Below are 144,179 nucleotides of genomic sequence, written 5' to 3'. Positions count from 1 at the left end.
ACCTTATGGATGTCAATAAAACCGCAGACAGAAAACTAGAGTTGCCATGCTATAGGATAAAATGTCAGGTTACCTAAGAGATTCCTTAAAATAGTCTTCAAAAAAGGATAACAAAAGAAAAAGTGAGTTGACTGGAAGCCCTAGATTTGCTTCTTAGGAAGTCTGAATTCAGATCCAGTTAACTGTACTATGTTAGTTGTCAGAACTGTAACATACCTATTAATAAGGGAGCTTAAGTCATTGTTGTGGACAAGCATTAGCATAAAATCCAGGAAAGATGAGTTGAGAAAGGAGTATGTATCATGGAAGAGAAAGTTGGGGTGGAAAGAAAGACCAAAAATGTGTCAAAAGTGTTTACAATAAAATTCTACCTATATGTTTCATAACAGATAAAGGGCACTGAAAACTCTCCAAAGAAGGTACTAACTCACCTCACGAACATAAAACACACTTCTAAGAGTTTTCTCTCACAAAGCTTTGTAGCCTGAAGCACATAGTTCAGCTCCTGAAATGTGAAGTCCTTGTGCTGATATAGAAACATATATAACAAAAAGGACTTGGAGAACTTTTTTAATGGACCAAGATTTCTTCATTTTTTATAAGTCTGGTCTCACTCATTATTGCTCATATCCAGAGGAAACACCAGCTGTATTCTCCCTCAGGCAAAATGTTGATTGATACTGTCATTCGTGACTTTATTTCTTTTCCAATGAGGGCTTGAGTGAACAATTACATCCCCTTTGACAGATCACAATCATCACAGAAGTTAATGGAGATTCAAAATATCTAAATTAATGTTTATTTCCTGTTCCTACATGAAGGTGATTACATCACAGAACTAGTTAATTTTCACCATCTCCACTGGCAAAGAAGGAGCCTCCAAAAGACGTTAGTTAGTGGGATTCACCCACTCTCTTCTTAGCCTGCTTTTTACCCTAGACATCTAATGAACTATTCTCTTTTACCTTGCGACAGAGGGATGTGATAACAAAGGTCTTGGCAGCAGAGAAGGGATGAAGAGATTACAGTCTAGAGATGTTCTCTTTCATGTTCACAGACATTATCAGACTTTAGTGCAGATTGAGTGGTGCAGAGCACTGGCTGCAGGCTAGAGTAGTCTCAGAGTTCTCAAACAAGGAGTTAAAGGTGATCTGCCCAACTCCTCCCTAGTGCTAACAGCATTATTCCTCTTGGAAATCCTAAGGGGTGCTAGTCTTCACTTAACAGCTAATGTATGGCCATCTACTCTTTTCAGTTTCCTCCATTTGTGTAATGCATAATCTCAGCATCACAGGGGACAGCTGAGCTCTGCTCTTGATGAAAATTTCAATTTTCATGTAATCAATTTTGAAGAAAACACTACATCATGTATGCTCTGAATAAAATTAATATTAGTACCTACAAACTGCACCTAAAATATTCACTAGACATTAATAATCCATGTGAATATATTCAATTCATTCTATGACAAATAATATTACCTTGTCTGAGAAATTATGTCGGGATACAGATAACACAAATCGCTGAAATTTCACAATCAGCAAAAATATGCTGCTCCCATCTGAGACATTGTAGTCAGGGTCTGAAGTGATGCATGAGCACAAGTCCCAGGCAAAGCTGAGATATCTGTATTCTGGGCTGTGCTTGCACAGAACTGAGACAAAACGGCTGTATGTGTTCTTCATTTAAACTCCAAATCTTGCTAAATAGAATACAGTTAGACAAACCCAATGTGGACACTCAGTCTCAAAACATATGTCTATTTATGAATAAATTGCTCACCCTGAAGGACCCCATATATTTTACTTTGATTTTCTTTTGGTTTGTCCAAACAATTAATTATGCTTTTCTTCATTACAACTTTCTCACATGAACTATTTTATTTCTTCTCAAAATGTCTTTGTATGGGAAATATATTTCACTGCCTTTCTAATTTAATTCCTCAGGCACTGCATTCTTTCTAAGCCATTTCTTATGTTTCTTCTTTTACAGCCTAAAAGACTTTGCCTGAGCATGTTTTTCATCATTGTTGTTTCTTGTTTTCTTGGCTCAAAGTATTAGATCCTAGGCAGAGCCAACTAGAAATGGTTTGGACAAAGGTTTGGGAAGGAGAGATGGGTCACAGCAAAGAAAGAACAGATAAATTATACAGAAAACATTTTCTCACAAATTTATATATGTATATGCATATATAAAATTTACATAGCAGTCTTAAAGACATAAACTTGTTACTGGCTAAAAGTCATCCTCATGAATAAATTAATGCTCTAAATATACCATAAATTAAATAGGTTTGAAGTCTGTTGTATCAATTAACTGCCAAAGTTAGGACCTGTGGGAAGTTGCTTTACCGGAATTTCAAAGTGATGAATGGAATGCTGTGACAATAAGAACTCAGTTGCCCTCCTAAGAAGTGTCATGTCAGTTTTTGCCAGAGTTTTATCTCTGATATACAGGGTCTTAGGAGGGTTAAAAGCACCACCTGTAGTGGAAAATCTTTTATCTATGAGAAAAATGCTCTTCAAAGCCCTGGAGGCCACTCAGAAAAATAATATCTGGAAAACAAAAGTAGTTCTCCCATTTAATTTTGAGCTCATCAGTTTCATCTTTGTCTATACATGACTTCCTTACTGGGTGAAACATTCAAAGCATGTTGCTTGCCTCCTAGTTTCCTGTGATAAGAAGAAATGGGGTAGCTGCATGGGACTCTACAACTACATAGCCACATAAATATATGAGAACAAAGGTACTTTAAAGCAAATGCAAAGCTATTCTTTCATCATTATCTAGCATTTGAGGATGTTAAAGATAGGGATTTCTTGAAGACCATGAGAAGAGTCAGCAAGTACCTCAGGCATCTCCTGTGGGATACACGTGGGATCCTCCTCTGTGCGCCCTAAGTTTCTCAAACCATTCAGCTGCTGCCTAATGTCCTTTGCTTCTGTCCTTGGTTTCCCATTCTGCTTCAGACAAATTTTCGTAATCTTGCCCAGGAGAAGAAAGACAAGGGTGGATATCTAATCTGAGATATGCACTAGTGCAGTGTTTCAAAGCAGAGATTGAATTTAGGTTGAAGTTCTGATGTGGAGGGTGAACACAAAATCAGATTCTGCTTTCTGTCTCTTCACTGAGAGCTCTGAGTTTCTGCTCAATCACTGTTATCACTGCTGCTACTGTGACCCTTTCAGAGAAGAGGGACATGGAAAACTGCTAGATACTGTAAGGACGAGGGGTAGGAACTGACCTGAAATTCTGTTCCAGTTTTCATGAGAATCACAAAGGTTTAGACTGTTGTAAAAAGCTTGCCTCAGACAAGCCAGTACAGCTCCAGGCAAGAGTCTGGGACCCTCATCCTTGTCCATGAAGAATATCATGCCTCAGAGAGAGCTGGCATCTGTTTAAGCAGAGGCAAAAGTGCAAAATCAAGCTGGGAATGGACCACACCCATGCGTTATTTTGGCTAGCCTGCTAGGGCCTTTGGTCCCCAAATCCTTTTTGAGGATGCTCAAAAAATCTGTTAGCACAAAAATCTGGGCTTCGATATACTCATGGTCTTCCTAATTTTTGGTTATGCAAAACTAAACTTCTTATATGTTGTTCAGAAGCCTTGAGCAAGCCTTTCTAGCAAGTTCTCCCTTTTCCAGCTACTATTTGTTGTGATGTAACGTTATTTTCTCTTTATTCTATTGAATAATATTACATTTCTTGTGCCTAAGTAAATTTCTCTTTACCAAGGGAAATAAGTACCTGATCAGGAATTTAACTTTTGCTCTCCAGAAGGCTGAACAGGGAATCCTGAGATGTAGTCCTTGGTCCTCTAAGTGGTTTTCTTCCATGTCCTGTATAGCAGTCATGCTTTGGTTGATGCTACACTGCTATCCATACTTCTCTGACACTATTAACCTTGCAATTGAAAAGGATGATCTTAGTGTGAGATCAGATTTTGTCCTGCACGTGTATGAGTTATAGCTGGCAGACCTCTCTCAAAACTGAGGAAATTTACAAACATCCAGCTTCGAAAAAAACAGTCCCAAATACTTATTCAAGTAACTCCATGGCTGCTTTCCCTACCTTCACTGTGAACAGATATCTTTTCCTTCTCCAAGTCAAAGGCAGATTTTCACAGCAGCAATAGGATCTAAACCAGATTTAGCTAATTGCAGTAACTGGTGATCTGCAACTGTTCTTTTTCTTTCTTTTTTCTTTTTCCTGCTTTATTTCTGTCTACTTTTGGGTGACCTGTGTGATGCTGTTGTTACTGTGGTGATGTGACCCTTGTCTGGAGGCCAGATACCCACCAAAGCCACTTTATCACTCCTCAAACTAACAGGAGAGAGAAAATGTAACAAAAGGCTCCTGAGCTGAAACAAGGTCAGGGAGAGATCCCTCACTGATTACCATCACAGGCAAAACAGGCTTGACTTGGGAAAATTCACTGAACTTATTACCAATTAAAATCAGAGCAGAATAGTGAGAAATAAATCATAAAAACATCTTTCCCCAATTCCTCTCTCCTTCCAGGCTCTACCTCCTCCCACCCAGTGGTGCAGGAAGACAGGAAGTGGGTGTTACACTCAGTTCATCACAAGTTATTTGTACCACTTCTTCCTCCTTAGGGAGAGGAGTTCTTCCCCTGCTCTGACATGGGGTCCCTCCCACAGGAAACAATCCTCCACAAGCTTCTCAAGCATGAGTCCTTCCCATGGGCTGCAGTTCTTCATGAACTACTCCAGCAGCGGACTCTTTTCATGGAGTGCAGTCCTACAGGTGCAGCCTGCTCCAGCGCGGGTCCCACACAGGATCACAAGTTCTACCAGGAAACCTGCTCTAATGTGGGCTCCTTTCTCCACTGGTCAGCAGGGCCATGCAAGGACCTTGCTCCAGTGTGGGCTTCCCATGGTGTCACAATCTTCTTTTGGGCATCCACCTGCTCCAGTGTGTCTCCTCAATGGGCTACAGGTGGATGTCTGTACCCCAATGGATCTCCATGGGCTGCAGGGGCACAGCTGCCTCACCATGGACTTCAGTGGGCTGCAGGGGAATCTCTGCTCAAGAGATTCCCCTGGAGCACCCTGGATTGTACCTGGAGCACCTTCTCCTTCCTCACTTGATGTCTGCAGAGTTGTTTCTCTCACATATTCTCACTCTGCTCTTCTCTGGCTGCAATTACTTCTGCGCAATAACCTGGTTTTTGGGTTTTTTTCCCACTTTTTAAACATGTTATTCAAGAGGCGCTACTGTCACTGACTGGCTTGGACTTGGCCAGTGGTGGGTCCTTCTGTCAGACATGGGGGATGTTTCTAGCAGCTTCTCACAGAAGCCACCCCTGTAGCCACCCTTCTACCCCCACCACTACCAAAACCTTGCCATGCAAACCCACTGGAGCAGGGTCCTGGTATGGCCCTGCTGACCAGTGGAGAGAGGAGCCCACATTAGAGCAGGTTTGACAGATACTAAGAAACTAAATCTTACATCTCTGCATTTCACTGAAGTCAGAGGCAGATATTAGGAAACCGTGGACTACATTTGTTGTGTTTCTTACAGTATACTTTAATCCTTTTATTTTCTTCTTTTTTTCCTCCTGTATTTTTGACAGGCACAGCTTTGTTGAGAACGTATTTAAAAAGAATGCCCATAAAATCCAAGAGTGAAAATAATGAGAAATCTTTCCAATCACTTCTAAGGAACCATCTTCTCTTGGATAACACTCACTGTCAGTTATGCTGCATCATTTGTGCTGAATCACTGTGTGCATTACTGTGTCAAAAGGAGGCAACTTGTCTGTCACTTCAAAGGAGACTGTTGTTTGGATGCTGGTATACCAACTGCCTACACACTCAGCCAATACAAAAATCAGATGTGCTCTATGATTAAAGGAGGTGATCCTCGAGAATGTCAATTATATGCTACTATTAGGGTGAACAGCTGGCAATCTGAAAGCGTAATATTAAAAAAAAATTCTATTACCCTAGTCTTCTCTGGAAAATGGACCATAGCATGCAGTCAAACAAATATGTCAAAACCTATTAAGATGGATTAAATTACAGTACTTAGTGCCTGCATCTCAAATTAAAGGAGAAACCTAGAAAATTTATTATAATTTAGTGTCATAATAAAATCTCATTCTGTTCACAACATCCACCTCATAGACTCTGTATTGAGGAAATCGATGACATTTGCAAAAGCCACATACATTCCTTCACAAAACATTTACTGATTTGCAGTATTCGTATAATCCTACGGATTTTAAGTGGTTTGGGTTTTTTCCCTGTTCAAGTCAGTGGGAAGTTAACTGGACAAGGGCTGAGTTAAAATGCCCAGTTGCAAATGTCTTATCTTAAATAGTTCTGAGTAGTGGTAGTATTTTGAGAGAAATATGATTGATATTGAGAGGTCTCTTTTAAGTTAATATGTGTCTTTCTGGCCATGTCTGTCTTTCCAGCAGCATAATGCAGCTTGATCACAACTCTGTTGAAATGGGAGGTAAGGTTCCCACTGACCTCAGTGGTACAGATTTATGCTCCTAAAGAACTCCAAATAGCAAAACAGAAAAGTCAGAAATCTTCTTTAGTCATGATTGTCACAGGTGTTTATTTGAGTCCCTACCCACAGGGTCTGTAAAAAGATAGATGTTACTTAATACCAGACAACAACAAAAATATATAATTCTTCAAAAATAGGCTATCTCACACAATTTATGAAATGGCAAAGTATTTGCCATATTGCTCTCAATTTGAGCAATGTGACATGGTCCTATCACATCCCTTGCGTGCAGTATTTAATACAGAACTATCTGGATATGTTAGCTACAAAACTCAGCTTTGATAGTTTGCTACTACTACTCTGAAATCAAAGCGTCATGCCCTGAAATTATCAAATGGCTCTCCTGAAGATACTGAGGGACCAAGTGGCTGTTTGACAGACAGGTTTGAGTAGTGGGCCCATTTGAACCTCATGAAGATCAACAGGGCTAAGCACAAGGTTCTATATCTGGGTCAGGGCAATCCTCAATATCAATACAGACTGGGAGATGAAGTGAGAGCAGCCCTGATGAGAAGGACGTAAGAGTGCTGGTGGATGAAAAAATGACTCAACAATGTGTGTTTGCAGCCCAGAAAGCCAACTGTGTTCTGGACTGCATCAAAACCAGCATGGCTGGGAGACTGAGGGAGGTGGTTCTGCCTCTCTATTCCACTCTTCTTAGATCCCCAAAATAGGAAGAGCATGTACCTGCTGAAGCAAGTCCAATGGAGGCACACAATGATCAGAGGTTGGAGCACCTCTCCTATGAAGACAGGCTGAGACTTGGGATTGTTCGCTGTGGTTACAGGACAAGGGGGGTAATGGTCTTAAAGTAAAAGAGAGTTGATTTAGATTAGATATAAGGAAGATTTTTTTTTTCATTACAATGTGGGTGGTGAGGCATTGGAACAGGTAGCCCAGAGAAATGGAAGGTGCTCTATCCCTGGACACAGTCAAGGTCAGGCTGGATGGGGAGAAAATTATCTAGTTGAAGATGTCCCTGCTTATTGCATGGGAGTTGGACTAGGTCATCTTCAAAGCACCCTTCCAACCCATATTATGCTATGATTCTATGGTTCTATTGTGAGTAAAATAAAACCACAGAGATAAATTTGTTGGCTTAAGAAATAGTCATTAGCTGGAGGCCTGCAGAGAGAAACACATACACAAAGAGTTATGAAAACCTGAGAATAAAAAACAAGGGAGAGCTGAGAGATGGCGATTCAGCAAGGTAGAAGATAGACCAAATGCCATGGTGACTGCCACTTCCCCACCTGACTGATGAGTGCCTGATGCCTGGCCAGTAGAGATTCATAAGGGGTCTGTCTTACAAGTACTAAGAATATCAGTGGTAAGCCTATGACTACAGTGCAGCTGTTTGCTGTGAGTGTTAACCAAAAAATAAGATCATTTTATGTACTCATGAATTGTGTATGAATCTCTTTGCAAATGTCTACACATTGTAAAATGCCCAGTAGATCCAAAAAAGTCTGGTTCAGCTGTAATATTTGTTACTTCCATGTGAATGTTTTAAATACATTTGGAAAGTCTCAAAAGGCATGAGTTGTCCATGAATAGGAAACTAAATTAAGACATGAATTTCTGTTGTTAAAACAGAGGTTAATAATATTTTGTAGCACTGTAGATATGAAAGAAAATAAAGCTTCTGTCATGAATCAGTATAAGCCTCTCAAAATCTTTAACAAGGGCCTAGCATCCTTAGCAGAAAGAAATCTTTTCTATATTTTTTTTTACTTGAGATTAATTTGATTAGTATTTTTTAATGAAATAATTAGCAGGCTGTGCAGAGTTTAAGATATATGTGCCTGAATGGGTGCAGTCAACAATCTCATTTTGTCAGTATTTGAACTAAACAGAGATATGCCATGTTTGACCTATGAGCTGTATGATCACAGTGTCATGTCTCGATCCATGAACAGAATCACAGAATACGCTGAGTTGGAAGGGACCTACAAGGATCATTGAGTTCAACTCTTAGCTTTGCACAGAACTATCCCCAACAGTCACACCATGTGCCTGAGAGTATTGTCCCAGCATTTGAATTCTGTCAGGCTTGGTGCTGTGACCACTTCCCTGGGGAGCCTGTTCCAGTGCCCATCCACCCTCTCAGTGAAGAATCTTTTTCTAACGTCCAACCTAAGCCTCCCCTGACACAACTTCAGGCCATTCCCTTGGGTTCTGTCACTGGTCAATACAGAGAAGAGATCAGTGTCTGTTCCTCATCTTCCCCTCATGAGGAAGTTGTAGACTGCAGTGAGGTCTCCCCTCAGTCTCCTCTTCTTCAGGCTTCTACAGACCAAGTGACCTCAGCCGCTCCTCATATGGCTTCCGTTCCAGACTGTGAGGAGGAACCCACCTCTCCTTATGCCTCTCTCTGTAGACACGTCCTATATACAAAGTGAATATATACTGTACCTTACAAAATATGGGGAAAAAAAAGGTGGTTTTCCTCTCTTTGTCATCTGAGACCCTGAGAAATACCCCAAAAACAAAGCAGAAGCCACCAAGAAAGGACACTTGCAAATTCTCTGCCCATCTGCATCAACAGGTGTTAACACTGGTTATGTTCTGAGTTTCTACAACCTATACAAAACAGCTGAAACACCGTAATAACTATCTAGAGGCATAGGAATCCCCCTCCCCCCGAGAAATCTCCTGAGTGTCACAATCAGATAAACAACCCCATTCAAGCCACTAGCTATATGCTCATTAGGTTGGACTTCTGTCTTCAAGGACATCTATAAATACAGTATAAAAGAAAAAATTCACTATGCTTTGTGCCGCTGTAAGACAATAAATAAACAATTACATCAAAGTTTTTTTCTGAATGTTATTTTAGCTTTTTCTACCCTGTTGCATGTGAATACAAAGCAGAGCCAAGAGGGAAAAAAAGAAAGGAAAGTGACCAAAATTTAAGAATTTTTGATATTAATGTTTTATTTTCTTTTATGTTCAATAATACAATATTGTCAATATATTTCTTTTTCTAAAGTTCCAATAAAAACAATAATTTTGTCTGACAACAATAACACTTGAAAATCCATAGTGCAAAATAATAATAAAAAAGTATCAATCAACCGTTGTCAGCAGAACAAACCCCAAAGGCCAGATGATGAACAGGTTATGAAAACGTTTCACACTCACACTCATGCTTTTATATAATATGAGTTACAGGATTGAGTCTGAAGTGATTTGCTTGGTATCCTTTACTTATAACTGCTGCCTGTCAACTGATAAGAGACAGAAATATCAGTTGTTTGTGACAGCATAATTTCACTTCCAGACATCATATTTTGAATTACTGGAAGAAGAGACTTCTGTAGTATTTTCCCTCTTAAGTTAGTGTTGTGATGTACTTTTTATGAAATAAATTATCTTATTGATAAAGGTGCAAATCTAAGTATGAACTCTGATGTGACTGGATGCAGTCTGCTGTTATTACCTTTTAATAATTAAATACAAGGGCTATACTAATATAATATTTGGCTTAAACTTAGAAAAAAAAAAACAATAAATGAAGCAACAAAGACATGTGCACAGACCTTTTCTCGCCTAATATTATTGCTTATTAACCAACTCTCAGAAGAATGAATGAATGATTACCATTATATGTGAATTATTGGGACTAGGAGGATGGATTATAGAAGAGAAGTCTCCACAGACATTAAATTTCTTTCTCTTTTTCTTCATATTGTTTTGTTTTGTTCTGTTTTATTTTCATATTGGTTATCTTATGTGAAGACTCAGATTTGGAAACATGCGCATGCATCTACTTACACCTGAATATGCATGGTTGGTTTTTATAGACAATTACACGTTAGGACTCAGGCTATGCTGGTTGCAGTTCTACTTCTAAAAGCACTCTGATCTTCCATATGAACCTTCTGATTCCCAAAGCAAATTCAGAAGCCTCCTGCTAGTCTGCACATGAAGTCTACATGTATCTGTGGGACAGCATTGAGTCAGACTTTTAGAAGGGTTCTCAGGGAAAATTGTGAAGATGGTGGTGCAAAGTAATCACTCAAAAGACGGAGAGTAGTCTGATTACACCAGTTCCGTTGACTGCAGAAGACCACTCAGAAGGGATAAACACAGACCTCTGTTTATCACCTCTGACTCTTACTCCTCTCTTTTGGTCAGTATCTTCAGAAAGGGGCATCTGAAAAGAACAGTTTTAGTGACCTCTGAATGGTATTAATTGTAGAAATACTTTGAGTTACGTCAGAATGCTGATGTGTAGAAATGCGAAACTCTTGCCTTACTGGAAAAAAGATCTGTCCTTTGGTCTACAACCCAGCTAGTTGTTATTATCTGGTATTTCTTCTGATAAAGAAAAAGAAGTTACTGTTTGGACCCTGACACCTTATGAGGGCACCCAGGAGTTATATTCCCTCAAGAGAGATGACATGTTATGACACACTGACAGAAATGTCCTACACAACACACTTTTTGCAGAATTTGGATTCTGACCACATAAGTAGTACTTTTTATTTTTTCTTTCTTCTTGAGCTGTCCCTGCAGAGCTGACAAATGTGCAGGTCTGTCTGAACACCTCATCTAGAGAGTAATCCAGACACAAACAACACTAATGGGATGGATGTCTAGTCCAAGTTACTGACTGGAGTTGCAATAAAATGCTCACAACCCTTAGCAATTGTGTACTTTTTAAAAATAGCCTGGGCTAACTTTCAGGTATTTACTAGGTATTCCTCAGACATGTAAGCCTGGAGATCTATCCAAAGAACTTAAAGCCTTTTTAATGTTAACTTATTTTTCAAAGTCAGCACTCCTGTGCTTTGTACAAACACTCTTTTCTTCAGTTTTAAGCAGTTTGGTTTACTGAAACATATTTCAGCACTGCCAGTGCCTTTTCAGTTGCACGCTATTTCACTGTTAGTAAGGTGAGGGTTATTCAAGTGATACCTTGTCATCATTAACAACGAAACATCAGGATACTGTTTGCTGATCACGCTTTTTTTTCTGATAATGACTGAGATCAGGTTTACAGCCATCTCAAAATATTTGAAACCTTAATCAAAGTATAAGCACCTGTCAAAACTTAATGCTCTCACCAGTCAGAAATATCAGCAATGTTGTCACTGTCCCAGATAAATTCAGGATAATAAGAAAATACATTTTTAAGGCTGTTTTATACCTATCTTGTAGAACACAGCTGGTGAGTTTAAGATATTTCTGTGCACAATAATAATAATAAAAAGAAAAAATGTAAAATAGACCCAACAGGAATTAAAGTTTTCAAACTATTATTAAATACCTGAAATGTCATCTTAAGTAATAACTTTTAAGAATTATAGCGTTGTCAGAACTTTTCAATGGAGATGAGTAGAGAACAAAGCTATAAAGATGATTTTGATCCTGTTTTCTTAGTTATTAGAATAAAACTAGTGGGCAACCCACTCACCAGATCAGTGAACCACAGAGGTCAGAATTTCAATTCAGTTTGTATATACACACAAGCCTTAGGATGTAAGCACTTAACTGAAGCCAAATATTTTTAAAATTAAACCTGAAAAAAGAGTTTGGAAAATCTTATACATAAAGTTTTCTCTTGAAATTTCAAGGCCTTTCCATTTCTTTTAAAATAAGAGTTTCTCCTAAAATATTTTGCCACTTTCAATATTATCAGAAGGAGGAACAGGAAGTGTGGGGATATGTGAAGTTGAAAATAAGTCGGAAGAAAAAGTGTTCAAAATACTTTTGAACCATATTAAGGATTGGAGTCTGTTCAAGTTTGGAGTGAAGTTTAATAGAATCTCTTTACCTGCCCTGTGAGCCCCTACCTCTATTAATGGGACCTTCACCCAGTATGTTCCTTCCTGGTGTTACCTTCAGAAGGATCACCTAGAAATACCACAATTACTAGCTGGCTATTGCAATAGCTGTGCTTATGAAGATTGAAACTGATCTTGTTTTCATCACAATGTACTACCAGGACAGATGCAAACTGTTGTTTAACGTCAGGTCTTTTGAGTTAGTACAGTTTTCAAAGAACATTCTTAAAATTTAGCAATTGTGATGCAGAATGTTTTTCCTGCAATAATTCTCTTACACATTTTTTGAATTAGGTTGCATCCTATTTCTGATCTCTTCACATCCTCATCAAAAAGATTAAGAAAAAAACCTCAAAAATATCAAAGCAATAGAGGGAATAGCCTTTTGGAAAGGAATTGCAAAAATACATAAAACTATAAAAAATATATATATAAATTGTGTCTAGAAGCTGCTGTCATTATTGCTTTAGTATAGGTGTAACTCTATACAGTCTCCATATAAGGGTATGCTTTTGAGAAATGAGACATCTGAGGTGAACACCAGGAAGAATTTACTGGACAATGAATTAGAACTGTGGTCTAGCAGAATCTTTATTTGATTTTGTGTACAATCTACATAGTATGTACATCCACCTATAAATCTATTTAGCATCTCTAATACTTCTGGTATTAGAAAGAAAGACCAAAGAGGTAGCTTCATGGGGCTTCAACAGAGCACTGTCCTACCCTTTCTCAGCAGATCTTTACGGATCAATGCAACTCTCCTTTATCAGTGACTTGTCTCCATGTGCATTTTGACAAGGGGTGAAAATATAGTTTTCAGTGAAAAAAATAAGTTGTTTTGAGGAAAAGGTTGGCTGAAGTAACATGAAGAGAAATGAGGAAGGGAAGGAGAAGTCTCCTCAAATCTCTGTTGTGGTAAGGGCAGAAAAGAGGCGAGAAAATGAAGAAGAGTTAAGTCCAAGTCCTGACTTTTTGACTTGTAGGACAATTTGACTTCCCTCTCTGTATGGAGAGAATACAAAAGTACTAACAAAACAACACAGACAGATTTAACTTAGGATTTACTATTCACTAAGCAAAAAGCATGACTTATTTAAAATAAGATCATTAAAAATAAAAAAATAAAAAATATATCATGCTTAGAGCTTTTTGAAATAAGATGGAGTACTTACTTAATAAACCTGAAAACATACAATGGGCTATATAAAATGCATACAAAACTAAATCAAGCAGGTACATTCATCACTGACAATAGAATAAATGGACCCAAGCACCAAACATTTATTTTAATGACCTAAGGCAGCATAAGGATAATGACATAAGATAAGGAACACTGTGAGAACTTTTTGTATGTTTTTCTGTACCTCTTAGCACAAGGGCAAATAGGAGCTGGAATATAGTAGCACTTAACTTGACACTTTTTTGACTGTGATGGAGGACTAGGGTAGGAGAGTGGTTATCCTCTTAACAGGTTAATCACAAATCCATTTATTTTAGGTGGCCAGTCTGGTTTTAGTGTGTCAGTTTTGGCAGTACAAAATGTTGTTTTGATTTTAGTTTTTTAGTACCCTCTATTATATGACACAGTTAGTATAAAACAAAAACCAAAATATTAAATTGAAAAGTCATTCTAAATTACGAAGTATTTAACACAAAAACTTTTAAGACAGGTCACTGTGGTGTGTTTTTTTAAATCTTCCTCTAAAACAAAAGTTTAGCAAAATCAGCATACAGGATATTTTAATACAGCTCTATTTTCCAATATGAGGTTTTTTACTGGAAATTTTCCAAGTTTCTCTAGATAAGGATCAGCCTACGTGAAAGGCTGATCCTCCAGAAGTACATTTACTTTAAAAACATCAACTCTTAAAATACTATCTTTAAGTGCCCCAGAAGTTTAATATGAAAGATCTGGTCCAGAGAAGGGGTTCTACTCCTTGTATTCTTCCTGCTGTTTTGCTCTCAGTTCACAGGATACTAAAACATTCATGTGGACTATGAGCAAAAACAAATTAAAGAAGAAAAAAGTATTAGAAAAGCCACTAGAGAAATAACTGAACAGCAATTAAGAGCCTGAAAACAGGTACTTTCATGATAGCCCACAACATCCTTGTCTTCAAATTGGAGAGTGATTGATTCAACCAGTGGACTGTTAGGTGGATTAGGAATTGGTTAGATGGTTGCATCCAGAGGGTAGTGGTCAATGGCTCAGTGATAAGTGGTACCCCCTGGAAATTTGTACCGGAAACAGTCTTATTTGACATCATCATTAATAACATAGACGAAGGAATTGAGTGCACTCTTAGCAAGTTCACAGATGACACCAAGCTGAGTGGTGCTGTTGACGCACCTGAAGGATGGAATACCATCCAGAGGGACCTGGATAAGCCTGAGAAGTGAGCCCATGGGAATCTCATGAGGTTTAACATGACCAAGGTACTGCACCTGGGTCAGAGCAACAGCCAGTATCAATACAGACTGGGGGGATGAACAGTTTGAGAACAGCCCTGCTGAGGAGGACATGGTAGTTCTGGTGGATGAGAGGCTAAACATGATCCAGCAATGTGTGCTTGCAGCCCATAAAAACAACCATGTCCTGAGCTGCATCAAAAGCAGCATGGCCAGCAAGTCAAGGGAGGTGATTCTGCCCCTCTACTCCACTCTGGTGAGATTCTACTCTAAGACCCCAAGTCTCGAGCTATGAGTTCACCAAGGAAGTTTTATTTTAAAAATATACAAGGCTTCAACAATATCCGCTCTTAGGATTATTAGAAGAGCCTTCAGTTCTTTTAACACCTTAAGAGAGTGTGCAAAGGAGAAAAAGCTACACACATTTTCTCAGGAGGTACTTTAGCAGTAAACTTCAGGAAATAGGAGATTTTGTCAAAAGTTTCAAAGGTAACATATAACCAGAGCAAAGCATTCCACAAAGCACTGACTTAGCACATGCTAACCCATAAAATTTAGCAAAATCCAACCCATTCAGTATCCAGCTACCCACAATATAAAGAAAGGAGATTAAGAGAAGGAGTAAAAAAAGGGAGAGAAAAAGAGAAGATCATAGCTACCACCAGAGTCCTGTGAGAATCCAGATTCCACGTGGCCAAATGGTAGGGCTCAAGCAAAGATAGACAGCACATGTTACTGTTTTTGTTGCTTTGGTCCCCTGTGGCCGCCCCTCCCAGGTGGGACTCCTGGTCCATGGGACACTCTGGGGCTCCGGGGTGGGGTGAGGGTGGTGCTCCCACTGTGTCAGCCCATCAGAGGTTGGGTCAGGGCCCCAGGGGCCGTAGTGTGCGTTCCTAGGCTGCCTTTGACTGACAGCTGCTCTGCGGTTGGCTGGTGAGGCTGAAGAGGCTGGTACGTGGGACAAGACATGATCTCACCTCCATGAAATTCCACCTATCCCTCCCTAAACACACACACCTGAGTTGTTCTGAGCCAATATAGTAATCCAGTGTCTTAAACCCACCTGGAGTACTGAGTCCAGCTCAGGGGTCCCAAGCACAGGAAGGACATTGACCTATTAGAGTGAGTCCAGAGGAGGGACACCAAGATGGGATGGAGCACCTTTCCTACGAGGAAAGGCTGAGAGAATTGGGATTGTTCAGTCTGGAGAAGAGAAGGCTTCAGGGCCAGTGATCTTTGTTCAAGAAATAGGCAAGAACATATTTTTTTATTCTTCCACGTTTGTGCCAAATTTGTCTGGAAGAAGTGGGCAGACTTAAAAACTATTGGGAAATACTACATGTATTTCACATCATGTACAGAGACACAATCACAACAGACTCACAAGTTTCCTTTCCTTTCAAAACCAACCTAAAAGTAAAACCTTCTGACATTTGTTGGCTTCCCCTTTACCCAGCTCCCCTTCTGAAGGTGGTACTTCTGCTATTCCATTTTTGGAAGTGCAGTCAGTGGTGCGTTGTCATTTCCTGACCAGCTTGGCTGAACAGGAATCTTCTCGTGGAAATAGGGCAAAAAAAGGAAGACTATTTACAAGGGCATGTAGCAACAGGACAAGGGTGAATGGGTTTAAATTGAAGGTTTTAATTGAGGTTTAGGTTAGATATTAGGAAATAATTCTTTACTGTGAGCATGTTGAGGCACTGGAACCATTGCCCAGAGAAGCTGTGGATACCCCATCCCTGGAGGTGTTCAAGGCCAGGTTGGATGGGGCTCTGAGCAACCTGGTCTAGTTGAAGATGTCCCTGCCCATGGCCAGGGGCTTGGAACTAGATGATCTTCAAGGTCCCCTTCCAACACAGACCATTCTATAATCCTATGATACTAACATTCAGAAATTGTCAGAACTATAGAAATTAAATACATGATAAAGCATTTGTTTAGATTCAAAAAGGTAAATTAAAATCATTTTAGCTTCCTTTGTTCCACAATAAAACAGGTTTTAGAACTCATGTATAGTAAATAAATCTGGATCATATAACATTTTTATGTTTTAAGAAGCCATAAGGAGCTTAAAAGCCTAAGTGTTAATCTTATGGACTGCTTCTCAGATAACTGGTATTATTTCTAGTGTTCAATTTCCTTGTGAAATGTTAATTTCTTTATTTCTTGTCTCATTGTGTAGTGTATTTCTTCATAACTTCACAGAACTTCCTAAATCTGATATAACAGCCACAACCAATTAAGGGTGATTTAAAAAAAAAAACCTGATGTGTTTTCCTCAGTGCATCCGTAATGTACCATTCAAGAATAAAATTCTAAATCATCATTAGACTTTAGTAATTACTTAAATCAGAATTCCCTCTAATTTCATAGAATCACTGAATGGTCTGAGTTAGAAATGACTTTTAAGGGTCATCTAGTTTGCTTTGCCTGCCACAAGCAGAGACATCTTTCACTGGATCAGGTTGCTCAAAGCCCCATCCAACTTTCGGTATTCCCAAGATCCTCTCTGCTTCCAATCATTTTCTCCCATGATGATCCCGCAGTCTATATTGATATTGGGGATTGCCCCAGCCTGGGTGCAGAACTTTGCATTTGGCCCTGTTAAACTTCATGAGATTTGCACAGGCCCACTCCTTGAGCCTGTCAATTTAATACTATTGATTTAAGCTCTAAATTTGATAGTTTAATGAATTTTCTGAATTATAGTTGTGGAGAGAAGGGCATTAATCATAGGTCATGGTCCTGAGGTATTCTGTGATTGTTCATCTGTCGTTACTGTAGCTACCTAGCTGCCTAGATCACATAAATTTGGGGCAGCTAATCCTTCAATACCTCTCTGGAAAGAAAACTAGTTCAGGTTTTACAAAATTGAGCTTAGTCTCATGGATAAGATCCTCTTTGGCCATGAAATAACTGTCAAATATACCTGCTCAAACCAGAAGTTTAAGCAGAAAACATGCAGAGATAAAAATGTACTCAGAACAACACAAATAACTTTTTGACCAACTCTTCTAGCCCTATCAAAAATATACATACCGTGTGGGAGGAATGGGAAACTCTCTAAGTAGAGTTTTGTAGATGGAGCTGTCTTGGTCTCTGTAAGCCTTAATTCCTAGTTTCTTCTTTTTACTACAGACTTTATCTTGATGCCATTCTTTTCCAAATGTGCTATTAAGAAGACTGACAGGTCTATTCAGCCTTGATCAAGCCATTTGTCTTTGCGTGTCAATATAACGTTAGTTTGTTCAATTATGTATATGATATGTATGTTCACAAATATATATATGATAGGTGCAAAATCATCTATCATATATATAGTGATGCCTTAAGCCCCTAATAGTTTTTTATTTTTCTGATACTTGCAAGTTTTATAAGTAGTGGAAGGAGATTCTAAAAGCAAAAGCCCTCACACCCTTGCATTCCTTTCCCTCTAGCACCCTTAGTTTACACATTCCTTAACCCTCTTACCCCATTCTATGCTCCCTATATCACTCCTACCCCTGACTACAGCAGAAATGTTTAGTCTTTTGTCAAGGCAAGGCCTAGATTGTTGGCAGAACAGCATATCAGGGCCTAAACCACAGAACACGGTCAAAAACTGGGTTACTATGTACCCTTTGTGCTCTGATGATTGTGAAGACGGGATGAAGAGAGGATCCCCAAAACCCCCAGACCAATTTCTCAGGGGGTGGACCCCAGGGTGGTCCAGAGCAAAGGCCACAGGGTGGACACATTTGGGATTGGATGGATGGTATTATAAAATGTAACATCTCAGGCACAGGTGGCGCGCGTCTTGTAACATCTTCTGCCTTGGCAAAATAAACCCTTTCTTATCTCACCCCTAATTAACTGCTCCGGGAGATTTTTTCAGCACCATAAATCCCAGGGCAACAATAGCCTTATTTGCTTTCCTGGGTATGAGTGGTCAGCAGGTACCCAGTTTTGACTGGTTGGACTGCATGTGACCTTCAGCAGATATGCAGAAGTCTCAGACTCCTGTCTCCGCTCAATAGCAAGAAGCCCTAAGCCCTCCGTCACTGCAACATTTGTTCCACTCTCTGTTATTGTAAAATTAAAACACTGTGGCATGGAGCTCGACATCTGCCTGAGTATTCAAAGATTGGACCATAGTAAACCAACAAATACCATATATTCAGTGAGAAGAGGTATTTCTAGGTGTGAATTCAAGCCATCCAACTACTCAGTTGCAGTCTTTAAGAGGATATCTGTCTGTGCATGGGGAATCACAGCCAATTATCATCCAGAAAAACATTTTCACAGTGTTCCCCAAATTACAGTGGGGCTCATATTGGCCATTGTGAGAGAAGTGACTCATAATAAAATAGCAGCTGATATCTGGAGAACCTGTTATGAAACTGTAATGTTGAATTTACCAATAACATGAGCAGGGCTACATGACAGTGGTAAAGAAAGTAATTTCCACTGTAGGAAAATTTGTCTAACAAAACTCAGTGGGAGTTCCTGTGGGAAAGGAAAATTATTTTATTAAACAGCATCTTTTAGTGTGTTGATTTTACAGATACATGTTCACATGCTCACAAGCATCAAGATGTGCCCAAGCACCCTGAGCATGATCACTAGCATGTGCAACACAAGAGAAAAAAAGACAGTAGCTGTCAAGTCCTTACCTCTTGAGTGCTCTTTTGATTGGCAACAGTGAATTCATGTTATTGATTTCCAAAAACTAAAAAAGACCGAAAGCAAGTAGTCCATTTTACTGCTGGGAGTAGAGTACTGGGAGCAGTTTCTTGGCAAGAATATTCTTTGTTACAAATGCAGACCTTACTTTTAATCCTTTGTTCTATAATTGCTTCCAGTGTTTACAGATTTAATTCATAGTAATCTTGATATGTTTATTACTAATCTCTACAAATCACTGTGTAAAAATATTGATTTATATTGCTGCTCTCATATGAGGATCAAGAAAGGTACGTTTTCTATCAGAGGCAGTATCTGGTGCCTGCTCCAAATTGATCCTGCACATATCATCAGTGAGAAACCGCGGATACACTCAGTGCTTATGGTATCCCAAAATATATTTACTTGAAGTGTGTCCTTTTAGCTACAGCTATTCCCATTGTCATTGCGAATGGCAAGCAGACAGGATGCCCAGAGGACCTGGTTTGCATAAGTAACATGTGGTGACTTCTGGCAGAAGGATAAATGGGCTCTGTGGGCAACTGAGCTCAGCCTAAGTGCAGTCTGCTTGTAACAGCCTTACATATAGCTCATGTTGCACCTTGGCAGGGATCTGGGAGATTTACAGCTCCTTTGGAAGTGGGGTGATTCTTTTTTTTAAAGCTAAGACCTAGGAGCAACCTTTCTATTTCACATCCTCACCTGTAAAAAGTGATACTTACTCCATCTCAGAAAGACTGCATGCAAAGATAGCACAAATTGAGACAGGGTACCTCTATTGTAAGTTAGATATTTAAATGGCCAGATCAGTCATTCTCTGGTAGAACCTATTTCTTTCCACTGAGTATAAAGGGATTCTAGCATGACTAGTTCCAGCTTAGAAATCTATCTTTCTGACTTTTAACACAAGCAAGTGGCTCCTGGGCCAAGGGTGGTAAAAAATCATGGTTATGAGTCACAGCAAATAACCAGTGGAAGAAAAATTTCATCTCAGTTCTACTAAAGGGTACATTTTGACCCAGATAATTTCTTTCACATTTGAGCTGCAGCTTCTGTTCTGTTTGGTCAGAATGCAGCATTATCAGAGTACAGAAGTGAGCACTGAACAAATGAAGGGAATTAAGAACACGTTCAATTTGAAGTTCATTATAGTCTCTGAATTGTGAAAAGAAATAGTCATCTCTGCTTGCTTTCCATTTTTTTCTTGTTGTATTTTTCGTTCCTATATTGTTTCCTATGACAAATAAATGTGTGTCACTTACAAGAAATTCTATATTGTTTTGAAAAGTAAATCCAAGAAGCTAATAATAATTGTTATTCAGAACTAAACAATAATTTGAAAAGTTGCTGAAAAAAAAATACAAGTAAGGGTTATTTGTAGACACAGTATAGATCATTGAAGAACCTGCATGCTTTTCTATATCTTATATATTCCAATAGCACAAACTTTGGAAGATCTTTATTTACTAACCATGTAAGTCATAAGTTATTTTGGAAATTTTGTCAATTGTGACCTATTAGATAGATGAGGTGAAAATTGAAGGATGATTGAGTTCAACATGTTCCTCATCAGACTGACTGTACTCTTTAATGCTTATTGCTCTGTATAATGGGAATGAGAAAGCAGCTGTGGAGACAAAATGGGTCACAGAAGTTTTTTAATGAGGGAAAAGGAAACCTAGTGTCTCACACACAGTGAGAACCACCAGGCTGCAGAGGGGAAGAATCAACAAATTCTTGGGGTTTTTTTCTTGTGCTGAAGGGGGAGGCACATTAAACTCATGCAAAGATTAAAAGAACAAGGTGTTCAATGTCTTAAGTGGAAAGAAAGAACTGAGGGACAAAGACAGAATCCAAGATAAACATTCCTATGATACTCAGGTACTATAAGGTTTAATTGAAGGGAAGGTAAAATCCAACTTCTTAGTAGGCTCAATTTGAGGTTCACTTTCAGGATTTAATATAAAAATTATTTTTAAGTAAAGCACTGCCTATTTTTATCACATATATAAATTTATCTGAGAAGTTTATTGAGGTTGGGGAAAAAAAGAAACTGTTTAAACTAGACAGTAATGTTGTGTGCTGGTTTAAAAGTTAACCAGCAGGGGAAACCAACCCAACTCAAAAGAGAAATTACAAGTCAGAATAACAATTTAATAAAATAATACAATAAGTACGACCACACGGACAAGCAACCGGCCCTAACCCACAAAGCCCAAATGTACAACCCAGCACCCCGGGGCACAAACAAAGCAGTGCTCCCTGGGCCCCCCCGAGTCCAAAGCAAAAGGAGAGGGGAAAAACCTGCTGGTGGGAGAGCTGCTGCAGTCCAGCCAAAAGTGGTGATTTGCAGCCCAGCCGAGGGTGGTGGTCTCAGTCCAGCTGAGAGTGGTGAGCTGCAGTCCTTCTCTGGATCCCACGAGTGGTCCAAAGGTTCCAAAACTCCAGGTTTATATATTCTCCAGCTCAGGTAGGAATGCTCAGTCCTTCCCTCAGAGCGGGGAATTCCATAAAAGGGTATGAGAGTACTCAGTCCTTCCCTCAGAGCAGGGAATTCCACAAAAGGGCAAGAGGACAGGAACATCCCCCCACCTCACAGGCCTCTACTGACAACAGTTTCTGGGAAATGGCATGGAAGGCTATAGAATACACAACTTTGGGCCACACCCATCCAGTGATGAATCGGTCCCAGCTGTTCTAACTAGGACATGTTGTCATGAGCAGAAATTTATGTAAGCTAGATAGAAACCAATTTTAGCTAAACATGAGATGGCTTCTGTCCATCAAAGTAGTTACATTCTAGGATAGCCCTCTGGGAGAACAGAGAAAAAAATCCTAGCCAGTTAAAGACAATGCATTTTAAAAAGAATTATACAATGCCATTGCCTATGGTAGAGATTAGACTAAATGACCCAACCCTATACCTGTCCTGTTGTCTGATGATGTTAGATACAATAATGTATGCATGCTCAATTCCAAGTGGAGCTGACCTATTTCAGTAAGTGGTACAATGAAATGTCTATATTTTGAATTTCTTTTTTCCTATTTCTGAGGAAAAGCTAAAGGACTTACTTTGGGAGGCCAAAAGAAACAACAACAAGGAAAAAGTCTGGTGTGCTGATATGAAGACATATGTGTGTGGTTTCACACAGTAATGCTTAGCTTTAGGTGTGGAAGGCTGTAGGTTGTCATGTTAAATGTGATGGTATTGATTAAAGATAACAGGTGGAAAAATGTGCTTCAGCCTCCATATGTTCAGGATGCTCATTTCCTGCTGCTATGAAACAAATGAAAGATTTGGCTAGTTGTTGTAGAGCTGAAATATTAGACAGGAGAGAAGTTTTCCAGTGCTAATTGATGGATTCTACCTCTGGGCTTCAGTCCCTCTCATTAAGCAATCTTTCACCATGAGTCATGGACATGACTTCCTACATCACTTTAAATTTCAGCCTTGTAATCGTTTCCCTTATTCCCCTGACATATCTGATCTGCCAGTTGTAGATTTCCTTTTGGTCTTCACTAAAGCTGTGAACTATGATAAGGGGAACACGGCTGGGTGCTGTGAATTGTTGGCAGGCAAAGGCTCCAAATGCCACACTTTACAGTCATCCTCGTGTCAAACCCTACTGAGGGCATCCCAAGAAGGGTTCTATTGCTGTGCAAAAATTCAGCTTGGCTGAGGTGGGAAACCTATTCAAAATAATTCAGTTTTGGAAATAAATGCCTCCTCCCATCTTTGTCATTCCCTCAAGTGATGATGCAAATGAGCAGCATCCTATGAATTGTGAAATCACTCATTAGCATTCCCAGATGGCATTATTTGTGTGTACAGTGCTGCATGTCGTGCTGCTACAGCTTACAGTCTCAGAGTTAAATTCTGTACAGGAGGCACATAGTTGTACTGGAGAACATGGAGTGCCCTGACAAAAAGTGTAACAGCTGCTTTCTGAACACTGGATAAATTGGTTAATTAATAGGACTTAAAAGTTAATAAAAATTGGTCCTCTAAGAAACAATATAACTCCTAGTAGATGAATTATTTTTCTTTAATAATGCTTAATAACAGAACAGTGTATACATTTCAACCTTTACTTATAGTTAATTTATTATTTATTTTAATATTATCAGCCACTACGATGAAATAGTAATAATAATAGAAATGTTAACTTTACAGCCTTTTTTTAATACTAATCTGGGGATTCTTCTTTTCTACTTTTGTATTTTGAAAAATTTATGGTCCTTTTTTTTTTTTTTTTGCAGGCATGAGGCATACAAAATAGTTTTAAAAACCAATAAGTATCAAAAATGAGTCTTACTCTAAAATTACTCAGATACACTACAACTAGTTTGGCATCAAAATCCTTAACACCTCTCAGTCACAAGCTTATTGCACATCCACAAGGTGGCCACTGCAATATAAAGAAATAACCCTGCATCTAGAATATTACTGACCTCAGGAGAACAGTATAAAACCAAGTAAATTACATGTGCAAAATTGCCTCAGTATTTCAACATAGCTTACAAATTTGTTCAACACTAATATTCTGAATAAAATTGCAAAACTTCAACATATTTTTATAAGGCTGTCTTCAGAAGAATTTTATTAAGAAAAACATCTAATGCAAATATTGGTTTCCTTCTACATTTTATTTCATATTTCTTCATGAGATACAGGGCCTCCCCAGCCTTCTCCCTTTATTGGTTAGGCACTCGTGGCAGTCCAAGTCCTTCCCTGTTTAAATTAAAGCATGGATTTGACTACCTACTTTTCCAAGGTTTTGGTTTCATGATGAAATCAAGAGAATAACTGTACAGCCTTCTGATGTTTTTTCTACTTATAAACAGCTTTCTGAATTTAAATATTCTTTTCAGAAGAGTTTCAGGCTCAAAAATTGAAATTTTCAAAAAAATAAAAAATTACGAGCCCAATGTGATTGTTCCATAGACAGCCCAAATGTGCTAAATTATGCAGCCATAGTCATATATTTGAGTCCACAGTTTGTAGGCTGGAAAAAATGAAAAGGAAAAACTCAATCAGAGAATAACAGCTTTAAAAGTGTAGAAGTCACAAATGCATATGGACATATTAAATATCTATTTTTATAGACACAACTATTCTACCATATTGTAAATCTGGATTTAAATTTAGATTTAAATTTTCAGAAATCCTACACTACACACAGTTACTCCACTGAAAAGATGATGCTAAAAACCCAATTTTTTTAGACATTATCATTGACCACACATAAGTTTTCAAAACATTGAAGAACTCAATCACAGAAAGGTTGAAAAATTATATAGAATTTGATATAGAAATTATTAATTTTCAAGTAACTAATTGCAAATTTACCCTCTTGTAGCTCTAACTAGACTTAGCATTACTAATTTAAATGTAAATCTCAATAAATGTGTCATACTTTATTATTTTTTTTAACCTCTTTTTACTGGAATCAAAAAAAGTATATACCCTCCTATTTTACTGTTAATCAAGAGATGGAAGAAAATACTTTGCCTGCAAAAAAAAAATCCATGTATCAGTTATGTTTCTTACAGATTTATGACCAGATTTGATCAGTCTAAATTTTTTCTGAGCAAAAGGTTGCTACTGTGCTAAGGTGCAGATCTTGGCAAATAAGTGTATTTTGAAAAAAAACCCACCCTGCTTTCATATAAACACTTTGTCTTAAACTTTTACTGTTCCAGGTATCCAATACTCCTTATCAGGCAAAAGGCAATTACTTTAATGTACAGTTATTAGAATTAATAAAAGCACAGTAAGAAAGTGCAGTGTGATAAATATTTTAGTTCATTGTATATTCTGCAGGACATTAAATGTTACATTATTTACTGAGGGAAAAGAAAATGAGTGCCAATTGTTTAAGTGAAGCCTAAGAAAATTGCAAAGACATTTGATGTGCTTAAGTGTTTTATTTTTGCATTATTACATGAAAATATTCTTGAGTTTCTTTTGTAAACACATATCATGAACATCTGTTTCTGTGAAGTTACAAACTTTGTTTTAACTTGCAAATGCCTGGCAGTGGGACATCTAATATTTGGAGGGCAAGGAAAGTGCTTTTTCTGTACGCTGGAAATATCAACATAGCTCTTCTGGCTTAGTCAGTCAGAGTATCAATAGCAAAGATTGTGTTTTCAAATGAAACATTAAAAGACTGTTTCATTTTAAAAAATTCTTACAGTATCTTGAATCCAAAGTACCCATCAGGATTAAACATTCACAAGGTGACTGACCTCATCTGAAAGTTTGTCCAGCCAAACTTCGTTCATCCTCCTTTCACCTGTGCTCATGTCCCTCCCTTGCCAGACTGTTTCCTCTGTTGCACTGACTCCAGTGGATTGCTGGTCCTTTCTTCACTGAACAAATTCAGCTCATTAATCCTAAGGAAAACTGATCCTTTTTTTTTTTGTTTAGGTATTCTGGGGCAGTTTTCTTCTTGGTTACTGATTTTTTTTCTATTATTGAGAACTAACTGACCACTTAACAGTTAATTTTAACCCAGAAGGCTCCAGGCTGGGTTCCAGGAGCTTATGAAGTGATACAACAATGATATCCTAAATTAGAGCTAACCTTTATTATCATATCTTCAGGCATCTGGCCTAACCTGAAAGGTGGGATATTGGGTGAAAGGCTAAACCAGGATGAAACAAACACCTATCCTTCCCTCCTCTTCTGATTGCTCCTTGCATGCTGAGTAAGTCTGAAGCAGTTTAGGTACCAAGTTCTGATCTCCTGCAGTTCACAAGTGAGCAGGTAAGCTTTTAATAAAATACATAAGGCTGCAAGGCGCAGTGATTCAGGTGCAGCTCCTTCTTCTATACAGTGCTGCTATTCCAGAGTAGCAGTGAGGAAGATGGCTGGGAAATATCCACTTGAGCCAATACAGGTCACTTTACAAAAATACCAGCTGACATTGTTTTCTTTAAACAGGATCTAAGATTTCTTTGTAATTAATAAAATAACAGTAGTTACTTCTGTTCAGCAATAAAGTGATGAAAAATGTAAAATAATTCTTTGGGAAAACAATGCTTAATTTGTCACAAATATCAGGTATTTCTTAAAAGAGGCTTTGCAAATTGGATACCAAGAACTCTGCACTAAGTACTTCTAACAACTTGCATTTCATTATTATATTAATTTTGGAGCATTCAAAGTACTGCATGTATGTATAGTACAATTGGAACATGGTCATTGTCAAAAGGTGCTCTACAGCCTCAAGATAGCATTAAAACCATCAAGAAAAGTCTAACTAACTTCTGTTTTAGTACTGTCTGTTGAATTGCATAGAAAGGGTTTGGGGGAAGTAGGTAGGTTTCAGCCTCTCATCATCACCATCCCATTATAAGAAGCATATTTTGGGGGGATGTATAACGAGGAAATTTCCATTTCCTTGAGCAACTACTTTCCCATCCATATCACACCTTCTACAAGTGATGTTATTGGAATCACAGGCACTTCTTGACAGTGCCTGGAAAGCAATATCATTTGATGCTAAAGAAATAAACACTATGATGCTTTCAGGAGAAAGAAGCACATTTCAAATTGTAAAAGATGTTATTTTGTTCAGGATGTAAAAATCAATATCAGTATTATTTGAATCACAATGACCACAAAGAGATACCCGCAGAGATCAAAACTGCAGCATGTCTGGAGGACTATGCCTACAAAGACAAGAACAACCCTAAGAAACCTGTAAATACATGGAGCAGAAAAAATTCACATTCCCATTAAACACAAAGAAGCAAAGGTGGGATTCGTGTCCTTTAATTTTAGCTATGTAAGATCTAAAATCTCTAAGCTCCAATACTTTTGTAGCTATCTTCATTGAGCCGCTAATGTTCACCGCTAAATGCTTGAGGAATCTCATCCAGAAGTTTAGTCAAGCTCCTCAATCACAAACTATTGATGAGAGTCACTGCAGACCGAATGTCCGAGACTTTTTTAACACCAACAATTGCCTTAGAGGCATTTTTGATCTTCTTCCTTTCTCAAGACATTTTTTGTGTGGGAAGGGGCAATGCTGCAGTGCTGATTCACAACATGGATGAAGAACTGAGTAAGTGTGCCCCAAGACTGCCTACAATCAGATAGAATATGAACCTGACCTTGAGAATAATGCAATGAAATTGATTTACCTGGAACCTTCTGACTGTTATTTCCTTAGCTAACACTATGTGATTGACTGGCCTTTGATATCCCAATGTCTTGGAAAATCTGAAAATTCCACTACATGTGGTCAAGCTGTTAAAATCCACATCAACAGCTCAGAGAACTGAAAAGTATATGAAAACAAAATCACATTTTTGGAGTGGAATAATTATTGTAATCATCTTGAAATCAAAAAGAAGCTTCATTTCAGATGTAAATCGTTTTTAAGAAAGACAGTAGGACAAACAGAAGGCCACAGGAAAATGCTGAATCTGCATTCTTCATGGGTGAAAATGTTTCCAAACATATTCACATCTTTCTGCAAGCTCCTCTGATCCATGGAGTGCTACACTGAAAACCGCAAATCCTTTATCTTAACTATGTGGGCTCTGCAGTTGGTAACAGACTGCATTACTGATGCCCAGAAAATGTTCTGCACTGAGTTAATCCTTACTGAACAAAAGAATACAAAGCCAATGTCCCTCCTTGCATTTACCTGTGGAACCAGGTAAAAGAAATGCTATAGATCTCCAGTCAAAAATCAAAATAAAGGCACTGATCTATACAAAGACATATGTGAAGGTGTTCAGTGTTTTAAACTGAGTAGACAGAGGACTGTCTGATGAAAACGATGACAAAGCACTATCTCCTAAATAACAAAGGCCCAAAATTTCAACAGTGACAAAGAGACAAAAATGCTGCAAAAAGTACAAGACTGTTTGTGAGAAGACATGACAAAAACCTTAGATTTAACTGTGAAAAGAGAGTAGGAATTGTGAAAAAATATGTTATCATATGTTGCAATTTACTCTTGGGTTCTAGGGAAGGTAATTTGTGCAGTCTTATTAAATAAAGAAATATTACGGTCCAAAGATATAGTTATCAGTTTTTCCTCCTAAAGGAAATAGCCCATAGAACCCTAAATTTTGTCTAACCATATGGGTTAGGCAAAACAAACAGAAAAACCTCCAAATGACTCCAATAAAAAATAATTAATTATTATAGTTCTTACGAATATATAGCATAGTAATAATATAGATCTGCATGTGTGGGTATCTTCGCAAAAAGGCAAGCTGCTGGTGAAATTAACTGTAAGCAGTAGAGTGAATAGGATTTAGAAAACTGCCTGCTTAATGCTTCCCTTATACTGAAAACTAGGTAACTGGAGTACTAGAGGACAAAATCCACTTGCTATGGAAGATAATGGTTTAAGCAGGAGCACTGTGGTATTGACAGACAAGCCACTGGAAAACACATTCGAAAAAACACCAAAAACTGAAAGAACAAAACTACTGTCACCAGAAGGCTAAATAGCAATTGTTAGTCATGAAAAATATGGCACACTGTTTCTATACATTTTTGCTATCATAAGACAAAAAGAACTGGAAACCACGACAATATTATTTCTGATAGCCCTAAGAGTAAAAGAAGCATAACCAATGGAACCTTTGCTACCCAGGGAAAATGTACATCTGGGCTATCAAGCTGTAGAATACCTTTCAACAACACTATCATCAAAATTAATCTCTGTATGATCAGATAAGTCTGAGTAATTTTTCCACTTATGTTTGTGCTTAAACTCCTTGGACATGAAATGCGAGGATGAACAATAATTAACTACCAGAATTTGGGTGCCTCTCTCTAATTAGACAGGAAAGTAGGTCTCTGTACTACTGCAGTTTTGAATACCAATCCAGTATTTCTCCAAAAAGTTTCCCAGCATGTAGGAATCATTTAACAAAGCTTCAATCCAGAATCCTCTATTTTGGTTATGAACATACATGCCACTGGTGCTCTCCAGCACATATTGCTTACAAGATTATTTGCAGGAAAGTTTTATAGTCATTACAGCAATGTTCTTTTCACTACTATGAGGTTTGTAGGATGCCTGCCCTTGGTAGGATCCCTAACAGGATAAAGCTGAAAAAAAAGGACCATCTGCCTTCAACAGTCCTTCTGATGATAGCGCTGGTAAAGTATGCTGTTACCATTAGTGGCCAGCTGGCCTCTTACATCATTATACATTGCAAATGTTTTACAGCATGACAATATAATATCAAATTACATTTTGAAAAAAACCATTGCATGCTTTGAATCGTAAAAGCATCCTTACAGAGTGGGGTTGGCTATGATCCTCAGAGAAGCCTATCCAGGTTCACATTTGTTTATGCAAGTCTTTTAACTCTAATTTTGAGTTTATTTCCTCATTCCGAAAATGTAATAGTTCATTTCATGCATGGAAAAAAAATACTGATGGAAGAAAAAATGTCTAACAGAAGTTATATTTTTGATTAGAATATAAGAATTACTGTTCACAGAATTTGGCTCTTTGGGTCTTATTTCTGCTTGATGAGATGTGACTGTTTGTATGTCCTCTTGAGATAAGCTGTATACAACAAAGGAGAAGTAATTCTTTATTGAAGAGACAGAGAAAATAATTGAACTTGTCACATTCATTTTGTAACTTATTGCATTTATTTGGAAACAAACCAAGGTTTTCTTAATATTCAGGAAAAGAAATCCTACCTGGTACTAAAGAAATGTTAGAATTGTGCCAAGAGGAGACATGGACTCAACATTTTAGCAAAGCTGACTTTATGTTCTGAATAGGTGGCTTGTTACAAGTTTGTGACTGACATTAGTTTTTAATAGAAGACACTTGTTCATGGATACTCAAACAATGATCCATCTTTGAGTGTCCCATAAATACATGAGTCATCATGCTGCTGTTTACTTTGGATATCAGAGGCTATTCTCCCTTTTCAAATAACACTGAAGTGCCTTGAGGAACAGTGTATCTGTGTAAGACACTCATGGGCAAATACATGCAGCCACTTTACTCCCTAGTGATGAATTTTAGAGGTTATTTTTGTTTATTTTTTTAAAGAAGAAACCATGATGCAAGAGGAACCATTCAAACACTTAAAACAACATTCATGGCTTGCACATCCTTCAGCTTTTCAGAAAATATTGAAACTAGTTGATTTAATTGAGAGTCCAAAATGTCAGAAGCAAGAGAAAAACAGGTACAAAACAGAAGACACAGAGAAATTTCTAATGAGAAAAGAGAGGAGAAAGAATATCCCATTATGAGCAATGGTAAATACTGCTAGAGCCTTAAGGCCTGGGAGAGGGATAGAAATAAAGAGGGGGTTTGTATTTTTTTTAGGATATGCTTTTCCAGAGATAGAAAAAGAGAGTTTTATGTGAGCTCTGCAAAGCTCTGAGTTATGATCCTCTGCTTTTTCCTCTCACTTTTCACACACACAGAGACAAATTATTTGCACTTCAGCTTGCATCTCAAAGTCATTAACAGGTTATCAACTATATATGGTGCATCACCCCAAGTTTCTTGTTCCACACAGGTATGGTAACTTTGCAATGACATTCATGCACCACTTGTTCCTTCAAGAAGTAATGGCACGGTTAAAGGCAGGCATTTTCTTTATGCGACAACTTCAGGTGCACAGATACAAACCCAGACCTCTGAGCAGTGTGTGGGAAATTATGGCCCACGTGTGTGCTAGTATATCAAACAAGCTGAGGCAAATTATCCTGCCCTAATGACAACTCCTTGGTAGGTCTATTGCCATATAGCTTCAATCTCTTACCTTAACCCTGAAAAGCTGTAGACATCCAAATTGCTTCCACTGTTCTTAAACCCCAAGTTGTGCTCAAAAATTGCTCGCTCCAAAACTGTGCAAGGTTTATATTAACTGTGTCAGTGTAAGAATGATTTGGGGCCATTACTCAGCCCTAGCCCTAGCCCTATTTAGATTAGAGCAGATATGACTTTGAGGCCACTTGGGAAAACCCTAAGACAAATTTTAAAAACAAGATGTCACATCATTAAAGTGAAAATAAACAGATAAAAGGTGAGGCTACTTGTGAGTGAAGAAAAGATTTGTACACATCACTTAGTCTGGCTGTTAGCACCATTGGTTTAGATCAATAAAATCTATTCTCTCATTGCATCTCTGGCTAGCCTTACATCTTCCCTTTCCAGAGGGAAAAAAATGTCACCAATAGGTTTCATTTCCCTAAGAAATGCTATCCAAGATATCTTTATCATAGTGGCATTTCCTACATTTAAGTTAGACTACTGTGTGCAATGAGAAATAAAAAGGTACAAGCTCTATCACATCTCTAGTCCTATGCTCAAATTGCTGTAGTATTGAAATAGTTGCTGTGATGGTTTCACTCTAGGCCTTCCTGGAGACCAGCTTGTAACCAGGAAGGAACTAGGAAGGTGATCACGGAAGTATTCCATGCTATTCCTTTACGTAACTGGAGGTATAAATAAAGCCAGCAGGAGGGACCTTGCTCTCTTCCTTTCTGGTGAGGTTCGAGAACGGTGGGTCCCTGTCTCGGTCTGGCTTATCTGGAGCTGAGGCCTACAGCGACTGCTGTTATCTGCCACGTGTGAGGGGAGAGTGCTGGGCTGTGTCTAGCCATCCTGCTTGTTCAAAGGGAAGTGGTGAGATTTTGCTAATTTACCTTCAGTTGTCTGGTTGCTTAGATTGTGTAGACTTGTTTGGTCTTAGTCCCTTTTTGTGTTTTTCCCTTCTCCCTTCCCGTCTCCCCTTTTGGGGAGCTATTTAGGATTTCTATTGTGGTGTATAGCATTCTCATTGTATATATCTGTCTCATATAAAATATATATATATATATATATATATTTGCTATAGCTTTGGCTGCTTAGGTCGTTTTTTTTCCCCTTCGCTCTCTGGGAAAGCAGGTCCTTGTTGTCGGGTTTCGGGGACTTGGAGGGAAGCCAGTCACGATGCTCAGGGGAGAAGGCAGTGTCTCCAGGAAATTGACAGGCTGAATTCTGGTTCTCCAGGAAGGCCTAGAGTGAAACCATCACAGCAACTATTTCAATACTACAGCAATTTGAGCATAGGACTAGAGATGTGATAGAGCTTGTACCTTTTTATTTCTCATTGCACACAGTAGTCTAACTTAAATGTAGGAAATGCCACTATGATAAAGAGCATCGTGACTTCAGCCCTGTCCTAAATCCCAGTATTGTGAACGTGGTGTTTGTACATCACCAAAAACTTATAGTGCTGGGATTGAATAAAAATTTTAGAGCCCTGGCCAGGATGCGCCAGCAGGGTTGGATATTTTCTTTGCAATAAAAAAAAACCAAACTTGAATATTCTGGTTTACTTAGTTGAAGCTCAGATATTTGAGGGGACCTAGAAGTAGTAAGGGTCTTGTCACCTAACACCACACATAGCCTCTCCTACCCACTCCCAAGTACTCGTTGACCATGTAGCTGTTTTCAGTTTTGGGATGCCATCAGAGGAGTGGCCCCTCAAAGAGCTGTGGACAGCGTATCACAGTGACTAAGTGTGTTCTTTCAATTTGTGTCCTTTCTGCACTACAGTGTCCCTGTCTTCTGCACTGTCCTTGAAATGCAATGTGAAATTAGCTTTCAATAGTGCAGCATGGCAGAAATCAATAAGAGAATTATGTCAGCACATAGGATGGGCTTCTAAAGCATGCCATGATGAACAAAACTCTGGAAAAGAGAGGTGTCTCATTAAGTACTGTGGTTCTGGCTAATGTGTTCCCAGAATGGCTGAGATATTGGAGAAGTACTGAAATGCCTCACCTATCTTTTATAAGTGATTTCTAGCTTTTATAAGTATGTTTCCTGGGTGTTAAAATCTGTAAGCAGATTTTAACTCACCGAGAATACAAGCCTCTGCTTTATTACTGCACTGAAAAATGATCAGATAAAAGGTTCTGGAAATAAATATTTTGGACTATGTTTTTGTGTTCCCTCTGTCACAGTAGATGAAACTTCATTTATATTTGATGTCTTTTACATCAGTTTACTAAGTAATCTGATTAAAGCCTCAAAGTCTTCTCACTATGTTACTTAATAACTGTGAAGAATGCAATACTGTCTAAAAAGATGTGATTGAGACTTCTGGCTCTTCCTTGCTGCAAAATCCTTGATGTGCATGAATAAAGATGAATTTTAGTGATATATTTCATAGAAAATAATGAAATTATTTGATACTTCTGTGTTAATGTAGCTACAGAGATATACCAAAATTAGCAGACCAGGTTGTTTTCAGGGGAACTCTAGAAAGAAGAAATAAATGTGTTAATCGCAACCCAGTGGGCCAAATTCTCACCTGGCAAGAATCCTTTGAGCCAGATCTCAGACCCTTCTGCAGTAATTTTGTGCCATAAAAATCCACAAATCATTTTAATAGGCCTAGGAGTATCTCAAAATACTGTAGAGATTGCAAGCATAGATTGCAATTTTTTTAACAAAATGTCTGTTCACTGGAAAACATTAAGAAACTGAAGCATAAACTGTGAGGAGGAAGGGATTACTTTGGAAAAATTACTTCAATATGTTATGTTGTCTGAGTATAGATGTTGCACAATTTTGATAACATATTTTTGATCTACTCTTGTCTTCAAGGAAACCAAGGCAGGTGCTTGCATTTTCTTTGTTTCTGGTTTCATCAAGGATTCCGATGTGTTATTCAGTGTATTTGTTTCTGGGTGATTATGTATCCGAGGACCACCTTCAGAATATAGTAAAAAACCCTGAGAGTGCCTGCAGGAACCTCATTTGTTAACATGTTAAACAGCCATGGTAGGAAGTGGAAAAGGAGAGGATTTCTTCTATCATTCCTGTGTCCCTTCTCTACCTTCTTTTCCTACATACAGCTCCATATCACTCCTTTAGCTTATTTAGTACAGCCCTACATTACAACTCAACTTCTAGGGGAAACCACAAGAAAACAAGCAGAAGCACCAGGGAATGTCCCCAGGCAGGCAGGAGGTCACCTCGTCATCCTGAATTCTGCAGCTGCCAGGTGCTGAGGGCTTCCTCGAGCCACATGTCCTGTAAAAGTAAAAGACATGAGCTTGAGGTCAGGCAGTGGTGAGAAATTCTTCCCAGGAAAAGTGTAGGACTACCCGTACTTTGTATTACAATATCCATTTTTGGTTGCCTTCTCTGAATCATGTCATACTGAACTGAGCCCTGCAGAGCTACAATCAACCTTTCCAATTTTCTCTCCTATTTTCTCTCTTCTTCCTGACTTAATTGCCATGAGGCACCCTAAAATAGCTTCTGATGAGTCTCTCTTCTCTACTGACTCTCTCCTGCCAAGTCAGCCAGTGGGGAAGAAGTAGGAGAGGAAAGCAGATGATGTTCCCACACCTACAGTCCCTCAGCACTGGGGACAGCCAGGGCAAGAGATCTACTGACCTCTGAGACCTGCTGTCAGACATGCACCTTCCCACAGAGCTGCCAAAATGCTGCAATGCAGAGCCAACATCCCAGGGAGAAGGCGGGGATGTATCTCAATTATTTCCCTCAGAAAATATCCAAGACGTTTAACTGCAGCAAATCAGTTCTGATTACCACCAGGTGGATTTCAGATGGAAATTTACTCAGCTTTCTGTCAGTCTATCCACCCAAGGCAACCCTACCAGAAACTCTCATCTCCTGGGAAGCCTACTAGGCACACAGTCAAAGAAGTCCCTTTGACTCTGACTTCCAGGTTCTCTTGCTCTCCAATTCCCCAAACATTAAGGCTCCTGAACTGCTGACCAGGAAAGCTTTTAGTGGCACCAGGGGTTCACAGCCCTGTTGTGGGCTGCCAAGAAGATGAAATTACTAAATATTGTTAGAATTTATAATCTTAGAGGTCTTTTCCAGCCTTAATGTTTCTGTGATTCTTTGATTGCAGTTTGCATGTTTGTTTTTTTTCTCCCCTCAATCTTCTTGGTTGAATTTGAATCAAAATGTAGTTGGAAAGGCAAATTTCCCAGGACTTTGAGATTGCAGATTTTTGCAAAGATTAATTTAAAAGATTGTTTTTGGGATGGCACCTAAAGATGCACATTAGGTTAGCTGCTGATTACTTTGGCAGATAGAATTAATGATTTGAAAACCCCAGAATTTTCCAGGAAAAGGTAATGTCGTAGAAAGACTTGAAAGATGGCCAAGAAAAGCAGAGAGAACTAGAGAAAAGGAGTATGAGGCATTAGAAGACAGAGGAAAATATTCAAGATGAGATGAGGCATATTTTTTGAACAGTATTATGAACTACAAATTTTTGAGTTTGTTTTTTTCTTCTCCTACTATAAAACTAGTTAATTTTTCAGTTAGAAAAAAAAATCTAAAAAATAACCTAGATACCTTTAAGAAAGGTTTGCAAAAGTTTTTCTGTATTGAACCAGTTCTAATTAATGTCCCAGGATGAGTCTGATTGAGACAATGAAGTCTGAAAAATAAAAATTAAAAAGTCAGAAGTAGAGCTGATATGAAAAGACAATGGACTTAGTTGCTGTACTTTTTGTTTCACTGGGAAAGGTACAACGGTAGATTCACTTCACTCTCGCATGTGAGTTTATATCCTGCCTCCTGGGTTGTAACTGAGGAGAGAATCATGCCTTCCTATAAAGTAATTTTGGTTTTGCTCACATAAATGAATCAAAAGGAAGAAAAGGCTTTTAAAGAGAGACTATATTTGTGCTTAAAAATGAAGGTGTGAAAAAATGAGATGATGTTTTAAAAATCTGTCTTTGTGCAGTCTTGAGGCCAAATTACAAATTGATTTACATTCTCTCTTAACCTGGTCTCAGGAAATCACTTACAATTTGTGCAACTCTTTTTTTCTCTCTGAAAAATTCGAAGTGCTGTCTCTGATGATGTCAACCCAATCCCAGATCTCCAGCTGCAGAGTTCCAGGCAGAAAGAAGCAGATAAGCAGAAAGAAGAAATAATAGAGAAACTAGAGTTAGAGCTTTCTTCGTTCATCAAAAAACAAGGTAGAGTAGGCTGAAGGGGCCAGCAGATGCAAGTATAAACTATCTTTTTTCTCTTTTAAATGTTTTCACTAGACCTTTTTCCGGTATGTGCTATCTAAATACTTTCAAAGTGTGTAGTTCTCAGTACATAGTTAAGCATTTAATTCCTAGTAGTGCAAAATAGGAAATTAATATAGTTAGTTCATTTTAAGGTACTTGCAGCTCTTTGATGTGCATTTGGAAATCTGAAAGTTGGTCAGATCCCAAGTTCTACTATTTAAAGGAACTTTCATTGATTTCAGCAGAGTTGCACACATTTACACCAAATGAAGATTTGACCTATACTTCCTAATATGTTTTCTGAAAAGCACTGTAAAGGAAGATCTGGATTTCTCTCAGTAACTGTTCCCTTTTCTTGGCTTTATATTGCACACATGTTGTCTCACTTAAACTTTGCCTCATTTGGCTTTGGATTTTTATGTAGCCTTTGAAACCATTTCTAGCGGAAAAATGCAGCTGTTAGCAAGATTTCCTAAAATGTACATGGAACTAATTTTCTAGGCATTTCTCTCAAGGACTCTGATGAATCTACAGAAGACATTTGGCAAAAAGGATTTTTAATGTAACTAAATGATGAAACAAAAGGAAAGAGTAGAGAAAACATCCATTTGTAAGGATAAAAAGAAGGAAAAATTGAATTTAATAGTTAATATTTAAGTACCTGTTTTAAAGTAAATCTTGAAACTCTCTCATCAGCAATATTAATTTACAGAAAATCAGTGACTTTTTAGTGTGAATTAGAATAATAACAAATAAAAGGACGCAGTAATGTGAAGACATCTAGAATTATATAAATTCCATCACCATGGAATCTGATTTTGTATGTTGTTTCTCTGCATCATGTTTTCAAAGGCACAAATGACCAAGACCAATCCTTCAGCACATGACTCACTAAGAGTAAACAAGCACATCACAAAGTGCTAGTTTCTCAGCTTAGATTGCAGGATGAGGCAAGGGCAGTCAAAGAAGTTGGTTCAGGGAAGAATAGGTTCTCGAGATCTCCCCCAGGGATCACGTTGGGTTCAGTCCTGTTTAATATCTTTACTGATGATCTAGATGAAAGGACTGAGTCTACCTGTGGTGGATTCACCTTGGCTGAATGCCAGGTGCCCACCCAGCCACTCTATCCCCCCCTTCCTGTCGTGGGGTATATGTCGATAGGTCTTGGTCCGTGAAGAAAAGAAGACACACATACACAACAGGGTGATGAGACAAAGGGATGTCTGCTGCTTCTCTGAAGCAGCAGCTTTTATTCAGTTCACTTGCTTCTACTTTCCCATACGCACAATATAAACATATTCTTGCAAAAACACCCAGGAATGTAACACCTGCACACAGTCAAACAGCTTTGCCCTTGTACTCCTTAAAACTCAAGACTGTGTCCATGGGAACATCCAATTAGCCTTACTGTTCTCATGGGAAAAGGCCTAACTCTGTAATATTTCAAACTCCTTGAGCCCCACAGGTTTCGTGGAGCTGTCACTTCTCCCCACACCTTCCCAGCCAGACAGGGCAGAGAGTAAGGTGGGAAAAGAATACAACACAAGTTGTGAGTTGTGATAAGGTAGTTTATATTTATGCAAAAAAAGGAAAGCAAAAGCAGCGTGCACACGCACAAAGTAGAAGCCAGCAGTTAATCTCTACTTCCCACAAGCAGCCACAGTTGGCCACTGCTCTGAGAAGCAGGGCTCCAGCACACGTACGGTTGTCAGCAGGCAGCCATCAGAGACAATGAGTGCCTCCAATCCTGCTCCTTCCCTCAGCTTTTATATCTGGGTTGACATCATATGGTCTGGAATATCCCCTTGGTCAGTGTGGGTCAGCTGGCCTACTTGTGTCCCCTCCCATTAAAGAAGGAATGTTGCAGTGCTGTGCTCAACAGTAGCCAAAACATGGGGGTGTTATCAACACTCCTCTAGCTACCAATGCAGAGCACGGCACTGTGAGGGCTACTACGGGGAAATATTACCACACTACCATAAGCAAATTTGCAAATGAAACAAAGTTAGGGGGGTGGGGGGAGTGGCAGTGTAGGTGGGTAGGAAGGCTGAAGGATTCTGCAGAAGGACCTGGACAGGCTGGATAGATGGTCAAATCCAATAGTTCAACAAGGCCAAGTGCTGGGTCCTGCATTTTGGCCACAACAATACCAGTGGAGCACTTCTGTCTGGGGACAGATTGCCTGGAGAGCAGCCAGGCAGCAAGGGACCTGAGGGTACTGATTGACTGCAGGCTGAACATGAGCCAGCAGTGTGCCCAGGTGGCCAAGAAAGCCAGTGGCATTCTAGCCTGTATCAGGAATAGTGTGGTCAGCAGGACCAGGGAAGTGATTCTTCCTCTGTACTCAGCACTGGTGAGGCTGCACCTCAAGTACTGTATTGGACACAGTTCTGGACCCCTCAGTTCAGGAAGGATATTGAGGTGTTGGAGCAGGTCCAGAGAAGAGGAATGAGGCTGATGAAGGGACTCGAGCACAAGACCTCTGTGGAGCAGCTGAGGGAACTGGGGTTGTTTAGCCTGAAGAAAAGGAGTTTCAGGGTAGATCTCATCACTCTCTAAACTCCCTGAAAGGAGGTTGTAGCCAGGTGGGGGTTGGTCTCTTCTCCCGGGCAACCAACAGTAGGACAAGAGGGCACAGTCTTAAGCTGCACCAGGGGAGGTTTAATTTAGACATTAAAAAGAAGTTTTTCACAGAAAGAGTGATTGGGCATTGGAATGGGCTACCCAGAGAGGTGGTGGAATCACCTTCCTGGAGGTATTTACGAAAAGACCGGATGTGGCACTTAGTGCCATGCTCTGGTTGACAAGGTGGTTTTAAGTCATAGGTTGGACTCGATGATCTCAGAGGTCTTTCCCAACCTAGTTGATTCTGTGATTCTGTGATAAGAGAAAGCAAGATTCAGCTCATATATCCTTTCTGCCACAGTCTCTTCTGAGACACCAGTGCTACAAATTTATCTTATGACCCTCTCTACACAGACTGCAACATGAACCTCAGTTATCACAGATTAACTTAAATAACAAAATTATTGGGGAAAGAGATGTATTTTTAAACAATCCCACTGGAAAGAGACAGCTGTGAAGCTAAATTTTAAAGCATGAGTCTATTTTTTTCTCTGAATTGTCTCACTACCACTTAGGAATGTGTCTTAAATTCTCTAGAACTGATACTTTGTTGACCCTATATTGCATTATAGTTTACAGCTGATAAAATTTCAAGCAACTGAAAAGGAAAGGTTAGACTAGAAGCCTCTAATCTGTTGTTTGGATAAGTTAGAAGTTGTGCTGCAAAGTACAAAACTCTAGAGAATCATAATTTCATTTCTTTATTAATCACAGCAATTAAATATATTTTGGTTACTGTCTGGCCTCTGTAACTGATAAACACATCATAAATTTTAACACAAAACAGAAAGTGTTATTATTCCCATTTTATCAATGAGTAATTGAGGGTACAGTTTAAAGTTAATGGAAAACCAATTTGAAGTTAAGTTGCTGCCAAAAGCTGTGCTCCTATTCCACCTTCTGCACCAGCTTGCTGTTTCTGCTTCTTCTCTTATGCATGTCTGAGTGTATAAGTCCCTTACGCAGCTAAAGCTGCAGGAAGCTTACCCAGCAAGGTGGGAAGACTGAAGAAATTATGCTTTTAACATCACCCTGTCAGTACATCAGCACCGTAAATGCCCCTCACCCTCAGCCAAGGACCTATTTCAAAATTAAGGGGCCCATTTCAGCTTGTCTCAAAATGAGTGGGACATTTGTGACAAAGCAAAAATTTAAACTTGGGCTCTCACCTTCCATGACACTTTTCTAATTACTTACTTCATTTCTTTTGGTATATTTGCTTTAGGAGTGATATGATGGGCTTAAAGGGAAGACAAAACATGACAATGAAAATCAGAATCATAAAGCTTAATATACTTTGTTGCAAGCAGGAATAATTCCACTTACTTCAGGAGTTAGACTGAGATCATTGTTCCATGATACTGGCAGTCAAATAAATGAGACCATTTGATGGATTTCATGCCTCCTTCCTGCCTCTGGTGGACTCATTCAATAACTCTTTACTATTCAGTTTTACCACTGCAACTGTTTGAAGGGTCAGGCAGCAAATAAAATCCATGGAATGATCTGGGTTAAAGAAAGACCTTTTTCTATTTTGGAGGTCAGGAAAAGGTTACTTTTAAATTACTGCATTTACTGCATAGTTCACAGTCATCTGTGTCAAAATAACCTGGATGGAGGGAGAAAAAATAGCAACACTGATCAGGTTAGGAGCTGGAAAGCAGTGGAATGGAAATTGTGTAATTCATATTTCCTTTAAAACCAGAATATTGTCAAATGATGGCTTTATACTATTTGGGGCAGAACTTTTTTTGGACTACTTTAGATGACTGAAAGCCTAAATATCCACACAAATGTTAAATGCACAGTATGTGTGAGTGCACATGGTAGTAAATCTGAATGATTGTTAGCAATAATGATTATTTCCAAAATATAAAAGTAAAATGCAGGGAACATGTCTAAAAGAGGATTGAACAAATAAAAATGACATAATTAGCCAACAATGTAGAGAGAGCAAAAACGTATTTGCTACTAGGTGGTGACTATGTTCTAACCGTGGCTTCCCAGTCTTGTATTCACCGTTCTCCATACAGTCTTTCTAAATGACAATGTCTGCATAACTCTCTAAATACAACAGAGAATAAGTTATAACATGTCACTGTCTTTGAAACATATAGAGAGAGTTCAGGTAATTAAAGTAACAATTAATATTATGTGTGTTTGAGAAAATGCCAGTATTAATTTTTTTTATGAGATAAAGGTGACTATTAAAAAGTAATGATCCAAGGTTATGGGAATAAAACCAATTAAAATGAGAGCACAAGCAATCACATTCATTGGTAATTAATACATTTCTGACTGAAAAATGAAAAGTTTCAAAAAACTCTGTTTATTGGATATTTGGTATATGTATTTATTATGCTTAGAACAAACTTAAGCAAAAGAAACACCTGTTCAAGGACTCCTTCTTTCCATAAGACAGGAGTTAGAAACATTTCATGGCTATGTCAGGTCTATAAAGAAAGACTACCTCATGTTATCTCAAAAGCAGTATAGAGTGTATGAAGTAGCTGAGAGTAAGTATTAGGAGTGAGAAGTAATATAAAACTAGTTACCAGAAAGCAAATATTTCATTAATACTCAACCTGAAGTTCTTCTCTCTGCACTGAGAAAACAGTGATAAAACACATTTTCATCTCATCTCCATGATTTTTTTCATTCTGTTCTCAAATTCTTGTTAGTTGCTTTGCCCTAAAAAATGTATTTAATTTAGGGGTGAAGATTTAGCTTGTGTTCACTGAACAAAGAATTGCAGTGGTTTAAGATGTCATCGCTGTCCAGCTGTTTGTTACTGCTCCACTGGCTGCTACTGCCCCACTAAGAACACAGTGAGAGGGAAAGTGTACCCCTAGTGCTTAGGTTAATGGTTGGGCACAAGGCTCATTCTTCTGCTCCTTTTCTGCTTAAAACTTAATTCGGTTTCTTTGCAATACTATGAATAACCTATTCACCAAATAGTAGAGCAGAAAGACATTTTAATATTGTGAAATTAAAACAAGATTATCATGATTCTGAGGTAAATTAGGTGGAAACAAAAATTTTGTTTTGGTTACACTATACAAAGGATTATTTATAAAATGAACCAAGGTTATTTATGACAGGTCTGAGAGGAGGCAGGCCTTCAGATTAGGAGAGTGTGTCATTTGGAAAAACATCATATTTATAGATATGCATTCTTCTCACTAGTGTGAATGTAGAGACAGAATTAGCAGGGCTCCTGATTTGGCTGTTCAAAACTCACAGGTATGAGTGCCTTGTCCATGGGGAAATAAATGTTATGCTCCCTGATAATTTTTCACAAGGAGTTTGAAACAGAGGTGGTTTCTAATTGCTTGGTTTTCTGGAGGTTACAGTAGTATAAAAATGGATTAGTGAAGGTTTTACATGAAAGCAAAGACCTTTCTAAGGAGACAGAACAAAGTAAAGAGTTAGATACAGACGTGGGATTACTATGTCAGGAAAAAAAGGCAACGCAGAAAGAACCATGCCTTGCAGAATACACCATCTAAGGAGTCTTTCTGCTGTGCCTTTTGCAATCGGATATGTCTGTCACGTATTGGCCTCATAAGCCGCCAGCGTGCCTGTAGCAAATGTGGATAATGCCTTCCCAAATCTTTGTTTGCGAAGCCTGGCCATGATGATTACTATGTCAGGAAATAGGTATGGGAAATGGAAGTCCGGAGATGTTGGATGGGAACATGGGACATGCAGATAGATTCTACAAACCTCCTTTACTTGGCAGGTAGTTTATCTAGCAAATAGTCCCTCAGTTCTGTATGATCTCAGCTTTGTTACTTAGTTTCCTCATGTCTTGCTTATTCCTTATTGTTTTGGTTTTTTTCAGTGATATAGTTTAGAGAGTTGCGATATAGATGACACTATCTGACTCAGTAATTTGTGTGACTTTTATAATGAAAAGAGAATAAATAGAATCTTACGCAGTTGAGTCATGGGAAGTATTTTAGATGTGCACTTTGAAATTACATGGATCCCATGAGGTGCAGGTGTCTGCCTTTGGGCAGATCAGTCGTACTAACTACTTCCAGGTGTTGACTTCAGCTTTCCTTAAGCATACACCAAAGTAATTTCTGAATTCAATTCAACATAAAGGGAAAGAAACAGAAAGAAATCATATAAAGAGTAGATAAGAAAGTGGGTGAAAGCATTAGAAAAGCTTTTAGAGAAAGACAAATACCAATGGAATTATATGTATTTTAAAATACATACAGCACACAGTCCAAGACACAAAATCCCAGAAGTTCATAACCCCAAAAATTCAGAGCTAGCTACCACAGAGAAGATAATTTTTTATGGATAGCTGCCATAATGCTTACCTTGTAGGTTCCCGTTTCTCAGATTTGAATAGAAAAAATGGAGTGAGATAACCAAAATCTAATACCTCGAGGCTCTTACTTATGCTTACTGTCATCCTACGTTAAACGGGAAGGATTTGGACAATCTGAAAAAACCTATCATTGAACAAGATAATAGAAAATACTAAACAGAGGAATGTACCAAAAAACTAAAGAGCCCATAGACACAAATATAGATGCAAGGTTTCTTCATCTATTTTGAATCTAAACTTTGTCTTCTCCTCAGAGAAGGTATCCGATTATTCTCATCTTAGTATTGGGTCTGACTGGGCTGGAGTTCATTTCCCCATAGCAGCCCTCACAGTGCTGTGCTTTGCATTGGTAGCTAGAACGGTGTTGATAACACACCAGTGTTTTGACTACTGCTCAACACAGCATCAGCACTGTAACATTCCTCCCTCAATCGAAGACAAGATCTTGGGAGGGTACACAAGTAGGCCAAAGCTGACCCAAACTGACCAAAGGGATATTAGAGACCATATGATGTCAGCTCAGATATAAAAGCTAAGGCAAGGAGCAGGAAAGCAGGCATTCATTGTCTCCAATGGCTGCCTGCTCAGGAACCATCATGAGTACTTCAATAGGCATCCACTGAGATCCAACTTCATATTTTCAATAGATTATTCTGTTCTTTGAGAAATCTGAGCCTTTGGGAACAACTATAATAAAATCCAAGAGATATCAAGAAAACACACTTTTATATAAAGTTAGTTGTTGTATCAGTAGAATCTTGTTCCCACAAAGCATGTAAAATGGAAAATCTGACCTATTGAAACACTGTGTTCATACTTAGTTAGAGGACAAGTTGCACAGCAAAAAAGTAATTCCTTTACAGTGTGACTGGATGCATGACTAACTACGAAGATCAGTATGTCCCTGATATGGCCTTTCACTTCTGAACTAAATCAATTACTGCTCTCAGCCTCCATGGAAATTCTGTATAAACAGGTTTGCAGAGGTTTCCTTTCTCCATGGTCTTGAAAGAAAGTAAACACCTGAATTAAAGGTAGACCACAAACTGTAGAATGTGCATGATTTCCAAACACTTTATCAAAATGTTACCTGAAAATTACTTTAAAACTTACAGCACAAAAACATGGGCACCAGATGACAGCTCATCTGTCATCTCAGCCTCAAAACTCAGCTTCATTCATATCATGTATCTGAGTGACATACCTCTGCACAGCTTCTAAGATACCGTCTGCTGTTTTGAGTCAAATCTTCATCATTCAAAAAGTTTCTACCTTTATTTTTTCAATGACCTCCTAATTTTCCTACCATATCCCTGAGAATGGTCAGTCTTCATCAATATATATGCCCTATAATTTTTCTGTGGGATAAGATGAGAAAGAATAGGCTTAAATTGGTGATTCAGAAAATTATGAAGGTTTGGGAAAACTAGATGACCTTTTGTAGTCCAACCCAGACCTAGGATCTTACAAAGTGACCTGTGGTCAAAGATAAACATATGACAGCAAGACCTGCCAGGCTTGGGCCTAACAAAGTTTCCACCATCTGGAAAAAATCCATCGTTCTCCAGAATTTGTTACTTGGCAATGCAAGAACTGACTGCTCGTCATTTGCTCAGTAGGTTTCCGAGTTTTCTGTTGGTTTGCATATACAAAGTCCAGAAGAAGTGTTTGTTTGGGCCTAAAGCTGACATGTTCCAATTCAGTTCACGTAAAGTATAATATATATGTCACTCTTGTATGCTTTCATTGCCTCCAAAATGGCACAGTGGAGACTTTGCTGAAGGAAAGCTTTGAATGAACTTTCTTGTACCCTCTCTATTTCTGCCGTGGCGTGACAGAGTGCTACCCATCCTTCTCAGGAATTGGTAGCATATGTTTCTCATCTTTTCTTCCCACTTAAAGACTGTAGCTATTTGCTACCCACACACAATCTTTATGCAGGAGAGCTAATAGCACTTTTCTGTCAACACTTTCCTCTCTGATGATTTGGCATGTCCATATAGGGAAAGAAAATGTTACCTTAATCTCCTTACAGCTCTCTGCATGTGGTACCATTCTGAGCATACTGTAGCTCTTGCGTGTTTGTTGACACAAAAAGTTATGAGCATCTAGGTCTTTCTATTTGGTATGTTCTTGTTTTATATAGCTTGTTACCAGGCTGTTCACAGCTCTCCAGCCATGCACTGGGCTGTCTTGAAGGAATTGCAAGAATTTCTCTCCTGTTTTGTTTAATGCCTGTCTGGAATTAGAGCAAATTGGTGAACATTGACTGTTTTATTTTACATTTTAAATTTAAACTGAGTCATGGGTTAACCACATTTCCACACCTGGGATTTGTTTATCTTGGATTTAGTTTATATCTTTAAAAAGCGTTAGAGCAAATGTGCTAAGGAAATACTTTCCAGTTTTACTATTTTTATGTTGCTATACTGAACTTAGGTTCAATTTTTGTTTTGAAGTCAGTTTTATTTTCTTAACAAGTTTCTTTGAGAAGAAAAATTCAATTTCAGTGCTTGGCTCTCCCCCTCACTTTAAGTTACCTCCTGCCCTCACTTTCCTTTGAGTCTGGTGGTAATGAATGAATTCACACACAGGTGAGTACAGAAAGTTAGCAGATCCCAAGATTTATTTTTACTGTGGCTGGAATGGTGTCCCTTACACTTTCTTCTTGCCAAGCTGGGAGTGAAAGTGTTGGAGTGATCTCATCCACAGAAAGGTGTGTCTACATACTCCTTTTCACAGGTGCAGCAATAGAAATCCTACCCATGCAGTGACTGAAAAACCTGTGTGTTTGCTCAGTATATTGCAGTCCCACTTCTGCTCTTCAGGTGAGTGCTGGAATTGGCTCAAAACCAATGTCAATTTATTATTATTACTTTTTAAGTTCTGAGACAGCCTGAAAATTTTGGAATCTCAATTCAAAATTTCGTTTAACATCACAAGAACATTCCATGAGGATAACAGTCTTTCTCTTCCAAGGGACAATTTGATTTTTTCTTTATTTTTATGCAGTCTATAACTATGTATGTCTATACCATTTCAGGCTTACTCATGACTATACAGTCAAGAAAATTGTTGTGTCCAGTGTAATTTAAAATGCACAAAATATCTCCTCTGGAAGATGTTTACAACTTAGAGATCTTATTCAGATGAAAATTATACCTTTCTTACTTTAATCTTATCTCTTATAGTTTCAACCCTGTTAATGATATTAAATATTTCTTGTTCACCAATGATATTTGCACTTGGCAAGTACATATAGCATTTTATTCAGCATACTGAAGTGCTATATCTGATTAGCTCACAGCTGTTAGGACTGGATGAGTAACAGGGGAAATTTTCAAGCAATTGCACCCCATTTGCATAGCACATTTTACAAACTTCAAGGCAAGAAAGTTCTATTTGCATAAAAATGAATAGCAATTATTTGGGAGCTTAGAGGAAAAATCCATTTCATGTGGTTACAGTAGTCATGTGGTGACCATACTGAGGCCTGGCTCATCAAGGCTAGTGCAGAAGGAGAAGTAGGGAAGTCACAACCACTACACAGCAAACTGCATGCAGCATGCATTCTTCAAGAGGACCCAACATGCTCTACTATGATTGGAGACAGTGAGGGGACACCATCAGTGGGGCTCAAGTTAGTTATGTTTAACATAAATGTAATATAGCTTTGAGTTTCAGAGTGAATCCAACCAGCTAATGGTCCACAGAGCAAGCACATTGACTGTCATTCTCCCTGTGCTTTGGGGTCATCCATCTGCCTCACCTGGCAGGGAAAAGTAGGAAAAGAGTATCTGCTAATTGAAGCTTGCCCCTACAATCAGTATGGACAGAATTGTCACAAGACCCATCACTGAGAACTTGGGCAGCATGGATTCACTACCTACTGCCACAAAGGGCATATCAGTAAAAAGCCCTCATCTGTTACTAAACTTTGTCCAGACTGTTCTGACCATGCAAATAGGCACACATGTAGCATTGGCATGATTTCCTTTCCAATTTATGAAGGCATGATGCAGTACAGGTAGTCTTCACATATATCTCAGAAAAACAAGGTTGGAAATCTTCCCTTCTAGTTTTACCTCCAGTCATGTACAAGTCTGCTCCTAATATCTTTGGAGAGTTCTTTGAAGAAAAACCAAGAGCAGAATCAGAGTCAAGTGGAAAAGTCAGAATCCATACTCAGGAGAGGCACAAACCTCACAACCCAAAAAGGCATCAAGGCTTTGCTGTGCTTGCTAGTGCTCTCTTTTTCTCTAATCTCCAGGAAAGGCTTTCTCCTTGGATTCCATTTCTGGATGCCAAATCTTTGTACCACCCTAGAACTGTAACTGTGTGACACGATATAGCACTTAACTAATAGCACAGAGCCCAAAAGGTCAAAAGAAAATTGATATTAGCTTAACTTCAATTCTTATGCTTTTGCCTAAGGACAAAGGTAATATGATTTTGGCAAAGAGCCAAATCTCAAATCTGCAAGCAAGCTGGAGGGAGAAAAACCCTCAATAAATACTGCATTTTAAAATGCGATATAATATGAATAATAGTACATACATTTTGGTGTTTACAGAAACAGGTAGGAGGAAATTAATCAAAGGCTACTGTAGTCAACTGCTCTTCAGTAAAAATCTACCATGTGAATGTATTGACCTAGTTGCCCGCTTCCCTCTTCAATGAAAAGTTGCGTGCAGTGCAGGGGGGAAGAGAAGAAGTAGGGGGAGGAATTCGAAGCAGAAATTGTATGCTGGAAAATTGTTTTTGCATGAAATGTGGAGGTCAAAACACCTGCATGATAAGCAGATTATCAGCCCAGCACTATAGGGAGATTTATGAGACTTTCAAATACCACTTCCTTCTAGGACCTTAATTAACACACCAATATGTCTTAAAATAGAACTAAAATCTAATTACACCTTGCATTTAAAAAGCATTTGCATTAAATGCACTGAGAAACTGCGTGAGTAATTTTGTGTATTGTACTTACAGCAAATACAGCAAATACATGGTAAAGTGAGGAATGCAGATTCTATTTTCTTGTGTCATGCTTTTTTCATTCAAATGCTCACACACACAGAAGACTTGTAGTTCTCTCAGTATGTCTGTACTATTGAAATGGGTGAAGAATAGATTCATCTGATCTCTAATTTTGAACTTCTTATATCCACCTACTCTATTTCTATAACACTTCCTTGTCATGATTTGTTTCACGTGATCTATCTGAAAGCTCACTGTCTAGCTTTATCTTGTTGGAGTTCTCTTTATAGTCAATGAAAAGAAGCATATCTGTATGACAATTCATCCCACCTATATCAGATACTTCTTTTGGGATGACTGAAATCTTTCTATGAAGGTGCTAGTTTTCTATTCACTGCAGAATAAGTTTGACACAACCATCTTAGATTAGATTAGATATTGCCTTTGTGATGATTAAGTTTAGTTGAGTTGAATCCCCAGGCATGAATTAAGCACATTCATATTTCTGTCTGTATGTTGGGATAGTACAAGGAGATACTCTATAATAAGCATGAAATTGTGATGCTTCCAAGGCTAGAAATGTTAATCCAGATCTTATTCTAGAGATAGATTGCTCCATGCCCCAGGATTTTCTACTTGAATTCAGAAATTTCTGGATTTCTGAATTTCTGCCAGTTCTCACTAAGAGATGATGCTTGAGTTGTGGAGATCTGCATGGACAAATAGCAGATATGGGTAGTAGGGTGGATGCAAATGAAGAGCTGTGGTTTGGGGTGCTGGATAAAAGTCTAAGAGGGAAAGAGTTAGAAAAACAAGCACCTCTGTATATAGATATATACCTGTAATTTTTGGTAATAAGTAGGTTTGAAATATGTAGGATGATAGACGAGGACAGGAAACAGCTTAATTTCCTGCTTAAAAGTGTTAAAAGCATGACAATGAAGTGCAGCTTATTTTAGGATAATGAAAATGCAAATAGTGCAAAAGAGGCAAGACCCAGTTGTTCTCTCAAGCCTTCTGGACAATGTTTTTTAGGAGACATAAATTTTCTCAGTTATCTAATATAACTTCTGTAAAAACTGGCCTGAATTTGTTTCATGAAAAAAAAGGCTACGTACCTTAGCAGATCTGTAAGACAGAAATAAATTTTTGTCCTTTTCTCCTTAGAGGGAAGAACAAGGAAGGGCTGAGGGGAAGACAAGCTGTATACTGTCAATCAGTATTGTTTTCATTTAAATCAGTAATGAAAGTAGGGGAGACCTTTGAGTCCTTGCTGCTACTTGTAAGGTTTTTAGATTAGTTGCATATTTAAAAAGAAGGAGGAAGGAAATTTCAAAAGGAGATAACGATCTTACTCTTCCAAAGACAGGCACCAACAGTAATATGAGACAACAATTCTCTAAATACCTAAATATCTGTTTGTCAATGTAAAATTCTAACCAAACCACTTTTTCAAGCTCCTGTGGAAACATATAGAGGCATTAACCCAGAAAATTTTCCAGCCAAGGATAATTTTACTTGTAATTGAGAAGTACTTCTTGGAATTAGCTATTTGTTTGCAGCTGTCCACTTTCTGTAGTAATAATTTAAAAAAAATCCAGCCAAGAAAAAGTATTTTAATTACTTTAAATGTGAGACTCACATTAGGACGAGTTAATTCATCCACCTGTGTTTAGACACCGATAAGTTAGATGTCCAATTTAAGCTAGTTTAGTCTCTCCCATTATTCCAGTGGAGTTCTCTTATTCATTCTCATTCTCTATCCCCCTCTGTTGACTGTGGAAATAACTAATTTAAAACTAGATGTTTAACTTATAGGCAACTAAGGTACATGTAATGTCTTTCTGGGTCTGTGTTTTTCTTTAGCCAACTGTAGACAAACTCACAACCCTAGACATATCATCAATAAATAATAAGGACAAACATATTAGCAAATAATTGTCATATTCCTTATCATGACTTTGCATTTTTATTTTTCCTCTGCGTTTTTAAATGATCCTATGTTTTCTACAGAGAACATAGAAGTCAGTGTTTTATTATTTTAAATAATATCATTATTTAGAAGTGCCATAAGAAAAGAACCTTGTTTTCTTATACCATTCAGGATATTCTGTTACATTACATCCTACTTTAGAACAGAATCAAGAAATGTCAGGCATTTTCATAAAATGTGACTGTCAAAAAGACTATTTTTTTTCTTTTAAGAAGCAGGTATTTCTCTTTATTTTTCACTAACTTTCTGGTGAAAAATTATTAGATTTTTCTGCCCTGCAAAAAAATTCAGCGCTGAGTTTTGTTGAGAGTCATACATCCTTCCAAAATGTATATACTTTGCTACCACAGACATTCTTCATCACAGGCACAGTTTTTTATTTCAACCAGATCTACCTAGAAAAAAGTGAACAGGAAATGTGCTTATCCAAAGAGAATTTGACAATAAAAATAGGGGGTTGTGGCTGAAGGCAGTAACTAAAGATATGGATGATTTTAATTAAATTGCCAAAAGTAACAGAGGGTTATATATTTTTAGATAAATCCTTAATTCAGATCCACAACAGCCTTCAGTTGGTATTCCATGGAATAGCACAAAGTTCAAAATTTTGATTTAAATGTTCTTTGGTGATTTAGGTATTTTTTGGAAATGCTTGTGAAACAACAGGAAGGTGGGGTGCTATAATGCTAGTATCCTTTTTTTGGTTTAGACAGACTAAAACTTGTTACTGTAACAGAGCACAAGCTAAATACCTGTCCTAGCCCTGGAGACTGTGTGCTCTAATTATGAGCTCATTTAAAAACTCTATTGTCCCAGCTCAGCTCCTCTTGCTCTCTGACCTAATTAAATGAAACTTTCACTAAATAGCAACACATCTTCATGGTAAACATATACCACATCTTCAGCCTTGGGGAAGCATTTCCTATCTGTGCATCTGAGAGCTTGCATCCATGGTGTGGTAGAGTGAGATCAAAAGTGCTGATGGAGCAGTGGAGCTGGGGCTTTCAGCAAGACTATGATTAGGGAAAGGTCTGGGATTCTTAAGTTGGAGGACACCATAGATAATACCTGCCCTTCCTCTCTCTGTCTGTTGGCTTAATGCTAATTCAGATTGTGTCTTTCAGTGCTAATGCAGAAACATAGGGCATGTTTTTGATCAGAGTGATAATATCTGCCTTCTCTCCCTTGATTTCCCTAGTGCACACTGCCTTCTTCTTGGCAGCACTTTTATCCTTTCACCCAGGAGGATCAACTGATCATTAGCAGCTTAGGTCCCAGTTCTTCTGCCATGGGCCTAAAACTCATCTGGCCAGGATCTTCACTCTGCAACATGCATTACATGCCTCCAGTGGGTCCAGTTGTCCTCACCAACATGGTGTCCAGGACACAAAGGCTCCCAAAATGGGATTATGCACTGCAGAGAAGTAACCAACTGAACAAAAGCTGACCAGGAAACAGACCATGAAAAATTCTCTTTAGGATGTGCTCATGCAAATCAGGAAATGGTAGCACCAGCCTGAATGGAATAAAGTGTATGAAACTGCTTTTATGATTTTCGGTAAAAGCCTCTGCATATTAGATCATTTCCGAATATCAGGAATGTCTTTCATTGCTGTTTACCTCAGACTTACCACAGAGTCCAGGTATTCACACAGGCAGTTAAAGGGGCCATTTGATACCTGGACTTATCACACATGGCTGCCTGTTCATTTTCCCTGTCTTTAGCATAACACCACGATGGAAATTTTTCTTGTTTCACATGTTTAATATTTATGTTGGATAGCTGCAAGATATAATGAAAATTCATTTTCACAGCTGGTTCGAACCTGCTTATTTCTGCTTTTCTGAAAGGCAAGAAGAAAGAGAGATATTTCACACAGAGAGGTAAAAAAGGGGGGCAAACAGTTAGAGAGAAAATAATGGAAATGTTCTGCAGATAAAAACAATATGAGAGAAAAGATTGATTTTTTTTCCTCTGAAATAAGACCTACCTAAATCATGCTCATTTATTTATCTAACAGCAGGGTAGATCCCTTGATACTGCTCCTTTATATGTCACCAGTGTAACACTACAAGGACCTGTCAGCTTGATTAGAACCCATCAATTAGCTTCAAAAGGCTTTGAAACAACTCCTGCTCTGCTTATTGGCTCTATTTCTCCATCAGACCTGTGTAAAGAAGCCTCCTGCCAGCAGGGGGTGGGTCTGGTCTGGAAACAGTGACAAAACAAAAGTGCATCTTCATGCACCAGACACCACCCTGGTTTAATCATTATATTTATTTATAACAGTATAATAGGGAAAGTGCCAAGACATTATCTAATACATGGCTGGTGCCACAAAAGCCTTTCATCTTAGTCTGGGAACCATTAGGACATTTTGCTGCAAAAATAACACAGTGAATTAAACAGTCTTCTTGTATCAGCACCATACGTTAATAGCAAACATATTTATAATGTTTATTTGAATAGCTTCAAAAGGGAATATTACAACAGATCAGTTGAACTGTAAACTGTTATTAAAACACTTTTTAAACTTTGTCGCTATTACCTCTTTTAGTAGATGGAGAAGAATGCTGGTGAGACATTTCAAAAGTGCTGGCAAAAACATGACATTTCCACATATGAACTTTGAATTCTGAGTACCTTTATTAGCTATGTAAATTCACTGGTCAGTAACCAGTATCCTTAAAATTCTCTCTTAGATGAATAACAGCAAACCCTGGGCTGTGTAACTAGTCTGTGGTCTTCCATCGGTAAAGAACTTCTATTACAGGGAGCTGCAATGCTGACATTTGTAAGTTTCTGGGTGATGTATTAGTTATCATAAATACAGCTGATAGTAGCAGTTGCTGTGGTTACAAATTAGGCTAGTAAATCAAATGTAAGTACCCACATGGCTTTTTTTTTTTTTGAAAGAGAGAGAAAGCTGCAAATTAGCAGATTTTTCTATGCAAGTTCACATATCACAGAAAAATATTACTGAGTTCAGTCCAAGTGACATTCTCGTTTTTTTCTTTATCCTTTGTTTGTTAACAGTACTTCCATCAGCATTTTTTGCCCTTTTTCAAAGACAGTCAGCATTCATTTGTGAAGGCAATATCAAACAGCAGGTCAGCTGCTTTTCTTTGTGTGTGCGCTGTTTCCTTTAAATGCATTCTTGAGTGAACCCTGGTAGCTGTTAAGACAATGATGGGACTACTCAGTGGGAAAGAATATTTAGCCTCCTGCAACACAAGGAGGTGTGATTTTTTGCATCTGTGTCTAACCAGGTTAGTGAGCAGAAAATCTGACTGTAAAATGAAAACATTTCCAAAAGTTTCCACAATGGATTAAAAATTAATGCCAAGGGTTCATGTATCCTGAGTTAGTCCTTTAAAATTAAAAATCAGTGACGCAAAAATTTTTATTTAATGCAAGGAAACACATAAAATATTACACTAACTGGGATTCACTTGCCTAAACACAGACATCTAAGATGTGAGACATAGCGCTAAGACATGAGACAGTTGTCTGTGGCTCAGATGTATCATATAGTGTCTATATAGGACTCTTCTTCTACAAAATCAGTCAGGAGTCTGACATGATACCATGGTGCATAGGAAATGGTGTAATATTCCTATGGATTGGGAAATGAATCCACACCACACTGAGAAAACCCCCAGTGGCCAGTAAATACATTTAAATGTCTGTGTAGGTTCAACCTTTCCTTTCTGCTTACTCTCCAGAGACTTACCTTCCTCCTTGCCTATTTACTTCAATTTCAGTCAGTCTGAGAAACTGGATTCTTTCTGGATAGTGAAAATCTCCCCACATATGTGACTGTTGGTCTAAATATCTGTCCCAAATTTGAGGGACTAAGTTTTTGAATGAGGACTATTTCTGGCTACAGGACTGCTAGTCCCAACTTTGTAAAGGGGGTTCAGGAATGGATTCCTTGGTCAAGAGTTTGCTAGCTTGTAGAAATGAATTCAGTAAACACGCTGTTTCACCATGCTTCACACAAGTTGTATATGTGAAGCTCCTTAAAATAGCTGAGCCCTTATACAGCTTCCAAGCCTCTGCAGTGAAGCTTGTGTACCAATTGTGTGGCAATTTTGAACGTAGTTGCGCGAGTCCAGTATTTTCCATCTAAATCCCTGAAATTTCATGACCTAGACATAGATGCTGACTGGCTATTTCAGTCAGTTTACATGTGCATGGATCTAGTGCACTGTGTTGCACAGACTTGGTAATATGGCTAACCGATAACGTGCCTTGGAAGCCAAACTTTTAAGTCAGTGCAAACTCAGAGTAACAGGAGAGACATTTTGGCACATAAATGTTAAAAATAAACTATCTGAAGAGCACTAAAAGACTATTTTAGTGCAAATCCAAATACTCCAGAAGTTAGAAAATACCAGAATTGGTCTGGTACTGGCTACGTACAACCCTAATTTCTTTTTCTTCAGGTATATGTCTTATGGTATGTAATTACATTCAAATCTGTCTCAGAGCATGAGCTATTTCAGTGCACGGGACAGCATATGTTCTGAATACGAGTAAAAACACTAGACACCTACTTGTGCAATAAGCACTGTCTCTCAGAGATTGAAAAGAAAAAGTATTGTAAGGCTTTGTTTCAGTCTAACATTTTGTTACATTCGCAGCAATAGAGCTAAAGATTTTTAGTATGTTATATGAGCTATGAAGGTAGGATGAAAATGAAGGTAATCACCATCTGTAAACTGGATGAGTAGCCCCTAATCAATCCTTGTAATTTGCCTCCTAACACCCCCATTATTGTACTGTATGTGTGCCTGTAAAATGACGGCTGTGTGCTCTTTGTCAAAGACGGTTTAAGATTTGTTGAGTTCTTTTCTTGGTATCATAGTTTCAACGTGTGGCAAGAAAAGCTAATTCAAACTATTGTGATTACTATTGTAATTCATGTGGGCTTTAACCATATATTTCTCTTGTTGCAAATAGTTTTCTGCTTTAAGAAAAGTTCATGTCTTGTATCTATAAACCAACAGTAGAGTACTTCTGAACATGCGAATGACACTGAGTTGTGTGGTGCAGTTCATTCACTTGGGGAAAGGGATGACATCCAGAAGAATGCAGATGAGTTTGAGTAGTGGTCCCATTTGAACCTCATGAAGTTCAACAAGGTCAAGTACAAGGTTCTGCACCCAGGTCAGGGCAATCCTCAATATCAGTACAAACTGGGGGATGAACTATGAGAGTAGCCCTATGAAGAAGGACTTGGGGATGCTGGAAGATGAAAAAATTACCATAACTCAGCAATGTGCACTAGAATGCCAACCATGTCCTGGGTTGCATCAAAAGAAGTGTGACCAGCAGGTCAAGGAAGGTGATTCTCCCCCTCTACTCCACTCTCGTGAGACCCCACCTGGAGTACTCCATCCAGCTCTGGGGTCTCCAGAACAAGAAAGATGTGGACTGTTAGAGCAGGTCCTGAAGAGGGTCACACAAATAGCCAGAAGGCTGGAACAGCTCTCCTATGAGGAAAGGCTGAGAGAGGTAGGGCTATTCAGTTTGGAGGAGAGAAGGCTCCAGGGTGACTTCAGAGTAGCCTTCTAGTGTCTAAAGAGGGCCTACAAGAGAGACAGTGAGAGACTTTTTACCAAGGCCTGAAGTGACAAGACAAGGAGTAATGGTTTTTAAAGTGTGTAGATTCAGATTAGATATTAGAAAGAAATTCTTCACTATGAAGATAGTGAGACACTGGAATAGACTGCCAAGAGAAACTGTGGATGCCTTATCCCCGGAAGTGTTAAAGGACAGGTTGGATGGAGCTTTGAGCAACCTGGTCTAGTGGAACTTGTCCCTGCCTATGGTGAGGGGTTAGGCTAGACGATCTTTAAATGTACCCTCCAACCCAAGCCATTCTGTGATTCTCTTGGTGTAGCAATGACTAAACTACTTCCTGATTTCTGACATTCATTTCCACTTCCTCTTAGTGCAGCAGGAATACATCTGCAAATGGCATCCTTGCTTCAGGGGCATGAAAGAGGTAGGTGCTTCAACCAAACCACAGTAAAACACTCATATTGGTTTGCAATCCATGAGTCTGCAGACCAAGACTTGAGCTTCTGAGCTGTGCTACTTACTTCTGACATCTAGCTGTGTATTCTGTAGTCCTGCCACACTCTTGGAGCATTGAAAAGATCAGGTCAAGCTGGGACATGTGCGAGGTGTGTGAGGGTGGGTGTCAGTTCCCAAATTTGCCTCCTCCCATACACAGTTGGACAGAAAAGAACATTTGTTGTGACTAAAATGGGATTATTTACTGAGCATGGTAAGATCAAATTGCTGTTTTGAAATAAAACGCTAACATCCAGGAAGGAAGGAATAGCTCACATGAGTACTCAGATCATCCTCCAAGATACAGGAATGGCACCAGTTTTTACTTTTGTTATTTTCTCCATTCCCATAGCCTCTCATGCATTTCTGGTCTGATTACCAGAATCAAGTTAGAGAGCTCTGGGGAAGTCCAGATGGTACAAAGCCAATCTCTACAACGGTAGAGTTTATGCCAAATATAGCTCTTAAATATGATATTATTTAAACATTTTTTTCATTATATTGTTTGAAGTGGAGCCACTCAGTCTGCCTTGTGCAGTCTGCCAATTTTTAATCATGAACTGAAATTTGAAATGCTTATTTTACTAGGGTAAAAAATGCCAACATTGAAAATATGATTATTAATTAAAAAATGATGTTTTAGTTATTCTACCTCCAAAATGCAGTCAAATCTTCTGTTTGAAAATTTAGAAATTACTGTAATTTGTTTATTTTCTTGTTTCCCTAAGAACATAAGAAGTCGGTTTTTTGTAATAAAGTCTACATGATTAGAGACAGTGTATCCTGTAGACATATTATACCCACAAACATGATGGATATATGTGCTATTTAACCCAAATTAACTTGTTATGTCAAAACATTTAACAGTTCTGGTTTTGTTCTTCAGTTTAATGGAAGTTCCTCCTGGTAAGTTTTTTGCTACAAGGCCATTTTCCATTGCAAACTTTTCTGACATTGCTCTTTAAAATGATTCTTTTCACCAGTGCTTATTGATATTTAATGATGGGCAAGACACAAAAAACTCAAGTCTTAGAATGACCTCATTACTTAATTTTGGCTTCACTCTACTTCCATATTTGAGGTTGAAACAAAAGATAATTGAGTAAAGAACTCGGTTCACTACACTAAAGAATGACATGACCTTGAAAGCCATACATTTCCTCTTTGTGCCCACCACCTACACTTTTCATGCAAATAGACTGCATTACTGACTTAGCTTGTTTGCTCAGTAAGATACTTGACTAAGTCTATCTCTTTGTCACATCTTCTATCACATTTAGATCTACTGCTGTGACTCTATGAATCACATTTCTTCAGTAAGGTTCTAATGATCCCGACAATTATATAGGTTATATATAGTAGGTTATACTACTGAGAAGGCATATTCATTTATACATCTTAAATATTTTGAGGAATCCTACAGACTTTTGCTACTGCCTGAAAATCATCACTTATCTAATGACACAGAGTATATCTTTGCATTATAAACACTTTGAGTTTTGGCTTACCATAAGAATTTTTCACTCACGGTTAAGTGCAACACAGCTTGTTACCTCAGCTTATTACTGTTCTTAACTCAGGATATGTCCAATGAAAATCACAGAAGGGATAAGGTTTTGGATTTTCTTATGCAGTTTCTTCTCAGTCCATCCAGACTTGGACAAACAAAACACAAATACACCAAAGAGAAAAGCCAGATGCACTGGTAGTATTTTGCAATTAATGCAGAAGAGAGAGAAAGATTAATTTATAAGAAACAATATCTGCTTTCATGTGAAACATACACATTTGTGAAAAAGTGTGATCTTTCCAACTGGATTCAACAGCTAGCTATGCCAACCTACCCTAAGTTAGTTCCTAGAAGACCAGGTTTATACCACGTAGAATAACCGTACTTCTGTTCAGGTTGGGTAGAGGCAGAGAAAGAAGCATCTCAGAGTGAGGTGGACAGCAACAAGAGGCAAAGGCAGCACCCACCAAGAAGAAAACAATAAGGAAAACTGTGTGTAGATCTTCATCAGTATGTGTATTACCCTACGATTTAGCAACACGGGATGCACCTTGGGACTCAAAGTCCAACATCTTCTCTTTAGGTAAGTCCTTAGGTGCTTCATCTCAGGAAATTACACAGTGAGAACTCTTTTCTTTTTAGTTATTTTATGTAATAATTTAATGGATATTAACATGGGATATCATCAATAATTTTTGTGAACCCCCTCACCACCTTGAGGAGATTCTGACTTACAATTCCCACCACACCAGTGATGCTTTTACTATTCTGGTAAATTGTGTTAATCCTCCAATTAAAACCTGCTGCTGTGAACTGAAAAACCTGAGAGCTATTGAGTAAAGAAGAAGGAATAAGGAGTAGATTTTCCAAAAGAAAGGGTCTTGGTTCTTCCCCAGGACAAGATAAGAACAGTAATAGTACTGATTCCATAGATCAGAAGCCAAATTTTTCACCTACCAGCTCAATACTCTTAAGCAGCAAACTCGGAGAAGCAGAGTCATATTCCACTATGTTCCATTTCTTTATTCACACTGACCCAGAACCACAGTTATTGGTTCCACAATCATACTTCACTGAGAGCAATGAATTGCTTCCCTGTCTGGTTTAGCTTACAGCTTGGTGACAGGGGTATTACCTGGAATAAAGGGAGACGAATTTATCTGACAAGGGAGCTGAATTCAGATGTCCATCATGGAATAACAATAGCATTCAGCGTCAAAGGTGTGTGTCTTCTTGTGTTTTAGGACAGACCTTCCATTTATGTTCCATAAAAACTGGTTTAGAAAGTATAAGCCCACAATAAATGATTGTCAGTGACAAAAAAACCCCCAAACCTCCGTTTCTGAATTCTGAGTGGAGAGCAGAAAGACACAGGTCTATTCTTGATATTTCTTACTGGCTAAGTCTAAACAGCCCTTCCGTCTGAGTGGACGCTTTCTGGTTCTTTAAGTGTCTGATTTCCTCCTATCAGATATGCAAGTTATCAAGGTACTTGACCTGTTTTAATTGCCTTGACAGGCCCCTACATTTTAGCTTTACAACCTTTTTACACACAGAACGAAACCTCAGGATAAGGTACTGACATCAGGGAAAATTTTATAAGAACAAATAGTGTTTGGAAATCTAACCGGCTGAATATATCTGCTATAGAACTACACATTACGTGGGACCTTAGGGGCAAAATCACTTTCAAAGTGCATTTAGTTTGTGCAGCTTGCAAGAAATATCGTTGACAATTATAATTCCACTTTTATCAAACAGACAAGAATAACTTGTCAAAAATATTTTAAAAGGCCTTTGCATGCTCTTCTCATGTCTGTTATCATATTCTTGACATCTGAATAATATAAGCAATTTAGGAAGAAAAGGAAATTCAAGTAGAAATTAAGAAGATAATTTAAACTCCAATCACAATTCCCTTTTGAGGGGGAAATTAAACATAAACCTGCTGAACTCATAGTTTTTGATTGATTAAAAGAAAACCCACCCAGAATATATGTCTTTGCATGATTGATCCAATTGCTTGTTATTGAATAAGCTTTTTTTTCATGAAGAACCTCTTTTTGTTTTCGTGAGTCATCAATGCTCCCTTTTCCTCAGCTGTGCTGAAGGCAGTTCAGGTTCATGTACTAAAATGAGCTGCTAATACCCAATACCAATATGCCTTGCTACATTTCTGCTGCTTCCTTACCTGGGAACCCAAGAATCCATCCTTGGCTACAGTAGCAGCTCCTCATCCCGCAGAAAAAGTTCAAATGCAGAATTACAGTCCTCAAGAGAACCTAGGGCAATTCTTGCCACTTCCTCACTTGGAGCCATACACTGGCACCATTTCTTGTCAGGAACGGGCAGATATTCAAAGGGCAGCATGCTCCTGCCGCCTTCTTCTCTTTGCTTTTATTTCCCATATTTATAATTAAAAAAAAAAAAAAGAAAAAGATACCATTTTCTTGGTTTGAGTTTATGGTGTAGCCAGGTTATAAAATGTTTTGTTAAAAGAGTTAAGAATGAGTAAATGTCTTATAAGGTCCTTGGAATGATGTAAACAGGCATTTTGCATGTAGAATGAGAAACAATGGGGCTGCAATTTTACCTTATATAATGTGGGTAGAGTCCAAAATTCATGGCTAATGATATCAAGTATAAAGTATATGCATATCACCCCTAATTTTTTACTAGTTACTCATGATAATGCTGTCATGCAAATAAACCAGATGGTTCATTATTTTTTGTGTAATTGTGAACAGACATTGTCGTAAGACATTAAAAATCTTCTGAAGTGTTCTTTTTATCCAAACAATAAATCAAGATCAGAAAAATAAAATATATGAGATAAGATAATCTTTGAAAAGCAATAAATCAAAGGATACTTTACTTGAAAAAAGCAATCTCTAGTTGCTAAAGAAACCAAAAGTTGGGTACCAAAAGAAAAGTCCTAGAGAGGACAAACTAAATATGTTTCTCTAGCTGAAGTTCTCAACTAGACTAAAATCCACAATGCTTCCAGTTCCCCTCTTCCATATTTTTAATGCTTAAAACAAATGTTTCATGTGGGAAGAAAGCATCAATGTGATGCTTTAACTTTGTCCTAGTTCTGAAAATCTTGTAACTTCCTTTAAATTCTATTCCTTGGAACTAATCTATATATGTAAATGATTTGGAACAAATAAATAAAGTCATACCTAAATTTCTCTATTTACCTGTGGTCTCAATAAAGGTGCTACACAACTTCCTTAATTGACAAATTTTGTGACAGGACAGGACATTTCTCTTTAATATTGAAGGAGGTTTTTCAATGAGTTTACCAGTTGAGATGATCAAACTCAAATACAAACTCCCAAACTCAAATACAAAAAGAAAACACACAGAGGGTGAAACCAAGGTTGGATAACCAGGAATAGAGAGACATTGTCCAGTCATTGAGGGATGAAGTTAAGAAAGTTAAAGGCCAAATGGAATTGAACCTGGTCATGGATATCAAAGACAACACAAAAGGTTTCTGTAGGCTTTCATCACGTAGGTGATGAAAGAATGCAGAAAATGGGGACCCATTGCTGAATCAGAGGATCTGGTAACAGAGGACATGGCTGAGGTACTGAAAGCCTCCTTGGCCTCAGTCTTTACTAACAAGATTGGCCTCCAGGAATCCCAGGTCCCAGAGACAAGCAGGATAATCAGGAGCAAGGAAGATGTACTGTTATTGGAAGAGCATCATATCAACAATACTGAAGCAAACCGAACACGTATATGTTCATGGGCTCTGATGGAATGTACACACAAGACAGAGATGGCAGGTGCCAGGGCAGACCAAGACCAGGGCATCACGCTCCTCCCTGGAGATGTGCAGAGGGCAGGCAGGACAGGAGCTCATAGGTGTGCCTAGCTTGGAAAGATCCATGTCTGGGCAGGACAGGTCCTGGGCCATCGGTTGGGTGAAGGTAGACCCCAGTGAAGGGGGTCAGAGCTGGCTGTCCATAAAATTGATGAAGTTAAATGTCATGGCTAGTAAATGAACTCACCAATAATGCCCCAGACACACACACACTTCTACACTGCTAAAAAGCCCAGGTCCAGACCCATAAAGTCAAGCTCAGCGCATATCAAAGGCTCCCACGATAGCAATACTATCCTCAGACTCCCAAACAACATTTGCATTGCTGCAGTCACTCTGGAGTAAACTGGGCTTGGGAGAGTAGGTCCTTCATGCTGGCTGCTGCACTGTAAAATCAGCACGTCATGCTCATCAGAGCACTACCATGACAGAGACCTCTTCCTCTGGTGCTGCCTCTGCAGATGCAATAAATCATTTTCCCCAGCTACTGTTTGTGAGAAGGAAGCCAAGGGAAAACTAAGTTGTTGCAGTGGTGACAATTCCTGGAAAAGATGAGTTATAGTACAGTAAAAAGAGCCAAGGAGCTAGTTTATGTGTCATTTTGAACAGTGATGGATATTCTGAGCTAAGTTGTGTTTAAGAGCTGAAGGGAAAGAAAGCCTTTGCTATTTTCTCCTCTTACTCTTTCTTCTTTTGAAAGTCTCTCCAATTTAAAATTCATGTATAACATAGAGCACTGTACTGTGTTGTACTGTGTAGAAGATTTTACTTTGTGTGCATATTTCTTCCATTAGGATTTATTGAAATTTTTTTCTACATTAGCATTTTTTATTTTCAGGCTGATTTCAAGGAAATATTTATGTAAGTATCTAAAAAAGAATTTCCACACTTATTAATGCATTACATTTGCATTAGTAGAGGGCTTCTGGAGACATAAAACAACAGCATACTTATCTTTACCAGATAGTTAAGAGTGGCCCGAAGTTCTCTTTTTAATAGATCTGGTTGTTATGATTCACCTTAAGCCTATAGACTACTTTACCCATGGTAAGAACAACAAACTGTACTCGCTTAGATCTAGAAATCCCCTTCCCAGTTCCTTCTCTAGAATTGTCAGTCATTAGTTTGGCATTATAGCCATAATTAAAGTCAGACAGTAAGAATGGCACCGAAACAGAATCAGGTTTGAATGGGCAAGAGGAAAGAAAATGCAAAAAACTACGAACGTATTTCTCCCACCTGGCAGGCAGGAAGCTGAAGTGCAGTGATTTGGTGATTCTAGTTTCAACCATATTTTCTACCCAGCACTTTCTCCCTTGAGCACCATCCAAATCAGGTATTCTAACAAACAGCTTCTAACTTTATTTGTCTATAGCACAACATATTCCATTATTTTGCTGTATTGTAAAACTATAAAATGCAGTTGGATCTTGGTTACTTGAAATTCAGTGATGCAAAATCATTCCTTATTTGAAACGTAGTCCTGTTGCCTGAATACTATATGGATCTACTAAACCCTTGTTTACCTGAAGTTATGAAAATACCTAAAGTTACTGTTAATTCTAAGTCCATAAGAAAAACATAGTAAAATTTAGACTATCAATAATAAAAATAGCTAGTGATTTTTCCCTATTCCTCTGAAGCAAAGTCATGAGACTTTGTTACAGCTAACTCCATACTTTGTCTCCCACCTACCTGCTGTTCGATATGATAGTTGAAAAACTAATTGCTCATATTTAATTATTTTTTTTTTCTAGCTGGTTATTTTTTGTGCCACCCACCTTACTTTGCACGTAACATCAAGAAGAGTGAGTGGACTTTAAAGTTTATTCAGCGGGGAGTGAAAAATGTGAGAAAAGCCCTCTAGAGACTTCAACTTCTTAAAGTAATTTACCTGTCCTTGAAAAAACTGACTGTAAGCCCTCACTTGGAGATTACATTACACAGATAAATTACCTTACATCACATACACCCAAGGTTTTTGTCTGGTATATGTATGTGTATTGTTTTTTCTTTTTTAATAAAATCAATCACATCTATCTGATTTCAGAAAATTGTAGCAACCCACCTGTGCTGTGAAACAGCTGCACAGACAGACATTGAGAGAAAGAAAAATGATCAGACAATTTTTTAAGCTACATGCTGGCTCACTTAATTAATATTGATACAAAGAAATAAATGTTAGTTTTGTCACAAAAATCACAAATTTCTCAAGAAATGTGCTCTAAGCTCTTTCATGAGCCTTAAAGAAAAAAAGTGTGTTTTCATAGATTTTTTTTTTTCTACTGGGGAAGAAAGAAAGGAGAGGAAAAACACAACAAGGAAGATAAAGATAACAATGCTATGACATATTATAGACACTCTTAAGTGGTCATGGTGACAGAACAGAGATCAGAATCATAACTTACAGGAACTTGAAAGGTGGGATTGTAAAAGGCACTAAAGGTTGCTTAGGGTGAGAGGAAATCTTGAGAAATAATCAAAGTAGGAAAAAAAAAACATCTAGAGATGACAAAAATATGACAAACAATATAAAACCACATGCATGTTCTTTAGAAATTAGTTGGTGGCTGTTATCAAGTCCAGGACTGACCAAGTGGTAGCCATGGACTTGCGAAGAAAGTAGAAAACATTGAGCTTAGACATTTTATGTGTGTTGAGTCAGAAGAATTTAACAACAGTCAGAATGTGGGAATGCCCAACTCAATTACTGGCTTGAACAAACCTAGTACAATTGCTGGGGATTGCAGGATTGCACCCATAATCAGAGGTTTCACTATCAGAATTACAGTCTGGAAACTGTTTCTCTAAATTAGTCCTGCATTTATGTGATTTATCCATGCTATAATTGTGCTCATGAGTTGTAAAGGAGAAATAAATTCTCATTTTGAGTTACTAGATTTATTTCTATTTTCATAGTTCATGCATTTCATATTGATATTCTGATATGGGTAAAATTGTGGTAGTTTAGAATTCGTACTATTTTAAATCATATTTCTTGTTGTTTTATTGGAACTTGCAATAAAAAAAAGTACTGGTCGTTCTACTTATAGCTAATGACCAAAAAAAAATGCAAGTTAAAAGTATATGTTTAGTATACAACCTGGATTGTCACCAGTTAAACCAGGGGGAAAGCAGAAATAGCTTGTGGAACCAACTAATGAAATTCAACAAGAACAAGAGTAGGTGATATCAACCATTTAGTCAAGGTTTGACCAATTTTGCTTCAGCTGCAGTGTGAAACCATGGCCAGACTGCCTTCACCACCTTTTTCTTCCTGGTTGCACAGTAAATATTCCTCATTATATTCTGTGACAATAATCAAATATTTTTAAAACTGGGATATGTATGACCAAGGCATCATTTGGCCAGGGAAGATCTGGTAAAGGATGACTGGATTCAGACAGTGTTAACTAATGCATTTGAAATTATTTAGGCAAGCATTTACTCTGAGAGATCACTAGCTGAAACAATAAATAATGCGAGAACCTGGAACTTAGGAGACTTAGTTACAAGTCTCCTCTTTTGTACCATCCAAGCTAACTGTCTTCACTACAGATATCTTCCTTTTCAACTATGTTATAATATTGAAGGTTTGTCCCATTAGGGAAGGAGAAAGGAATAAAAATATCAGAAAGATTTAGTGAAAAAGAAAAAAAGCCCAGACACATTACTTTTCTCCGTTAATAACACCTGTACTGTTTGTAGTTTATGACTCGGCATCCCAGGCCTTTGAGTAAGGTTTTCAAGAGCACTTATATGTTCACGAACTATGACTTAACTATGACAAAAATTATAAATCCCAAGAACTGACTGAAATCTTCATTAAGCTGCTACTGCTATTTTCAATAACTCTAGAAATACTGGAATAATTTCAGAAACCAGAAGAAATTTAATGCTGCACCAGTATTTAAAAGGAATAAACAGGATGACCTGCCTGAAGATATTCTGTCAGGCTGTCCTTGAACCTAAACCAAACAGTAGAACAGATACATTAAATAATAAAATATTATTAATACCACTCAAACTAGTCATATGGAAAATAGGTCTGTCAAGCTAACGTGATTTCTTTTTCTGATGAGATTACAAGTTGAGTTGACAAAGGCAGTAATAATACTGTATATAACCAAAGCTCAGTCAAACTTTTGACTACATATAGCAGGACAAATTGATAAAAAATCAGAATGCTACGAAGCTAACACAGTGAACACTACATATATTATCCATTAACTAAATGACAGATGTCAAAGAAATCATCATCAAGCAGTCATAGTATATTTTAATGTGTTTTTATCAATGACCTGGAAGATGATATAAGAATATCATTAACAAACTTACCAGGAAGGACTAGAACTTGGCAAATAATAAAGAAGAAATACTATTAACAAAGGACAATCTTGATTGCTTGATAAGCAATAAGCTTGCAAACAGTATGTGTTTTGATTCGAACAAGCAAAAAAAGAGAGAGAAAAGGACTAAAGAATAAAGGACATAAATGATACTAATGGGAGAGGAAATGCTAGCACAGGAAAGAGTAATTCTGGGAAGATCTATGTGGATGGTCCTGCTCTGAATTGATCTGAGCTTCACATGAGATTCTGTGTTTCAAAAGGTTTACAACATCTTGAATTTAGTAAAAAGGCAGTACTGAGTAAGTGTAAAGAGTCAATACACTCGTATATTTCTCCCAAAGTAAACATTACTAGAATACTCAAAGAAATTCCTTTGCCTGCAGTGCAAGAAGGATTGATATTTGGAAAGAGTTCAGAGAAGATTTGTGAGAATAACTAGATTATAAAAAAACATGACTCGTAGCAAAAAAATTCCAGGTACTTTATCTTTTGAAGTTATGAGGTAATTTTGGCCTACTTATACCTATGTAAGGAAAAAAAATTAAAAAAGGTTATTCATCGTCTATCTGCAGTAATATCTAAGCCAGGCTAGTCTGCTGTCCTATGTCACAGGCCAGGATAATTAACCACACTAGTCCATTTTTGAACACATAATCTGTGACTCACACAATACTACTTATTTCAACCAAGCAGAATTACAAGTTGAATTTGAACCACTTGAATTAAGGTTATATTTTTGAGACAGACTTCTGTAAGATATCACATCTTAAAAGGTTTGTCTTGACTTGATAGGACCTATCTAGCAGGAATGAAAATCAAAAGTTTTGTTAGACTATAAGAATTACAAGGCTTAGTTATGGATGACGTACCTCAAATATATAGAGAGTAAAGGACTAACTTTTATTTAGGAAGCAGAATATCTGTGAAAAAGATAGTGCTCTTTTTTAGCTCTTAGTTAAACTGACCTTTTCTTTTCTAGTTAAGATTCAATACTTAATTCTTTGAGATAACTAGGAATGAGAAAAGCAGTTCAATTAGAATATGAGATAAATCGCGTCTGTCCCAGATTCCAAACAGGGATGACCATGTGAAGAATGAGGTCAAGACAAGGGGTCACTTAGTCTAAAGAGAACAAGTAATTCGTATTTTGCTCTGAAAAAATGAAGTAAAAATAACAGGCACATCTGGTGCCTGAACTACAAGTGCAGCTGCATGCAGATACACAGATGTAGCTTCAGAGAGAAATACAGCATCATATCTGCAATAAGAGACAATTGACAGTCATATTACTCAATAAGCTGCAATCATTGAGCCAAAGAGGATACCTATTAGTGTTCAAAATGTTTCAGTGCACAAAAGGGAACACAAGAGGAAGGACAGTATCACCATCAACTCTTGCTTATAGAACATTGCCTGTCTTAGCATGCTTTACTTTATGGTTACAAAAGCTAAATTCAATTCTTTCAATTTTCTGACCTGACTGGGTGGAGAACCAGTCAGAGGTGTCTGCATAAGGAAGTGACATATCTATGAAGAGTTGGTGATGAGTCTGAGCTCTAGTTTAGATGAGGAGAGGAAAAAGGAAGAAGTAACTGACAAATATTCAAACTTTTTAAGGCCTTATCCAAGCCTCTCTGGTCTGGATGCAAAACTGGAAATAACTCAAACAGAATTTCTTGAAGGATTTTCAGAAGCACTTTGTTTTGGCTAGGTCATTAGTACAGCAAGAATAGACTATCTGGGATATTTCAGTATTGCTGTTTCCCTTCTCAGACACAAACAGAAAATTTTGGGTCTCCCTTCCCCTCCCCTCCTCTTCCTTCCTTCCCTTTTCTGCCTTCTCTCTCCCCCCTTTAAACATTTCTAAACAGTTCAGGCTGTGGTTCAGCTAGAGGTCAGGACAAAAGCTTTGCTTTGGTTGAAACAAGGGGCACCATATTACCTACGTGCTTTCCCAAAGAAGATTGACACATGGCAAAGCCTGGGACTCTACAGGGAAATAGGAACATTTGGTACAGAAAGGAAATGAGAAGCTAATGAATATTATCATTCAGGAAAATATATTTCTCTTTCTCTTTGAAACTATTGTATATGTAGAAGCACAAATGTGTACACGCACAGATCCTGTCCCCAGCTATGCTCACACTGTTCCCATTGAAGCAAGGAAGCCAAACACACGCATTTGAGGGTAAAATGGGAAGCCAACAGCTGGATGTCTTAATGTAGACACATTAATTACAGAGCTCAATTACCACCGTATACAACTGAAACTCTGACCACACTGAGCAGACCAGCCTTGTAGTGCTGTTCCTGGCTCCTGGATGGCAGACAGTGATGTCTGAGGGAAGAGAAAGAACACACTTTTGAAAATTCTCATCTGTTCATTCTCTCTTTGAACACTAGCATGGGTACCCATCCTTCCTTCACCAAGGACTGACTGTTACATACATGATCACACACAAAACCTGCCTGGCAGACAAAGAACTCATAAACTAAGCATTGTAATCTATTTTGCTGGCAGTACTCAGTGCTATGGATGGAATTGGGATAGTGGTGTTGCTGACTTGGGGAGAGTTTCTTTAGCTGTTAACATTTCAAGATTTGGCTGCTACAAGCCTTCCCAGCTGCCTTCTTTCACTGGCTTGGTTCAAAGGCCCAAGTGAATTGAGTGTATATAGACTGGTTTTACTTTGTTCTGGTATGTATATATACACACGCAATTAACTGCACTTACTGAGTTGAAAGTGGTTTGCTATTGACAGCTGAGCAAATGAAAATAAATTTCAAACTTGTGATAATAACACTATAAAATATTCTAAAATTAGAAAAATATGTGATATTAATAAATATTGGATACATACTTTTGGGTGCTGTACAAGGCCTTAGGAAATGTCCAGCTGAAATAAAGCAATGTGCTTTTTTCTCATAGAAAAGAATCTGACACAATACATTTGATTCTGGTCTCACCTTTGGTGTCTTTGGCAAAAAACATGCATTTTGGCCTGAAAGTCTTGTGGAATTACAGCATGTTGACTTTTGCTCTTAGTGATTCATTAACTGCTTGTTTACCTCTTCCTTTGTTTTAATGCACAACAGCAACAAAAAGGTTCATTCTTTGGGAGAATCTTGTTCTTAAAAATAGAGAAAATACAAATTACTCTTTCTCAGGAACCTGCACTACTGCACAGCAGCAAAAGAGTTACTTTCTAACAGTAAGTCATTTATTTTGCTTTTTTTGCTCAATGTTGAATGCACCTTTGAAAAGCGGATGGAAAGGTGAAAGTGCCTTTCCCATACAAACAATTATCTTGGCTTTTTTTATTCTTTTACAGACACAGTTCAACATCAGAATGACTGCATTTTACCAACTGGAAATCCTACCCTACAAAGCCAGAAGGCAGTACCACTATTAACATCAAGAGGAATGATACAACATGGGAAAGCATTGCCACCACAAAAGCATACCACATCAAGGGACATGTGCAGTTAATAACAGTGTGAGGGGGTAGTTAATTTAATTGTGCACTACTTGATTTTGATTTTTTTTCTCCCTGAAACGGTTTTAAAAATTTTTTTAAAAATATTTTGAATATTTTTTTTCTCCCACATGACAGATTGGAAACATTTCTGATTTACTGACTCAAAGAAATACTCACTGAATGCACAATTTCCACTACAGATGATTCTGTGGTCCCAGGTTGAAAACCTTGCTCTGATTTTTAAAATAAAAATAAATTATAGTCTTATAATATGCAGCAAAATTTAAAAACCCACACCACAAAAACAGTGGTATTTCTTTAAAGAAAGAAGCAGTGTTTTTCACAGCAAGGAACAATACCCAGTGCAATTAAAGTAACAAAGAAAATAATAAGAGAATGGACAATGACTATAAAGTACTTGCAGCTGAGATATTTCCATTTGTTTGATATAGACCTTGTGTTCCAGATGCTCGCTTAGTCCTCACTCTAAGTCTCTTGATCTTTTATGAGCGAGATTCATTCATTCACCTTTGTTCCCTATACTGTTAATGGAAGTGTCATCCCTTGAGTTTGTCTTTGCGTAACCAGGATTCTCTCTTTTCTTTTGGCCTCTTAATATAACATTCAGCCAGTGATGAGTACACCTAGATTTTTCATTTCTTCACACCTCCTTTACTGTTCTTCAGACAAGGTATTTGTACTTATTGCCTTGAAAAGAATATTAAAAGAAAGAAGAGAAAACAAATGGATTTCCTAAAGCATCTTCCTTTTGCTGAATAAATACAATTATAAATATAATATAGATTCTTTATATATATTCATATATATAACACAGACTTGCTGAAATAATATTCCTTTTAAAGATACACTTTCTAAGTGTTTTCTCAGGTATTCACAACACAGATTAATTAAGTACGCATTCCTCAAAATTATATTTTCCAGGAGATAGAAACCTTTGTTCTGAGGCTGTAATCTTTAGCATTAAAAACCTGATCATTAAGAAATATTTAGCCCCTGACATAGGTCTGAAAAAAAAATTAGTTTCTGGCATTTTAGCAAAACATTTTTAAATATTTTAAATGAGAGCTTTTTAAAAGAAAATGGTATTTTGAAATAATAATATACACAGATATACTGATTATACATAGAAACACTGAGAAAATTATTTTTAAAAAGGATATAACTGAGTTTTTTAATTTTGGTAGAGGCAGTCAGGTTTAAAACAGCAAACTATTTACAGTTAAATTTTTTTGTTTGTATTTTTGCCTTACTTTTCATGGAGTATGTTTCTGTTGCAGTGATTTCACATGTATGAAAACATTCTCTGCTGTAGTTGGGATAAGTCTGCTGAAGACATGACTACATGTAAGGAGGGTAAAGCCATGTAGAAATACCCATGTTAACTTTAAATGAACCACCTTAGAGACTTGAAGAGAATTTCTCTAGTGGGATCCAACACTGTGGAAAAAAATCTGTACCACTGTCTTCCGATACACATTTAAGCTCATTTAAGACTGGTTATATCTTAGTTATGCAGTACCTCCTCTGAGTTTACATTTAGTGAGTTTAATGCTTCAATGGAAAACCCTTGAAGGATAGCGTCCCATGGCTCAGTTCAAGTCTACTCTACTGAATTTCAATTCAGAACGTGTGAAGTTTGGACTGCATCAAACACCTTGATGCAAAAGACAGCACATCTTTTAATAGCACCAAAGGGAGGATACTGCCTGCCTTGCAACCTGGTCAAGAAGCTGAAGGAGCAGATGGCAAAGAGATTTGCTGCATTGTCTATCTGCTCTAATCTCACTCCTCAACAGTTAGTATCATATTGCCTCATGATTCCACTGCCTCAACTGCTCCCTTTAATTAGAAATTCTGCAGCTAGACAGACATTATGGATTTTCAGTTCAAGATTTTTAATATCATTACTTAAAGTAAGAGATTTTTAATTCAGCCATTGAGATGGTCAGGAGCTATATAGCCAATTCCTTGATATTTTTGAGCAATTGCCAAAACTTCTCACCACCTGTTGAGTCACAGATGCAAGTCTCTGTCTAAGATCTATCCACAAGTGTACATATATACATTCACTATAAATGTTAACTTCATAAGAAAATTATTCTTTACTTTTAAGTAATTTTTGCATGTATCATGCTAACTTTATTCTTAATCTTTATTGATCCATTGGTATAAATATTCATGATCAAAATCAAGCATATTATTAAATCTCATATCTGTATTGAAGCATACTGATCAATATTTGATTCTCATTCACTGCAGAATTGTTAAGGATCCTGAATACATAACATATACACCATTTTCATCATGAGGTATGTCATGTTTTAGAACACAATTCTGTCTCAATATCAACAAATAGCTCAAAACTCCAAATTCTAAAAATTTTGACTGGCATTCATCTCAGTGAACTTTTAAGAACTGATGCAGCAGGCAGGTACATCCAAGTTACTCAGCTAGATTCTTTTTATTGTTTTTGGGGAAAAAATGGCATTATTAAATCTTACATTTATTATTTAAGTCTATTAATCAGGATGAGATGAGGTGTTTTTTAGGCATAGCCATTCTCAAAGCAATCCACAAAAGGAGACTGGAATACCCTGTTAGGTATAGATTTCTACAACACAGATACCTACACTAGAGACATTTTGAAAGCTATTATTGTTGTCTGGCTATAAAGACATCTTCTGAAATACAGCCATTAAGGAAGAGCTATACTGGACTCTTATGTACATTAGATTGTTAAGTTTGATTACCTATTTATCCTGTGATTTCCTTTAATTTGCAAAACCTATCTCTTAGTCATATTTTTTCCCTATGAATAATGCAGATCATGTCCCTCTTTCCTCTCCTCATGAAAAAAAAAGAAAAAGAAAAAAACAACACAGTTATATTTCCATACGGATGAAACAAAGAAGAGGAAACTAAATATATTGAATTCTGCATAGAAGACATATTCTATTAATATATGTAGGATAAATAAGATACACAGATGAATGAACTTCTTGTATCCATTACCCTTCTATAGTTGTAACATGTTGCTAGTATAGCATTACCTTGTGATAAGAATGTCTTCAGCCCTACATAAGATAGGAGTTGAAAAAGAAAATAAATTAATTAGATTTGTATTCTCAAGGCCAGTAGCAAATTGTATCTGAAATAACTCATGTTAATTCAACAGAAACTTAGTCCAAAGACCTTTGCTTATATCTTTTCCAAGATGTACTACTAAACCATTCAGAACAAAATAAATAGGAAAATAGATCATAAAAGAATTACAGTCCCAAAGGTAGTTGACTGAGGCTCAAATGCTCTTGGCAGCATGACAAACTATGTGCATATGATCAGCAAAAAGCACAGAAAAGATGCAAAAAATAATGACATATTTTGCTGTTGTATTTATTTTGCTTCTGTTTTGTTCATTATGTACAAAATTAGAGGTAGAGGCCACAGCCAGAAAGCAACAGCTCATCACAAAGTAAAACAGAAAACCTATTCAAATAGCTGTCTTAAATAAACTGGAAAAAATATGAGGAGCAGCCACAAAACAAAAGAGATTTTGAGTCAGAAGATTAAAAAAAATAAACCTAACAAAAACAACAAACTAAAAAAAAGAAAAGCTCACCTTTACATCTTTTCAGTGATGAAAAGACTGAGAAAATTATAATAAAATAAAAATTAAATCATTGTCAGTGTTTAATTCCGGTATTGTCTTCAAGACAAATTCCTACTAGAAATCTCCATGAGAATACTGCAGCTTCCCCGGGCCCTACTGGTTCCCACCTTCATTTCACTGCTCAGCCACACTTTTGTGTCATCATCCTCATCGCTACCTGCTGAACACAATGAATTTGTGGAGAAAAAAGAATTTTCTTCCTTAACAAACCCAATATGATTCCTATAAAATTTCTTTCTACATTTACAAAAAACATATTTGTGAAAGTGGAAAAAATATCAAAAAGTCAGTTTTTCTGACACAAAAAAAAACCCTGAAGTTTTTTTAAAAGGCATTCTATGCCAAATAAAATTTTAAATGAAAATATTCCACCAGTTCCAACTTAACTGTTTTCATGATCATTTAAACCTATCTTTACAAGAACATTTTGCACTCTTTAAATTCACACAACTTTTTCTGTAGGCTGTGCAGGAGGATTTAGTAAGTACAGGAGCCTCATGCAGATATGTTCATATTGGTAAGCTTTTGTGTTTTGATTCTAAGGAGATATCTTGGTAGTTGTACTTGTGAGAGAGTGTCCCTGAAAACTGCCTTCTGCACAAATTGATTAATAAAAAGAAAACCAAAAACTACATTTTGCCTTGTGAACCCCTGCAATCTAAGAGCTTCAAGAGCTGTTGAGCTGTTTGCTCTCCATTCGTGTGAGCCTGGAAAGACAGCAGGATAAGCATCTCAAGTAACTTTCATTATCTACCAACCCATTCTGTGTTCTGAGTTTCTTTCTTTATTTCAAAGCTTCCCTCTAAGAGCCATACAGGAGATTAAATAGAGACTGAAAACAGTGCAATCATTATTTTTTCTTCCTTTTGCATTTTAAAGGATCAGGGTTTACCATCTTTGTATTCTTCATTCCCTCAGCTGAACTAGGTGCCTCTGAAATTTTGTGTTTTCCCTCTGGATTCAAATCCAGACTTGCCCAAAACATATATACACACATAAAATTTAAAAAAAAAAAAAAAAAGAGAGGAAATTTGCTCTCTAGAACTGAAAAAGCCACAAGCTATAAATTTACTACATAAATAGACAAAATGTTAAAACATGTTTCTACTTTCTATGTGTGAATTGCACTTGTAGCTTTCATTTATCAGCTCAGCACTCCACACATACATACAAAATTAAGGTGATTGCTAAAGACTTAAAGGTTGAAACCAGAAATAGGCTATAGTCCATCAATAGTTATGATGTACTCCATCTTTTTCTTTTATCAGCGAAGTGTGAAATACAGGCAGAGAGACTGAACACTGGTTTAATTGAACCACAGTTGCTTAAGTGCTCTCAAGAGGTGATAAATTAAAAAGTGTTTTATCGATGAAAGAAATAGGTTTCTGCAAGTTGAACAAGCAATATGGTATGAATCTAGTAATAAATTTTTGTTTATCCACTAACACCAAATTGCTACCAATAAAAATTGTCTGTGAGATTTTTAACAAGGAAGGAAGAATAAACAGAAGGTTCTAGCCCAGTCGTGACATTGTTTTGCCTTTTTTTTTTGGTCAAATTAGTGTCATGTTAAATAGAAAGCTAGTCAAATTATTTCTTGGATGTAATTATATCAGGTAATCTGATTTATTTTGTCTTGAATAAATGTTCCCCCGAATATATTAAATGGTTTTGTAGCTGTTTTCCAGTTTTAAAACTATTACTTCTTTTTCTGTATTTTTTTCCTGAAAAAAATCTTGTCAATTTCTAAAAAGGATTTACATTCCTAAATCATATTGCACTGGGTATGTGAAGTCACTGAGTAGGTTAAAATACTTACAAGTTTACCTACAAAAATCTTTTCTATATTTTAATGCAATTTTTTTCCTTCAAAGTTCCTAGGTAAAATCCTGACCCATCTAAAGACAGTCGATTTTACCAAGGGCAAGATGCCATATTGCATGTCTTCTAAGTAACTTACAATGGAATAAAACAGGAAAGGCATTTAAAAATAAGTAAAAAAGGATCGTATCAGGTAAATTTAAAAATATTCCCCAATTATGATGTCTACCTTCTCCTCCTGTACTGGTTTTGGCTGGGACACAGTTAACTTTCTTCATAGTAGTTTGAATGGGGCAATATGTTTTAGATTTGTGGCTGAAACGCTGTTGGTAACACACTGATGATTTAGTTACTGCTGAGCAGTGCTTTCACATCATCCAAACCTTTTCTGCTTCTCACCCCATTCACTAGCAAGGAGACTGGGAGTGCACAAGGAGTTGAGAGGGGACTCAGCTGGGACAGCCTGTCTTTTTTTTCCCTAGAGATATTTCACAACCTTATCCCTCTCTTTTCTCATTTCATATTTGAATAGAAGTCTTTGTTATGGAAATAAAGGTCATAGCCACAACTTTATTAAGAATAAAATATAATCATATACTTTCTATAGAGGCCTGTTCGATAAGTGGAAACAGATATAAACACATCCCAAATAATCCCAAACTGATAGATGCTTAGAGCTATTCCTCCTTCTTCCCTGCCTGTACATGGAGACTGATGGTGTTATAGCTCCTAATGGGGACCAGGCTGTGAATTCAAGCAGCCGAAGACCTAAATTGCAGCTTGTGAGATGTCAGTACTTGTTTTGCACCCCACAGTCATCAGAGTCATCCAACCCATGGGACCAATGCCTGGCTCTAGATCAAGCGACATGGTGTGGCTTGTGTGCATGCTACTCAGGACAAACTCTGATACAAAGCCCTGGCAGAAGCTCTTCAGAATAGCTATAAGCCTGGGTCACATCCAGGCTCAATTTGGCATCTCTGTGAGTTTAAGACATCATTATTTCTGGAGCTTTTTCAAATCAACCTTTCTGTTTTTCTCTTTCTTTCTCGTTCTCTCTCTCTTTCTTCTCCCCTCCCCCCACCTTTTTTTCAACATATAATGCCCTGAAATTATGTAAGGACTATGTTACTGTCTATAAAACCAATGATTGTACTTCACAATGCCAAGGGCATATGTTGTGAGCCCTGGACCTTGATTTGAAGGCGTGTGAAAAGGTTCTGCAGGGGGACCACTGCTACTCCTTCCCCATCTGACCACTGGGAACAGCCTTGAACAGAGTTGTCCCCAGAAACATATCTGAATTTAATCACAGAAGGAAATGGTTGATTCACTCAAAAAAAAAAAAAAAAAGGTCTGAACAGGGAGACTGAGATATTAAGACAATAAAGATATTCTCATCGTTCTGCAGGGTCCCAGTGTGGAAATATCATTTTACTGTGCAAGTTTATGGAGTGAATCTTTCTAACACATGAAAGACAGGCTTTTGATTTATCAGAATATCAGATATTTCTGGTTTATGAGACAAACTGATAATGACGTTTGGACATTTGTGAAAACTTGAAGACGTCACTTGGGAAGCACCTTAAAATTTCACTACGAGAAATTAAAATTGAAAGATTCAAACTTAGAACAAAGAAAGCAAAATAAAATTACTTTTTTCAGCCTACACCTATTTGAGGAGGTCAACAATTTTTTCAGGATTTTATCAATACTGTACAATATTTTTGTTGGAAAAAAATTGTTAATCTCTTTTCCATTCTGTACTTTAAAAGACATCTTATCTTTTGTTTATTTATCTGTCTGGTAGTAGAAAGTTATAAGAGTTTTCTAGCAGTAAAATATCATTTTCCCATTCAAACTTACAAAATATCTATATAAGGGACCATGTTATAACAACACAGTAAATTAAATACAATAATTCTTCGTGTTCTTTGCCCTCACTTCTCAGGATTCATAATCAGACTGAATATATTAGGTCTTTGGGGGGTGTGTGACAAAAATTGTGCCTGTATTCACATTTGGGTGCTTAAACAAGCTCTTCTTCACTTCATCCACTTTAATAATGAAATCTTAGCTGTTAGAATCACATATGTGAATACATTTTTGAATATTTGTTAGTGATAAAGTAGTCTCTTCATCATGAGAAGAGTAATGGAAAGAAAAAGGCCAAAAGTGACTCTTCCTAACCAAGATGTTTTCCTAGATCTCTGCCATAAGTACATTTTGTTGCCATTAGAGAAACACAGGCATTTCCAAAGGCCTGTCTAGGCCATGGGCTCAGCCAGTCTCTTCAAGGCGTCGATGATGATGTTACCCTTAAAGTACTCTTGCCAAGTGTTTCAGGAATTATAGGATGCATTAAAAAGGTAAAAGACTTAAATTTGCTTTTTAATTTGTACATTTTCTTCTGTCTCTAGGTGCTTTTGTGCTCAGCTGATGAGGGGTTTGAACAACCTTTTCCATTAAGGAAGTATTAATGGGGAACTAAGCATTCTGTTGTAAGAAAACTAATTCTCTTTAAATGATGCTGGCTGCACAATACATAAGGGCAAAATCCTTCAGCAAATACACAAAAGCAAAAGTCAAACCAAAAGTGAAGTTAGAAGTAAGCACCTATTGAGCTAATGCAGATTCATCCTGCAGCTGCAGAGCAAAGCCACCTGCCCTATTTGTGAAATCATGAGGAGTGTGAGGAATCACAGGAAAAAATAAGCATCTGGTGCCCAAAGCTGGACTTGAGGGGTGAAATAACCTGTCACTGGGGAAATCTCTGCAGACAGCTGTGGGGCTGTCTCTGCTTACTGAAGGAATGACCCTTTCAAAGAATAACCTGCTTCTCCTGCTTGGCCTTTGTGTCAGGACACAGACAGAGAGAGAGGTATTTCATAAATATCTGAGCATAGCAGCAAGGTAACCATTCCCACGTCAAGTTTATAATTCAGGCAATTATAAACTTATAAAAGGTCATGTTTCTTTCACAGTTTATCTCAGTTTATACTCAGAAAGCAAAAGGGAGATAAGCAAGGAAAACAAGACCACTAAGAATGGAAGTGAGCATCAACAATGCTGGACATGTAGATGGTCTGAATATGACTTCATTTGCTTAGTTACTTTCTCAGGAAAGTTGAGGCTTTGCTTTTTTTCTTTCACTGCTTTCTTCTGTATATGTCATTTCAGGTTTAAATCTAGAAATATAAATTGGTACAGTGTAGTTAAAATTATTCAAGGTTAAACAACTAACATTCAGTGCAGTCAGAAGGGAGATCAGACAAACTGAAGTGTCAGAATATGTTCTTGCTTTTCATTAAAAAACAAGTTTATGAGAAGTGACACATTTTGAACGTTGATCAAATTGATTTATTTCCATTAGTTGTAAGGACCAATCGATTGCTTCCTGCATTAATGAAAGATTAGATCATTTTAATAGAAAGATCCAAACACTTTCACTGTAAACAGCCCCTGCAATCGTCCTATACTTAATTGTTAGAACACTAATAAAATCCTAATTTAAATAGAAATATTACCACTGACTTCCCACCAGGCCAACTTGCACTCATAACTTGACTTGTTTTAGAACCAGACAGAATCTTTTTGTGATTCTGCTCAACAGAAATTGATTTCTTCCTTCCTGGAGCTACATTAGCTCTTGTAGGTCTGCAGAATTTGGTGGGGTTGCATTATAGGTTTAGTGGACCCCACAAGGGGTCTTTAATTAAACATGAAGGATATACCTAGATTCACTCTTTTTTCCCTTCTCTTGGGGAAGAGTCAATATTTAACTCAAAGTTTTGAATAAAGCTAATTTTTCAAATTATTTTCATTGTTTATTTACAGTGATCTTTGGCTGGATTTATAAATTTAGAAGAAAGAGATGCCCAAAATGGGTACAACTGATTAAAAAAAGGCAAGGGATATTCAAAGGAAAGTACAGAAATTTGGCTTTTTGAGCCCAGTGAGAGAAAGGCTGAGAAGGAATATGCTTGGTCTTTATAAAAACATTAGATTCTACATATTGGGTACTGTTCCATCCACCTTCAGCAACTGAAAGCTGTTATTCCAAAGAGCCAATACATAATCTGAGTAAACTTGGGCTGCAAATCAGAAAGAGATTCCTACCTTTGTGAGCAAGTAGGTTTTAGCAGACCTTTCTAAGTGGATTGAAGGAGGAAACCCAGATGACTTTTACAGAGGAACACTTTCTGCAGTAATTTATTTGTCATAGTATTGGCAAAACAGACCAAACTCTGACTATGCCTAGTCCTCTTGTCTTCCATTCCTATAAGCATTTAAAGTCGGCAGAAAAGGTTAATGTTAAAGTCATGTTAATGATCTCAGTTTCAGTATCAGATGCACCACAGATTACAATTAAATATCTATTAAATATCTGGGGTTTTTTTTGTTTGCAGCTTTTATAAACCCTGTTTGGAGCTTTCTGAAGTCAGCTGAACTGTTTTTTTTTCATTCCTAGTGAGGAACAAATATTGTCATATCACAAGATGTACTGACCTACCCCTACCTGGCCACAAGTCTTTTAATTTAATCTGTTGTCTGAGGTTGTCAGCAGAAGTGTGGGCAGCCTTGAACAGCAGTGTAGCTCCTCCTCAGATGGGTTTCCAAGACACGTAGGTAAAAGCATCTCTGTCTCCTGAGATACTTATCACTTATCCACTGAGCCCAGAGGAAACCAAGACAGTTACCAGAGGCTAGAGGTCTAATTTTCCATCAGCTAAAAGGAATCAGGAAGGACCTGAGCCATAACTACCACATGTATCTGCTTATATGAGTTAAAGCCTCCTCTGAACTCACCAGACTGCACAGCGTGGGCTTTTAATGGTGCACCTGAAGATGTGTCTCTGAGTGTGGGTTGAGTGGTGTTAATATAAGACAGTGAAAGTAGTTTATGTGATGATCTCTGACAGAAAAAAACAATTTAATTTTGTTCCAAATAGCTCAAAACGTGCAGAGCAGACCCTCTTTGTGGTAGCAGGACAAATGTCCGACTATCTCTTCTCTTTCTTGCTCTAATCAGTCTCCAGGCTACAGTGACAGCTGCAGAGAGGAGCCAGTCAGACTCTTTCTGCTGATTTGTTTGGACTTTGAGTTTTTATGTAGTTCATCATCCCTGTTCCTCCCAGTCCATGCATAGTACATGGTCCACTTACATCCCTCCCACACACTTCTCTCTAGTCAGTCTCTCTCTCTTTTCCTATATTTGCTCCCCTCAACGTCTATTGACTCTTTCCACCCTAAGCTCCAAAAAAACCCAAACAAGCCACCCCACAACATCATGTTCATACTGTAGCCCTTGACTTTTCTGTGAAAGCTTGAGGTTCAAGGCAGGAGTCTCACCACGTGGAAGCTAGTCTTGTGTGGCTTCTCAGCATTGACATAAAAAAGAGCCCAGAGAACAGCAGCAGTAACAAGGAGCCACCATTTCACCACTTAAGGGAAATGACACTATTTTTGATCACCTTTTGAATAATTCTGTTTTAAATTCTACAGTTCTACAGTATCTAGTTTTTAAGTATGCCATTTTGCAACATGTAGGGTAATAATTTTTAAAAGTAGGCAGATTTTGAAGTCTGTTGAGAATAGAATTACAAATTTTTCCTAAAATCAAATACTTTGATAGATAAGAGGACCTAAGTTTAAACATGCTCTTTTTGGTAAATGCTGGTATAAACACTAATAATGATAAACCAGGGGGAAAAAATCAAATGCTTTCTCTTTAGTTTTTCAATTAAGATACCTGATTTATTCCACAAATTTTAAATTTTAATAATCTTAATCTGTTGAAAATCTTGTTACATTTAGTGGGTGGACTGTATCTGAAATATAAGAAGTGAAAACACAATATACATACATGACCAGATTTAGGAAATTTTTTGTTTCCAAGTAGCTAAAGACAGAAAGTACATGAAGACATTGACAAGGCCAAATACTCATTTTTACCTTTAGAAACACCTGATCTTAAAGTCTGTAACTGTGAAAATATTCTTTTAACACTAGCTTTGTCTGCAGCTCGTTAGTCACCATACCTGTGCTCTATAAATATTATTATGTAGTGTAAGTTGGTATTAAAATAATGTTTCTGTTGTGATGATTGACATAATAGCTTAAAAAAGAGGTTAAGCAGTTATACTTCTTACCATTCAATGTTAGAAGAGGCAATACTTCTAAAATCAGTGTTCTCAGATTTTCTGCCTGGCTTTCCTCCCAGGTAGTTCAGAAGAACCACTCATTAAATTCTAAGATTCTTCCAAATGTTTTGCCCTCAGCTATTGTGTAACAACTCTTGAGTATTCTTATACTCATGGATTCAAAGGAAACAGTCAGAAACTACTTATTTTTGGGGAAAGGATGATCTAACTCCTTTCCAGGCTCAGCATGTGTTCAGGTGAAAAGCTAGTTCCCACCAAGGAGGCAGCATGATTGACACAGCCAGGCAGGCTGGATGGGGGCTGCCTTGTCAGCATGGACCATTCAGTAGGATTACCTGAATTCCTAAACATATCCAAACATCTTGCCTCTCGGAATTGATCACAAAACAAAACAGAAAAAGATCACAGAAACCATCTTCATTGCCCTCCTTTGGACACTCTCTAACATCTTAATAACTTTCTTGTATTGTGGTGCCCAAAACTGCACACAATATTCAAGATGAGGTTGTACTAGCACAGAGCAGAGCGGGACCCATAAGTATCATTGAGTCCAACTCTTAGCCCTGCTTGAAGAATCTAGACGCCATGTGCCTGAGACTATTGTCCAAATGCTTCTTGAACTCTCTCGGGCTCGATGCTGTGACCACTTCCCTGGGGAGCCCATTCCAGTGCCCAACCACCCTCTGGGGTAAGATCCTTTTTGTCATATCCAACCTAAACCTCCCCTGACACAACTTCAGGCACTTCCTTTGGGTCCTGGTCCTGTCATTAGTCACACAGAGTATGACTAGCCCATCCCTTTCTTATATTGCAGCGCCCAAAACTGCAAACAACATTCAAGGTGAGGCCACAACAGTGCAGAGCAGAGCAGGACAATCCCCTCCTTCGACCGGCTGGAGATGCTTTGCCTGATGCCCCCCAGGACACAGTTGGTCCTCCTGGTTGCCAGGGCACTGCTGACTCATGTTCAACTTGCTGTTGACCAGGACCCTCAGGTCCCCTTTCATGGCACTGCTTTCCAGCATCTCATTCCCCAGTCTGTATGAACATCCAGGGTTGCCCCACCTAAGGTGCAGAATCCAGCACTTTCTCTTATTGAACTTCATATGGTTGCTGATTGCCCAGGCCTTTAATTTGTAGAGGTCCCCTAATTTGTTGAGATCTTGGGACAATGCACATTCCCATCCCTACCCAGCACTGCAAACTATCAGCACAGCACTCTAGCTCACTGCTGATTTCTCTTGAAGACAAAGAGCAGCTCAGCTTATACCTCTCAGAAGCAGAAGCTCATGGTGGGTTCCTGAAATGGCTCTATCATCATTACCTGAAGGGTTGCTGTTAAGCTTGTTGTGGCTTCCTAGGGCTGGGTCCTACCTACAGCCACCACAGCCTCCTTGCTTCAATTTGTGTGCACACATTCTCTCTCTAAAACTTTGTTAGCAATATTATTTTGATTTAAATGAGAGTATTTCTTTTTTTAATTTGCTTCAAGTAGCTGAATTAAATCATGGAAGCGGTGAACCACCTAGGGGAAGCACCTATGCTTTAAAAAGAATAAGTACGTGCAACCCCTACTACCCACCTTCAACTCATACATGTGCACACAGGCACACACACACACGTACAAATTATTTATGATTATGTTTCCACCTGTGCTAACACGGACAGGAATTTACAACAGTATTGAGAAAGTTACAAGCAGTACCTCAGAAATTCCACATTTTACTGAGCTGCGTTATTATGGTACATTTGTCAGGCAGCCAAATGCTGTGTGAGCCCCACAATTGATTTACAGCAACATCTGCAAGAATACTTGAGGAAGAGGAGGAAAGCAATGTCCACTTTTGGACATTTGTTCCAAAGAAACTAATGGTGGTAGGAGATACACAACCAGAAAACACAGAAATAAACAGCATGTTTAAAGTGTTATGTGCTAAATGTTACAAACAGGAGGGCAGAAAATAAGAAATAAGATCAGACAGGAGAATAACCACAGCCTTTTCAGGCATGTCTTAACTTAGCTGTATAAAAACACTTGGCCTTAAAAAAAGCAGACCCTTTTCTTTTTTTTTTTTCTAAGGAATATATGACGCTTGAGCAGGAAGCCAACATATGCTCAAAACTCCTTTGTGAAAGACCCCATTAAAAAAAAAAAGGAAAAAATCCAACCAAATTTATATAATAGTTACCTTGTAATTGCTATGAGCTACATGAATAAATCCCTACTTCTCCATTTAAGAATGTTTTGTGAGGAGAAAAGAGGACCAGTATTGAAGAGTTGGAAAGGTTTGGCAGAGGAAAGAGGTAGGAATGTCTTTCCCAGACCCCTTTCCTCAGCCTCTGCACCTACAATAACTTGCTCTTCTGTTTGCTTATCAAACCATTTCTCTGCAAGACAGCAAGATGTTGAAGAAAGCCAGAAAGATAGCTGATGACATTTGGGAATGCAGAATATGACTTCCATTATCCAGCAATACAGTATTGTTTAAGTTGTTGGTTTTTTTAAAAGTAAATGTCATTGACCAAACATTATAGACTCTTTTATTTGCACTTCAGTTTAACAGGTTGCTGCTTCTTTTGAGAACACACAGAGAATTATTCTTGAGGACAAAAGACAATGCAGAAAGAACCGTGCCTTGGCAATACCACCTAAGGAGACTTTCTGCTGCCTTTTTAGCCATCAGCATGCTTGCAGCAAGCGTGGATAGAATCCTTCTCAAATCTTCGTTTGCGAAGCCTAGCCATGATGAGTTTAACAAGAGAGATGATTTGGGTGTTGCTCACACAACTCCTTAATCTGAGGTGCTACTTGAGATCTGCTGGAGCAAGGCATCCCTGGGGTAGCAGTCACCTGGAGAGCAAGGCTGCCACTGCAGCTTCCACACCAACAGCGTGCACAGTAGCAAGTCTGAGAGGCTGCTCAGTGCTTGTTCAGAACCCACTTTGAGTTACACAGAAAGTGTAGGGACCAGCTTCCTACAGTTCTCAAAGTGTACAGAAAACAAAACATTTCTAATCACAGAGAAAAATACAGAGCCTGACTCCTTCTGATTACAGAAACTTGTTGAATCAGTACTTCTAAGAAGAAATCACGAAAAGAAACATGCTCTGGCAGCAGTGAGAATCAATCCACAGGGACCTGCCAAACTCAGATCAAATGGATTTGGGAAAAGGGATGTGCAGCAGGGAGAGAACAAGCAAGAGTTCTGCCCTCTCTGGCTGTGTGCCTGGTCTGTGCTGCCCTGATAACCCAAAGGGCTCTGCACTCTATATTCCAGTTCCAAATGGAAAAGGGAAAATTTAAAAAAAAAAAAAAAAAAAATTGAGACAGGTCATTTCAAAGTGAAAATTCAAAGCGCTTCTATTTTTCAGATATTTTTTCATGTTTTGATTCAAGCCACTTAGTAAAACAAGTGTAGTGACTCAGTGTCTCAGAGTTGTTTTTTGATTTCATCTTCTCTTTTTTGAAAAAAAAAAAAAGCTACTTTGAGTGAAAATGCTATTTCAGACAAAACTGCTGGAGTGTGCTGGTAGGTGAAATAACACAGTTGTAACAAGCTACAGAGCAATAAACAAACAAACACATTTTTAAATTAAGGCACTTAAGAACCTCAGTTTATGTTAAAGGATAATTTTATTCATTGTTAATGCAACTCTATGATTAGTCATATTTTCCATCATCACCATCATTTTACTACTTTACCTACTGTGTGGTCACAGTTGTGTGAAATTTAATTCATTCTAAGTACATTTTTAGACATAGGTTTTTGTGCCCTTGCCAAAATCTGAGAGCAGATTAACTTTTCCCTGCTAATAGCAAATACCTATGATGCTGCTGCAAGCACCCCTGGCACCCCTGACACTTTCCATTCTTTGGCTTACATGGAAGGCTGTGTAAGCTAATTACGATGGAGGCTGTGTTTCCCCTTTCCTAAGGGAAGGTTAATAGAAAAAGAACTTTGCACTAATGCAGAATCCGATCAGTTTGTGGCAGAAGCCTGGCTATGGGCGGCTGGCTGCTGTAGCACTGACGCTTTCCTAATGCTGCTGGTGTAACGACCTGCAGCAGGTAGCAGAACAAATACAGTTTATTTAAGCTAGGAGAGGGGTTAGTTTCAGTTATAAGAGCTGGTTTGATTATACATGTCTTCTACCACTTACTCAAATAGTAGCTTCTTCATTGCTGTGCTAGTCAGCCACAGCTATTAAAAATCCATAGAACAAAAGCCTCATTTGGAGAAGTGTTAACAATTATTATGTGGTACCAGTGGATCAAATATTTTTTTGTGTGAGCTCTCTGGTTAGTCAATAGTCTGCAAAATTTTTCTGTATGCTGTAATGCAGGTCATGAGGGACCTCCAGATGCCAAATGAAGGACTAAGTATTTCTGGTTACTTCTAAGAGTCTAGAATCACAATGAGATTGAAAAGCAATTCCAAACCCCCAACATACTCTGTGTCCTGCAGAAAATGCACAGTTGCCCCATTCAAGGGCTAATAGTGTGGCAGCTCTAACTCCTTGATAAGCTTATTGAACTGTGTTATGAGGAGTAAATGTTAAAACCTGCACAAATTATTCCCTTGGAACAAGGGGATTATTCAAAACCCCCCTAAAATATTACAGGAACTCCAGCCTTCCTCCCCTGCATTCACTTTACAGTATCTCTGTAGTTCTACCTTACAGTAGCTTTGCCTACTTCCCTATCATGGTGTGCCAGCATGTTAGCAGCAGGACAGAATTAGATAGGGCTGTCCAGTGCTGGCACATCTATGAAACTCAGTATGAAACCTCACCATTTGAACAGAGGCTGGAGCCCTGAATTCTCCATGTTATAGCAAAGCAAAATGGAAGCATAAACAAAACCCAAGGACATCAATTACTCCATTACAGTCTTTTGTTTAGTTATTTCTAAAATAATTAGGCTGAACATCAGGAAGAGTGTCAAAGGTAGTTTCTTTAACTGGATAGGAATGGATGTGGTTTTTCATCATTTAGCCATAAAAGAAGTTGAAGACTCACTGATCAAGAAGTTATTTCAAATGGCTCTAATATCAATACCTGGATTTTGATAATCCAGCAGCAGACCCAAATCATAAATCATAGCTTCTTCATGCACATTTACAAGGGAAGTCCTGAAAATAAGCAGGTTGCACATTGCTATAGCAAATGAGAGGGTATTATATCATTTCCAGTGGCATATTTGAAATTCACAGGGCTTAAAATTAGTCACCATTCATTTCAGAACATAGTATATAGAGGTGCTCAGATTGCAAACTCCTGCACTACACTTGCTGGCAAACAGCCCACAGTCAACAGCCAAACTGAATGGGAATAATACAAAAGCTCTTGTTGAGTGCTGAGGAAAAGGGATCATGCGGAAGTGCTATCAGTAGTCCTCAATCTAGAGTAATTTATGGTTCTGTTCTCTGTTGTGTGGGAAATAAAATTCTGAGCTCAAGTCACAAAGCCTAAATTTGTTTTACAAGCAGTGAAGTTAAATGCTACCAACTTCACTCCCAGGTCCTGCTGTCCCATGTCATTCTTGAGTCACACTGATCACATGCATTCTGACACAGTGGACCCCATGACTCTGGGAAACTATGCACTGCACCAGCAATATTTAGACTTGAACACAAACACAGAATAACAAATGGATCTTGTTTCTTGCCTACAGAAAAGGACATTTTAGATGCAGTAAGGCGTAACTCTCCAGATGATGTGCTCTTTGGCGCACAGCTGCTTTTGGCATTTTAAAGTACAGAGGATGAGTGGAATTAAATACACAAAAAGTACTGTAAAGAGGACAAGAATGCAGGCATTTTATTGTAAATATTTTATTTCTGCCTCCTCAATTATGCATTTACTGCATTTTGTACCAAAATCTTCCTAATGCTGTGGCTAGCCTGTCTTCCCACAATTCCCCTCCTCTCTTCTAGCATCCAACCACTCCTTACCGCCTGCAACTGCACTATACTCTGTAAACCGAATCCATTTGTCCTGGCCTGACACCACAGTGATAGGATACGCAGAGAAACTGGAAGCAGAATAGTATAGGTTATCAAAGAAGGTCCCCTGAGGACATGGGAGCAGTATTGAGCTGAGAAAAAGAGCAGCCTGGGAAACAGGAGAGGCTACATGTGCCTTTTGATAAGTGATAGGGTGTGCACATATGTTATTTCAGTGGAACTACTGACCCCTAAATACTTTAGCACAACAACCATGAGAAGCACCTTTTGCCACATGTTATGAGCAAAGATACTATTGCTTTTATTCCCTGCTGTAAGTAACACTTCCCTGAAATAAAGGAAGGTATTTAGTAAGTTCTTCATTGGAGTAAAATGGTTACATACAAGAACTGCATCTTGTTATACATTGGTTTCTTCCCTTCACTAAACAGGTTAAGGCTCTTTTCTCCCCTTATTTTCTTAATAAAATAATTACATAAGGCTGGTAAACTGACATCCAAATAGTCAGTCACGTTCTCTATGACAAAGCAACACACAAAGTGAGAAAAAAAAGGCAAAAACCTGTAAGAGTAATTCTCTGAGATGTATCAAGAAGTCTTACAAGTAGTTAGTACAATTTCTGCTTATATTTATATTCAAAAAGCAACAAAATCCCCAGTTATGGTACTGGTCTGTAAGGCTGACAGAACACAAATTTTTGCAGCGCAGATCTACCTCTTAGTTTTAACTTTCTTTGAAGCAGCTCAAGGAATAAGGCTTAAGAGTTCAAGCGATCCCCGAAACTGAAATGTTTGGTGACACTAATGAGTCCTCGGTTGGAGAAGTGGCAATATTCTCTGGTAGAAACTTTGGGCCTAGCTCTTTGCCATTTCTCAAGATCCATTTACAGTGAAGTAAAGAACTCTAAATTAAAGCATTTGGTGCTGAAATACCATAGCACTCTGTAAGATTTTGTATTTGAAATAGTAACAGCCTCCAGTATGCTGGAGTATGCTCCAGTATCCACCAGTGTTATCTTATGCACACCATTTAGGTTACTGTTTGGAAATGCTTGCTCCAGAGAGATTCTGGTAAATGAGTAACTATTTATCTAAAATTTTTAAAATTATTATTCAGGGCTTACAGAAACTATATCTCAGCAGTTGCTTGCATGAGTTCAACAAGCAAAACATTCTGTTGTGTAAAGCATTAAGAGCATACTGCCTTTAAAGAACATTCTACAAGTTCTGTCCATGACAAGATTTCAATTGCTGCTGGTTGTGAAACTGCAAAATGTCTGTCATTCAGCAACACTTGTTTCTCATTCTAAGACTCTGAGATGCAGTATAAGATTTACTTACTGTTGGCTGCAATTTATTTTCCCATCACATCAACTTAAAATTTAGCTTTCAGCTGTGTAAACATCCAACTCCCAACTCCCTAACATCTGCATCTTCAGAGGGGAAAAAAGAAGGGGGGGGGGGAGGGGAAGAGAACAAATGCAAGTTAACTTGCAAGCCTTTAAAACAGATGTTTGGTTACATCAGTGGCCTTAAAAGAACTACTAAGATATTGCAACTATCTTGAAATTTACAAATTACCACTCTATTTAAGCACAATTCATTAATTAAACACAAAAACTGGTTGGCAGAAAAGAGAACTTTGGAGCTTTCACTTCCATTTCTGGGTACTTAAGGCATCAAATAAAAGTTTTAAGTCATTTGTATGTTTAGGTTGCTAAATGAAATTTGATAGAAAGCATTTAAAATTCATTGACCCTGAACACTTATTTAGGTACAGAGATCCAAGCCTTTGGAAGATTAGGATCTTTTCAAGGAAGATGAAAAAGTAATAAATGGCATTGCCATTGTTCTCAACCCTCCCCCACTACAGAAAATAAATTTAAGGCTTGTTTTTTATGATGGAGTTATTAAGGATAAACATTAACTCTGGAATGAAAAATGCACTTAACCATTTATAACTTTGGTGCTTTTTAATATGTCAAAAAGGCAATGTTTGGTTACAAACACAAGCTTATTACAGCCCCCAGCTCTTCTCTCCCTAAAAAAGGGGTCAGTGGGGAGGGGGCTGAGGGGGAGTAAAAGGAGAGCTATTGAGTGAATAAAATTTAAGATTTCTTGCCTTATTGACTTATAGGTTTTGTTTAACTCATGAAAAATTAATCTCTTTTAAATGCACTTAATTATAATCAAACACCCATATCAATGTCTGTCAGCACATCAGCACATCTGGCAGCAATGAAGACAAATTAACAATAAGTCAAAAAATCTGGCAATATGATCAGCTGAAGCACGCAAAATCCATTCTGTACACTTAGACCACCAGCGACCAAGGATGGATTAACTTCCTGTTTCTAATACTGGTGCCTAAAGTAAAGGGAAATTGCATTGCAATCTGGGTACCAGGTTTCTGGCTACAACTAAAAGCCCTTAGCTCAGCTACACCAGGCAATGAAATCTTTGCTCAAGCTTTAGCCATGATGCCTGTGATGGCCTACTTTAACAGCTGCATTTAATTTAGTTTAAAAGAAGATATCTGGCAACCATGTAAGTTTGCACCTTCAAAGCAGGCAGATTTAAAAAGCCAATCTCCTATAGTATTAACCACTTTAGAATCTCACTGTTCTAATGGAGTGATGACAAAAAGATTCACAGATTTTTAAAATAGTAGGTATCCATACACAGAAAACCAAAATAGAGTGTTTTCACTTAGTTTTAATTACTATGTTATAATAAGCAATTCTCTTTCTCCAACTTCTTAAGAGTTGAAGATATTGTGTTCATTACTGCAAATATAATCCAGCAAGAATTCAATATTGCTCAACTTGACCGAGCAATTAAATAAAGCACAGATCTCATCTATAACCAGAGAAGGGCAGCCAAGTAAGGAACAGAAGCACAAATTAAACCAAAGTAAACATTATCTTGTACTTGGATTACCTTCTCATGTTGGGCATGGAGTGGTCGTAGAAGCAAAAAAGGAGGGAGAAAGGGTATGGGAAAGCAAAGACTCAGGCATGCACTGCATATTTGGCAAACACTGAACACTAACCCACTCAGAAAAGAGCAGTTTTACCAAGCAGATATACAGTGCCTCTTTTCTTCTTCTACTAAATAGCTTGATGTGAATTTGTGCATCTACTGTGTATATCCTCCAACAGATGCAGGCACACTACAACACAGGCATGGAAAAACTGGCAGTACTACAGCCTTGCGCGCATGAAAACTGGGAGCATGTGCGCACAGTGGAAATTTGCTAAGTGGAAAACACTTGCATACTTATTTTGGTTGAAATAGCTTCAAGCCACTTCTCCAGCAGCCATGGCAGGACCACACCAACTCTTTGAAGATGAACATATTTTACACAGTAAATCTAAAGGTACGAGTTTAGGTCAAACAAAGGTGCAAACGTGCATCAGAAAACACTGTCTAGAAACGTAATTCACGTTGTTCATTCTTCATACACTAATGTGGGTCAGAGACCACACAGCAGCAGATTTTATTAAAAGTAATGTGCAAATAAGATGCATGATACCTGCAAACAGCATGGAGTTTCCATTTATAAAAAGGTACAAGTAACAGTACAAAATTAGAATGTTTACTGCTCATTTCAATAAAATGAAGTCTGACATAGAAATACATATGCTGTATTATTTACACCATTAATTTACAAAATATATTTGCATTAAAAAAGCTATAAAATAATTAAAAATATAGTATTTTTATAAGGAATGTTTTCTCAGTACAACAAACGAAGAGCACTTTGGCAATTATGCTTTATTGGAATAAAAATACATTTTTTCTTCAGAATTCATAGCATCATGTGGTTTCTTTCTTTCCTTCTTCTTTTCCTTAGTCCCTTTTTAAATAAAGTTTCATACTGAGGTAGTAGTATATCAAAGTATTTCTTTGGTTCCAGAAATCAATAGCAAGTCCAAAAAGAACTATGTATCCAAATCACAGGATTGGAAAGCAGAAGTCCTAAAGTTTTCAAATGACTGTTTGCAAGTATAAAAGCTATTTTCTCCTCTAGAATCTGTCCTTTCCTTTCCCTCTTCATCTGCCTCTGCATCAAAGTCCAGTGAGGCATGATGATTATTACGGGAGGTTTTCGGCTGGCAATTTACTGGCTGCCTACAACTTGAAAGAGTGTCCAGCTGAGGCCTCCATAAAGGTTTTCCAAATGTTCCTGAAAGACAGTAAAAGAGTGAGTACAGAAATACCAATGCTAACAGCTTCGTGCCTCACCAAGGACTGCATGTTGGAATGTAAGCCAAAGATTGACAGAAAAAGTTCACCAAAGTGAAATTTTACTTCACTGTTGTTTTACCCCTTAAAAGAAAACATCGATGTGATCACAAGCATAAAGCAAGACTCTGCCACCTGAGACATTAAAAACATTTCCAAAGCAATTGTATAGCCACCGACAACTTTCTTTCGTTTTCATGACTACTTCCATACCCATTTTAATTTGGAGAGGGTGGTGAGGGGGGAGGTGGGAACACAGACCAAACTGCAAACACAAGACACTTTCCAACGCAAAGGTCACAGCAGTCTCCCTGTTTTGTTCTTCAGTGAATGAATGGCACATACCATCTGCCATGTAGTTCAGAAAAAATAAAACAGGTTTTTAAAAAAATTTAACTCCTGACCTGTATTGCGTTATGCAACATCATCCCACAGTGCAATCCAAATGCTAAAGAAATCTTTTTCTGGTTAGCATGTCTCATTAATAATAAAAGTCCAGCTAGCCACACGCTCCATTCATAACTGATCATCTAGCTATTTGTGGGCAAAGAGAACAGTCGTAACCCAACGAGAATTCAGCATTTCAGTTCAATCTTTATAAATAACTACCTGGATTTACTAGTCAGAAAATAATTAGCATCAACACCTTTGAAAGAAGGGTCTTCTCTTTTTTCATTGATACAGCTATTGCAAATCAGCGTCTGCAAGAGACACTCAAAGGACTTATTTTTAGAGGAAAACATGCTACAGGCTGATTTTGAAGAACTTGAGTTTTTATTAATAACTTAACACTACAATCTTTAATAAATTTTGAACCCAAACCACCACACTTTTGCTTAGGGGCTAGAAGCAAGGGTTTCAAGTAAAACTGTCATCTGAGAAGTTACTAAAAATGGAATTGGACAAGATCCACATTTGCATCAATGCTTTGTAGAGCAATTTTAACCTAATACAATACGAAAGGATGTTCCTCACAACAGCAAAGCTACAAATGAGTCCTATCTTAAAAACCAAAATCCAAGCTATGAACTTCCTGATTCATGCATTGACAGTAAAGTTAATTCCAGTTGTCTTCTTCATTGTGATTGTATAAGCAAAAGGGGAGTTGAATTTGAAGACAATGCTGAAAAAAGTGGATTCACAACTAAGGACAAGAAATCTATCACAACTTCTTCCACAGCCACCATCTCCAAGATCTAGCCATAGGTTCTTTGAGGCAAGAGCACTAATGATTAAAAAGCATCCAAGGCAGTGATGATGCAACTTAAGCAGGGTTGTAGCCTAAGAGAACTGATGAAAAGAGTAGCTCTGTATAGATTTTTAGGGCAAGATGCCCTTGATATGGCATTAACTCCAGGGTATACCAATCTATAGCTGAACTATTTCCTGCAGGAGCCCTATCCACACAGTCCCACCACAGTAATAGTGGCAGGCAGCCAGGGGTCTGGCCACATGTAGTCGCAGGGCCTCTGCCAGATGTCCTGGCATCTGCAACATTTTATAGTTCAAACATCTGGCTTTCGAAGGGGGAAAACTTCAGAGGTTGTGCCTCGCTCCCCACCCCCTGAGAACAAAGAGCCCAGTGACGTGCATTCCCCCAGGTCCCCTTGCAGAGCCATCAGACCCAGGCCTTGATCAGCCAATGCTGACACACCAGCCAGGAAACAATCCACGGTACCAGGGCTGTGCTTGGTGCAAAGATATCACAAGGATGAGAGCAGTATGTGGTTTTATATGCATTTTAAACCAACCAGCCCAACCAATACCCAAAACTTAAGAAGCTTCAAAGGTAAAGCTTTTCTCCTTCCCCCCATCTCTTCCTGCAATCTGGATTAAAATTGTAAACCCTGAAGTAAACTTTGGGAACTCTTTTTGTCATACAAACCATGAGAAAAGGACAACGGAGGGGTAGAGAGGGCATTTTTACATAGTGCCTTACTTTGAAGGCATGATACATGTTACATGATACATACTCATACAAGCTCAAGTCTCCCCACCTGCCCTGAGCCCTCCTGGGACCTTGTATACCTTTTGCCTGTTATGTATCCTAACATTTATGGAAATTTGCCATCTATATTAAGACAGAAGATAAGAATCACATCACTGATGAGACTTTCATGTAAGTGTGAGCTATTAAGACATCCCAGTAACCTAAATATTCTCATCACACAGTTTTACTATAACCATTCCTCTCTTCCTCAGCTTAAAACATTAGGGAAAGAAAAAGCTGAGAAATCAGTTTTGCTTAGTGTTGTAAGGAGGAAGCAAGACAGCAAGCTCGAATAAAAAACAACAACTAGAACATACCCATGAAAGTGCTGTTACTCATAACAGATGAGGGTTCCAAACTTCTGTTTAAATCAAATGTGTCCAAATTCAGACTTTTGCTTTTTAGTCCAGTTCCTTCATTTTGAGTATAAATAGAATTAATCAATCTGCTACTTGTAGCCTGCATCCCGATAATGCCAACACACTGGTCAAAGGGATCATCTAGTGGAGGCAAGTATTGATAGCATTCCTTTTTCCTTAAATATCCAGACTCAAAAGGATCCAAGCATGCTGTTCTTTGGTCAGGGCTGCAACCTAATGAAAATGAAAGATTGTTTTCATATAGATTCATCATAACACAAGATTGAATTAGGACTAAAACTTCCCCCCTGCCAACTTACTTGCATTGTATGCTTCAAATGCATCAGAACTATATGTGTTTCCTTTTAAATACAAAGTCCCTGAAGTCCCCAGATAGTGGCATAGGAATGGATCTGCAGCACCCTCCAAGTCTGTTTCACTGCTGTTATCTAGATGGCAAATGCCTTAGAAATAAAATTGACATGTCAGTATAAAATCTTTTCTGAATCTTCGGCTTACAGTTTCTTAAGAACCCCATGTGTTCAGCTGCATTTCATAGTGTATTTTAGAGTTTGATTAGGTTCAACCTAACCTTTTGATAAGAATTCTAATTCTAGCAAGTGTTCAATTAATTAGCTTAACAGAGAATGTGTCACACTTTGCTTCATGATACAACCCCTAAATAACAAAACAAAACCCATCACAGGGATCAAAGCCAGGGACAACTTCTAAAGCACTTGTGAAGCCAGGTTCATGCTCTGTCTCACAGATACGTTTTGGAGCCCAGACTGTCAACACAAAAGTCCCACGTGGAAGAATCTGAAGGAGTAACTGGCTGCTTGAACAGCCATAGAGATTTTCAGTTCAAATGCTCCTGAAGGTGTGGACACGGTCTGTGGTTCTTGACCCACAAAGAGGCTGCTCCTCTCACTACCCTACAACTGTAGCACTATCTCACCACCACTTCATTGCCACCTGTTCCAATTCCTGACTGTATCTCAATCCCTACCTCTTCCCAGCAAAGTGCCTTTTCCTCCCTAATGCAGGTATGTTACACTAGATTTTCAGGCGTCAGATGTATAAATATCAAGTACTGCAGCATAAGGTAACTTGCAGTCACTTTAAATCTCTTATTGACTTTGACCCTAATGACTTTTCTAACTGGCAAGTTTAAAGAGTTAAACTAAAGTTACACTGGTATTATCACATATGCCCACATGCCATTAAAGAATCCTTTTCAAGCTGTAAGAGCTGAAGACAAGCTGTTGCTTTGGACACTCTTCTTTTGGAAACGTGATCATCAGTTTAAATTTACCCTTGAGATTAGTGAAAAAATTCATAATTTAATAAAAGCCATAACGTTATTTGGATGAACAGATCCAAGTTCCTTTTATTATCTTTTTGAAGCAATACTAAGCAATACATTTCACATCCTCAAACTTTCAGTAAAGACACTTCTTTAGTGTTATTTCTACTAGTCAGAAAGACAATAGGAAAACTACAGCTACTCAAGCAACATAGAAAATCTGCTTAGCATTTTATACCTACCATTACCGTCTCTCTGCTGTAAGAAATACCCTCCCACAGAAGAAGTGAGGAACTGATGATGACTGCCATTTTCAGATGAGCCATATCCATCCTGCCTTTCAGCTAGTGTCCCCTGGGATGACAGGTAACTGGGAATGTCAGCAGGCAAATTTGTTTCATCTGTGGGGATGCAAAACACATACAAAAGCCATCAGCATACTTCAGTTTGCAGAAGCACTTATAAATTTGTCAGCAAAGCACTGCAAGTAACAAGTAATTTGCTCTTCTGAGCCAAAGCACTCAAATGTTCCTACAATAAAGTCTTTGCAAAGCAACCACAAACATTTTTTTTCCTTTCCAAGGCAAACTTTCAGTTTACACACCTGTATTTGTGATGCTGCAATCTTCATTCCTCCTTCTTGTGTGGTAGATGATGATTACCCACACCAAGGAAGTGCCCACCACACAGCAAACCACAGCTATGATCACAATGCCAACTGTGGCCCATCCATCATCATCAAGTGATGGGGCAACATTTTGAGGAGAATCACAAGTGGGAGTAGGAATTACATTAAGACGGATGTTGCCGCGTTCTGTCCCAAGTGTATTAGACATTTCACAGGTGTATTTTCCAGCATCTTCTACATCTGTATCCACAATAATTAGTAACTGATTGCCTGCAGCAAAGAAATGTCTTTCTGTTACCACGAGAGGGCTGTCATCCTTAGTCCAGTTCAGTCGGGGTGGAGGACTACCACCAGCAATACACTGCAAGACTGCAGTTTCCCCTTTTGTTACAGTTCGATCCATCAAAGGTCGCAAAAATGATGGTGTTTCTGAAAAGAAAGCACAAGCCTTATATCCTAAATGACCTTGCAAAAATGACAACGTCCCCTTCCTTCAAAGCTCAAGAGGAAAAGCTAAATTAAATGCATCAGTAAGGCCTAATGAAGCTTAATCTGATTCTCAGAAAAAACTCAAGGACTCTTGACTTTAGAGCCTACAATTTACTTGTCAACTGATCAGACCTAAATGCTTGATTACCTCACAAGGCAAAAAGGCCAAATCATACACACTTAAGGTTGCAGAGAACTAGAATAAAAATGGTTAACAAAATGTAACAAGGATTGCCAATATCTTACCTAGTACTGTTAATGTTGCGTTAGCTGAAATGCTTCCAGCAGTGTTTTGAGCTGTACAGCTATAAACACCTGTGTCCTCAATCTTTACATCAACAATAAAGAATACATCATCTTCAGGCATGACATGCATGCGCCTCTTGCGCGCTGCAGGAAAATCTGTTCCACCATCTTTCTGCCAAGCAATCTGTGGGACAGGATGCCCAACTGCAGCACATTCCAAACGTGCCATTGCTCCAGCTCGAATGGTTAAGTCCATGGGGATCTTTGTAAATGAAGGTAGCACTAAAGAAAAGTTAGTGATACCAAAATGAATACATGAAACATACTTTTTCTTTTTTGCACAACATTTTCTTAACACCCTTTGTTGGCCTAAAAATGCCAGAGAAGCACACAACCTAAATTTATCAGTATCCAGCAGAAAGAAACGGAGGGAACTGTGAAGTATGTGAGACCACCTAGATCCAAATCTCATTTCTGCAAACAGCCTCCTACATGTCCTTTCCACAGCACTTTGAAACAAAGTATACACTTACCTCCTGTGAAGACAGGATTAATGTTTTTTCCATCTTGTAAGATAGATTTTGTCTATCTATAAGATTTATTATGAATCTTATTACTTGTTTTTTCCTATACTATGCTTCAACACAATGGGACCAGAAGTATAGCTGAATGGTCTGATCTTGGAAGTAGATATATTTTAAGAAATAATCTCAGCATATTAAGGGATCTCTTAAAAGATACAGATGATGAGAATGGAAAAACTATGTTCACACATCTTGATTAAAATCATTCTACTTTTAAGGCCACAAGCAAAAAGTAACATACTTACTGTTTACTGTAAGTTTGGCTTTGACAGAGTAAGATGAACCAAAGTGATTTGAAATAACACACTGGTATTTCCCTTCGTTACTGAACTCAACATTGCGCAGTCGAAGGATGGTAGTGTACTCCATCACTTCACCACCCTGTGCCCGGAGGTGTGCATAATTCTCCATTTCAGCATCTTGCAGTAATTCATTGTCTTTCTTCCATGCAAAAGTCATTGGGGAATCACTGCTGCTGGCTGCTGAACACACAAAACTCAAATTGGAGCCTTTGATTGCTGACTGGGTTTCTGGCTGTACGGTGATCTGTGGTTTAGGAAAATCATCTGCACAGAAGGGAGAAAAAGTAACACAGGGCAAGAGAAAAAAAAAAATAAAGGTGAGGCCTGAGGACTCTTTTCAGAAGGAGTTTGTAAGCCTTGTTTTATAGGTTTGAGAGAGGAGTCAGATAACTGTTTATAAAATGGATACACAATGCTTTAGTTTTAAATTTCACTAGCCTTAGTGCATTAAAGATGTCATATTTTATGAGTTTATTGTGCCAAGTCATCTCTCATTGAAAAAAAAGCACATTTAAAATCAGACTATGTGTATAGTTTGTTTAACAGCAGCCTTAAAGATGGAAGAACTACCCCCTGACATCTGTAAGAACTATTCTGAACATCAGTCAAGAAGCCTACCCTTCATATTTACAACACCTGAGGCTGCTGTGGGTTTTTCTTTATTGAAAGCACAGTCCTTCTGCCATCAGAAACTGTAAGTTATAGTCAAGGGTTTTACCCAAACCCATAAACAAAAAATCGTGTACAAAAGTCAGTGTTTCAGTGATCTGTGGTTGTTTGGTCCAAAGAGGATAAAGATCCCTTAAGCAGGACAGCACACAAGAACTTCAAGACATTAATTTCTGGAGGTCTCTTTACCATTGAAAAGTTACCTTCAAAGTGACATGTTGTGAGTTTACAGAATTAATTGCCTTCTGAATTATTTATTCAATTGTATGTACACTGCATGTATAAAAGGAGTGGGCAATTAAATGCCTGGTCTCCCAAAAGCAAAAGCGTTAGCATATTCCCAGTTTTCAAGATGTCTCCAATCTCCTGAAAAACTTCACAGGAACTGCAGGAAAAGGCCTGTGCCCCAAATACTCCTCCCTGCACAAGAGTCCATTTTTATCTAGCCCCTTGTCTCCTTATATCTCATTTGTTTGGGAATCACATATCAAGGTCAAAGTGTTATTTCCTAAAAGAACTTTCACGTTGTGTGTTACAAAAGAAAATAAGATGTGCAGATAGCCTAGCCTTGAGCTGCCTGCAAAAGACACGCAGGTCTGAAGTTGTGTTCCAGTGACAGGGTAATGTGAATCTGGGACTCTAAGCAAGGACCTTAAGAATCTCCAAGGCCATTTTTTTTCATGCCTCATACCCATGTCTTAAGTCCTCCATGACAAACTATACAATTTGAAAATTAAGTTGATAGTTTCACTGACTTTGCACAGGTATAACTAAAGTAAAGCACTGTAAATACTTAAATTAGCCTTGTGAGAGGACAGGAGAATATATTTTAATCTTATTTCACAGGAAGGGGGGGATAAAAAGGTCACTCAAATAAGCATACAGTACAGAATACAGAACACACCAGGATAATAGAGGCACTGTGTTTTGTCAGAAAAGAACTATTTGAATGCATATTTGGATGAATGTATCACAGAGACACACATTTATACCCACATTTTAATTTCACACAGGAGTCAATACACTTCTCTTAAAAATTCTATAAAAGCAAAAGCAGTCATTGTAAACTCATAAGGCAAGGTGTGTACACCCAAATGTCTAGTGATGGTACACTTTAAAGATTTAAGTGAATCACTTATTTGATTGTATTAAGAGATTTTAGATACTTCTGCACGACAATTACGTTAAGTATTAAATATAACAACTATTAGTACATTCCCTTTTGCTAATACATCTTAAAAGGGTTTGAAATGAGTTAATTAAAAATGCCATTCAGCAGCTAAAAGAAAGGTCACAATTTGTTAAAGTCCCTGGTTTAAAAAATAAAAGTTATATATTTAAATTCCCAATTTCATTTTTTGACAGAATGAGTTTCTCATAAATAAGAATGTATACTTCATTATACTCCTTTAACCACCAAGTAACCTGTAATTTTCTGCACTGTCAACTTCTCCTTTTCAGCAGTAGCCAGCACCTACTCATTATTTATTAAATATTTGACTGCTAACAGAAAGAGAGAAAACAACATTTTTGTATACTATTTTATACTCTGTACCTGCTTTCCCACTGCAAAAAAGGATATAAGCAGCAACAGTAAAAATTAAGTAGTTATATTTGTTATGAGAGAAAAATTATTGAGAAGATAGTTACTGTTTTGTCTACGAAGAATACAAAGTTTGAATCCTTTCTAGTAAAAAAAAAAAATGTATTCAACAAAAATACATGAAATCCAGTTAGCTTTTAATTTCCTAATATTTTTGTTGCAGTTCCCACTTTATGTATCAGAGTACCTAAACACACATCTTTACTCTGAATGCTTAGCTTCACTTTGCTTTAAACAGAGAACACAACATACATGTGAATAATGAATGCTACTAAACATACACAGAAAACTTTCATTTTTAAGGCAGATACTATCACCTCAAATTCTCAAGTAAAAATATTTTACTAGCATTTACTATCTGGTAAACTGAAATACAAAATATCAACAGTGTAAATGGAGGCATACACAACTACCACCACAGACTATTGAGCTTTCCCTTGTACATTATACTACGTACTATGTAAGCAAGCTGTACATAAAATAAAAGCCAAAAGACTGTCACTCCCCAACTTGTACAAAGCTACAAGTTTTGAGCATCTACATCACAGTTTGGGAATAGAAAAAAATGTTAATAAATATCAAATCCTCTCCATTTTATTACAGAAATCAAAACATATCGAAGAAACTACAAAAAAACTAAGCATACAGCAAAATTTTTCTATGGAATGAGAAATAGAGGCTATACTTACCACAGACAAACCCATCCAGGCTGACAGCAAAAATACTTCTCCCTTTTAGCAGCTGAGGATGGGCACAACTGGCATTTACAAAGCTCTGGAAGCTGTTCTCTGACATCCACTGTGGTAGCCATTTTAACTGGCAGTCACACAAGAGACTTGATGTGTTGAAGTGCCTGAGAGAAAGCAGTTACACTCAAAGACGGTTTGTTGGTTTTTTCTATTTGTATTACACATCTATATGAGCACACATTAGTAACAAAATAAATTTTGAGGCTAAACACATGTATCACAAGAGAAAAGACAGCAATATCGTTCAGCTCAGGTGTAGTGACACTATTGTCATGACTCCTACATTCTACAAAACAGACACGTTATCCTGAACTCCCAGCTTCTGCTACAAATATGAGTACAGGTAAACAGGCATATTTGTGCTGTATCAGGTACAAAAGTACAGCCAGCAGTAGGACACATGGAATGGGCATGCAGGAGAACAGTCCAGAAGGTAGGCACTCTGGAAGTCAACATCTGAGACAGCTTCATTCTCATTTCCCTTTCAGTCAGAATTTATCTTGGTGAAGATATTTAAAAAGGGGAGTGGGGAGACAGAGAATAGTAACTTGTTGAAATAACTTGTGCAGAACTTACCTAACCTGTGGGAATATCTACACTCACAGAGTGAAAAAACAAAAAAGCAAAGAAATATTCTGGTAAGCATCTAGAATCAGGAGTTCAAGCAGGAAGAGTTCTCGTTTTTGGCTGAAAACTCAAAATCACCCTTAAAAAAACATATTAAAAAACCACATTCAGTAGTAAAATACCTGTCTTTAAATCTCACCTGTTTTTGAAAGAAAAGCAAAAATAATTTATGGATCCAGGGGGATATACAGCTTTAAAGATAAATGAAGACATAGTAATTCTTGATTTTTTTTTTCTTGAAGAAAAGGAAGAGTGTCTCTGTGTTCTTTTCTCACATTAGCACTGCATAAAAACCTAGGGATGCCAGCTCACCAGTTTACATTGAGATGAAACAGGTCATCTTTCACTGAAGTTTTAGAATCATTCTTGTTATTTTTATGAGCAGACAAACCACAATTTTTTTGCTATCCTGATGAAGTAGGTAGGTATCTGTCATATTATTTTCCTCTAGGGTCTCAGAATAAAACTACTAGATATGAAGTTATACTAAATAATCTTACTTGTGGGAAACTACTTTCTACCATCTGTCTGTATCTTCCTCAGACATAATATATGTCTACCAGGTGTTTCAAGAAAAGTACAGGAAAAACAACACAGACAACTCTTCAATAGTTATTTCATTGAAGTTGTTTACAGTCTAGTATCTTACAGCATCTTACACCTTCTGGAGCAGTGTTAGCCTGTCTTTCCATCACATTTGATCACTCTTCAAATCATCTGTATCAATTCCTAACTGTCAGCACTGTGCTCCCAGTTCTCCTGTGCCAAACTAGCAACTGCCTTGAAGCTGGCTGAGCGAGTTCAGCAAACTAATCAAGCAATACAACCAGGTCCAACTCAAGGAAGAGGAAAGGCAGAAAACCCCTGGCTACAGGTAGAACCATGGTTTCTGTTTTCTAGAGCAGCTACAGCACAATATGGGTAACATTCAACTGAATTTCAAATGAACCAAATATTGTCTAGATACAAGAAAAAAATATTTTACAGTGTGAACAATCACACACTGGAACAACATGTGACATGGTGGAGTGCCCAGCACTGGAGGCTTTCAAGACACAACTGGACATGGTTCTAGATAACCTCATCTAGCTGCCCTTTTCAAGGAAAGGTAGGACCAGATGACCCTTTTAGGTATCTTCCAACCTGGTCTGTTCTCTAAGTCTATGAAATACGCAAGGTTCCTTGCTACTTTCTCTATGGCACTCAACGTGGAGTAATTCTGTAAGATGAACAGAGAGCCAGCTCCCAGTGACACTTGATAGGAGTCTGGAGAACACAAATGAAAAGCTCCAGACGAGCTTCAAGCAGTTTCTACTCATGAGAGTAGCATCTTTTTGTTATTCTTTAGTTTGCTGACAGATTATCTACAGAGCAGTTCAGGGCAACAGGTTTGACTAGACAGGGAGCAGTGACAATGTTGTTCCATATCGATCAATAGAAAAAAATGGTAAGAGGACAAAAAGAAAATCCTCACTAGAAGAATACATTTTTCCCAGTGACTGCTTCACAGCTTCTCTGAAGATCTGTCCCTTTGTTACTATAGGACAGAAGGACTCGATTACAAGCACTGACAACCAGGTCTTCACGAAAGAATTGCAGCACTGTATTTCACTGGTCCAGTAAGCTTTAGCTCAGGGATAGCACTGCTGATCTTATAGTATATTACATCAAAGTCTTCCTTATTTAAAACCCATCAGAGATCAGTCAATTTAAAATAAGGACTTTATAGACACCAAATGTAGCAGAAAACAAATGCCTCCTATCCCCCACTCTCTCACTTAAAATACACCCATCATATAAAAAATAAAAGAACCCAAAACACTGACAAACTTTTTATGTGACTTCACACAGATTACAGCACAACTTTATCACTGCATTAGGTGACATCTTACAAGGTTTTTATTTATATATTTATATATATATATATATATATATTTAATAGAGGTGATGCCTTTTGATAGAAACTTACAATTCTTTGAGTTTCTTCATTTGTGAAAATGCATTTCCTTGAACTGACATAATTGCATTGTTACTTAGATCTCTAGGAAAATAAAAGAAAAATAACATTAGAGGAAAGCAGTAATTTATTAAACTGAATATATTTAAGACTCAAGGAATAGATTGCTATTCTAGTGATATACAAAGGATCCTCAAGCTCAAAAGTGAACGAGACACAACTAAGGAGTTTTATAGCACACTTAATATATAACACTTTCTGCATTAATTCCAAAATACCCAGTATAATTCCAAAACTGAAGAACCTTCTAAAGATCACAGTAGCAACCATGGTAATTGCATTTCATCCGAAGTCACAAGTAAAGCTTGTTAGTCCCACTTTCATTTCAATTAGTATCAAAATTATTTTTTTCCAATTTTGGGTTAAATGTCAATTTCTACTACTTACAAGTGTTCAAGTGCATCCAAACCAGAAAATGCTTTCTTTGTAATGGATCTAATCCTGTTTCCTTGGAGCATCCTGAAAAATTTAAGCACATAATGCAAAGAAGATGAAATTAAATCAAGATTATTTTTGAGTGGTTTTGGCATTTGTTTCCAAATCATGACTAATATTCACTATTAAGCCATCTCCAATGCAGCAAAACCTCTCAAATCTAAAAGATATTAATTTACTTACCTTGAATAAATATCTAGATTTTACCATAATTTTAGAAAACATTTAAGGTGTACAGTTAAGTGACATGATTATTCTAAATATATACATATAAACATATTTTTATTTCATAGATCTGCATTTGAAATCTCAATGAAATGAAGCCACTTCCACTGGATGCTGCACTACTTTAACAAATACTATCTTTGTCACTATGCCTTTGTCATAGGATACATTTATTATTTTGTATTATGGGAAAGCCTCATTCTTTGATAAATATTTCCAGAAGTAGTAGTAATAATTTAAATATTTCAGATTAGTTTGACTTGAAAAATCTGAAGTTTCTTTTACAGAAAAGGAACATCTTATATAGAACAAAATGGTAAGGGAGAAAAAAAATCATCTCACCTACGGAAAACATAACATCATTAAGTGTTGGGCTTGTACCCTGAAACACATACAAGCTGCTAAGCTAATTTTTTTAAGGAATGATGATATACAAATATCGTAGCAATACTCACAGCTTCCGAAGTTTATCCAGGCCAGAGAAAGCACCGTTCATATCTTCAATAGTCCAGGATATTTCATTGTTTTTCAGATCCCTGTTTAAGAGGGATGGGGAAATCAAACCACAAAAGCTATTAAAAAGAACAAGGTATATAATTCTTTGACATTTTATTAAAAAAAAAATAATTCTAAAATAGCTTTCTGGTAGGTTGGTTTTTTGTTTAGTCATTTTTTGTGTTTTTTAAGAGAAACTTTTCCTGACTAACTATTTCAATTTTTACTGAGAGACTGATTCTTAGTACTTTTCTGACTGATAGTTAAAAAGATCACAAACTCAAAAGTTTTCAGAATCATTAGCAAACAAACCCACATTCCCCTCCAAGGCTATTGAGACACAGGACTATTATAAGAGAAGGAGCATCACAGGAAGTGATCATGCCCAAAACACATTCATGTCTTTTTATGTTCATAGTATTAATACCCAGAGAACACCCAGAGAATCATTTCTACATCCCAAAACATCCACAACATTCAGTTATCTATGAAGGATAAAGAGATTAGAGATTTGTGTACAGTGGTGTGTCAGCAAAGAATCAACAGGGTAGGACTAGAGGAGAAAGAAAAATCTGGGAGGAAAAGCCTAACAATTCCTAGACAACTCAAAATTCTCTGACTTCCTCTCTTTATGATCTACAGCTCCCTGTATTCTTAAAAAAACATAGCATACGTCCCTTTGAAATGCATCTGTGCTAGACCCTCAAAGTATCAGTATGTGAGCAAACCCCTGGAAATAAAGTGTTAGCATCCTTTTAAAAACCTAGAGGGAAAGGCAATCATTTTGCTCATCTGGCTAACAGATGGGTCAATTGTACCCAATGAGTAATTTTAACGAAGTAGAATATATTTAGATTAATTTACTTTGTTCTTCTCCTTCCTTTAAGAAATGCTATTTCAAAACATGCTCAAATGCTTAGAGCAATTGTCCAGTCAAGATAAGCATCAGCATCCATAGTAATACACAGTTTGAGTTTTGTCTTCTTATTTGTACTATGAGGGAAAATGATTTATTTAAGACACAACTATGATCCAGATCCCTAAAGCTGTGGGTAGCAGTGCTGCTCACTGCCTTCAAATGGAGACAGGTCTTTCCCATAATAATGCTACTGAAAATTCATATAATTACCACAATCCATTGTGCACAGCCTTAACAAAAGACCAACTCCTCCCTTTCCCAACTATTCTGAAAATAAATCCTACTGTAAGAGAAACATACACTGATAAGGGTAAGGTAACGAAAGGTTCTTGTATATTTCACAAGGAAAAGAACTAACTATAAACGTTGAGGGTTTTTCTTAAGGTTTTTAACCTTACAAATTGAGTTTGTCAACTTACAAAATCTGTAGACTGGAAAGTCCCCTGAAGGCACAATCAGCAATGTAATTTACTTTGTTGTTTCCAATGTATAGTCCAACCAGCACACTTAAACCAATGAAGCTTGAATCATCTAACCTTGCTAATTGATTGAATGTCAAATCTCTGCAAATTTAAGGGGAAAAAAAACATTTTAATGTTCATCGGCAGTGCTTATTTAACTCAGATCAACCCAGGTGAATTTTTGGGGGGAGCACATCTTTTCCCCTTACAGTTATCACAAAACTACTACACCATTTTTGACCACACTGCTTGTGCATTGTTTCAAACAATTCACAAATTACTGCAGAATGAACTTCTTTCATTTGAAAGCGACTGTTACAGCTTTTGTACAACTCCCACAGTGAAATAAAGCAGTCACAGTTGACTACAACTTCTTTCAACAAAATATAACTCTCTCATATAGAAAAGTTGTTGTCACCTTGGAAACTTTGTTATGAAAAATTCACAGATCAGTAGTAAGAAGCTCATGCTTTGACATGTACCCGGCTTTCAAAACTGGAATAGAATAAAGCTACTCACAGTTCACTGAGTTTTTGGCAAAATTCCCAGGCATCAGGACTGATCCTGCTGATGGCATTTTGACTGAGATGGAGTTGCTGCAGCATCAGCAAGCCATAAAGCCAGCCTTTGGTTACCTCTGTTAAGTTGTTATGGTCCAGCTGCCTACAAACACACACAAACAGACAAAAGACATAAGGTTCAGAAACTCAGCAGCAGGCATGCTTTGCCACAGGTCCACATCTGACTTCATGACACTGGCTAGATAGTTGCAGCCTCTATTTACATCTAGAATTGTATACATGCATTCAGAATGTGCTGCCCTACACATTAACTACTGACTGCTTGCTGTTTTTCAAACCACACCAGAACAATTTAATTCAAAGACATCTCTAAATTTTACCAGGAAATTCTATTAATTTTGCGTAATTCTACTTAATATGTTATCAGCAGAATCTCCCAGCAGAAGTTTGATACTTACAAGACTTCTATGTTGGTCAATCCCCAGAAAGCACCATCCATGAGCCTCGTAACTCCATTTCTCTGCAGCTTTAATGATTTCAAAGCTGGAAGTCCTTGGAAAGTAAGCCCATCTATTTTTTTAATTTTGTTGCGATTCAGCTCCCTGCATCAATAAAATTTACACTTACAACACAGTAATTTTACCTGCAAGCCAAGAACCTTTCTTCCCTCTCTGGAAAAAAACCTTATTTAAATGCTTTTCTTGCACATAAAACACAGAAAAGAAGTAATAAAAATCAAAAATTTTATTGTAATCCATTATGTTTAACCATGCTAATACTGTTTTGCCTTTTTGATACTGAGGACAAGTACTTGGTAGTTCCTTGATTTTCAGACTTCAAGAATCCCTGTAGACCTAGAATGTTATGGTTAAGCCTGTTCACAAATTCAAAAGTGAAAGCAAGTTCCTGCTGTTTATCCCACAGTAGAGCTGTTAAGGTTAGCTTGTAATTGCAACCAATAATCAGTCAGAAAGAAAAACTTGACAATTTAGTTGTGATAACTAGGTAAAAATTAATGTCACCGGTGACCCCTCTCTTTCTTAATCCGCAGCCAAGCACTCATTATACATTTCTTCCTCCTTCTCCATAACTAGTTACACAAAAACACCTTCCCTCTTTCTCAAACAGCCTCGGCACTCACCCTTCTGCCACTACACACAGCCTTTGCAGTGTTCTTATGACCTTGCACTTTCAAGGTTAACCTAAGAGAATTTGTAATTTTTAACTCTTGACTATCTGATATGGGAACTAATTATCCAGTATTTGCAAAGTGTAGCCCATCCTCTTGTCTATTTCCTGAACACTTTGTAAGTTTTTATTTAAAAAAAATTCCCCAGTCTCTTTCATATTAAGCAACTTTATTAAATAACTTCATTATTTATTTGATAAAACATTTATAGACATCATTGTATCAATGAAGCTGAAGGTCTATTTACTCAAGCATATTGCTTATAGTCATACCTTCTGAAAGCAACTGAATTTCCTTCATTTCACCATGAAAGAACAAAAGTAAATGACTGCTGCAGTGAACTATAAAAGTTTACTTCACTTACTATTTTCCCCACGCTTTTTTACAGGAATATCGCTATTACCCCTTCTCCAGCCTTTTGTGTTTTTTTTTTTCTTTTAATAGGCAAACAATTTTAAACACAAAGACTACCCACATCTCACCAACATATAAGACTAGTTTTGTTCACTACAGTGCTGCAGTTACAAAGGGTTGTAGTAATATATTTTTTGTATCTGTCTCACTCTGCCTCTGGTTAAATTAAAGGCTAAAGTTCAAGCACTGCCAGTGCTTTGGAAAACCTGAAAACAATTAGTCAATTGTAGTTTGCACTTACAGGTGCTGCAGATGGGAGAGTTTAAACATCTTTTGAGGGATTGCTGAAATTTTGTTCCTGTTCAGTTTCAATACTTGAAGTGTGGTAGACAAGTTATCAAAGGTACCAGGCTCCATGGAGGTTATTCGATTATTGTTAAGATACCTGTTGAAACAATGCCTAGAAGTTATTTAATTATTACAGTTATTTATTAAATTCTTAATACCAAGTAGTAAGACACAAAGCTCTTGCAGTGCTTCCTCATTTATAAATGGAATTTTGTTTATCATATTAATTAGAGCCCAACAGCTTATTCTATAGTCAAATACTATTTCACCACCACCCCCGCTCTAGTCTGCAGGAATGTGATTATAGAGAAAGATAATATGTTGCAATACCATTACTTTATTCTCATTCAGTATAGCTCTGGCATTGCATTATTCCTAAAAAAGATTCACACAAAGTCTATCAGACTCCATGTAACTTCAAACTAACCTAGCCATAGGGAACTTAAATTCATTTTGTTACATAATTATTTCTCTCAAGATACATCTATTTGTTTCATCTCAGGATAATGGCCTTTGTTTTTTTTATGAAAAAAACATCTTACTGTAACAACTCATATATTCAAGATAGCAGCTGATATTAAGCTGAACAGGTGAAAATAGCAATATTTAATGTCTGTCTAATTAAAAGATTTGAGTACCTTAACAAACAGCTGCCAATCTAAGTTTTCAAACAAGTTTTTTGAAAGTAACCTGAAAGAAAAATAAAATAATACTAAGTTTCACTTACAGATACTTGAGCTGTAATGATGGAAATGATGACATTTTTAGTTCTGATATGTTGTTGTTGCTCAAGTCCAAAGTTTCTAGACTCTGAAATGGCTTCAGATGTTCAGACAAAACATTGGCAATCTTGTTACTGGTCCTGAAAGTTAAGGGCAGTACACAAAAGACTCTCATTTCCAGAGTAAACACATATTAACTACACAACCCTGACAAGAGTTAGTTCTTAATTCCCCTACTTGAAAATAATTTCTCATTATATAAAACTAATAAACTATGTTCTCTATACATAACACTAATTTTTAGCCACCTAAAATCACAAATTGGAATACTCTAAGTGTTCATTAATATTTCTTAAAATATAATCCCAGTAAACAACAAAAAAATTGCAATATAATCCAATGACTGTAATTCATTGCTTTTAAAACAAGATGCAAAACCCTATAATCATCTGTTTCTGAACAGTAGAAATACCTGCTATTTGCATGGAACAGTACATCACAGTACTGTAATGAAATGAAATTAGAGTTGTTTTCTATTTTAAGCAAATTAATATCATAGGAGCTACACATAGTGCTTCGGGTTTCTTGAAAACTCCCTTGGCATGAAAGTCAAGACTGAATTTTCAGAAAAAAAGCAGAGCTAGAACAGAAAAGATGGATGACAGTGCACCCCTTCTGAAAAACACTCTATAATTATGTAATTAGACCTAGTATTTCATCCTATAGATTTTTTTAGTGAGCTGGCAAAGAACAAGATTTCTACTTATTAGAGCTCATTACAGGGGTTACGGACTTCATGTCTGGTCAAACTTCTGCTAAGCATCACATCCAATTCAACAACAAGAAGGTTGCAACTGTTTAAAGACATGGATATCCTAGTCTGTTATAAGGAACACCCCTTCCTTCACTTCCACTGGCATGTACTTTTTCCAGCGATCATACTTCCGGTTTATACCCAGCAATCTACCAGTTTTTCCATCTCAGCTGCATGTACAGAATCATACACGCATATCAGCAACGTTAACAGGGTTATTTTGGGGGAGCTAACAGTACATAGGTGAAGGCAGACCATGACCAATTAAACAAACGTTACCTGAAATGACACTTGTTACATTGGGAAGTTCAAGTCAGTTCTAGCTGTGGTATATCCTGTACCTTGTATGAAGAACTATCAAAATTTCGGAGCTTCCCCAGCTCCTGGAGATTGTAGGCAAAAGCACTTTCAGTAAAACTATCAACAAGAATGTTGATTCTGGGAGATGTTTGCCTTTATTGGAAATACTTACTCTGGATCAAACAGCAAGCCACATATTAGGATAGCATGGACAACCCTCACGTATTCAAAGGGTGTGGGGGGACTACTGCTCAAGACAAAAAATTCTTAACTCAGAAACTGAACCAGAAGTTAGATTAATGGGCCCTCTGACCACATGTGGGAATGGTAAGTGATCTTGCAGCCCCTCCAATGCTGAGCTTGTATCATGTTTCATTCCTCAGGCTGTCTGCAGAGGTACACTGCATTTTTTAACTCTTAGCTGAAAGTATTTATAACAAATGGAAACAAATTACTTTAATAAAAAACAACAAACACCACCACCATATGTCAGTTCCACTGGCCAAATAAGACTGTGAGTTAGATAACAGGTCACAGAGCCTTGCCTTTATGCATTAGTTTGTTTACAAGGTAATTACTATCAAGGTATTAAAACTGCCAATTACTTGAGTGACGAATAAAATTTTCCTTGCAGTAAAAGTGTGCTCCAGCAGAAGCCAGCAATTTCCTGAACTGCACGCCTCCTAAATTGCAGTGTGAAAGTGTTCAGTTATAAGACGGCTTGCACAGTGCTGTCTTTGTGTCAGCACTGCTCCATAAAACAGAAATTCCTCACAACTGGCAGGATAATAGCTCCTGTATTACAAAGTTTAGTTGGACCTAATGGTACCGAATAAAACTCATACACAACCTTCAGATTAGCACTTACACTAACTGGCAAATTACCTGACACAGACCAGGTTACACAAAAAACAACCCTTTGTTTCAGGGAACATTTTTCTTTATGGGAGATGGTAAGGTCATACCGTGGAAAGAAAAGCAACTTCTTTTGTTCGCGGAAACTGCACTACACATTGAAGTCCTAGTCCATCTTAAAACAAAAACAAACCAGCCCTCACTGCACCTTCCTGCTTACTCAAATTTGTAGAAGTTACTCAATTCCAAAATAGCTCAATGGTTCACTCCCTATTGCTTCAACAGCCTCGTCCAGCTTCTCTTCAAAAAAATCTAAGTGTGATAATTCACACCTGGAAGGAGGTTATTCAGCACTGAAGACATCCAAGTAGTTCTACTTCAAGGTCCAACTTTAGTTAAAATGGAAAACTTCAACTCTAATTTAATTTTTCTTTATAATCATCACTTAAGCAAATCGAATAAAAACAACATATCATCTTCCTCATAACTGCCAAATCACCACTACAATTAGTCATGAAGGAGATGTTTGAAAATGCAAGCCTATTTAATTGTCAAGATAGAAAGAAACAGTATGTCAGCACAATGACATAACAGTTTGTTCACTGAGAGTAGGTTGGGGGGAAGAAACTCCAAAACAAAACCTTTCCAGAGAAATGCTGTTATTGTTGCACTCAGACAAAAGGAGCTGCACACAGCCCATTGGCTTCATTTCACAGACATTAAGGGGAAATTAGAGAAACAGAGATCCTCTGCAACAAGAGAAGCAGCACATCAAATTCTCCCAGAAGCAGACCTGTAGCAATTGGATAACTACTACTTCATGTGCTAGGAACAGCAAGATGCTGCAGCTTCCTTTCAACTTCTCCTGTTACAGCTAAAGCAGCAGGAGCACCAAGCAATGCAGATAAACCCACCAAAAATATCTGCATGAATTTGAACATGCCTTTTGCTATTTGAATGCCTATACCCTGACTTGGAGCAAAAAAACCCAGAAGTCAACGACCCGTGAGTGCATACAGCCTGATTTAATTACTTTTACCTAAGCCTGTGCGAATACCAGCCTTAGACAGAATATCAGTTTTTCATTACGTGTATGAAAAACCTTAGCTTTGCCTCTCAGTATTCATAACTTTATCACACCACTAGGCCAAAACATATAAAAGAGCCCTATCAATCATGATCTCAAGATTCATTCCATATAAACAACAGCTACAACATATCTGACATATTGACTGTAGTCTCCTTGCCTCTGGGGAAATACAAAGGAGAACATAAACTTCTGTAACCATTTTGTTGAGGATCCAGTTAGCACCTTTTAGACATAAAGTTCTTAAGTGCTGAAAAAAAAACCCAGTTTTTTTAAGATCTGAGATAGTATGACTACCTCTTGATAAAGGTTGCCAGTATGTAAAGTTTTCTACCTCAGAGAAATACTGTGTAAGCTTTATAACTCTGATCCTGTAACATGGAAAACGCAACTCATGAACAGATTAGGACCTCATGTTCTATCTTTTGTTTCTATTTGAAATCTCAGAATAAAAATAACACTCTTGCACTTCCACCTCAGCATAACTCTTTCTTCCAGATAGATCCTGATCTGCTGTGCTTTGAAAACCTCTTAGTAGTATCGTCCTGACAGGGAAAATGTGTAGGAGCCTCGAGGTGGAGCAATCTGGAATAAACAAGTTGTCTAGAAAGACAATTTTGGAGAACTGTGTTTGTGCAGACTATTCTTCAAAACCGTAAGATGTAAAACAAGTGTTTTAACATGTATGTGATTCTGGACTAATGCAGTACCTCTTGTCCCTCAACTAAGCTTTGAGAGGCAAGATATACTGAATCTGAATCTCAAACGAAATCACAGTAGAGACTCTTGCTGGAAACTAAGAGGCTAGGTAAAAGAGAAAAAAGCACTCTGCTAGGGTTAGATGTATCTTTCTGAGCAGTGCTGAATCCAAGACACTGGGGTTCACAGACGTTTAGTTTGACCATTTTGCATTTGCATGACTTCCAGAATAGAGCTACTTTGGAGGCAGCCTTATCAGAGTACAAGCAAAGCAGACCTGATTGTCCACATCTAAGAATGTTCCCAGTGGTCTCCATTACATGCCACTACAGCTCACAGCCTCTCTTTAAATTTTTGTCGTTGTTTCATCTATTCTTCCCTCCACTCACCCACTGACATCACATGCCTCCTGGCGTATCATCTATTGTTTCCTGCACTCCCACTCCTGCCCTCCCGAACTCCAAACTCCTGTAAGAAACAATGATGTCAACACACTGAGCAGAAGCAAATTTAAGCAAAAAGATTAAAAAAAAAGGTACTAAAGGTGAAAGACCAAGACTGTAATTGAAAGTGTTGGGATATATATGCTTTGTGGCTTTTAGCCTAAGACTGGACAATTTTAAGGAGCACATACCAGAAGAGTCTCAGTAACTACTACAAGAATAAAGAGCAAAAAGGTTCTTTTTTTCTTCAATTTCTACTCATTTGACTACTAAAATTAGCCAGACTGTAATTAACAATTACATCATTTAAATACTGAAATTATGGTTTCAAGTTGAACACTATTCTTATCAAAAAGCCCCTGATATCACAGGTTATTCTGAGTTGGAAGGGACTCACAAGGATCATTGAGTCCAACTCTTAAGTGAATAACCCATACAGGGGATTGAACCAGTGACCTCAGTGTTATTAGCACCAAGTTTTAACCAACCAAGGTTATCTTGAATACCTAATGAGACTACATGCTTATCTTACCATTAAGATACTTAACCACACTGAATTAAGAAAATCTAGGGTTTTTTTAATCTTTGCAACTGTTAAACATAGAAATATTTCAAGTGATACTGTTTTTCTCCAAGATAAAGCTGTCAGAAATGGAGCCAGAATTCTGGCTCACTTCCAGTTCTACTGGTAGGTCTACAAGTCTGATGCATCTTTCACACACAAGTTTCTTGAGGCAAGCAGTTGTACTTCCTTTTGAAGGTCTCCTTCATTTCATGATCCCTGCCTCTAGTTGTTCTTTCGATGCAGATGTCAGCAAGTCTCTGCTTTTATATTTTGTGGGTTTTTTGGTATGCAGGTATAAAGTAGAAAATGAAAACTCAGAACTCTGTAGGCTACTGATACCCTGTCCAAAACTTGAAACCAAAGGTTTATTGATTCCCAAATCAAACAAACTGGGAAAAGGGAAAGAGAAAGATGCAGACTGAAACAACTCTGTGATTGGAGATTTTTCCATCATCAAAAATAAGACAAAGGCAAACCCAAACTTTCAAACACATGATACTTCCATAGCAATTCCCTTCTCATTCCATCATACCAATATGAACCTAATAAAACTTTCCTTCCAAACTCTCTTAACATCCTGAAGTCTGTTTCTCATTCAGTTTTCTGGCTTTTCCAAAATAATCACGATGACCTTAGCGTGTGATGGGCAAGTGAATGTGTAAGTTCATTCCTTTATTTTAACAACTGTAAACAAAAGCAATGCAGGCATAACTATTTTGGCATGAACTGAAAACAGGAATAATAGCCTACTGCAGATTTGGTGTACTCTGTGACTGTTAGCTAATGCTAAAGTCTTGGACAATTTTAAGTATGACCTAGATTAAACCCAGCATAGTGTCCTCCAGTATTATAAATCATCTTTCTAATCTAATAGAGTCGCTAAGTAAAAACACCTATACTTTATGGCTACAGAGCCAACTTCCCTTTTGGAGGATGCAGACCAAAGCCTAGGCACTTTAGACTCCACACTCTTCTAGACCTACCCCCTAACCTCAACTGTTAATACAAGTAAGGAATGTTCTCCTATCCTTTCACTCAAGGCACAAGTCATTTCACTGCTCTACTGCAATCACCACATACCAGTCCTCTAATATACAATCCAAATACTTATGCCTGACCTCTTAGCTTCATTCTCACTTCCCATATTTTCCATACTGTATGTCCTACAACTTGTACCTCCTTCTTGGTAGAATTCCTACCATTCTTCCATTTTGTCACACCAGAACAGTGTTCTCTATTTTTCTGGTCCATTATTATTCTTTTTAATTCATCATTTTCTTTAACACTGTGATCAGAAAATCATTACACATTTTTCCACTGGAAATACATCATTAAATTTGCATTCTTTTCCATTTTCATTGCAAAAGCATTCATCTAGACTCTCACTACTTTATATTTTTACTACAACAAACTAGATTTCTACATACTTCTTCCCTTTCCCATCACAGGTCTAAATTGCTGCCATAAAAATTGACTTTCCACGTCTGTAAGTCTGACTAAGAAAGGTTCCTTTTCAAATTCTTTCCTTTACTTCCTCTTAAGTCTCCACACCAAATGTCAAAGATTGCAAGAACTAATTCCAGTAAGTTTCTTCGCTCTAGCTTTTTGCTCACAACTTCAGCCTAAGTCACACATGGTTTACCACCACTCTCATTTTCGGGACATTCTCCAAGAAGCCCAGTCTGGCATTCCTCTATCCTTTCTTTCAATCCTTCTTCAAAACAAACTCTTCCAGGCAGCATCCAAATCTTAATATTTCCCATAATAAAGTGGTAGCTGAAGAGATGACAAGGATGTAAAATATTTGACCAACATTTTCTTAATACTGGGAGCCAAACTTCAGTTTAGTATGCTAGCTTTATAAACACACAATACCACTTTCTCTGGCAAGCACATGAGGGAAAGGCATCCACTTCTACTGAATGTAAGCTTTCATTTTCAGGAGTTACATCTAAACATCTTTCTTGTGACTGCAGCTTTCTAAACGCAAACTGAGACAGCGTTCTCCTGGATTTTGCACACAGCTTCCACGCCCAGACTACTGTGAGATGACAAAGAGGCAGACTTCTCATATCTACCCCTATTCCAAATAACCTTGCACACATGGACTGTGAAAATAACTTCTGTCTTTACAGAGGGCCCTTCACAGTGCAAACTATACCTCTTTTTTCCAAATTGTCAGCTGAGACAAATGCATAATAGATTTTGCATGTTTGCTTCAATTAGTCGAATTGTACTTTTCAAAATGATTATCTGAAGCCTGATCTACAATGTTCATTATAACATAAGATACATAAATATACTTTCCCACATTTTAAACAGAAATGAACATACAATATTAAAAAAAAAAAACCTTCTAAATAGAATCAATGATTAATTGCCACTTTTCTCCAGTAACTATGTTTCTACATAAAGTTAGATAAGTAATCAGACTAATTTTGTAGTGGCTGCTCAGTGGTTGATCAGGCTACACGTAAAGTTGAAACAATTTTGCTTACTATGAAAACTTGTGACCCCTGCGGTCACCCAGGATTGGCTACTTTACAGTCCTTTTGTCCTATTTTTATCTCCTGACCTACCTTTTCCGTTAATTCTTTTGTTCATTTACCTTTTTAAACATTCAGAACACAAGACATGTCTTCAGATGATGAATTTAAAGTCAGCACATATCAACAGAAAGACATTGCAAACCCAAGGCTGTAGAAAACCCTCAGCAAAGGGGCTTGTGGATTCAGTCCATCATCTAACAAACATGTGGGCACATTTCAAGAAACTGCCTCGATTTTGGCAGCTCTTTTCACTATATCAAAACTCAAAAGTGAATGGTCACTGCTTTAAAGGCTTCCTGTACAGATGGGGTTAGAGGGTTTTCTCAGCAGAACCTCTACCATGTTGTATATTCTCTAATTCTCTTATGAACACAAGATTTCACATTCTGAAAAAAAAGTGAAGTAGAAACCTAATACAAACCACATTAATGTAAAACTTGAAAAACATTCCTGAATTGTGAATCATCCATGCTCCCTTTAACTTCTGCACTGTGAATTTTGCATTTTCTAGTCTGGCTTTACTAAGACCAAATATTTGTTTGTGTTCTAGACTAACATGATCAGTTTTTACAACATAAGTCACAAGGTTATTTTCATTTAAATCACCTGCACCATATATACTACTGCCTTTAAATATTTTCTATCCAATAAAATCTAAAATCACAAGTTTAAAACACTCCATTCTTGAAAACTAGTCTAATGCTGGAATTTCACTATGTGCACTATAGACTTGGCTATGTACAGCTTATCTAGTCTCTACAGACAGCAAAACGATTACTACATTAACATATCTTGGACATGGGTAATAAGAAACGTGCCTTTAAAATTAGTTCTACACATGCATTTTTATTAGAACAATAAAATCCAGTTAGAGAGTCAGGATACTTTAATACTCAAGGCTGTTCTGTCTCTTCAAAGTCACTTTTGCCTTCCATTTTCCACATTACTCATGGATACAGTGCATTGATGATGTTGGATGGAGCCTACAATTACATATTTTTTAAAATTCTGCAAGTAGCATGGGTTTCTTATTTAAACCATATATCCTTGAACAAACTTTAAACAGCATCACATAATTTGCAAACCAATATCTTTCTTCCTTATAAAGCACTAATAACACTAAAAGTAGGTAACACTTTCAGAAGAACTTTAAAGTAAAACCCCCATGCAAATGGTAGTTGTTAGTTAAACACCAAGCAGGACTTCTATACAAGGGTATTTTATTTATATTACTTGGTTTCTCTCAATTTCTGGATTCAACCTAGATATAAAACTACAACTGTGATAGACCTAAAATGCAATACTGGTTTTTTTCCTCATGTATCAACATCACCTATTCGGGCCAATTTTCAGGATAAATAAGAGAGGACTGATATATCTTGGATAAGGAATGTCATTAGAATGGAAACCAAATTCAGAATCTTTGCTTGTTCTCCTGCAATGAGGGCATTAGTGCCCATTTTAATACCTGACACAAAAGCAATTCACCTATCTTGAAATGGTAAAAAGTAAATTGTTTTTTCCCCACAATTTTCTACTACAATCATTTAAAGTAATTCTATGTTAATTTAACTGGTTTTATACGCACTTCAGGAACACAAATTAGAAAACATCTAACATTTTTCTTCTAGGGATAGATAAATACACCTACACTACTCCAAGGGGATCGACAGTTAGTAATTCATACTTACAAAGTCAAACTTTCAAGAAATTAGGATAGGGAATATGAATCCTACTCTTTGCTCTCTCTGGAACATACTGTATCTGTTTATGTCAGGCAGGTCAACAGAGTTTCACAACATAAGGCCTCCTGACCAGATTTAGCCTAAAGTACCAGCCATACAGTTCATAGGAGTTTCCAGATTCCCAGGAGGGTCACAAGCTCTCCTATTCCATGTGACAAGATACATACTCATCACATGAATAAAATCATAAATACATCTCCAGCCATGTAACAAGAGTGTGCCTGAATATGCTTGTATACTCGCTCACACTGACATAAGGTCTTCCCAGGGTGGTGAGGGGATGTATGCCTGCCTGATACTTTTCTCTCCCATGATGGTCAACTCTCAACTGGCATCTGTAAAAACAAAATTCTGGCATTGTTGTTTCATGTCACAGACAACTGGGACCATGAGATCGGGAACATCTGCTGCTTTGGGTTTACCTTGAATAATTCATTAGTATGTAAATATCTCCATTAGGTATATATGAATTAGGTAGGTGGAAATGAGGCAGCTCCAGAAATGGAAACTACACTAACATGATAATCCACCTATGCTTGTTTATACTGCTCCGAGAATTTAGATATACACAGCTGTGTGGAGATACCCATACTATTATGCAGACATATCAACTGTATAATTTTCTCTGCAGGGTAAGAAAATTCTTGCAGAACAGGTAAAATTTTAAGGCTCCCCAGATGAGTGACAATTATAAGTAAAAAAAAAACCTCTTGTGAGAGAGCTTCTTCAATAAAGATATTGGCAAGAAAAGAGGGCACCACTTTCACAGCATTCCTTGAAGACTCCTTGATAAAAAACAACTGGCTTTTCAACTGACAGTAATGAACCAACATATACATATCTCATAAGAAATGTAATCAAATCAAGTTTCAGAAGACTAGCACCCTCTTTTCTGCTATTATTTGAAAGTCAGAACAAAGATGCAACAAGGAAACAGTGGCTTGCTCTGGAAAGTCTCCACAAGCTCCTTTCACATAGAAGTTTAAAATCCTGGAGAAAGTCACTAGATGTTTCTTTGAAGAGTGGTTCTAAAAATTATATTCTAATTGTTCCCTATGTGTTCTCTTTGCATGACTTAGATATATTAATTTAGTTTGATTCAACCCCCTTCAAATAACATCCACCACAGAAAAAAATAAATTAACATATTTTTTCATTTTTACCAAAAAAAAGTATCATTAGGTTGAATATTTGTCCTTCTATGCTACCACTATAATACATGTATTTTTATGCTAGACAACTGCTGTATGTTTATTTATCTTCATTTATATTATTTTCTGTAAAATGAGATTTAATATGTAACATCTAACCAGTGAGAAAAGGAGGCTCAGGAGAGATCTTATTACTCTACAACTACCTGAAAGGAGGTTGTAGCAAGGTGGGGGTCAGTCTCTGAAGTAACAAGTGATAGGATAGGAGGAAATGGCCTCAAGTTGTGCCAGGGGAGGTTTAGATTGAAATTAGGAAAAATTTCATCATAGTAAGGGTTGTCAAGCACTGTAACAGGGTACCTAGGAAAGGGGTTCAGTCACCATCCCGGGAGGCATTTAAAAGATGTGCAGATGTGGCATTTACAGACATGGTTTAGTGGTGGACTTGGCAGCACTGGGTTAATAGCTGGACTCGATGATTTTAAAGGTCTTTTTCAACTTAAAAGTTTCTGTGATTCTATTCCATGTTTTAAAGAAAACTTTCACAAACCAAACAAGATGCTTTATTTCTGAACAATACCACTCTAATTTTATGTTTTATGTTCATCTGTTTTCATACGGAACAAACAATTAACTATTGTACATCGACATTCGTAAGTTAAAATATAATATTTAAATACTTAATTTCTACCACATTAATCTCAAGGAATCTCTGATGTAGTCACAGAATAGTCATCAAATCTCAGTTGTAGCACAGTTATATTCATTAATCTCCTTTTCCACACAAAGAATTAGAGCAAGAACAAGCTTACACCCAACCAGACCAACTTTAACCGCATTGGTAGCATGACAACACTTCTAGAAATACCTTTTTTTCCCCCTCTTACGCGTCAGCATATACAGTACAGAGCAGATCTAATGAAGATCTTTCCATGTTTGACCACCTGAGTAAATGAACCAAGCCAGGGACCTAAGGATATGAAATAACCAATTCAACAGTGCCTGATAATTCTCTCAAAGGAATACAAAAATTTTGCACAGCGGCAGAAGGATGATTTTAGGTTCATCTAAACTTGTTAGGTTTCCATGAGAAGAACTAAAGGAGATGTTAAGATAAATTCTCAACTTTGTATTCATCAGAAGTAAAACAGGAGGATATAAACCACTTCATTATGTTAAGATTTCTAGCCTTGTGGTAAAAAGAACCTTAGCAAGGCGGTAAAAAAAGTATATATTCTTAAGATCAATTAGATGCTTAAAGTACAGAATGCTATGTCAGTGTAAAAATAATGTCAATGGTACTGCAAAATAAAAGATGTGCTTAAATGCAACACTTATTTGTCAGAAATCATCTGCTTTTTCTTTCATTTTTTTTCAGATTTTGATCTGTGAGAAACCACATCAGTATCAAATGTCACTTAGTTCTTATTCAAACAGAGCCGTCCAGACACAGCGGCTGCACCAGCTGACTTAGTTGACCTGGGCCTAGAGTAAAAACAAACCCCTATAAATCACCAGATGTAAGCAATTGAATAGTGATCAATTTAATTAACTGAACATCCTTCCAAAATTTACTGTATTGTTTTAACCCTTCAGGTTTCTTCAAGCAAGGTAACTTGCAATTTGTATTCAAGGACAGGATTTGGCCAGAGGGCTACATGTTGACAGCTTTAGACACTTTAGATTCTCATTGATAAAACGCAAATCACACACATGAAAAACACTTCTTTTCTTTTTTTTCTAATTAACAGTATGATAGTAACTATTTTTCTACAAATTCATATTGAAACTAGATCACGAAAAAAAAACCCAACTAATTTCAAGTGAAAACTTCAGGATTAAGATTTCCTTTAAAATCAACTTTTTTGGTTACAGGCCCTATATGCCTTTTGCAACTTTATACTCATATTACAAATGTTACTATGTCAACTGACCTACTCATTTCTTTCAAATAAACAATTAACTTGGACACAATTGCATGCCACAATTACATGTATTAACTGCAGCCATAAAAAAAACATGCCACACATTAGAATGGGCTCAGAAAGACATTTTCGAGACATTGGCAAAACATCTTCTAACCTAGATACTTGTCCTGAAGCTGTGTCTCGAGGGGATTTCCCTGTGTTGCCCACTGAAATTAATGGAATTCTACCATGATTTAACACACGAGGATCTCAGCCAAAATGCATAATGATAGAGTATAACTCTTGTTTTAAAGACTGCATTGTACAAGTTTGTATAACGATTACTGATGTTTGTACAGTGCCTAGTGCAACAGGACTGAGGCTTCTGGGCACTACCACAACATAAATTAATTCTAATGCAGTCTTTGTATCTGAGAGAAGCACAAAACCTTCCAGGATTAAGCCCAATTATACACATTTTAAACAACCTGCTAAATAATATGACATAATCAACTTGCTAACCGCATGCTGCTCTATTTCCAATTATTTCACTTTAATCTCTGTAATGCACGAATTTCCATGAACTCTGCAGAGTTAGTTCCACTAACCAGGGACAAGAGTAAGATCTACTTACAAAGACAGAAGAGTTATATTCGCAGAGACTTGTCCCAGATCTGGAATGATCTCCAGTTCATTGTAGTTCAGCTTCCTATTAATATTACAAAAGAGTTAGCTTTAATGTTAATCAAAAGTATGTACACTGAACTTGCTAAATTGCTGAACTGTGTCACCTCAAATTAAAAATAATTCCAGTTTCACTTAATGTAAAATATCAGAAGAGCAAACATCTTTGTTGTTTAACCAGCTATCCCTAGAGAAATAGCTATACAATTAGCATAAACAAATAGAGGTTAGGTATTTTTGGTTGGAGTTTTTTGGTTTGGTTTGGTTTTTAATTAAGACAAATTAACTTACACTTCCTGAAGACTATGAAGGTGATCCAAGAGACTGGTCTTGATTGAAGATAATTTGTTGTGACTTAAGTCCCTATGAGGTTACAAAAACAAACAGCCTGTCAGTTTTGCCATACAATATCGGGTAAAGCAATACTATTTCAATCCAAATAATGTTATCACTTGTCTACAAGTACGTAACAAGATATTTTTATATTAGTAAAATCAGAATAGAAACTCGTTTGAGTATACACGGCACAAGTAAGTGCAAATACCTCGATCATTGCCAGCAGTGTCAAAGAAATTTCTCTATCTCTGAACAATTTAGAACTGTTCACTGGAATGTGTGTAAGACCCATGAAAAACATCTTAAGATTCTGAGTCATATACACTGACAACCTCCCTCCTGCATCCCTTCACAACAAGAGGTCTGGCTAAAAAAACCTCTTTGTTGTTTAAACAAGGAAAATTCATAAACCAATAGTCATTGCAGCCTTATTCCTTCGGCTAATTATAACATTTGTACCATTTACTCTTCTCACTCCCTTCTTTACAGCAACAGACAGATCACAAATATATAATGAGGACTGTCCATAAATCTAAATTGTATTTTCATGCTTTCACACAATTCAGGACACCATTTCTACATAACCAAATTTAATGGAGATCTTCAGTAGAAAACAGACATAGGAAGAGTCAGTTCTGTTATGAGTTTCAAGATGTCTATATAATAGTGATATTATTACCACACTTAACTACACTTGAAGAAGCAGCGCAAGCACTTAGCTTGTGCCACTTTGTATTGAAGATTCCAAATATCTTTTGATGCAATTCATAAAAAAAAAATCTTGTTAGCACCTTTGCAGTGTGCTGCAAAACAAGCCAGGTACTAAAAATGCAACGCATTTTGTTTACCACTGTCAAGAAATGCTTTTCCTTACATTATCATGCATATTTGCCATATGTGCTCTCAAACATTTGACACCACACAATAGAGACTTAAGAAATTTTTACTCAGAAGTACTGGAAATATCAAAGAAATATGAGGGATCACACAGTAAAACACAGAGCCAACTACAGAACAAACTTGCACATCTATAAACACCTGCACAAGCAGTACAGTCTCACAACTGATCTAACCAAGACCAGCTCTGTTGAAGGTCTCCCCCTTCTCAGTCACTCATCCACCAAAACATGCACTTCCCTGCCCCCTTACTACACTGTCACTACCTCATCTTCATCACTCCAGCCCTCTGCAAGCATTTCTTGCATGTAAAAACACTGCATTTATCCAAGCCAGCAAACAAAAACTACATTATTTTTAAGGAATTCTCAAACTCACTCCAGTGAGCGTTGTAATGCAGGCATATAAAGAAATGAATCAGCACACCTCAGCAGTGAACGGGTAAAAGGTGCTTTAAAAAGCAGCCTTTTGAAAAAGAAGTTTCTCACATTTCATGACACTTTTCTCTGTGCTAATTAAGCACTCAACAGTCATCCAACATGCCTGGGGTTCTCATCAAGCCACACAGGCATGAAGTGTACTTCAAGTTGAATCTATGAGTAAACTACAGGATTCCTTACTTTTTCCAGGCAAGATGACTCAGTACAGTCATCCGTACTGAGCATGCCAAACACAGGCCTGACTGCCATGGATGTGTCTACTCTCCCTCTACAGTTCTGGAAGTGAAGAAACCTGATGAACAGCATATACTTGATGCACACAGACCAAAACTAGCTTAAATTAAGCCAAGTTCAATGTCTCTGCTAGGTGTTCTGCTCTGTGACTAAGTCCCACATGACTGCAGACCCAGAAAACTCATTTCTCTGCACCCACCATTGCATACCCTGAAACACAGCTATAACGCTGCAACCCAGCCAGGCACGTACATTTCTTCAACAGCACATGCGGATAGTAAAACTGTGTTTTAGTCTCCCCCAGTTGATTTGTTCAACATTGCCAAGATAGATTTGTCACTTTTGTCCTCTCCTGCAGTTGGTGGTTAAAAAAACAGTAGTAATAAAACTCAAATATAAAAAATAATCCCAGGCACGTATGGGTATTACGAGTGTACCACCAATACTCAGTTACGAGGTGTGCTCTGAGCCAGCCAACTGCACCAGGCCTAGTGGGCTGCTGAGCTGTGGCACCAGCAACTGGCTCAGGGCCATGGGCAGAGACAAAAAACATGCTGCATTTCCCAAAGCAGGGCTGCACAGGAGTGTGCATAGGGCAGACCCGCAGGTGCAAACAGCATTTTCCTGCACAAAAAAATGAGGCTGAAGGCTGGAGGAGAGCCACCTAGAGAAAGAGAACATCCTCCACCACCTTCAGGTGGCCACAGAGGGGATGTTTTCAAAGACTCAGCTCTGAACTCAAGCACCTAATATAAATGTGCCTTCTTCCAGGTGTCTAAATCCCTAAAGATTTTCCTCTTAAGGATGGAAAACCAATACAGTGTCAACATTTCCTAAAACCCACAAATGTTAACTTCACCATTATGATTTTGAGTTCTCCTGTAAATTAGGTTAACCACACTTAAGCTAGAGGACTGCATCTTTCACTGCTTAACAATCTAGTGTAAACATTCTCCTAGCCACAGAATGAAGAAAAAATCCCTTTGTTTAACATCTGAAAGCATTAACTGCACAGGTTTGAAATTCTCATACTGCATTTTTAAGTGTAAATACTGAAAAAATATGCTGTTACAAAGATCTATATGGGAGTCTAACTTGGTCCTTTAAAGCAGAGTAGAGACAAATTTTACCCTTAAACTTAATTCAATATTTGGCTTTAATCTGTAGGGATTATAAGAACTATGCGAATAAACAGATGAAATTCAGTTAAGTTATGGCTGTTAGTGCCCAATATGTTACTGTTCTTCGTGCTTCAGACAAGACTTAAGAATCAGTAATTATTTCAACAAAGACCTTTCAGCATTAGTGCTAAAAACCTGCATTTCTTCATTTCATCTAAAAACCCTGCAAAAGGTTTATTTAAAGCATGTTTGCCTAAAGGACCTACCAGACAGTAACAGACATGAGTAGATTTGTTCTGCTGGAGTTATAACATGTTAAAAAAAAAAAAAAATCTGGCAGAGTCCTTAAACTATAAAAATCCTGCAATTACAACCACTGCTGTGCATGATCACCACACTGGAGCCAGACACTTTCACTCATAGCTCAAGCTCACATCCATCTGGAGTCTATCAAGGAGTGTAACTTACACTAAGTTTCAAACTACTTTTTTTGTGTTTGTTTTTTTAACACTAAAGATACATTCACATTTTCCAAGTAGCATCTACTTTAAAAAAATACATACATACAAATTCTTCATGCCTGGTTTACTTACAGCAGGTTGTCAAATACAAGTTGCAAAAAAAAACCAAACCTGAAGCAAAAGAACAACAAAAAACCACCAGCCCTCCAGACAATATTGAACTGCCTGTTTCATAAAGCTGTATACATGCTTGTCCACCCATAGTTGGATAGAATATGAATTATCAATATTTTATTAAACATTATTTTAGTACTACTGGCATGAGAAACTTCAGGAAAAGAAAAAGCTTTGTGAGTCACATTTTAAGTTAAATCAGAGAGGCTGGAAGTGAACCAAGAGTTAAAATATTTGCCTTTTACTAACATTCTAAGTGAAGCTTAAGCCTGCAGAAGTTTCTCAAACTTATAAGCACTGGGCTGGAGACATTTTTTAAATATAAAAATCTATCATCTCTGTTGCAAAGCTACAAGTACATTTCAGTTCAATGCATTTCTCAACATATCTTAAAACAAGTAGGAAGAAAAGGTTGGAAAATTAAGCAGTATTTTTCCTTCATAGAAATGGAACTGACAATGTTAAAACCCTATTACTGTGTGTTTTTTCCATTTCTGAATTTTCCTTGTCTGTTAAAATCACATTACAAGTGGGGAGAAAATTTCCTTTGTGATTACTTTTGCTACTAGAATTTCAGAAGTCATTAAAGATATAAAAAATGCACTCTGAAACTTTAGAAACCAGATTTATATTAAGAAATTATTTATAAAAATAATAAGCATATATACCCGTACTTCACTTCAGAGTTCTAATAAAAGTGATTGGACATTTAAGTAGAATTGCCCCAACTGAAAAAGCATGCCACAGTTTTGGAGGCCCTTTAAGAACCTGTTCTATGAAAGAAACTATTTTCTATGTTCCACTATGTTTGTATGACTATCTTTCGTAAGTCACAAGTCTCAACATTAGCTGAAATGTAACTCTGAACCACATTTGTTTGATCAAAAACTGAAAGGAAGGCCTAACGCAAAGAGGGAGAGAGAGAGCCAGTGCTTCTTCACACATTTTAGAGATATAACTTTTAGACTCTAACTTAATATAAAACACTTAGTCACAATTATCATCTTCCTTAGAGAACTCAGAAACCTGAGCCCCAAGTCAAATTTTAAAATGCAAATCCAGCAACAGCTCCTTAATCAGTCCCACTGGGGCCTATAGAGCTGCTAATTCAGCAGAAATCAGCAGAGCTGAAAAACAAAAAGCCAGGCTGTAGCTGTTTTAAGACACTGATCCAAAGTGACTCATAAATCAGCCTGCTATGTTCAAGTTTTAGTCTGGAAAATACTGAAAAACAGCTGTGAAAACCATACGGCCTTTTTTCTGGCAGTTCTGGTAGACCACTAGAGGATTTATAAAATATAAATACTAAAAATGTAATATAAACACAAGTGAAAACCATCTTTCAGACTTTCCCTCCTATCCCACCAACAGTTTCAGCATTCCTCAGTGAACCTGGTGAAGGGTACAGCAGTGCCAGCAGGAGTTTGCACACCTGGGAGACACTGGCCAACGCTCAACACTCTTCCTCCACTCCATCCCTCCTCTTCCAGCTCTGCTACACCAGTTCTAATAAAGCCACATTCTTACAATCTTGGGACACACATCCTGGAATTAAGTGGAAATCTAAATTCAAAACTATTTGTACACAAAGCCATTAAAAATGTTTATGAGTTTTCAGCAGACTGTTATCTCCCACAAAAGCAGGGTAACAGAATATGGTATTTTTGGTTAAAATCACAGTAAAGTTGGCTTGTTTACACCCCACTCTATGAAGCCAGTTCTGTACAAAGCAGTAGACTCATACTTATGATCAAAAAGAAGAGGACAGAACTCAGGGTCTATTTTTTTTATTTCCCTCCTTGCCCACTGTGAGGTCATTTTTATTTTATTTCAACAAGGGGATTTGAACACAAAAGGCATGAAAGAATGAAACAAGAGTTTCAAAAACCTGCTAACCATCTGGGCAAGATGGTTAAGACAGATGGGCAAAGGAAGGTGTAAAGCATAACACAGGTCTAGATCTTCTCAGGCAGAAAAGCTTTCACTCTGCTGCTTGGGAGACCTCACCTGCGTATGCTGAGAACACAGAGTAATAGTTGTTTTCTCAAGAGGACTGGAAAGCCTGCAATTAAACTACTAGCCTTTGGCTATACCCACTATGGACTTCCGTGGAAAACACAGTAAACATATAGCAATAAAATTCATAAACAGTCTTTTACAATTTGTAATGTTGCAACAATAATCTAGACTAGTCAAACCTTTTTTGCGTATGTAAAGATGGACACGTTAACCTTACAGATTGCACAATCCCAGCTCCAAGTACTGGGGTAGCTGGAGGTAAGAGGCAACACTACACTCTTCCGTGTTCTCTTATTAAGAGGGGAAGGAAGAAAGCTGGATACTTCTAAGGCATTTGACACAATCAAAAGAAATATTTACACAAAAGCGGTCGGACCACATGGTTTGGTGACACCTAAAAGATGTACTCCTGTGAGTTTAAAAGCAAGTGACACAGCTGTCCACTGAGTAATCACAGCAGGGTTTCTTACAGCAGGGTTTCTTACAACAGGCCAAAGCTTATTTATACAAGCAGAACTTATTTTCTCACACTTTTAAAGGAATGTGAACTTACATAAGGACAATTTACACTACCAAGGGAATTCTAATTAGAAAAATCTCCCTTGTGCTAACAAAAAAGCCCTGCAATGGTATTATTGTCTCTCAGGAACATAAGTGGAAAAGACAAATTTGAATTACTGCTAACGCAAAATGTTTTTTAAGGTAAGTCTAAAAAACAAAAGTGTTGTTATTTTTCTCCTTGTTTTTTTTGTTTACCACACGTGGATTTTAACTTAATAGCACTAAAGTAAACTAAGCTAAGAAACTAAACTATGAAGCTTAGCTTAGTATCAAAAAAAGCCTTAGGTTTTGTCAGAAAACTTGCGACAAACTATCCTGAAATAGTTCAAAAGAACAGGAGGATGAAATATAACAGGAAGCAAAACCAGTTGTTGAATGTTAAGCAGATCCAGTGTTTGATCCATAAGCTTCAATCACATAAGCCAACAAAAAAAAAGTTTCTTTCCTCTCACACTTTCCTACGCCAGTCCTGGAAATATTCAACTCCCAGAGCCATGTCTGTGTTCAGTTCCATATGGTGTCAATACAGCCATCCACATTTCATGAGCAAAGCAGCATGACCTCCAGACAAGGCAATTGAACAGAATTAGCCACAACTAATTGAAAGTCTTCCTGTTTACTTTAAAGCCCTTATCTCAATCTGCTTTGAAAACGTAATCGAAAATTAATACGACTAATATAGAAGATCATTCAGCGACAAGGGATTAAAAACAAATGTGACAAGTCCCTCAGCTATTTTCAGGCTTTTAGAAAGCTGACATAATTTATGCTTTTTCCATAAAAGTTTTTCACTGGAAATAGATTTCTGCAGCTGTCACCTGGCCGAGCGGACTCCGGTGCGCGCACCATCGCCAGAGCCAAAACTACAGGGGCGAAGAGCAACACGAGGAAACGCGATAGCAGCCTTCCCGACACACAAATCCGTGTTAGCCTGATGATTACTGAACGCTTTCCAAGAAAGTCAACAGAACTTTTTCCTCGCTCTCTCCGACACTGAACAGCGCTCCCGGGCCCCATTTCGCCCAGGCGCTTATCGCCACCGCGTCCCGGGACCGCAGCCCGCCCCAGGGACGCTGTCCTGCTGCGGCCGCCGCCGCCCTCGCCGCGCCCGTTGACAGCCCGGCCGCGGCCCCCGGCGCTGCCCCTCCCGCACCTCGCGGCCGCCACGACACCGCGCTGCCTCTCAAAGCCCACCCGCGGACGGGACCGCGGCCCCGGGGGCAGAATATGGCGGTCGGGCGGGCGCGGGCCGGCGCCTTCAGCCCCCCGCGGTGCCCGCCGCCCCGATACTCACAGCTGCACCGCCCCCCGGGGCAGCCGCTCGGGCAGCCGGCTCAGCTCCAGGCGGCTGCATGCGACGAGGTGCCCGGCGCAGCGGCAGGGTGCGGGGCAGCGGGCGGAGGCGGCGCCGCCGCCCAGCAGCAGCAGCACCAACAGCAGCGCCGGGAGAGCGGCGGGCGCCCCGCGGGGCCGACAGGGCATGGCGGGCTCGGAGCCGCTGCCCGCGCTCCCGTCCCTGGCGTTCCCCCACTGACAGAGCGGAGCGGGGCGCGGCGCGACCTCCTGCTTCTCAGTGCGGGTGGCTGCTCCCGCTCATCCCCCGGAGTGGCCACCGAGGGCGGGAGGCGGTGGGAGCGGGGGGCGGTGTAGAAAAAAGTAAAGACAGAAAGCGGGAGGGGACCGCAGCGCCGCCACCGCCGCCAGCCACTCCGCAAACTTTCCGCCGCCTCAGCCCGCCTCCGCGCGTCCGGGGGAGCCCCGAGCGCCGCCCGCCCCGCCGCAGCCCCCTCCCCCTGCCATGTGACAGCCGCAGCCCCTGCCCGCTCCTCCGCCGCCGGGCCCCGCGGGGCGGGGGCTGGGAGAGCGGGTGCCAGGCCTGGGCTGGCGTGGCGCCCCGCCGCTTCGCGGCCGTGGCAGCGGCACTCCCGGCCTCCCGGCCTGCCCCGGACGGCGGCACATGGCCGGCCTCGCATCACGGCGGGCGCTACGGTGGGACCTTGCTGCTGTCCCCGGCCTGTCCGTGGGCGGGCGGGAGCGGGCAGTGGGCCCTGAGTACTTAGAGCGACAGCCACGGCGCACGGGCCGTGGTGAGAAGGCACGGGCACCGTGGTCTTCCTCGTGCGGGATTTCCCTTTGCCGTCGCGCCAGTTAGCGCATGTCGTGGTAATCCAAAAGCTGCTCCAGAGGCCCCAGAGGGTTCCCAGCCAAGCCTGGGGTCACTGGCATGTAAAAGGTGAGGTGAGGTGAGGTTAACTCCTGCCTTCCGGGTCCTACATGGCTAGTCCAGACACCATAATTAACCCCATTACGTTCCCCACAGGATCCCAGCTCCAAAGGTTCAGGGGAGTGGGCAGGGCATACAGATTCCACATCTCTGAGGTAATCTATGTAATTTAAGTAAATACCTATTGTTCAAGTTCCATATGTAAGGCCGGACCCTACAATGGATTCAATTACTGTAGGCTTCACACACCCCTATTCCGTAGCAGCAGCCATCAAACTGCTCACAGACACTGGTCTTTCCTTCCCAGATTTGTATGTTTCACCTGAAAGATTGTAGACATCTTGCACACTGTGAACCTGAACCCTTCAAAGTCTTACAGCTCCGATAGCAAGATCTGTAAGGCTGAAACTTTGTCCCTGTTTTTATTGTTTCCATGCATATCTAAGGACACAGGGATTTTGTTAAAGAAACAAAACTACATTTCAGTCAGGAATCATGAATTTGCAAGCCAAGCAAGCATGTCCTGAGTAACTATGAACATTCACATGCCACTCTTGATATAACTGTTCTGGGTGCATAGGGTGTGCATAGCTGTGCGGTGTTTTGTCAGCTTGTGCTCCGTTGACCACTGGTGTTCCTTAAGGAAATTATTGTGGGAAAACAAACAAATAGTGAAGGAGCACACTTTTTTCCTACACTTTTTTCTTTTTGCTATAAAAGCAAGCAAGTAAAGAAACAAAATACAGGATAGAAATTAATTAGTATGTCTTTACAAGTTCCTCTCATTTGTTTGTTGTGAATGAAAACTGTCCTGGCATCATTTACATGTCAATATTTCGATGTCTTTTACAGCCTTCTTCCTTTGGAAAATATTAGGGTGACATTAGATCAACAAAGCCTGTGAAACACTGAATTATTCTAAGCAGACAGTAGGACAGTGGCAAATTCAGATTTTTGAAGCTATCCCTCATTAGTCTGTACTTGTTCCCATCAAAGTCAATGGGAAAGCTTCCTTCTTTTTCTGAAGTTCTAGCTGTCCAGGTGTTTCACACTGTTACACCAAAGTACAGAGACACTTGAATATGTTTTGTTCATATTTAAGTAAGATATGCCATACTTACCACTTTTGCAAAGTGATCAAAAATTCAAGAGGAAGATCTTCATGTTTATGTTGCTCTGGGTGATTATTGAACAATCTACTAAAATTAAAATGGATTTGAGGTAACTAAGCCTTGTACTATGGTTCCTAGAGTGCACAGCAAAGGGCCTCAGTTATCTGGGGAAAGTGAGCTTGTCTTATCTTGAGTTTGGCAAGGGCAGCGATTGACTGGTAGGTGGCAACAGAGTCTTTAAGCTGCCAGTTTTAACATCCAAGGAAAAGAAAAATTAGAAACAAAGTATTTTGAACTTATTTTATCATAGCAGTCAATAATATATGCAGTGCATATGTGAACCACGAAACAAGAGAATCTGAGAAACAAAGGTAGGAAAAAAAAGATGAAAAGGGCAGGAACTTCTGGTTTTGTAATTTTGAAAACCACTCATGCAGGCAGGAAATACTGTGCCTTAGAAAAACCTAATGCATATTTAGTGCTAGTAATATATGAAGCTGTTTTAAATTAGGCAAGGTAAATAAATTCAGAAAATCCATTTGTCTTCTTTTCTCAAAATACTCAATAAAACATTTTTAAATTGATTATGTATTATGAATCCTAAAATGCTTATATGCTGCACTTCAGAGTCCATGACAGAAAGTCTTTCTTCCCACAGGGAAATTTGTTCTCTTCAGAAGTCTCAGGGACTGATTCTCATATGAACACTGTAAGGGCTGGCAGCCCCCAATCCCAGGGGTCTCTTTATCATTGGTTTTAGGTTGAGAGTGCACTGTGACTGTACATAAGCAAATACAAATCCCTCCTTCACAGGTTTGGCTAGCTATAACCGGCCTTAGTAAACTTATATCTAAATAAAAGGTCTCCCATTCCTCTACCTGGTTATCTCCACACGTAGCAAGGGTTGTCTGCCGACCCTTGTTTGGCATTAACATTAGTGTAAATGCACATTCAACAGTTTTAGGGGACTGATTTGACTGAACTCCCTTAAAAAATAAAACCACTGTACACACACACACACACACACACACACACACACACTTTAATTCTGAGTTGGAGTAATTTCCTCATCCTCCAGTTTTCCATGTAGCTCACAAGGAAGGCGGTTATGCAAAGACAGGCCCTTTCCATGGCAGCCTGAAGGGATGATGTTGAGGAGGGGGAAGCATGGCTGCGCAGAAAAATTCTTGTAAAACTAGACCCTCAAGCTCTCTCTTTGGCTAACGAGATTAATTTCCTCCACAAGATTACCAAGCATAGTAGTCTGGGTGAGTTGGGAAAGGAGAAAAGGAGGTTGTGTAGAGATCTGTAGACCATTCTTTGGGATGTTAGGGCTTGATTCTAATGGTGTCATTTTCAGTCTCTGATTATTTTAAATCAGATAAACACAGGTTTATGGATTCAAGTCCAAACATATGCTGTTTAAAATATGTATTCACTTCAGGCGAAAGACACACCCAGAAGCAATCTAAGTATGATTTTTTTGCATATCATTAACGCACTGAAATCAGGGACTGCTTTCAAGTAACCTACCTCCAGAAAAGTTCAACCCTAAATCAGACTCGGTTTAGCAGATTATTAAAAATAATTTACCAATTGCTAAGTTAAGCAAAACCAAATTAAGATACTATACATTTTCTGAGTTTAAATTAGAATATCTTTTATAACACAACTAAGAATTTGATTAATCTAAATGCAGTTTTTTATTCAGTTTTTAAAGGAGTCTCAAGCCACTACATCAGACAATTATATATAGCTGTAGGTACGTATAGGTAAATCTGCGGGATTTATGTCAGAAGGTCAAAAGGAGTGAACAGTTACATTTACTAAATGATTTTCTCCATTAAGGCCACTTCAGGAATTAAGTCTTCCCTTGTACTCCTGGATCATGTCGTAATCCAATTCTATGTCTAGTATTCATTTTGGATTTTCTATTTCTCATGGGTAAATAAAGTGGTTTTGCTGGTATTCAGCAGCAAAAAGCAGAAGCAAAGGAGAACGACATTGCTTATACTCTGACACATCTCGGTTCTGGTAGAGTGATGTAGAAAATAGTGGCCCATTTATTGACTTTCCTACCAGTAAATGATCTTGTAGGAGTATTGGCAGAATTAACGTCCTGTCTATTTATTTCTAAACTTTCACAGTTCCATTTTATTTCTAGTCAAAGAATATGTTTAAGGCTGTCTGGGAGAAGGAAATGAAGAGGTCATCCTCTCAAGATCATCACTTCCTGTTGCAAGTTCTCCAATATAGTCCAGTAAAAAAAAATCTTAATGCTAGCAAAACTTCTTACTAAAGCCACAGCTGGAGGGAGAGATGAACTAGTGAGACCCATCCTGCTTAAAAAACAAAAGTAGAGCACGACATGCTTTTTGTGGAGGCTGCTTGCATACATTAAATAACCTGCAATAGGCAAAAGGAAGTTTTGCCTCAGGCACCTGTCTGGAAGTTACTAGAGAGTCCCACAAAAACTCCTTATTGGATGCAGGAGACCCTTTTCACTTCTTTGCTTTGTGTGTAAAGAACAATCTCATCCAATATCATGGAATATTTTTCATGGAAATTAATCTAAATGCAGAGCTTTCCCACCCTCCTTTTCTTCTGCCCATTTGGTATGGCAATTGATAGTAATTTTAATTTTAATTTATAATAGCACTAAGACCATGACCATTTATTTCAATCCCTGTGATTAACAATTGCAATTTCACTTTGAGGAAAACAATAAAATATTCTTAAATAATTTCCCAGTAATTGTGAATCTTCTACCAGTGTGTCATAAGTCCATAGTGAATATACCAAGGTGCATACAGAAATTTATTTTTGGTAGTAATTATACTTGACTTTATGTGATCCAACAGTGAAACCATGAAAACCAAATTATGCATAATTGAATGCACTGATTACAAACAGAAAAACCATATGAACTCTTTCTGAAAACTTTGCCTAGGGCAGAATATGTTCAGCTTTTATAGAATTCATCCAAACAGTGAGTGTTTGCCTCCATTACAAATAAACCTAAAACATCCTAAGGCAGTCCACATTAGTGAAGATTGTTAATGTTTTCAAGTCATGTCCTGCGTGGGGCTAAGTGGGAAGTTAGTGCATGATTGCAAGGACAATTAAACAGTCAACATCTACAATGATGTAACTTCAAAGAGGGAAAAAGAAGACTTAGTTTTATGTCATTAAGGAACACTCAAATTGAAATGTTGTCAATTTGAATAAAAATAAATAGATGTAATGTCAGGATGGTGCTACTATAATAAAACACCTGCCAGGTCTGTTCTACCCGTTCTTTTAGTTTGTTGGGGGGTTTTAAATAAGCAAATGTTTTGTGGTAAGAAAGATCAAGAAGCAGCCAAAAAGGGAATCTGAAAGAAGTGCTCTGTCGAACCTAGCAGTGGCTCTCCCAGACAGTAATGTCTTCAGCATTTCCCTCCTCCTCTTCCTTGGGGTGGGGGTTATGGTACTGTTAAACTCAAACATATGTTCCTTTCTACAACGGGGATTGAAATTTCTACCAGAGGAGAAAGTGCTTGAAGGTTGTTATCTGCTTAAATAGTCAGAGGCCAATTTGGTAAGATTTTTGTCAATGTTTTGCAGCCCCTATTGCAGCCCCCATGTTAAGTATTCACCACATTTAGGTGTGTAACTCATTGAAGTCAACTTCTTAAAGAATCTCACAGTGAGAAATCAGTGGGAGTCAGGCCTTAAATCTTTGAGGAATTTATTGTCTGATTGTCTGTTCCAGGGGGAGAATGAGCTGCAGCTGGGACTCATCTTGTGTAATTTTAGCAATTTAGAAGTTTGGTATCTATTCTAAAGCAGTTGTCTTGGCTTCTTCTGTAGTCAGTGGAGAAAGAAACATCCAAGGAGTGATTACTACCTTTCTAAAATAGGCAATCAAAGCATTTAGAATGAATCAGTCTCTGGACGATTTTCTCCTTCTTCGTTGACTAGAAAGAGCCTTATGACTGCTTTAGGCTAGACCCTGGATTTCCAGATGATTCTCAATCTGTGCCTTCAAATATACATATTAAATAACTTAATAGAAAAATATAGAAGCATGTTTCTAAATTTTTTTTCTATCATAGGTGCCTTAAATATCACTGCAAAGTTTATCATAAATATGAATTGTAGTTTTTGATTTTATTATAGCCCTGTTACAGTTTGCTTTGTTTTCCGCTGATGTAACAAGTTCTACTAAGGATTTATTAACAAATTAAATCTTACAAGATTCAGTAAAACAAAGGGGAAGTGTGAGCACTATGCATAAATATCATGTACAAATACAAAATGAGGACCGTGTGGAGAAAGATCTAGTAATGCATCACAAATAAATATGTGTCAAAAATGAAACATCATAAAAGGCATTTTCAGGTATACCAGTTGGAGTCTTCTATGTAAGAGAAAGAAATAATGTTCTAGTGAGGGCAGAGATGAAGTATCATATCCCATTTGGGGGTCAGATATAAAAGGAAAGGAGTGGAGAGAGCTACAGAAAGCTGGTAGCAAGCTCAGGAGGACAGTTTCCAGCTCTCACAAAAATGAACACCTAGTGTCGCAACACAGCAAGCAACATTTGAGATTTTGCACAAAGCTATCCCATTGCCATCATTGGGAAACCAGTGAGTCATAGTAGACTGTAGTGTCGTCTGGACTTACTCCCCCCCTTCTGCTGTCTGCTGCCTCTTACTTTCCTAATTATTATATAAAAGAAAATAAGCAAGCGCTATCCCAGTAAGAAGTTGGCCAAACACACATTGCACCACTTCCAGAGCTGCTCGAGTGGTTACTTGCAATAGCTATGTTTGCCAATAAAGTCTGACTTTCCAAGCGGGAGTATCAAAGGAGCAGGCTGGATCTGACAGCAGCAAACACAGCGTGCAGATCTGGATGGGCTGTGTGCCAGCTACAGCCCAGCAGGAGTTGCAAGCAACACCAGCCCTGTACAACAGCTGGCCAGACTGATGAACAATGGTCTGCAACACACTCTTTGCTTTGATCTTGTTAGTATGGAATCAGGAGAAACTGCAAGGGATACTGGTATGAATCCTGTTCATGGCTCTGACACTTTTGGGGAACCTTATCCAAACAAAACTTTCTGTGGCCTCTTTTACATCTCTGCCATTCAGGCAACATGGTATGGGAAGTCTCTGAAACGCAGATGTCACCTTCCAAATAGCCCTGTTAGCTGCCACTGGGAAGCTGAGGTTTGTCCATTTCCTAATGGTCATGGCACTTCTTTTGACCATCAGTAACTTGTTTCAAGTGGGTTTTCTGGTACAGTAAGCTTTCCACAGCACACATTTCTGCAGTGTTGTCAGTTGTGAAGTTTTCCCTTTGTTGTTTTCCCTCCTAGGTTTGAAGCCTAGTCTTCTCCTCTTAGTAATTTTTCCCTTTCACCAGCCTCTCCAAATCTATCAAAGGAAATAATCAGCAGTGCAGAGAGTTGCACATGTTGACTCTTGAAATCCTTTCCTGGTTGTGTGCTGTCATCTCCAAACAAGAAACTTCTGGTTCAGGGACTCTCCTTGCAGTTGTATTCTCTGTTGATGCTCAGCTTATGAAGAGGAAATAAATAGGATAAAAGACTGCAATGCATTAGCATTGCTACAAGACAAATAGCTCAGTGTACAGTTCTCTTCAGATTGTACTGACCTCAGCCTTAGAAAAAGCAAGTTTCTAGAGAGACATCAACAAGAATGTCAACATCTTACCACATCCTAGGTGGATAAGAAGACACAGTGCCACAGTGTGGGGTATTATGTGTCTTGGCCCACATGTACAGTGTCAAAATCAAAGCAGTACTACTACATGCATGATCAGACTGGGCTCAAGTCTGGCAGTGGTGATTAAGAAACCATGGCTTTCACTGAACTGCAGACACTCAATAATTATCTTTTGAGTGACTTATAATAAACAAAGTCTCTATAAGGTTGGCTAAGCTACTGCTACAGTAGAAATTTCCCAATTTTGGTGGGAGGGAGAAAAAAAAGAAGCTAAAAACTAAAGTAAACAGGAAGAGATTTGCTGATCATTTTAAACTTTGGGAAAATTACGTCTTATTTTAATCATAATGAAAAAATCACCACAAATACACCACATTATCCATACTAATATTTTTTTTCTGATTTTTTGTTAGGAAAAACTGCTAATGATAAACACAAAATTACTTTTCTAGAATTTCGATAAAATCATACATGCCCTTACCAAGTACCACATGTAAGTAATATTTCAGTTATCCCACTGATGTCACTGAGATGGAATTAAAAGTGCTGAAATCTTCAGTGATGGATATTTCACTGCAGCTGTGAGCAATATGTGCCTCAGAGACTGTAATTCTCCTGGGCAATATTAAACCCTTGGACTTGCATCTTATTAGTAAAATAATACTATTTAAAAATAGTATCAAAAGAAATCTAGCCAAGAAACTTAGCCTTGTATATATTTCAGTTCATATACAATTTAATCTCATAAATTATAAATAAATGTGCTTTTTACACATATGACTGCATTTCATATAAAGTAAACCATAAAGTATGTTAAAATAAGATCAACAAGAAGAGAGTAGAGTTAAAACTAAAACCATAATCTCCTACATGACTTTTGAAAATATGGCACTGTCTAATAAATGGCAACAGACAAATATGAAGTAGTAGATATTTTTTTTAAATTTTTAAGTGTAGCTACCTGACTTCTTTTGCATTTTAAATCTCTTAAATTTACTTATGCTTTCCAAATACTTCATTCTCTAATTTAATTTTCCTAAACAGATGTTTTAAAATTAAGGCTATAATTAATTACAATATATGTAAGAGCAGTTCACAGAAATGAATAATTCTACCAAAGAAGCTACTACTGACTACGTTGCAAATGCAAACAATGCTTTGTTGTAATCATCTTTATTTAGTAGCATACACTGAAGTCCAAAGCTGAAACAGACTATTGTGACATTACCTGATTCAGAAGAGCACTTGAGCATGTATTTAAGAAGGAGGTTTGGACACAGAACAGAAAGCCCAGAAGGATGAATTGTGAGAACCCTTACTGACCAAGACCCCTTCATGAATGAGGATCTGAGTGTGCGACCTGTGACAAAGCTGACCTGACTGCAGTCGATGGGGAAAGTCATCATAGCTGTGAGAATTCTGAGCCTGTTTCCCTAAGCTGTCTCCAGCACTACTCCTTCAGCACATCAGCTGTGCCTGAATAGCGTTTTGTCTGCGGCCTGAGGACCTTTCTGTACCCATGGACAATTTTTCAAGTGGGGAGGATGAGGTAGCGTAGAGCAGACAGAATATCCCTGTGAACAGTTCCTCACACCATTTTTTCAAGCAGCTGCGGCTTCAGATTTTCCCACCCAACACACTACCTGCTCAGACCTGCCCCAACCACCCTTTCCACGGTGCGAGCACAGCTGCTTGTGGTGCCTTAGAGGAAGCTAGATCATTACTTTTTTGTTGGAGTTATTTTTAACCCGACTCTGTTCATTTGTTTGGTTTGTCATTTGACCCCACAAATGATACCAGGTACCATAATATGAACCGGGAAACAAGTGGCAAGGCATTAAGGGTCCTGGGTGCACCTCAAGTGGTTGTTACCACTGAAAAGAGCATTTCAAATTCATTGTGGCCTGAAGAATCTCATTTAATGTGGTGGTAAATGCAGTCTTTGGGCACCAAGTCTGAGTCTAGGAACATTACAGTCCCTTGAACTTAAAAAACCTCACTCTGCCTCTTCAAATAAATTAAATATTTTTCCGTAGGCATCTTAGACTTTGAAGCTTTACTGTCTCAAATGTTGTCTTCCCTGGTTTAACTTTATGCAGAATCAGAATGGATCTATCTGTTTTTCAAACAAAGCTAGTATAAGATCCTAAAGATAGCATTAAGCATCATACTGTCCAGTTTGACGGAATGCAATTGTGTATTCACACCTGATCTGTCTTCAATGTGCACTTCCATTTACTCCAATAATGCACAGGTCTGATATTAATGATTATGGAACCTGCAGTACAAGAAAAATGAGCTCACTTTCATAAGCCTGACAGACATTCATAATGCCAGTAAGTAATGTATAGGGCCTCAAAAACTGAAAAATAGTTGATAGCAAACCCAACAGCGTGGATCAGTGCTTATACTTAAAGTTCTTCCGTTTCTGGTGCTGTCTAAAGCTGGTCTGAAGCCACAAAGTTTACATGCATGCTACAGTTCTTTAATGCACGATTTTGTCCTCCTTTCTTGATTTGAATGTTGCACAGTTAGTGCTCAGACCCCCATTTTTGTATTGCACCTGTAAATTCATATATACAGATAAGTATATTTTATATATTCTTTAACTTTCTGTGCATATGATATTTAACTTCACGTACTGCATGTGTTTTTGTCAGAAGTACAATAGGTTCCAAAGCACAGCTAGTGCCGCCTCCAACAGAGTCTCTGTCAGCCTCAGGCTCAACAGCCTGGCAGGAAAACTTGCAAATCCTGCTGCACCCCACGGATTTCTGTGATTTGGTGTGTTGATAGAAACATCCCCTTTGCTGAGGTATGAGAAGTTCCCAGATGAGGAACCTTTGCGTCACTCTTCCAAACTCACCGAATTTTTATACAACTGCAGCTTTGAGTCTCTTTGATGCTAAACTTGGAATATATGTTATTGCCATACATACAAAAGAACCAAAACAACCATCAAGTAAGGAGGATAACACTGAACCTAACGGGTGTTTTGCTACATGGTTTTAAAGAGTCTGGTGTTTCCCTACATGAAAGAAAAGACTAGGCATTTCTCTGTCATCAGAAAGATTCTGTTCTGCCCCACAGTTAATAGTACAGTGTTGCCTCATATTATCTTAGAGTGACCTTAACATAGTTCTACAGCTGCCATGGATTTGGTGAATTATTTTGGGAATATATTTGGTCCCTTCTGGGAAATTAAATAGAGTGCTCAATGCATCGCATCACTAAATCTGATTTTTTATTTTTTTTTTTGTAATTGATCTGTCACAGATCAAATTTTCAGCTGGAAACTTCAGGAAAGACAAACAAAGATCTGGATAAACACTGGAGAAAAATGTCCTGTAGGATCATGGAATCATAGAATATCCTGAGTTGGAAGGGACCCACAATGATCACCAAAATCCAACTCCTGATATCAAGGCTTGTATTCCTTGTTTTCATTTTTGGCCTTAAAGAATGCGAAAAAAAAAGTGCTTTATGTATATGTATAATTGGTAAAGACTGTAAACACATTGGATAACAGCAAACAGTAAATGAAACTTGTAGATATTAGAAATACAGATGAGGTAATTTAGGCCTCTGTTCTGCAAATAGTTGTAAACCTATTTAATTTCAGGAGTGTGAGTCGTCTTTTAATTCCAGCAGACTACTCCCATATCTAAAGTCACAAAAGACATAAGCATGGTGTTTTCTGAAGTTTAATTGTACAAAATGTTAAATCAATATATATAGAGAAGTGTACTTTGGAATCAGATTACAATAAAGGAGACTACTTAGAATGCAAGAAAATTAAGACAAAAGTAGGTGTACAAGCGGCAGACCAGGGAAGTGCACTGCTTAGCTGACTTGCAGCACAGAGGAAAGGTTCGATCCCAACAGGACATTTGACATTTTCCTTTCATTAACTTCTTATGAAGACGTGGGTGTGACAATCCTCTTAAGAAGCCTTTGCAAATTATTAGGTTTGCTTTTAGAAAAGAGGGAGGTCATTCCTGTTACACTGAATAATAATTCTAACTGGGCTTTTAAAAAGGTGTTTTTCTGCTATTTGTTCACTTTTTGAGGTTTCCTTTGATTGAGGAACTTTCAGGAGCCATTTCCAATGCATAGCACTAATTTGAGATGAAAGAGGAGGCCGATTAGCACTTAATTCCCCGGCGTGGTGCCACTGCGGTGCCCGGGGCAGTGCGGGGCGGGTGCGGTTCCGCGGGTCTGGCCCGCGCACTGAGCGATGTCGCGATCCCTGCGGCGTCGTCGGGGGCCGAAAGAGTCCGGCCGCGCTCTCCCTGGAGTCCATGGGATGTTTTTTGCCCATTCCTGGCAGAATAAAAAAAACTACTAAATTAAGTGTCCGGCCAGAGGGAATAGGTAGGCAATAAAGGTGTTACCAAGCACTTTTTCCTTTCTAAATTTTCTAAAATTTCTAAAATTTTTCTAAAAAAAAATTCAGTTCGTACAATTAAACACGCTTCAGATATTAACTACTTTTGATTTTACAAATTCACTGTTAAAAAGCTGATTAATCAACATATTAGAGGACACTAATCCTTCTAGAAAGCCCCTTGGTAATTACTTCTTAAGAGCATCACTGGCAAATTCAAGTTTGTTTATTCCTCCGACTCGGCACAGAAAGAAGCTTTTAGTATGGCGAAATACTTCCGCTTTTTTGTGTTAGCTGAAAGAGGTAGTAAAGACGTGTTTTAACGAAACAATTGAGAGACCTGTTGTGAAATCTCAAGATGTTTATTGCTTAAGAAAGGGGGGGGGGGGGGGGGGAATCCATTTTAACACTTTTTAGATGTTATTTAATTTTAAAATTAATTTAGGATGACTACAAGTTATTGAAAGGAAATAGAAGGAGGAAATTAGAAAATTTCGAAACACAATGAGATGATTCTTACTATTAGAATTTTTAAAAGCTTAAATTTCTAATTTTTTCCCCTTAAGGAATATAGCAAAATATAATTAAAACCACTACATTTGAAGGAACTGTAATAAAACCAATTGCACTTGAGGACTGCAAGGGCTCAGCTGTGATAGGTTTAAAGGGTACTTCTGGTAAGAGTTATTGAGGGAAAAGATTATTATGAAAAGCAATCCTATCTCTGGTTATGCTGGTGGGAAATTACCAAGGAATATATTAATCAAATGTTTCACTTTTCAACACTCTACCACCAAAAAGGGAACACTTTATTTAGCGGAATAAAGTTTTGCATTTAAATAAAGAAAAATAGAGCACACAGACTTTTTGTAAGAGAATAATTTATAAAAAAACCCAAACCAAATCAAACAAACATCTAAACAAATTAACAAACAAGTATAAAATCAAACCCCACAATTCAAATGCAACAATGGATACCAGTAAGGAACTTGCAGTGCTTCAGTTCTAGCTATTTCCTTGTTTTATGACCAAATAGCCTATCTGTCAGATAGTGGACAATGCCTGTGAAAGAAATAGAAAACAGATTATAAACCTGAACCTGAAGGATGAACTGTGAATTGCCAGATGCCCATTTACTTCAAGCAGATTTTGTGACTTCTCAGACTTTTGAAAGGATGGAATTCATGATTGGAGTAAGGCTTTTGATTTCACAGAAAACTTGTCAAAGCTGGACAAAACATATATTTTGCCTTCCTAATAAAATAAGTGAGAAAAGTAACTTCCTTTTCTTTTTCTGAGTTGAAATTCAGTAACTGAAACGCTAAACATATTTTTTCAAACAAAACGAGACTCATTCCTCATTGCCTGCAGAATAAATGTGGTAATTTTCAAGCCAAAACAAGTCAAAGGTATGAAACAGCTTTAAAAAGAGCTTTGTAATGGTTGCAAACCTAATTGCAGATAGTCTATTGCCTATCCAAAATAAACATATAATAAAATAATAAGTAATAAATGGATAATTACCTCATACCTGTGTATAATAAATCAGGTCTTACAGAGCAGTGACACAGAGCTCTCTGGGAATCACATTGCTTGTGGAAGTGTGAGTTCATTTTTGGAATAACGTTGTCAAATTTCCATAACAATAGAAGATTGTGCTTTGTTTTTGTCTAGACATAGGGAATTATTTTGTGATTCTTTGATTCACGGGAATGAGAAAAGCTAGTGTCCAGTTTAGACCCTAGTCTTACTGGCTGCCACATGCTAAGGAGGCCAGCAGCTCTGATTTGCAGCCAAGTAGAGTGAAATCGAAGTTATCTGGGCCTCATGCTTTGAAGTAGTCATAAACTCTTATTTGGATTTCCAACTGGAAATGTTAGGGGTCATCAGGGGAAGCTCTTGTGACTCTTGAAAGCAGATGGATTCCCTCTCCTGCTTTCCATCTCCAAAACATTGTGTTATCCAAAGGTAGAAACTTCCACAGAGTGAAGAGACGTAAGGTCATGGAAAGACTATAGATGTCTGTAGACAAATCCAGTAAGTCTCAGTTTTCTCCCTTACCTAAGCAGAAAGGACTGTCTTAGCATCAGGCAAAATGGATGTTACAAGTTCATCAAAATTTTAAGTACAGAAAAGTAAAATCTGTATTTGCAAAATTATTTGGAAAGGGAACTACTGATGTCCTCCTCTCCCTCCTTTCCACCCTACCCTTCTCTCCCAAAAAACTAAAAGGGAAAAAAAAAAGAAAAAGCACATACTTAAAAGTGATAAATAGAATGAAGTCATTCTCAGAAAAAAAAGACGAAGAGAGTTTATCTCTGCTTTAAGATAATCAAGGACACTGTTGCACATATATTTTCTAGATTATTAACCTGATAAATTCAGCTTCCATTCCATCACAGGATAGCCTCAGTACAGAATTCTAGCATATAAATCAAAACTCCATTTCCACTGTCTTTCAATACACTATTGAGTAAATTACTTAGGTCCACAAAAGCAGTCAGGTACCTCAAATTGTTCCTAATACAAAGACTACTGTTATCAAAATCCTGCCTGCATTTTGATTGCTGGAGAATCCTAGTGCACACTCCCTGGAGCAGCACGCTAAGAAGAGTTTTTTGTAAGGAGTTAATTCACTAAGCAAGGATTCAGAATATAGTTACTTGTAGACAAACATCTGCACCCACCACTTGAAAAACTTGTGATGACTTCCTTAGCCATCTCCCTATATCTGTCAACACTTCCCTCATTTGGTAACTGTAAACCTGCTTCAATGTAAAGCTCTATATAGTAACTTATTCTGTTTTAATAAGGGATGCTTCCATACTATTTGTTTTCACCTCCGGATGGAGAAGGAAAAGTGCTAGCTGCCTCCAACATGACCATCAGAAGTGTCTTGTGGATTCATGGACAGACCCAGGGAAA

At 38.0% G+C, this 144,179-nt stretch overlaps 1 protein-coding gene and 1 long non-coding RNA gene across 4 annotated transcripts; one reads left to right on the top strand and one right to left on the bottom strand.

Annotated features, from left to right (window-relative positions):
* Nucleotides 1–91,021: 91,021 nt before the first annotated feature.
* On the bottom strand, nucleotides 91,022–129,498 carry LRIG3 (leucine rich repeats and immunoglobulin like domains 3). Of its 3 annotated transcripts, none has more exons than XM_027656615.1 (19): nucleotides 129,091–129,498; nucleotides 121,845–121,916; nucleotides 121,504–121,578; nucleotides 108,760–108,894; nucleotides 107,986–108,129; nucleotides 106,600–106,743; nucleotides 106,140–106,283; nucleotides 105,579–105,722; nucleotides 104,201–104,281; nucleotides 103,473–103,544; nucleotides 103,038–103,109; nucleotides 100,382–100,545; nucleotides 97,364–97,684; nucleotides 96,535–96,816; nucleotides 95,776–96,228; nucleotides 95,414–95,572; nucleotides 94,186–94,329; nucleotides 93,824–94,099; nucleotides 91,022–91,457 (listed from the first exon to the last, which is right to left on the bottom strand). In XM_027656615.1, exons 1-19 carry the CDS (start codon nucleotides 129,276–129,278, stop codon nucleotides 91,213–91,215), a joined length of 3,315 nt encoding a protein of 1,104 aa, XP_027512416.1. In that variant the 5' UTR covers nucleotides 129,279–129,498; the 3' UTR covers nucleotides 91,022–91,212. The 3 variants fall into 3 exon arrangements, with proteins under 3 accessions (XP_027512416.1, XP_027512425.1, XP_027512434.1); XM_027656624.1 differs by lacking the exon at nucleotides 129,091–129,498 and adding an exon at nucleotides 126,649–126,970; XM_027656633.1 differs by lacking the exons at nucleotides 121,504–121,578; nucleotides 121,845–121,916; nucleotides 129,091–129,498 and adding an exon at nucleotides 110,754–110,832.
* Nucleotides 129,499–129,715: 217 nt separating this feature from the next.
* LOC113953537 lies at nucleotides 129,716–133,817 on the top strand. The gene is made up of 3 exons (XR_003529907.1): nucleotides 129,716–130,029; nucleotides 130,117–130,175; nucleotides 133,297–133,817. It is a non-coding gene; the product is annotated as an uncharacterized LOC113953537 (long non-coding RNA).
* Nucleotides 133,818–144,179: the final 10,362 nt, after the last annotated feature.

This window comes from Corapipo altera, unplaced genomic scaffold, assembly GCF_003945725.1.
Source record: "Corapipo altera isolate COAL_440 unplaced genomic scaffold, ASM394572v1 1, whole genome shotgun sequence".
Lineage (NCBI taxonomy): Eukaryota > Metazoa > Chordata > Aves > Passeriformes > Pipridae > Corapipo > Corapipo altera.
Note: the sequence above shows the minus strand (reverse complement) of the source record. Positions and strands in the feature narration are given on the sequence as shown.

What these genes read in the sequence shown, in the direction of transcription:
- LRIG3 (XM_027656615.1), bottom strand. Translation starts at nt 129,278, where the DNA reads ATGCCCTGTCGGCCCCGCGGGGCGCCCGCCGCTCTCCCGGCGCTGCTG. An exon ending in CCCCGGGGGGCGGTGCAGCT is followed by an intron (nt 121,917 to 129,090) that starts GTGAGTATCGGG and finishes GTAACCTCATAG; the next exon opens with GGACTTAAGTCACAACAAAT. An exon ending in TTGGATGCACTTGAACACTT is followed by an intron (nt 103,110 to 103,472) that starts GTAAGTAGTAGA and finishes TTATTTTCCTAG; the next exon opens with AGATCTAAGTAACAATGCAA.